This window comes from Procambarus clarkii, chromosome 27 (genome assembly GCF_040958095.1).
Source record: "Procambarus clarkii isolate CNS0578487 chromosome 27, FALCON_Pclarkii_2.0, whole genome shotgun sequence".
Taxonomy (NCBI): Eukaryota; Metazoa; Arthropoda; class Malacostraca; order Decapoda; family Cambaridae; genus Procambarus; species Procambarus clarkii.
In genome coordinates, this window is record NC_091176.1 from 6,404,528 (window position 1) to 6,548,706 (window position 144,179).

Consider the following 144,179-nt stretch of genomic DNA (forward strand, 5'->3'; position numbering starts at 1 on the left):
ACCGACGCCTGATGCTTTTATTTTGTTTCGGAAGGCGAGTGCAGTGGTCCGTAGGGCCATCCATACGGCTAAGCGTGATAGTTGGAAATTTTATCTCTCCGCCCTTACAGCTGACACCCACCCCCCTTCTCCCTCAGATCTCGAAGAAAATCCGCAAGTTAGCGGTAAGTTTACTCCAGATATTTCACCTTCGTGGTTCTGTAGCAGCAGACCCGGTATCGGCCAGAAATGAGCTGGGTTCACACTTTTCGACTCTTAGCTCCGGTTCTCATCTTCCTCCTAATTTGCTTGTTCGTAAGCCCCTTATTGAATCTCGTCCCTTAGACTTTCGCGCCCGTCTACAGCGCCCCTGTAACGATCCCTTCTCTCTGTCAAAACTACAGTCTTCCCTGACCGTCTGCTGTTTTACAGCGGTGGGTGAAGAAGTCTCCGTGGTGTAGTGGTAAGACACTCGCCTGGCGTTCCGCGAGCGCTATGTCATGGGTTCGTATCCTGGCCGGGGAGGATTTACTTGGCGCAAATCCTTAACTGTAGCCTCTGTTTAACTCAACAGTAAAATGTGTACTTGGTTGTAACAACGATTCTTCGCGGCGGGGATCGTATTCCAGGGACCTGCCCGAAACGCTACGCGTACTAGGGGCTCTACAAGAATGTAACAACTCTTGTATATATCTCAAAAAAAAATTAAGATGACTCGCCAGCTGCTTAATTGCACCTGTCAGGGCTTTCTGAATATTTATAACCATATTTGGGAGGAGGAGCCAGTCCTAGCGGACTGCCTTGAGGTGATGGTTGTTCTTCCTATTCGGAAATTGGATACTCAGGGAACTTTCCCTTAGGGTTTCTTCCCCATTACCCTTATGAGTTGCATTAGCAAACTTTTCGAACATATGGTCAGTGTACTTCTGATGAGGTCCTTAGAACGCTATTGCCACCTCTCCCTTCTCACATTGGCTTTCACAAATATCACATCACAGCTGATGTTTTAGTTGACATAGAAGGCTATATTCGTACCGCCTTTGCTGCGAAGACCTCCGTTGTTACAGTTCTTTTGTACTTGGAAAAAGGCTTACGACACCACAAGGAGATACAATATTTTGTCTCAACTACACTCGTGTTGTCTTCGTGGCAATCTCCCACTCTTCCTTAAATGCTTCCTCTCTAGCTGTTCACTTAAAGTGAGACTCGATAGCACTTTCTCCGACGAAGGAAGACCCTTGAGGGCAACCAGGAAGACAGAGGTGTTCAGAACACCTTCGGGAAGACCTTCAACAATATGAAGGTGTTCCCCAAGGTAGTGTCCTGAGCACTACTGTTTTCCTGGTTGCCCTCAATAGTCTTCCTTCCCGCCTTCCTTCTGGTATTTTATAGGCCTTCATGTTGACAATCTCGCCGACAAGTACAGTTTCTAAATCAAGCAACTGACATATGTGAAGAGAGCTAGTGTCACAATTGATATGTTTATCCTGCCTCCCCCCCACCCCTCATCCAGGGGAAAGTGGTAGATAAGCTACAATCAGTAGTTACTTTAATTTACCTGATGCCAATAATACTAGTGGCCTCGACGAGAACAGGAAGCCCGCGGCTTGTCATAGGTCCCCTCCCTCATTTGCCCTGATGATTTTTTCCAGCTATATTTTAAAACCCAGCAGAGTTTTGGTGTTTACGGCTTCGGCGGGTAGGCAGTTCCATGGATTTACAACCCTATGGGTGAAAAAGCCTCTCCTGCTCTCAGTCCTACATTGTGGCTTGTTGTGCTTGAACCCGTTGCTCTTCGTTCAAAAATTCAAATTCAAATTCAAAACCTTGAATTGATTTGTTCGTGTTACATCTGACCTTTTGAAGAAATTGTCCGGATCAACATTCTCCAAATTTTTCAGTATTTTAAAGGTTTCAGTGAGATCCACCCTGTCATGTCTGGTTTGTAGTGTTGTTAGCCCTGTGGCCCTCAACCGTTCCTGATACATGAGATGACTAAGCTCTAGTATGATTTTTGTTGCCTGGTGTTGCACTTTCTCCAGAGCATCAGTCTGAAGATGCTCTGGAGATGAGGTCTCCATACCTGGATACTCCAGGTGGGGGCGCACCAGAGACGTGTACAATTAAACGACTACTTTCTTTTCCGTGAAGATAAAGGTACGCTTGATGTTCCCGGGGTTTGGTTCGCTTTTTTACTGCCTTTTTTTTACTCTTGTTGTGCAACTTTTATTGAATGATGGATTCTGACTCCGAGGTCATTTTCTTCATCTATCTGTTGTAAGGTAGTGCTGTTAATTTGGTAGTTGTGACTTGGATTGTTATGTCCCACATACGAGGTCTTGCATTTATCGACATTAAAAAGCATTTGTCAGTCATCTGACCATTTGTGGAGTTCATGTAAATCTCTTTGTAAGGTCTCAGTATCACTTTCATGTCCCACTTTACCATAGATCTAAGTGTCATCTGCAAATTTGATGATGTTGTTTGTAATATTCTTATCTATATCACTAATGTGTATGACATGATGTGTATGGGTTGGCCCCAAAATGGACCCCTGTGGCACCTCACTTAGCACATTTGCCCAGTCAGATTCATTCCCATTTAGCACGACCCTTTGTCTTCTATGTTTTAACCATTGTTTTATCCATTCCAGTATTCTCCCATTTATTCCAATGTGCCTGTACTTTCCTTGCCAGTCTCTCATGTGGTACCTTGTCAAAAGCTTTAGCAAAGTCCATATAAGCTACATCTACCAGAAGTCCTTTGTCTGAATAGTCGGTTATCGTTTCCAGAAATGAGCAGGTTAGTAGGACAAGATCTATTTTTAACAAACCCATGTTGGGTTGATTTTACACGATTGTTCTCTGAGATATTGTATGATTCCCTCCCTTAGAATTCTCTCCGTGAGCTTGTAGATGTGTGATGTCAAGCTGATCGGAGGGTAGTTTTCTGCCGAGCTCTTTCTGCCTTTACTACCTACAGTTAGCAAACTGGGGATATTTGACTAAAATTTCTGATATCAGATCATTTTGAATGAAATATTTACACATTGCTGGACCATTTGTTATAGAATTGTCTCTGAATTCACGTATCTTTTCGCACTCCATCACATAGTGATGGAGTGTGTGCGAATAATTTTGTTGACACAGTTTACATTTGGTCAGGTCTACATCAGCAGATAATGAGAATTCCCAGAGATACTTGTAACCGAGTCTAAGCCGAGCAGTAGTAACATCCAGAAGTCTGCCGATTTTATTGGATGAACCATAGATGTGTGGCTCCTCTTGCATGATAGTATGATGATAGATGGAATTACTATTGGTTTAAGGGAAAGGTAATAATAATCTCATTAACATCAGTGGAATTTGCAGGCGTTAGGTACAGAGACTGTGGATAGTTACCTGTAAGATAGTCCTGAACATCAGTACTGGAAGATGGAATATCTTTTGCAAGGGAGGACCCAATGGAGGAGAAGAACCTATTGAACTCAATAGCAGGATATTTAATAATCAATTTATCTAATAAGCAATTTATTTAGCAAGATAAAATATAAATAAATATAAATAAATAAATGTTTATTCAGGTAAAGTACATACATACAAGAGGTTATACAAAAATTGATAGATTTATAGATAGAGCTAGTACATACAATGCCTAAAGCCCCTATTTCGTAAAGCGTTTCGGGCAGGAAGAAACATTAAAGACTAAAACTTAATACTAATTGAGATTAAAGTATAAAATGTGTTGAGAACAAATAAAAATAAATATAAAAAAGGGGGGAACATGGCAGAAAAAGCAGCACAAATACAATTAGGTCGACAAACAGCGTTGTTTAAAAAATAACAGACATGGGTTGACAATATAGGGGTAAGGTAGGTTAAAGGGAATTTATTAGGTAGTGCTTATTTATTAATTAGGTAGATATTTAATAAGGTAGGACTGAGGACACTTCCCTGCGAGGTACATAGTTCGAAGTCTCTTGTTACACTCCTATGCCCCTGGAAAAATACAGATGACTTCCTGTTGGATAAGTAACCCTTGATCCAATAAAGAAGCCGACCACCAGTATTCATTCTTCCAAGTTCACTCAAGATAACGTATCGATTTGCAATATCAAAGGCAGACTTGAGATCCAGGAAGATGGTATATGACTTTTCAGTGTGCAGGGTAAGAAAGGTGGTGATGCAATGATGCACACTCCTTCCATGCATGAGGCCATATATCTGGGGGGATAGCATGGTTCTTATTTTATGGAGGAGACGATTTAGAACTATTCTCTCGAATGAACAAATGAACAAAAATTCTTGTTCATTCTCATTCTTGAGAATCAATTGTGATTCTCTCGAATGTTTTGCAAATGCAGCTCGTAAGGGAAATTGGGGGGGAAAACATTCTCTTGACATGGCTTGGGAATTGGAATGATTATACTGTTGGTCCAAGAGTTTTAGTTAGTTTAGTTCATTTATTATGCACCCCATACCCAGGAGATAGGAAGTTCCCAGTAACATAGCTCATATTATACAGCTCAAGCGGGAGATTCCCTGGTACTAAAGGGAGCAGACGCAATATGTCATAAGTGATGCCATCCTCACCGGGGGATGTGGGCTGCATTTGAATTGATTTCACGATTCTCATTATATTAAGGCTCCCTTTTTGTGTATGATGTAAACATTGCCCCTTCCTTCCTACGAAGGCAAAGGACGGCGTCTTTGTGAACAAAATATAGACTTTTACATCACATTTTTTTACGAATCCACATGAATTACGTAAAAAAATAGATTAAGACTGTAAAAAGTGTTTGAAAGTAAGATATGAGGGGCGTAGTGTAGCAGCAAGACGTGGAGCAGCAGCCGGGCGAGGAAGGAAGGGTGAGCAGTACTGGGGACATGGCGAGCCTCCGACACGGTAGCCGCTTCTCCCTCAACCTCCAGGTATGTTTTATAGACAGACAGGCAGTTATCTAGGGAAAGCGCCAAGCCATTACGACTATAGCACTGGGAAGGGATCAGGATAAAGATGTGGGATGGAACGGATGGAAGGAATGGTGATGGAAGGAAGGACTTGGACGATCGGGGTTCAGTCCCCGACCTGCATGAAAGGAGACCGTCGCTTTACCATCCACCTCAAGTGGTTGGATAGCTTTATGGCCAACTTTCACAAGCTTTACCAGTTTTTGTAATACAGTGTTAATACACTGTCAGTTACAGATAATTGTTGTTGATTATAATACATAATAAGGCTTTTTCATAAAATTACAAACTGCTTCAGAAAAGGACAAAGTGGTATGTTTATTTTGTAGACCAATATTGTCATAATGTCTGGTCTTCTGTATGAAAAGAAATTAAATTATACCTTTGGCTGAAAATTTATTTAAATTACAACTTTCTTCATTTGGCCAATCTGGAAAAGCATTGTTATTTGTTATTCAAATAGGCAATCGACTATTTAGGTAACATATACCTAAATCTAGGCTAATGCGGCTAATGTAATTTCAAATAAGCCAGCTGGGTCCAAAGGAATACATCGAGTTAGATATTGTTATAAATAATGTTTTGAGAGGGAAAGTATTATACCAGCTCACTTAAATATTATGGTTTGTACTCCATTGTCAATATTGTTCTGGAAGAACTTGTTTTCCCATGATCAGTAAAGATTCAACTCTACTGTTAATTATTACTTGTCTACTGTTACTGTTGTCTACTGTTACTGTTAAAACTGTTAATACATTCTATATTAACAGTATTAAACATATTTTGTTAATATTAACATAATAGCTAGATCAACTCTAAAATGTTGATTGGTTAATAACCAAACCACCATTGAAAGCATTAAATTCTGTTTATGTATTAACTGTACATACATAGTTATATTTGGTTTGATTAAGTCAGAGTTGTTCCATAGGACCATCAATCTGCAATCAATTTGTGTTTTTTTACAGAGAGCTGCACGGTGGCTGAGTGATTCAGCATCCAATTTTGGGGAGAGTAGATTGATTACCCTGCTACGACAGCGTTTTCCTCAAGCATCAGCTGTTGAGGTTCAGGATATCTCTGGTAGGTCTTTAAAAATGCATTCAGTATTAAAGGCAAATTTTATTTTTCTAATGTATGCTTCCAAGTTTGTGTATGTATGGAATATATCTCATAACCATAGAGCATGGAATATATATTTTGTATTAAAATTTCAGAGTAAAAGGCAAGAGCTCCTATTGGCATATGGTAATAGGTATAAATTACAGTATGTCATCTATGAGAATTAGGATCAGTAAAAGCAGACATTAAACGTAAGAACGTAAGATTAACCCTTAAACTGCTCAGCATAAGGGGGTATAATTAAAAAAAATATTCGAATTATGTCAAAATTACTTAAAAATGTTAAATAAATCTCCAACTTATTGGCTTCAGCATCATGAAACTTTCATCAAAATATTTTCAGAAATTGATTTTAGACGAATATTTAAACAAAAAGAGAACGTTTTGTTCATAAGGAAAAAATGCTCCTTTTTACTGCAACTGATGGATAATGCAACAATAAAGAGATGCAAGCACCTGTCCTACGTACAACAAAGAAGAATAGTAGTAAGAAGTGTCCACAAAGTGAATGTACAGCTGATGCCTTTATAGCATTGGTGAGTAATGCATAATATCACAAATAATAATAAGTATGTTATTATGCTCTATTTTGTTATATATCATATAAATACATTGCCCAATGTTATTATCAGTTACTTTCAACAATGTCCAAAAAATATTTTTTTAGGGGATTTTTTTTTTACATTTTAGATTTTTTCCTCCTTTGTTTATTATTTGAATTTGTTGTAACGTATACATTCTGGAGAATGCATACTCCTACCCAACTATGTGAAGACAGAATTAAATTGGTCATCAAATAAATCAGTCACAACTCTCGGAACTTGGGACTTTGAATTTGTTTTGGCTGATTTTTTCACAGATTTCAAACTCTATTTTCTTTGTTTCCTAAAGTTTTTTGATGATTAGGGACCAAATTAGGGCTTTTTTTTACATATATAAAGTATACCCTAAACATATCCCCTAAATCATTATAATTATTATAATTATCCCTATATTTTGTTTTTTTGGGGGGTTATATTTTCTTGACTTCATTTCAACACACATTGACCTACGACTTTCACATATTTGAGTACAAATGCCAAACAATGTTTATTACAACATACAAGTAAATTCATGAATTAGAACTGCCTTATTCATTGTCAATAATTTCAACTTCAATTATATCTATTAACTAGAATTTCAACTTCAGTATGCAAAAATCTAGTTTCTGACCGATTCTCACCATTTTTACATATAGTGCTCACAGCTGTCTGTTCTACAATCCCTATTGAATTGATTTTTCATAAACTAAACGTTTGGAGTTATGCATTTTTGTTGTCTAAATTTGAGCAAATTTCAAATGATATATTGACCAATTTTTTTTACAGTAAACTACAGTATACTGAAAATCTATATTCTAAATACAGTATATGAAAATGAAGATCATATGCTATTCTGAGAGCATAATAACACCAAATGAACAGTTGATGGTTTTATATATTTTTGCAGCCGATTTCAAAATCTGAAGTTTTCAATGTTCAATTTTATAATTATTTTTTATTTTCTTGTTTTTCAAGTTACACTGGTGTCATTTAGACAAAGTTGGAGCATTTGCCTAGTAGATTATGCACAAAACATTTGAAAGGGTTTCAGAAAATTTGAAAAACTGAGCTCAATGTCACACATCCTTTGACATTTTGCTCAGTTTAAGGGTTAAAAGAAACTCCAGATTACCTATTGGCCCATATGAGGCAGCTTTTATTTATATTCCCCCCAAACTCATTTATATACATGTCTACCTATGCTTGAAACAATCCAGTGATCCCACATCTGTTATGTTATACATTAATTTGTTCCATAAATCAACAAGCCTGTTGCTTACCTAGTATCTACAGAGATCTTTCCTGAATCTAAGCTTTTCCAATTTATATCCATGGTTTCGAGTCCCTTTTTTGTGATGCCATATTTATCACCTTGTTTATAGTCTTTTTGTTATACCCTTTTATCCATTTATTTACAGTGGAACCTCTTTTGACGAATGCCCCTCTTTACAAATTGTTCTGTTTTTGAGCTCAGTTTCTTCATAAAATTTTACTTGGTACTGTATTCGAGGTTTGCCTCACTTTTCGAGTTTGTTGATGCACGTTGGGCCGACGAGTACGTGGATCTGCTGAGTGCTGGCAAGCCGCGCCTCAGTTTACTAGTGTAGACCAGACCACACACTAGAAGGTAAAGGGACGACGAAGTTTCGGTCCGTCCTGGACCATTCTCAAGTCAATTGTGAGAATGGTCTCACAATCGACTTGAGAATGGTCCAGGATGGACTGAAACGTCGTCGTCCCTTCACCTTCTAGTGTGTGGTCTGGTCAACATTCTTCAGCCACGTTATTGTAACTCATCGCTTTACCAGTGTATCCCACCTAGTGACGATTTTGCATCAATTCTTTATGAAGAATTTCATTGTTTTCTGCTTTTTTGGTTTCTGAACATAAAAGTTCTTATTATATATCATGCCATGGGTCCCAAGAAAGTCAGTGGTAATGTTAACCTAACAAAATTGTTGTGAGGATGATAATAGAGGAGAAACAAGAGATGTAATGTCTCACTACAGATAAGTGTTAATTAAAATGTAGGGGAAAAACAAATGTCTATAGACAGATTTGACAGATTTGTATCTGTAGCTAGAGACAGATACAAGCAGACAGATCTGTTTGTAAGACAAGCAGGCGGTGAGCCACAACCAGGTCCTAGGGGACATGTGTTTTGCCTGCAAAACACATGAGAGAGAGTACCCTAGAAATGTCATACCTGCCTGATATAATGGAAGGGAACTTCCCTTTTAAACACTAACACCTCTCCTCCTCCCCTCATCCTCACCGTCTTCCATACCCCAACAAGAGTCCTCAATAAAGGTAAGATATAGAGTAGTACAAAATATGAGTAGTATTCTGTATAAAGTGTATTTTTAAGTTAATATTTTTGTATGTGGAACAGATTAATTCAATTTACATTATTTCTTTGGGAAAATTTGTTTTGGTTTTAAAATTTTGAGTTGACGAACTGTTTCTGGGAAATGATTAAATTCATAAACGAAGGTACCACTGTACTTCAATCATGTCACCCCATTATAGTGTAATGCATAAAAATGGCAGATGTTGCATAATGTTCTTTGGAGATGGGTGAACAGATTTACTTTTTACAAATTTAATATTGGTTAATATTAAATTATTAATATTAATAGGTTAGGATATGACTGCAAATTTCTATTTTGATACTGTAATTATATTTAATTCTCTTTCACTTAATCACAGGTGGCTGTGGATCTATGTATGAAGTATGGGTAGAAGCACCTGATTTTAAAGGACTCTCTAGGGTCAAACAGCATAAACTGATAACTGAGGTAGGTTTTGAAAATATTTTCATTATGTCCTGGACACCACATTAATCACATGCACAAGTGACCGAAGTAGGCTTTAAACACTTGAGGCTATGTTCATTTGAGATCTGATGCCAGTAATTAACATTTAAATAAATACACAGAGTAATCACACATTAGTGTGATTACTTATTATGAATTAATTTAGGCATTAGAATTAATTTCTCATTAGGCATTAATGAGAAAATCTGTAGAAGCCGTGATGAGGGCTCAAACCTGTGTATTGGGTATTCTCATGCACACGCCCTAGCGACTAGACCATGGCATAAGGATTGCAACCTGGAGTTCTACTGAACACACAAGGATTTCCTGAGGCTTCTACTGAAGCTGGAACAGGATTTTCACACAAGTCTCTCATGCACTCTGGCTGTCATCTAAGAATGTTCTACCTCTCACGCTCCTCTTTCAACACACAGAGAGTAATCGCACCAATGTGACTGCATCAATGAGAAAATCTGTATGAGCCTACGGATTTTCTCAATTATTATTGAGAAATTTCTTTCGATTATTTTCTTCCAAAGAACAGAAAATATACAGTATATATGTTATACCTAATAGCCAGCCAATTTGCCTAACAGGCAGAACGATTTTTGTTATTTTCAAATATTTTTCAAATTGGTTTATTTTAATTAATATTATTATATTACTTAAGAACATGAATTACTGATTTAGTTTTGTTAGGTTAGGATAAGGTAGGTTAGGTTGGGTTTGATAAAATTTGTATCTTAGTTTTAACTCAAATTAAGCAAAAGTAAAATCATATATAATACAATGGAAAGCTCTCTCATTCCATAAGTAAAAAATTAGAAAAATGTATAATTTCAACAAAACTATTAGGTACAGTATACAATACATACATACATTATATATATACTCTGTGTGTGTGTGTGTGTATAATTACCTAAGTGTAGTTACGGGATGAGAGCTACGCTCATGGTGTCCCCGTCTACCCAGCACTCTTTGTCATATAACACTTTGAAACTACTGACGGTTTTGGCCTCCACCACCACCTCACTTAACTTGTTCCAACCGTCTACCACTCTATTTGTGATAGTGAATTTTCTTACATTTCTTCGGCAGTCTATGACCTCTTGTTCTTGAAGTTCCAGATCTCAGGAAATCTTCCCTATCAATTTTATCAATTCCTGTTACTATTTTGTACGTAGTGATCATATCACCTCTTTTTCTTCTGTCTTCTAGTTTTGGCATATTTAATGCCTCTAACTTCTCCTCGTAGCTCTTGCCCTTCAGATCTGGGAGCCACTTAGTAGCATGTCTTTGCACCTTCTCCAGTTTATTGATGTGCTTCTTAAGATATGGGCACCACACAACCGCTGCATATTCTAGTTTTGGCTTAACAAAAGTCGTGAATAATTTCTCTAGTATTTCGCCATCCATGTATTTAAAAGCAATTCTGAAGTTAGAAAGAGTAGCATAGGCTCCTCGCATATCATTCTTTAAGTAGTCCTCAGGTGATAGATTTCTATCTAGATCCATTCCTAGATCTCTTTCTTTATCAGAATTCTTTAAAGATTTCTCACATAATATGTAGGTTGTGTGGGGTCTATGTTCTCCTATTCCACACTCCATAACATGGCATTTATTCACATTAAATTCCATTTGCCAAGTGGTGTTCCATATACTTATTTTGTCCAGGTCTTCTTGAAGGGCATGACAATCATCTAAGTTTCTTATCCTTCCTATTATCTTAGCATCATCACCAAACATTTTCATATAATTCTGTATTCCATCTGGTAGATCATTTATGTAGATAATGAACATCACCGGTGCAAGAACTGAACCCTGTGGTACTCCACTTGTGACATTTCTCCAGTCCGATACATGCCTCTGATAACTACCCTCATTTTTCTATCAGTCAGAAAATTTTTCATCCATGTTAGAAGCTCACACTGCCACCCCTCCTATATTTTTTAGTTTCCAGAACAACCTCTGATGTGGAACTGTGATGAAAGCCTTTTTTAGGTCCAGATAGATGCAGTCAACTCAACCATCTCTTTCCTGTAAAATCTCTGTGGCTCGATCATAGAAACTGAGTAAATTCGATACACAGGATCTTCCAGATCGAAAACCATACTCTGATATTATATCATTTCTCTGCAGGTGTTCTACCCATTTAGTTTTTATTATTTTTCCAATATTTTGACTATTACACTTGTCAGTTTTACAGGTCTATAATTGGCTTTGGCGTCTGTTCTGGTTCCTTCGGGGTCCCCCCCCTTCCACTTCTCTTGCGATCGCTGGGTTCGGCCTCGGGGAGCCTTGTGTTGATTGCTGCGTCACCGAATTCCTCTTTGGGTTTTTTGGGGCTCAGTGCCTTGGCACCAGCCTGAACCCTTGTTCAATGTGTTCACAAATGCATCATCTTTCAGCTGGGGTTTTGTGACCAGTGCTCACCAGGCTGGTCAGGGACAGTAGGGTCCGTCCTTCTGTCGAGCTTACAGCACGGTGCAAGAGTTTGCAGCGGTTTGGCTGACGCTTTGGAGGATTTGGGTCCCGGGGTCGAGGATCCAGCTCAATTCGGACTGTTCTCCAGTGGTTCATTGCCTGAACTGCAGGGGTTCTCTTCGGTCCTTGCCTCTTTGGGGCTGGTCGCTTCGAGTGACTTGTCTGTTGGATTCTTTGGAGTTCATGTCCCAGGGGTGTCCATCGTCTTGGCAGACGACCTGTCCCGGTTCATTTTCCCCTGTCCAAGGAATGGACGGTCGATGCTAACTCCTCCTGTTGACTCTGCCAGACATACGGGTGCCCGAAGGTGGACCTCTTCGCGTCGGTTTGATCTCGGTGTCTTCTGATATGTATATGGTGCCATTCCTCGACTGAGTTCGTCGAGGTAGACGCCTTTCTGCAGGACTGGTCAAGGTGGGGTTACTTGTACCTCTTACCCTCGGTCCAGCTGTTGCTTTGGATCCTGGCTCATTTGGAGACTTACCAGGAAAGAGTAGTCCTGTTGGCCCCTTGGTGGTCGACCCAGCCTTGGTTTCAGATGCTGCTTTCTAAGTGTCCGAACCCGTGATGTTCTCTGCGGCTCCGCCTCCTTTAACAGATCGGTCTGGTCAGGTACCTGGCTGGTTCGGTCTTCTCTTCTGCTCTTCGTGTTTGGTCTTTTTGACGCGGGCCTATTACCATTTGTATTGTGATCAGGTGGCTTCGTTGATGGTATCCCACCTGCGAGCTTCATCTCAGTGACTGTCGGAAAACCCGACACCATTTACTAATATTAAATACAATAGGCAGATAATATTGCTGCTGTTATATACACAAGTTAACCCATAGAAAATGTAGCCTGTAGTGGAATTTTCCATCAATAGAAAATGGGATATCATTGCCACATAGTGCTATAAATTCACCAGCTATTCTGTTGGGAATTATTCTTAAATACATTAGTCTTTGGATTTTTAATATCATAAAAACATCTCACTTGAATTAACTTAATTATCAGTACCAAAATAGAGTAAATGTGACCCTTCTACCACATATTGACATCTGGAAAAAGAGAGCCAGGCATCAGTGGTGGTAGGTCATCCATTGTTGAAAAAGACCGAGTCGTTGAAGCAAATTCCGCTCCTATAATTCTCTTGAACGAAGTGTTATGGAGATCAAATTTGTGCTTCTATCATCAACAACACGCTGTCAACAACCGCAAGGGAAGTGTCTTTCCGGAATCTTATCCAAGTCATTATTGGCAAGTAATGTTAGCTAGATGTGATTAATTCCGGTTAGGACATGAATGAACGACTCAAACCAGGTAATTAAGCCTTGGTCCTTATCTAATAATATATAAATGTTTCATCTGATATAGCTGTCAGATATTAGGATTCCGGCTTTACAGCTAGTGCCTTTGACAGGAACAAGAAGAGGAAGTAAGATTAATCTTGGACCATCAGTTACTTGGGTGGTGGATGCTAGACTCACACAGAGGATTATTTTATGTCTACATCCTAGTTATACCTGGTGGACTAGGCCTACCATACAATAAGAAAAAGCACCTCCAAAATTTATTTACTAATATATGTAGTTTAATACTGTAGTTTGATTGGCTGCATATATATATAAATTTAATATAAACCCCCCCTAATGTGTAAGGATCGATTTGTGAGATTATTGCAGAAATTCAATCCACTAAACATCATTTAAATTGCTATCGAAATATATAAATTAACGTAATATAAATTCTATATAAATTCATATAAATTGAATAAATATAAATCTCACAGGTCGGTTCCCACAGCGACAGTATGTATGAAGTTTCCTGGCGTTCTTTCTGCCATTTTCTCTCTCTTTGTAGGTTGTCTTCTGTTTCTGATCTGGTTGTCTTGTCCTTTCTTTCTTGGCTTTTTTTTAGAACCGTCATTTGATCCCAAATACTGTCGCCTAGTATTATGTGGAGCTGGCGGAGCCACCCCTGCTTGCATTTGGGGTGGATGTCACTTCGGCCCAGTTTTGTAAGTTATTGTGCTTTGTTTCACCTCCAGCTTGCTCATACGCTGCCAGAGCCATCCTTGTCCTTGGTCAGGGCGCTCTCTTTTCTGTCTTCTCTTTGATTCGTGATAGCCCCTTTGGTTCAAGATTTTTTCCTAAGGCTCTCTTTCTGTTGGCATTGGCCTCTGGGGGTCGGGTTGGTGAGCTTCTTGCTCTCCTCCGGCACAAGGGTTTCTGCTCTTTCTGTCCTGGTGGTGGGTTTGTTCGGTTGCAGCCTTCTCCTTCTTTTCTGGCGAAGAACGAGACAGCCGTTTTCCAGAGAGGGTCCTTGGGTCATTGATGCTTGGTTAGTCATGCTGGGGGTGCATCATGTGTTGTGTCTGGTTGCGGCTCTTCGCCGTTACTTGCGCGCCTCGGCTTCTGTGGCCGGGGATGCAATTTGGGTTGATTGGATTTCCCTCGTTCCCTGTTCCAGGGCTCAGGTCATCTGCAGGGTCATTAAGTTTAGCCAGCCTGCGGTCTATCCTCGCGCCCACGACATTGGTAAGTTTGCTGCTTTGACTTCTGTCTTCGGCAATATGATCTGGGCTGACATTCAGGTGCGGGGATTTTGGAGGTCGATCAGAATCCTGGCCGTGCATTATCTATTCTTTGTTCCTGATCCTAGTCGTCCATGTGTGGAGGTTGGAGCCAGTTGTCTCGACTTTGAGTTGAGGACCGAGTGGTGTCCGCCTCCCGGGTAAGTCCCTAATTCCTTCTCTTTGGTGATGTAGCTCCAGGAAGCTGTAGGAGCTCGCCACAGAAAACCAGCGTTGAATGTAATGAAATGACATTTTCTGGGTACAGTATAAATACCAAGCACTAAAAACTAGCTCTAGTCTCTCTCATATTAATTTCATCTGTTGTGGAAATATAAATGATTTAACATTAGAGCCTAGTTAAATGATATTTAAACTTTCCTGCAACTAATGATGTTACTGTACATTTGCAGACCTTGAAAGCTGAAATAAAGGACATGCACGGGCTACGTATCTCAACATCAGTCTCCACTGAAACTTGATGATATCATAAAATCTTCTCAGCAGTTGCTTTGGTAGCAACTATGTTAGGTGATAATTTACAGCTAAACTGATTGATATTTGACAAGTAATGACATTTAAATAATGTATTTATAATAGCTCATGGAAGTACTGTACTGTACAATTAAAAAGGATATTTAATTAGTTTATTTTTCATTAATTTCCAATAATTCTTATTAGAACTAGTCTGAATGTTTATCACATAAATTGAATTGCTCTATGGGATTGATTTGATATTCAGGTGCAGGTCAGTGTCTTCGGTATGGTAAAAACACCTGGTTGTAGTGTCTCAAGGTGTTTGGGAGTGTATGTCACTAGACAACATTTTGTTATTGTACATAATTAAAGCTTCAAAAAAGAATATGTATGTGTATATATAGATACTATATCCCCGAAGGATTGCTATATTGTACTGAAACGTTATTACAAATACAAGGTTGCTCGTGCTAAAGTTGTGAATAAGATTTGGCTAGTTCAGTACTTTACTCTTCTGTTACAAAAGTTAATGATTTTAACTGTAATAGAAATAATCTTTGATCAGATTCCCATAGTTTTTGTTATGTATAGGATCATTGCAGTTAGAATAATTTCAAATTTGTTCTAAGTTCCATTGTTCCGTATTTTATTTTCCTTTGACTTATTTTCGCATCATGAGCTGCTTGTGATTTACCCATTACATGCTCATTGGCTTTTCTTTTATTTGTACAGTATTACAGTATATTATCTGTGAGATTTTTTTTTAGTATGATTGCTCTTTATATTTTGTATACAAGAATAAACCAAACCTTGTACAGTATAATATGCCATTTTTTTACGTACTGAATGCTAAGTACTGCAAATATATAAACATTTGAAAATCTAGTATTTATTTAACCCCTTTTGGCTGTTTTGAACAGTGGTTATTGTCATCACCCATGGTGTTTATGTGTGTGTGTGTGCACTCATTCATGCATGTGTCTGTGTTAACTAAAACTTATTAGCATGAATCTATTAATTCGGGATGGATCTACAGTACAGTATTTAAATCTTGATAGCTATAATTATCCCTCGTACATGTGTACTAAATGTGTTTATAGAACACCAGTTTTATAAACCAGTTTAAGTAGACTTTACCAAATTCGCTGAATATGCCTTCTTTGGTTTGTGTTGATATTTGTACGCCACGGCCAGTATTTACTATGCAATATTGTCATTGCTACAACCATGTGTGTTAACCTGAAACTTGTGAATGTAACTTTTTACTTTAATTTAGAATTGCCCAATTTAAAGCTTGTTAGGCACCATCATTACATCTCAAATGAACAAAGTGTAGTGTAGTGTTATTACATCTCAAAGATTTACATGGTTATTTATGAGAAATCATTTAGTCTAAACTTTAGGAAATATGGGCAAAGTTTGCCAGGGGATTATCTACTCGGTTGTTTTACCTGTAATATTTTTCAACACAATTTCAGAGATGTTTTCTTCCTGCTTTATTTCAGTTATTTTCAATACAGCTTTCCTTACTCAGGCTTAAGTGACAGAGGAGCCAGATGCTCCTTGAAATATATTCAATTATAATTATCAAATAATTTACTGTAATAGCAAATAATTATTTGCACACTGCGTGACAGTTTAAAAAAATCAAGAATTTAGAAATAACATTTCACAGATGTTCAAGAAATATGTTAACATTTCACTGAAGATTATCTGCTACCAGAACTTTTAGCCAATTATTATGTTTCCCAACCAATACCAGATAGATGTTACATGTATGATAAGCAAATAAAATTTCCATTAAACTGGACAAAAATTAATGATATAATTATAATTTAATGTTATAATACTGTAATTATAATTAAATATAATTATAATTAGTCTTAAGATATGCTCAAAATGCTTTATGAACTAGTGGTAGTGGCTTCTATAAATATGCACCTTTAAGCAACACATAAGCAACCACTGTATGTTGCTCTGTATATTTTTTAATAAAAATATTATTTTTAGCATTATTATAATTCTTTACTTAAATATTAATTAGAGTGTTCCATATATTTGCTGGGTTTCTTTTACATAAATTTACGTGAGAGCCACGATCCCTAGTAACCATCCAGTGAGATTGAAATATTAGATGAACCTATAGCTCGTTTTTTTATTTACACTTTGTAATCCTCCACATTGAATAGGGTAGCAGCACATTACTGTGTATACTTAAGCTTGTTAATAAAAAATCTAATTTACATATATATATATATATATATATATATATATATATATATATATATATAATATATATAATATATAATATTATAAATAATGTCAGGCCTAACCTATGCTTGAAATAATTGATTCACATCTATTACTTTACCTAAATCAACAGCCCTAGTTCCATACCGGTATTTACCCAGGTCTTAATTAAATCTAAACTTATTTATCCTTGTTAACTAAACACTTAACAAATTAAAATATGACGAAATAAAGTCAATCACAAGTACTGTAATTATATATGTCTCAAATTTTAAATCTATACACGTATATGACAATTAGACAATATAGTCATTCTCTGTTGACGAATCACCTATTAATAAAAATTATACACATACATATGAATTATAATTTGCATTCTATTAACTTATTTCCAAATACAATTCCAGACGTCATTGAAGGGTTCCAAAGTCAGCTGATGAGTGTAAACAAACAGTTGGGTATTTGCGGTGTTACCGACCACCATGAACAATGGCTGCGGGCATGTCTGACACGCTGCCTTGACACTGTCTCCGTCTTGGTATTTCTCTTCAACTTGCATCTGGCAACCCTCTCTTAAGATTTTCATAATAATTTTGTCCTTCGTTAGATCACAATGCTGTTTACTTGATGAATTTGACACGTTATTGAGAAATATGCAATATATTTGTGACAAAGTCGGTGCAATTATGCATTTACAAGAATGTGGGAGTAAATATCATGGAGCGACATCAAGGCAGCGTGACCGTCGCCCCTCCAGTCTCTCCAGACTCAGTTGGTCCTGGACTGTCGTTGTGAGTGGTTGTGTGCAGCTTCTCTCTTGAGTGTATCTCTAATGATAACCATAAATAATGCTTTTAGCTTATAAATCTTCATCAGGATGAAACTCAAAGGAATCGTTGGTGTTGTAGTTACTTTCGTCATAATAATAGGTAAGTACAGATCCGACGTGAATTTCACTGACTGTCTTGAAAGAACTTTCATTTTTCATTTGTTCCAGATTGTTGCTCTAAATTGTGTTATATGGCGCGTTGTAAGAGTGTAGTGTGGCTCCCACTTAGTGATCACATTATACTGGTATATATTGGGAAGCGAATAGGCCATTTAGTTAGCTTGTTAGGCACCAAAACACCGTTAAAGAGGTGCAGTATGTGGCTGCCCTTGGGTATGGAGGTGACCGGGGCCATACCCTGCCCTGGAATGACACTTGTGACATTATACACCTTTCCGGTATGGCTCTGTGGACCACACCTGTTTGGTAATTACAATAATACACACCATGGGGGCTCTCAGCTCGTCACATGTGTTGGGTTCTCACCGTGCAAGGTCTCAACTGCCCTGGTTGTGTTGCTGTTATAGATTCAGCTACTCGGAACAAGTTCCAAGTAGCACAGGCTATGGTGAGCCCGTAACTTACCTGGCACAGGAGCGGGGCAAGTAGCACGGGCTATGGTGAGCCCGTAACTTACCTGGCACAGGAGCGGGGCAAGTACCACGGGCTATGGTGAGCCCGTAACTTACCTGGCACAGGAGCGGAGCAAGTAGCACGGGCTATGGGGAGCCCGTAACTTACCTGGCACAGGAGCGGAGCAAGTAGCACGGGCTATGGTGAGCCCGTAACTTACCTGGCACAGGAGCGGGGCAAGTAGCACGGACTATGGTGAGCCCGACTGCCCTGGGAAACACCCTGATTATACACCTAAAACGTGTGTGTATATATATATATATATATATATATATATATATATATATATATATATATATATATATATATATATATATATATATATATATATATGTCGTACCTAGTAGCCAGAACGCACTTCTCTGCCTACTATCCAAGGCCCGATTTGCCTAATAAGCCAAGTTTTCATGAATTAATTGTTTTTCGACTACCTAACCTACCTAACCTAACCTAACCTAACTTTTTCAGCTACCTAACCTAACCTAACCTATAAAGATAGGTTAGGTTAGGTTAGGTAGGGTTGGTTAGGTTCGGTCTTATATCTACGTTAATTTTAACTCCAATAAAAAAAAATTGACCTCATACATAATGAAATGGGTAGCTTTATCATTTCACAAGAAAAAAATTTGAGAAAATATATTAATTCAGGAAAACTTGGCTTATTAGGCAAATCGGGCCTTGCATAGTAGGGTGAGAAGTGCGTTCTGGCTACTAGGTACGACATATATATATATATATATATATATATATATATATATATATATATATATATAATATGTGTGTGTGTGTGTGTAAATCAAGAAAATTAACACGTGACGAAAAATGTGACAGTGTCAGACCGCCGGAGAAAGAATTGAAACAGGAATTTCCTTAAGTACTTTCGTATATTAATACATCTTCAGGAAGAATAGGAATGATTCCTATTCCTTCTGAAGATTTATTAATATTCGAAAGTATTAAAGGAAATTCCTGTTTCAATTCTTCCTCCGTGGTCTGACACTGTCATATATATATATATATATATATATATATATATATATATATATATATATATATATATATATATATATATATATATATATATATATATATATATATATATATCACCTCTGGCTGGAAGAAACGGACCCTTATCCGCGTTGGAAACCACACACGGCTTGTTCAACACTGGTGGGACGCGAAGAAAAAACTTTTTCAGTGTCAGAATAGTTAACAGATGGAATGCATTAGGCAGTGATGTGGTGGAGGCTGACTCCATACACATTTTCAAATGTAGATATGATAGAGCCCAATAGGCTCAGGAACCTGTACACCAGTTGATTGACAGTTGAGAGGCGGGACGAAAGAGCCAGAGCTCAACCCCCGCAAACACAAGTGAGAACATAACGCATTAGAGGGAATGTTTAGGTCCCCTCCAATACAGTCTTGTGTGCTTTTACCCTACCACCTCCTTCCTTTTGTGTTTTTTGTGCTTTATTATATGTTAAAAGGTTACAAGATATACATTAATAATACAATGAGTGCTTAAAGGTTATGGATCTCTTCAAGCTCCTCCCCTTCTGGACAGGAACCGAGGATGCAGCAGGCGTTTCCCCTCTGGATCGCCACACTGAGGCGCTGAAACAATAAACTGAAAGCCCTTGGGTCTCTGGTGACGTCACTGAGCTTGGAACCCAATTCCTTGAGAAATCCCAAGGCACTCTTGCCCCAGACGCTATGGGAACAAAGGTGTATTGACCTTATATATATATATATATATATATATATATATATATATATATATATATATATATATATATATATATATATATATATATATATATATATATATATATATATATGAGTCCACAGGGTGGGTGTTGGAGTATATGATATGCAAGTGTCAACCAAATGTAAACAATTCAATTACAGTGTGAATTGCTAGTTAAAGTACTTTAGAGTTTCGGTACCAGAACCCCATGTATTGACCTGGTACTCCGTGACCCTTTGTGCCACAGCCCACGGGATAGGCCTAAGGGCTTATAATAACAAATAATTCATAATAATTCATTTTATTGGGGGACAGGAAGCCAGAGTGTATTCATACACATTTGGCTGTTATCACCGCCCCCCCCCCTCCCACTGCCCAAGGTCGAACTACTGACCGCACCCAGGATGTAACCCCAATATAACAAGCTGACTAAAGCCTGAGTACTTTCTTAATTACTGCTAGGTGAATGGAAATGTGCCCAACCATTTCTGTCCCGCCCGGGATTCGTTCCCTGAATTCTATACTGTGCGTTAAAAACGAATCCAACTGTACTACTGGACCCTGAAATTAAGCTAAATGAATGATTGATATGGTGACAAGCTCGGTAACTATAGTTTATCAATACTGTAACTTAACTAAGCAAAGCGCTTGTAACGCTTTTGTAAGCTTTTTTAAGTGCTTTTTTTGTAAGCACTTTTGTAAAAAAAGCAAGCGTTTTGTATCTCACATTGTGTGTATGTACTTTACTGAATAAATATTTGATTTGATTTAATTTGAAATATTGGGTTCAGTGTCTGGGCCCATTATATATGTCTCTAACCTTCCCACCACTAGGAAGGAAGGGTATGGGCTCCATAATAACTAAAATACTTGAATTGTCATGTACAGCTAAGATTACTATTTATAAAAATGGTTAAAAGTATGAAATACAGCAGTCCTGTACTTTTAAATATGAAATAAAGTAACTGCAGCCATTTACATAATAAATACAGTGCTGTCTATAAGCATGGAATATCACAGCTTGTGTACACCATTTGGTCACCACTTGGTCCGGGAGACATCTCCCGGACCAAGGGTGCAGGGTGCAGTTGCGCCTCCACAGATCTCCAGTATCATCTTTTGATACTGGTAATGGCTCGAAAGGGCCACCACTTACGGGCTATTCATGCCCGTGCCACCTCTTGGGTGGCTTAATCTTCATCAATCAATCAATCAGCTTGTGTAGAATGGTCAGTATTCACAGTTCATATTCTGGCTTTGTTTTAGGCCTGTAGCTGAAAACCTTAATTTAAAATGGCGCAGAACGGTGTTTAAATTCTTACGACGCACATTTCTTCAGAGATATAAGTAGTAAGATTAAGCTTTATGTGTACGTGTCTGTAAGTTCTATTGACAGAATCTGTCCCCATGTATTTGGCATTAGGATGTGTTAATGAAAATGGTAATGTTGATTGAAATTGAAATAAGTTTATTGAGGTAAAATACACACAAAGGGATGAGGTAGCTCAAGCTATTCTCACCCCGTTCAGTACATCGTGTTAATACATACATAGACACACATCACAAACAATAAACATATTACCAAACATTCTGAGAGATAAACATATACATTTCCTCCTTTACACAAGTAGTATGGTACCAGACGTACACAAATACTTTTATGACCGAGGTATACTGTATACACAATTTATAATGTTGATTGAGGTCTTGCAGTCACCACCCATTGGGCACAATGTCAAAGGTAACTCCACCTCAACGCTGAAGACCGTTGATTCAACGTCGACCCACGCAGTTGTTGGCCCCTGGTTACACTCCTTCTCTCGTGAATTTCAGTTGGCATGATAATACATTGATTTGCGTAAACTGTTTGGATGCAAATGATGTATATTTGATCTTTGAACGTGAGAAACTTGTTTTTATTATACCTCCAGTCTTCTGGAATCCGCCGAGTACTTTCTATACCATCACTCTTACAGCCGTAACCTAGCATAGTGAACTGTTTCTCAAGGAACCAGCATAATGTATTGGCCAGGTTGAGACGGGCTAGTCACATGTTTGTTGACATCTCTCCTTAACGACCTCCTATACCCACCTCGGGAAGTGTCTTGGAAAAGCTTGGTCAGCTACACTGTTCCATTATAGATGATTATACATTATCATTATACATTATAGATCCATCACAGATGCTGCGTTCATTGTTGGTGGTCAGGTTACTGAATTCCCTTCGCGAGACGCCCATATGGTTATCTTGAGATGATTTCGGGGCTTAACGTCCCCGCGGCCCGGTCCTCGACCAGGGCCTCATTTTTGTTACACCCCCCCTGGGATACTGGGGGTGTCAGGGGGGGGGGGTGCCCACCTCCTGACTCAGATATCAGGGGGCCTGACAGCCGAGTGGACAGCGCTTCGGATTTGTAGTCCTGAGGTTCCGGGTTCGATCCCCAGTGGAGGCGGAGACAAATGGGCAAAATGTTTCTCTCACCCTGGTGCTCCTGTTCACCTAGCAGTAAATAGGTACCTGGGAGTTAGACAGCTGCTACGGGCTGCTTCCTGGGGGTGTGTAACAAAAAGGAGGCCTGGTCGAGGACCGGGCCGCGAGGACGCTAAGCCCCGAAATCATCTCAAGATAACCTCAAGAAGATAACCCCCCAGGAAGCAGTCCGTAGCAGTTGTCTAACTCCCAGGTACCTATTTACTGCTAGGTGAACAGGGATATCTGGGTGAAAGAAACTCTTCCCATTTGTTGACCAAACCACACACTAGAAAGTGAAGGGGCGACGACGTTTCGGTCCTTGCTGGACCATTCTTGTTACTCCTCGTCTGCCCATTTGTTTCGCCTTCGCCGGGGATCGAACCCGAAGCCTTACAACTACGAATCCCGAGCGCTGTCCATTTAGCCATCAGGCCCCTTATGGTTCCGTCAAATTCACCTTATAGTTTCCTATAGTCGGGAACAGGAAGCATGTTTGTCTTGATCGACGTTCCTATAGCCCAACTACTAACCTTCCCTAAGTTACAACCCTCAATACTGTTCAAATTCCCAGGTAGCTATGTATTGCTAAGTGAACAGATGCATCAGGTGAAAGGAGACGGCCCAAACGTTGATCTGTCCTGCCGTGGGAGTGTAACCCGGGTTGATAGGGGTGAGAGCCGACACTTGGGCCTGGGCTATAACCCCGGGTTAAAGAATTAAAGCATTAAAGTATTTGTTATCATTTTATTAATTCTGATAGAATTTACCTACTTAAAATTATCTGTTAGATTACGGACCTGCCCGAAACGCTGCGCGTACTAGTGGCTTTACAAGAGTGCAATTACTGTACTATGCTATGTATTCTCACAAACCCAATGTACCTTCTTGTATATAAATAAATCAATAAATAAAGGAGCAGAGCACTAGTGGCAGTCTTCACCCTAGAGAGCGTCAGCGTCTGGGAAGATTGATTGATTGATGAAGATTAAGCCACCCAAAAGGTGGCACGGGCATGAATAGCCCGTAAGTGGTGGCCCTTTTGAGCCATCTGTGGAGGTGCGACTGCACCCTGCGTGACGGGAGATGTCTCCCGTCAGCGTCTGGGAACTTGAAGGTGACCACAAGTAGTGAGCATCCGGACGTGTCCGCCACCATCTGTTGAAGCCAAGTGCCGCCACCCTTTCTCTTCTATAATACGGCCAGCATACTTCCTAGTACGGCTAACTGTCATGCGTACCTCACCTTTGGTTTTTATACTCTAGTGAGTTACTGAAGGAGATAATTAGTAAGCGTTGGAGTGGAGTTATACCAGAGTATAGCCAACATGGCTGTTGCTTTTGTTAGCGATGCTACAGGAGAGAGAGCGGAGGATAATGCCCTCGTTAGGTTAATCACGGGAGCCGGTCGGCCGAGCGGACAGCACACTGGACTTGTGATCCTGTGGTCCTGGGTTCGATCCCAGGTGCCGGCGAGAAACAATGGGCAGAGTTTCTTTCACCCTATGCCCCTGTTACCTAGCAGTAAAATAGGTACCTGGGTGTTAGCTGTCACGGGCTGCTTCCTGGGGGTGGAGGCCTGGTCGAGGACCGGGCCGCGGGGACACTAAAGCCCCGAAATCATCTCAAGATAACCTCAAGAAAATCATTCTTTTGTTCTTTTAGATTCAGCTACTCGGAACAAAATTTCCATGTAGCACGGGCTATGGTGAGCCCGTAAGGGTGGGTTAATCATTTCGGGTAGTGTAGGTTAGTCAGTCCCCGTGCTGTAGAGGTATGACACTCGCCTGGCGTTTCGCGAGCACTATGCGTGCTAGTGGGCGTACGGGAATGTAAGAACGCTTCTATATGTGAATAAATGAAAATGAATACAAAAATGATCACTTTATATGGGAGTGTTCCTTCATCAGTCTTGTGGGAGGAACACTCTTGACACAAGGCGATGACGTCGGTGGTGAACGTCTGTAGCCACATCTCTGATAGTGTGGAGATTGCGCAGGTGGGGGGAGTCCTTGTCTGTTCTTGCGCAGGTAGGCGAAACAGTTCCGGGCGTCCCTCCCTCCCCCCCCTCCTCCCTGCCCCCCCCTCCCTGCCCCCCCCCCTCCCTGCCCCCCCCCTCCCTGACCCACCACACCTCCCACAACCCCCAACCCCACACCTCCCACAACCCCAAACCCCACACCTCCCACAACCCCAAACCTTCACCATATGTTCGACACGCTCCTCATTCCTCGCCACCCACATTAACACCCAGCTTCCAGTCCTCACACATAATACACCTCATTTCCAGCCCTGTCATAACACATGCCACTGCGGCAGGCCTGTGCGGGGCTGCGGCTCTATAAGAGTGGCGCCCAAATTAAAGCTGCTTTAGTGGAATTTAAGCAATATGAGCGCCTTCCGCTACTATTGAGCAACCTACCCACCTACCCTACCCACCCGCCTTACTTGGGTGGGACTTATGTTGGTACGCCTAGGATAGCAAGTTATCAACAGGTGTTATCTGCGAGGGTGGTGGCAAATGCTGCAGTGAAAATATTTGAACAACCTGACTTATTTTAAGTTATGCCTGAAAAACTTTGTGTGTTAGTGGCCTTTATTAAAAGTATATTCTCGGTAACAATGGGAATATATTATAGCAAATAACAAAGAATATTATTCCCATGTATAATATTATTTTCTATATTTTTAAAGTTTATCATCATAATTGTTAAAAAGATTACTTAATTCCATTGTGTTTTAATAATTATGTTGATTCAAAGTTATTTTCATTCCCATGCATAAGCATTACGTCCAGTCTTATGATTTATTTCAACTATTTCAAACTGGTAGTTTCTGAGGGTATAATTTTGCATGTTTTCGAATCTATCGATATATATTTGTTCGAATCTATCGATATCTTTAGTATGGTATAGAACCTGTCCCGGTATCGTGTGCACAATAAACTATCGCTCACGGGATTAGTATGGGGGAGCACAATATACACAGCTCACCGAATGAGTATGGGGTGCACAGTAAACTACCGCTCACATGTATGGGGTGCACAGTAAACTACCGCTCACATGTATGGGGTGCACAGTAAACTAGCCGCTCACATGGTGGGTATGGGGTGCACAGTAACTACCGCTCACATGATGTGGGTATGGGGTGTACAGTAAACTACCGCTCACATGATGTGGGTATGGGGTGCACAGTAACTACCGCTCACATGATGTGGGTATGGGGTGCACAGTAAACTACCGCTCACATGGTGTGGGTATGGGGTGCACAGTAAACTAGCCGCTCACATGGTGGGTATGGGGTGCACAGTAACTACCGCTCACATGTGGGTATGGGAGCCGGTCGGCCGAGCGGACAGCACGCGGGACTTGTGATCCTGTGGTCCTGGGTTCGATCCCAGACGCCGGCGAGAAACAATGGGCAGAGTTTCTTTCACCCTATGCCCCTGTTACCTAGCAGTAAAATAGGTACCTGGGTGTTAGTCAGCTGTCACGGGCTGCTTCCTGGGGGTGGAGGCCTGGTCGAGGACCGGGCCGCGGGGACACTAAAGCCCCGAAATCATCTCAAGATAACCTCAAGATGGGGTGTACAGTAAACTAGCCGCTCACATGTGGGTATGGGGTGCACAGTAAACTAGCCGCTCACATGTGGGTATGGGGTGCACAGTAAACTAGCCGCTCACATGTGGGTATGGGGTGCACAGTAAACTAGCCGCTCACATGTGGGTATGGGGTGCACAGTAAACTACCGCTCACATGTGGGTATGGGGTGCACAGTAAACTAGCCGCTCACATGTGGGTATGGGGTGCACAGTAAACTAGCCGCTCACATGATGTGGGTATGGGGTGCACAGTAAACTAGCCGCTCACATGTGGGTATATGGTGCACAGTAAACTACCGCTCACATGTGGGTATGGGGTGCACAGTAAACTACCGCTCACATGTGGGTATGGGGTGCACAGTAAACTAGCCGCTCACATGTGGGTATGGGGTGCACAGTAAACTAGCCGCTCACATGATGTGGGTATGGGGTGCATAGTAAACTAGCCGCTCACATGTGGGTATGGGGTGCACAGTAAACTAGCCGCTCACATGATGTGGGTATGGGGTGCACAGTAAACTAGCCGCTCACATGTGGGTATAGGGTGCACAGTAAACTACCGCTCACATGTGGGTATAGGGTGCACAGTAAACTAGCCGCCGCTAGTTCACTGTGGATCAATCCAATTCTGAAGGTGGACCGCTTGCCTTGAAGCTGGCATATTAGAACAGTTGCTTTACTGTTAAATCCAAATACGTTTTCTTTGGCAATATGAATCAGGGCGAGACTGCATTAAAACATTTTAATAATCGTTATTTTCTCATTGTGATCTTTTTATTATGCACCTCGAAACGCTGTGCGTACTAGTGGCTTTACAAGAATGCAAACACAATGCTGTGTACTCTCACATACTCAATGTACCTTCTTGTATATATAGGACATAGGACAATGTATATATATAGGATATAGTACTATCACATAGTACATGCTTGTACTCGAAGCATGTACAAAGGAAGCCCCTTTCATCAGTCCACAAGGAGACATGTATTTACAAATAGACGGAGTAGCAATGGGCTCCCCCTTAGGAGTTTTATTTGCTAATTTTTATATGGGAACCATCGAAGATAGGGTCTTCAGTAGCAGACAAAAACCAACTGTATACTGCCGTTATGTAGATGACATATTCGTAATAGTAAAAGACTCAGATGAACTAATTGACCTAAAAAGACACCTAGAGAGAGAGTCAGTACTCCGATTTACACATGAAAATAGTGAAAATAACAGTCTGCCATTCTTGGATGTACTAATAACAAAAACAGGAACCTCTTTAAGCACCAACGTATATACCAAGCCCACCAACATAGGATTATGCCTGAACGGTAGAAGTGAGTGCCCCCAAAGATACAAAGCCAGTGTTCTCAATGCTTATATTCGTCGAGCGCTTACCCACTGCTCTGAATGGAGCAACGTGAGTAGAGAGTTTGAAAGAGTAACTCAGGTATTGGTGAACAACGGATATAGCAACGCTGAAATAAACGCTGCTATAAGAAGACACTTGGACCGTTGGTATAATTCAGAACCTAGAACAGAAACCACAACACCCCCAATAAAATTATATTACAAATCAACCATGCACAGTGAACATATAAAAGAGGAAAGAATAATGAAAGAAATAATCCGTAAAGGAGTAAAAAGCACTACTCCTAACCAAAACATAAACCTGATAATATTCTACAAAACCAAGAAGACTTCCGAACTCCTTATCAAAAACAGCCCGAAGCCGACGGAGAACCCTCTACAGCAGTCAAGCGTTGTATACATGTACACTTGCCCCCACGAAGGATGTAACCTTCAATGTAAGTACATAGGTATGACGTCGACCAAGCTGACGAGGCGTTTGACATGCCATCTTCAATCTGGTGCCCCTAGGAATCACATGAGACAAGCCCATGACATTACTCTAACAAGAGAAATGTTGAACAAGAATACTTGCATAATAGACAAAACCCAAGATTCAAGAAGATTACAAATTCTTGAGGCAATTCACATAAGAATAGAGCGACCTACCATGAACACCCAAATCACGGAACTATTTACTCTACCCACCATGAGAGTAAGGACAAGACAAGAACATATCGATGCCAACACAGAAGACAATGTCCAACATAACAGGCCAATTACACTGGATTAATCTTTGTGTTTAGATAGGAGATGCCTCGTATGGGCCAATAAGCCTTCTGTAGCCCCTATGTTTATCCCTTATGTATCCCCCCATGTTTTCACCTTCATTGTATTATCACCTGACCTAATGCGGGTATAAAATCAACTAGTATTGTAAGATCTGTTCACTTGAGAATGAACCATGGAGGTTCGAAACGTCGTGCAAATTATACAAATAAGTGTAATACACTCTATAGTAAATCACTTCTTTTCTTCACCTTAAAAGTACGAAAATGAGTATTGGAGAACTCCTATTTCAATTAAGCCCTGATGCTAAGAAAATAGTTAGAGGGATAGAAGCCCTAAACCAGAAAATAATAAATACAGAATATGCGGTCATATTCAATGAAACATGTTTGAAAGAAAACCTGCTGCCAGTATACACCAATATAGGATATAGGAGAATATCTAACTCTGGCCCCAGACATCACTCGGTACCCTTACTCAAATCTCTGAATATGTTAGATATTAAGTCACTGCACATCCTCTCATGTGTATTTTATATATATATATGAAACGCTGAACTGTAATGTCAGCCCTGACCTTAAAAGCTTCCTAGAAGGTTGTAACAGATCCCATGAGCACCACACCAGAAACAAATACCTTTTTGATATTCCAAGAGTACGACTTAGTCAAACTAGAAATGCTCTACAAATCAAGGGACCCAGAATGTGAAATGACCTTCCCAATTATGTTAAAGACTGTACCTCTCCCAACCAGTTTAAGATAAAAACTAAATACTGCCTAATTAACTCAAAGTAACCTACCTCACCCCCAAAATGTCAACCCATGCCTACTATTTTAAACAATACTGTTTGTTGACCAAATTGTATTTTTGCTTTTTTTCTGCCATGTTTCATCCCCCCTTTTCCATTTTTATTTTTATATTGTCTCAACACAATTTATACTTTAATCTCAATTAGTATTAAGTTTTAGTCTTTAGTGTTTTTCCTGCCCGAGACGCTTTGCGTAATAGTGGCTTTAGGCCTTGTATCTACTAGCTCTATCTATAAATCCATCAACTTTTGTGTCTCACCTTATACGTATGTACTTTACCTGAATAAATATTTGTATTTGTTTATTTATATAAATAAATAACGTCATAGCCCTCGAGTTGGCGCTGTTGGAAAGATCAGTTGGTCATACAGTGAAGTAATATAGTGAACATGCCTCCTACTCCCTGTTCAGGAAGAGAAATGCAAAAATGCTTAAAGTGGCCAGAAGAGGCAAGATGGAATTATGAAGGGGAAGCGGAAAGTCAGTATGGTTGTACTGGCAGGGAGAGAAGATAATGTTGAGCCTGTCTGTGGACTGTTTCACATTACAGGTGACAGTGACATAGACCTAATGTTATCAGTGTGTTTATTAGTGTGATTATTGCACACAGTTACGGTCAATTTTTGAAGGTCATTAATGTGGTTGTGAAGTGGTGGCTGACAGCTCGTTCTCTCTCTCTCTCTCTCTCTCTCTCTCTCTCTCTCTCTCTCTCTCGCTCTCGCTCTCTCTCTCTCTCTCTCTCTCTCTCTCTCTCTCTCTCTCTCTCTCTCTCTCGCTCTTTCTCTCTCTCTCTCGCTCTTTCTCTCTCTCGCTCTTTCTCTCTCTCTCTCTCTCTCTCTCTCTCTCTCTCTCTCTCTCTCTCTCTCTCTCTCTCTCTCTCTCTCTCTCTCTCTCTCTCTCTCTCTCTCTCTCTCGCTCTTTCTCTCTCTCTCTCGCTCTTTCTCTCTCTCTCTCTCTCTCTCTCGCTCTTTCTCTCTCGCTCTTTCTCTCTCGCTCTCTCTCTCTCTCTCTCTCTCTCTCTCTCTCTCGCTCTTTCTCTCTCTCTCTCGCTCTCTCTCTCTCTCTCTCTCTCTCTCTCTCTCTCTCTCTCTCTCTCTCTCTCTCTCTCTCTCTCTCTCTCTCTGTGCAACTCTAACATGGTCAACTGACTAAGGCTGGCCAACCCACCTAACCTATCGCGGCCGATGCATAAAAAACACCAATAACTGCGAATAAATTTTGTCTAATACGTCGCATTTTTAACGGATTGATCGATTCCGTAAATGATGTTACATATTAGAAGACTGTCGTCGACATATATTAATTTTCTGTAACTGAAGTATAATACACAGCATTATCCACGCAGGGCAAAGCTTGGTAGGCCTACCGCTCTGATATACACACAGTACTCCACATTTTGAAGTAAAAATCGTGGTAGTACCTCATTTAGTGTCCGTTGCCAACTCTTGAGGACGCGGAACGTTCTCGTGACGGCTCGGAGTCGTGAGCGTCAAGAAACTGTCATACTACGGTGCCCGAACCTAACCAACCAGAGGACCCAACATCAGAAAACTGGTCATAATCAGTTTCGCGAGACGCCACCTTTTTCTTGTACATAAGTTTTTTGCCTTAAGTAAAGTATACGTCGAAATGCGACGTGCTATAACGAGAACAGGCTCAACGCCAGTCCAGAGCTGAGAAGACATTAAAGTTGTTACGTTAGGGAATTATTTTTATAGTTAGGCTGAGATTGTAGACCAAACCACACACTAGAAAGTTAAGACACGACGATTTTGATTTTTTTTTATTGTTGCCGCCGGAGACGGTTAGTTTATTGTGCACCCCATACTCATCCTGTGAGCGGTAGCGCAAAAAACATTACAGAGGGCACAAAAGGTCTTTATCAGACCTCATCTTAGATTATTACATAAACAATTTCATCTATCCTTCACACCTTATAGTTACAATGTCAGTTAGTTACAGAGAAAGTGCTATTTCAAGAGCTATATATTTACAGCAAATCATTATACGACGTTTCGGTCCGTCCTGGACCATTCTCAAGTTGACTGTGGGCTGAGGCTGAGATATGTCAGTGGGTATTTCATTACATTGTAACACAGAGTGCGTTAGAGCCAGGTCACCCACATAGTGTGTGTGTGTGTGTGATAAGACTAATTGTATTCTCAGATGTATTTGTAGTCAAGCCTCATTCTAGCCACAGTGACCGTTTTTTTTTTTTTTTTTTTTGAGATATATACAAGAGTTGTTACATTCTTGTACAGCCACTAGTACGCGTAGCGTTTCGGGCAGGTCCCTGGAATACGATCCCCTGCCGCGAAGAATCGTTTTTTCATCCAAGTACACATTTTACTGTTGCGTTAAACAGAGGCTACAGTTAAGGAATTGCGCCCAGTAAATCCTCCCCGGCCAGGATACGAACCCATGACATAGCGCTCGCGGAACGCCAGGCGAGTGTCTTACCACTTCACCACGGAGACTGTGTATTATTGTATTCATGTATTCATTCTGAAGTATCGTCCCACCTTGTATAATGTATTATGGCTCGTGCCAGTTTTCTTCACATGTAATCTCTACGTAAGGAGAATATTATAAGATTATTACAAAAAGTTACATTTTTACAATACTTTATATATATTTATAGTACAATAAAATTTACTTTATTGTAATGTAAATGTAAATAATAAATATACCTGGCAAGAAATATATTTTTTGCAACCTGTCATCCAAGAATGATAGTACTTCTTAGCAACTTTTGGCAGAGTACGAAAGTGGACTGTTGTGCAAAAAACACGTTTTGTATTATTAATTTTACAGAGGGCACCATAGGGCAACAACCACACCTAAACTGTCCCAGACCCAATATAACACGTTATATTAGGCCTGGGAGAAAATTTTAAACTTATACACATATTAAGGTTAAAATGGCGTATATTAGGCCTAGAATGGCTTATTTAGGCCTAGAATGGCGTATATTAGGCCTAGAATGGCTTATTTAGGCCTAGAATGGCGTATATTAGGCCTAGAATGGCTTATATAGGCCTAGAATGGCGTATATTAGGCCTAGAATGGCGTATATTAGGCCTAGAATGGCTTATTTAGGCCTAGAATGGCTTATTTAGGCCTAGAATGGCGTATATTTGACCTAGAATGGCTTATTTAGGCCTAGAATGCCGTATATTAGGCCTAGAATGGCGTATATTAGGCCTAGAATGGCTTATTCTAAATTAAAGAAAAAGATTTTAGAGAGCAGCATAGACGAGAGGATGATAGACTGTGAGTGAAGCTGTATTATTAAATTAATAACAATGTAAGAAGTACACAGTAGAGGTGAAATATTTACAGGCCAAGAAAAAGGTCGTGGCTTAACTAAAGGCACCAGAGTTTGTGATCTTACAGAAACTGGAGCCGTTCAGAGGGAAGTAAGGCACGCGTCCTAAGTTTATATACAGTACTGTATTGTTAAAACAAACAATGCAGGAGTACTAGTCTGCATTGTAACCTACATTTATTGATTAGTTAAATCGTTAAATAGTAAACAAATTACCAGAATTTATTGAAAATGCAGGAAATACTGGAAGAAGCTGTTCAGTGGCTGATAGTTTTCATGACCCATTTGGTATGTGTGGGAAGTGGGGTATTGGCTCGTAGGCTGGTTGTGTACTCACCTAATGACGCTTACATGATGTGTGGGTTAGCTTTATTGAAGTCGTCATAGCCAACTATAGTGACCTTCTCCAGGATTCAACCCACAAGCAGCTGCCCGTATTGGAGTGTACTGGTAGACACACAAATCACAATTGCGTGATTGGAGTTGTTCATTTGATGCATCACGCAACTGTGATTTCTGTGTGTAATGAAGCAGCCCGTCCTCCAAACAAAGATCCAAAAGTGATTCCATGCACCCGCCAAACCCCCTGTTTATGAATGAAAAGCGATTTACACACGACTCACAACTGCTGACGTTCGAACATATCCGGAACAAGTGCTTCACTGACGAATTTTGTTCGAATCACAACGCTATAAATGCTTCACCCACGTACTACAAATACAAATAATCGCCAACAGAACCTAAACACCTAACCTAACCTAACCTATGCCTATATATGCACAATATGCTAATATATTATAATATTAATTTATATTTGAGAAAATTCCTGTTTTGAATGAACAGCATGTAAAAAATTATGAATGCGGCTGTGGGGTTGACTGCTGGATGTAATGGACTTGAGTCGAGGACGGGTTGAATGAAGTAAGGGTGAAGAGGGAGAACGGCCTTTTGACATAGCTCGGGTGCATGGGGGGGGGAGTTGTGTAAAACCCTGGTTTGTGCCTCGGAGAGGCTACAGAATCCAGTAAGTTCAGTAGAACTACGGTTTCAACTCCTCTTGAACATGTCGTAGCTCAGTCGATTAAGGCAGCGTCTGGGATGCTCTCGGACGTCACGGCCCTTGTGGATTTGTTCATTTACTGGTAGACATAGGTTGTAAGGACACCTGCCAAACTGGGGCCAGATTCACGAAAGCACTTACGAACCTGTACATCTTTTCTCAATCTTTGCCGGCTTTGTTTACAATTATTAAACAGTTAATGAGCTCCGAAGCACCAGGAGGCTGTTTATAACAATAATAACAGTTGATTGGCAAGTTTTCATGCTTGTAAACTGTTTAATAAATGTAAGCAAAGCCGTCGAAGATTGAGGAAAGATGTACAGGTTCGTAAGTGCTTGAGTAACTGCCTTGTGAATCTGGCCCCTGGGAGTTAAAGAATGACAGTGGGTAAAGGTAAAAAATAAAAAGTATAGAACAAGGAAGCTAAAGAGTTCTAAGTACACGCGAAGGTGCGTGTTGTACAGTAGTGCTTGTCAATGTTTCCACCACTGCTCAATGCTCAACCTATACGTCAATATTCAAAGATTTAAGCGATATACTATCTTGAGGTTATCTTGAGATGATTTCGAGGCTTTTTAGTGTCCCCGCGGCCCGGTCCTCGACCAGGCCTCCACCCCCAGGAAGCAGCCCGTGACAGCTGACTAACACCCAGGTACCTATTTTACTGCTAGGTAACAGGGGCATAGGGTGAAAGAAACTCTGCCCAATGTTTCTCGCCGGCGCCTGGGATCGAACCCAGGATCACAAGTCCAGCGTGCTGTCCGCTCGGCCGGCCGGTTACTATATGTAACCTATAAAATCAAAAAGGCACTTGTTTTATTTTAAAGGTTAAAATTAAGTATCAATACTAAGGAACCAAGAAGTTGTGAATTAGTTGAGAGGGGCACTGATGCGGGAGGCTTGATGCTTGATTGATTGATTGATGAAGATTAAGCCACCCAAAAGGTGGCACGGGCATGAATAGCCCGTAAGTGGTGGCCCTTTTGAGCCATTACCAGTATCAATAGCTGATACTGGAGATCTGTGGAGGTGCGACTGCACCCTGCGTGACGGGAGATGTCTCCCCCGAGCTTGATGCTTGGCTGGAGGCAGGTATAACGGGAGGAGAGCCACGCTGGCGGGCAGCAGCCTCGCACCACCGGAAACTGACCTGTTCTATTGACATTTGTTGCTCCTGCTCTGTGTCCTCCGGACTACATCCTCTGATTCACCTCTGTTTTTTTCTCTCGCTTCTCAGTTATCATTCTGATGGAGGTCTGGTCACCTTTTAATTTTAATATGTTAACACGAAATTGGTGGTGTGGAGAGGTAAGGCGGCCTTGGGCGTGGCTGGCGCACGGTACCTCACAATGCTCTCCGCCCGCTCCCACACCTCACTCACCAAGAACTCCTAAACCCTTTTTTTTATTATATATACAAAAGTTCTTAATTCTTGTTCAGCCATAAACACGCATAGCGTTTCGGGCAGGTCTTTAATCCTAATGTTTACACACTCATTCCTCAGGAAGCAACCCGTAGCAGCTGTCTAATTCCCAGGTACCTATTTACTGCTTGGTGAACATGTGCATCAGGGTGAAAGACACTGTGTATTTGTTTCCGCCTCCGCCGGGGATCGAGCCCGGACCCTTAGGACTACGAACACCTTGCATTGTCCACTTATCCGTCAGGCCCCCTGTTGTTTTTTTATCATTTCCCTTTGTAATAATTTCATTCTTTACTCATTTATTCCTTCCCTTTGGTGGCATTGACGTTGTAGTTTATGTTATTCGTTGCATTTGTGAGTGACCTTTGACAATTGGTTAAGTCTAGGCTCCGCCAGTGTACGATAAAAACTGGAAATGGCGCGACATTTCGGAAACAAGTCGGTCACCTTGATCAACATCGCTTGGCTGCAGGAAGACAGTCGTATCCCACGTTGTGCCTTGAACACCACCAGAGGAGGATATACACTTGGACTCTGTAAGTGTAGTGATAGTAAGGAGAGCATCGCTGTATCCTGGCCTCCTAGCACACCACACTTGATGCAGTTGGCTGCCTTTTCGTGCCCTTGTATCCCTCCAAATGTAATAGGATACTATGGAAACATATCAAAGCTTTTCCAAACAGGTCTTATTAATTGAAACTTACAGTTTGAACATTAGAAATTTGCATAAGAAATAAACAGATGGCCCTGTTAATAAGAGTACCTGGGTAATTATATTAATTTATGCTAATGGAACAGAAAATCTACAGTAAAATATATACAGATATAGTTAATTTATTATACAATACATCCCAAACAATCTATCAGTGAGTACATATTTCTCTCTCTTAATCTATCCAATGAGTACTTGCCCAACAGTGTCTTACGAGGGAGTGAAATTGAAATAAGTTTATTGAGGTAAAATACACACAAAGGGATGAGGTAGCTCAAGCTATTCTCACCCCGTTCAGTACATCGTGTTCATACATACATAGACACACATCACAAACAATAAAGGTATTACCGAACATTTTGAGAGATAAACATATACATTTCCTCCTTTACACAAGTATGGGAGTGAAGTGTAGCTCGTTATGCCCCGCTTACTAGCCTGGTTGTAACTGTTGAATTACAGTTTAACAAATATCAAGTTTGAATTCTTGGTTGAATCAGGCCATAACGTTGTGGATAAAGGTGGCTTCCACAACTTCCCATTTCAGTGTAATTTCACTGTGTAATTTCAGTGATGTAATTTCAGTGTAATTTCCCATTTCAGTGTAATTTTCAATCATTTCAGTTTCATTTCAGTGTTTCATTTCCCCGTGTTGGTCACCGGTACTGGAGACGAGTATTTCCTTACATTTCTTCCACTTATTTGAGTTTCCAGCCTGTTTTTTTCCAGTAGTCCAGAGTTTCCAGTTTTAATTATGCCTGTGTTCTCTTGTCACACTTTTTCCTAATTGGAAGAGGCTGTCGCTTGTTCATATTGTCTATACTTCTCAGTATCGTGTATATTGTGATCATTTCCTCTCAGCTTCTTCTATCGTCTAGGGTTGCCAGCGTGTTCCATTAACCTGTCTCCATCTTGAGGTTATCTTGAGATGATTTCGGGGCTTTTTAGTGTCCCCGCGGCCCGGTCCTCGACCAGGCCTCCACCCCCAGGAAGCAGCCCGTGACAGCTGACTAACACCCAGGTACCTATTTTACTGCTAGGTAACAGGGGCATAGGGTGAAAGAAACTCAGCCCATTGTTTCTCGCCGGCGCCTGGGATCGAACCCAGGACCACAGGATCACAAGTCCAACGTGCTGTCCGCTCGGCCGACCGGCTCCATAGCTTAACACTCTCTCAGCTTAACTCTCTTAGCTTTCACGCCACCCGTGTTACAAACCTTTGTACTTTAAAATTTCGGTTTTATGGTTCACAAGGTGCGGATTCCATACCGGTGCTGCATACTCCAGTATTTGTCTTAAAATTATTGCGTAGGAGTCCTGATTCAGGTTTATACACGACTTTCTTATGCTAGCTGACATACGGTGGTGGAAAGGTTACAAAGGCACATAGTCCAGGAACTGAACCCCCAATATTCGTTTAGCTAAGCAAGTTTCAGCATTGATTATCATTAACTAAAACAACATGGTTGATTAAGTTTTAGTTAGTTTAGCTTAGCATTGCTAAATTATAATGGCTAATATCCTATGGGCTGGGAGAGAAGGGTCGGTCACTCTTAAATCAGAACTTACGTTAAACAATGATATTTGTGTTCAACTGTTTTCATTTGGTTTCTGGTTATGGCTTATAGCTTCTAGTTATGGCTTCTAGTTATGGCTTATAGCCTCCCGCACCCAACCAAATGGTGGTGGTTTTTATTATTATTATTATTATTATTATTTTTTTTTATTTATTTTTTTTATTATTTTCTACCACAGACGTGGCCACACATTTACAATGCTAACCAGCATATATACATGGTGCAAGGCCAACTGTCACAAGAGTTTCAGGCAGTAAACCTGTGTTAGTTTAATTATGGAAATTTGTGATCACGTTGAAGGTTAAATTGCAGACTGTCGGTAACTAAGCAAGTAAATTTTATTTATCCACAGGTAGTGAAGGTGAGCTTATATGGACAGTGTTATGGTTTGTTAAGTTATAAGTGATGAACTTTATTGTACAGTTACAACGGGGCTGCATTAGCATATATAATATATTAGCTTTGGTCTTTAACATTATTTTCCAGGTGTATATTATTTGATATCTCTCTCGTCTCTTTTCTAGTGAGTACATTTGGAGAACTTTGAGGCGATCCCAATAATTTAGGTGCTTTATCTCGTGTATGCGTGCCGTATATGTTCTCTGTATTCCCTCTATTTCAGCAATCTCTCCTGCTCTGAAGGGGGAAGTGAGTACTGAGCAGTACTCAAGACGGGACAACACAGGTGACTTGAAGAGTACAACCATTGTGATGGGATCTCTGGATTTGAAAGTTCTCGTAATCCATCCTATCATTTTCCTGGCTGACGCAATATTTGCTTGGTTATGCTCCCTAAACGTTAGGTCGTCGGACATCATTGTTCCCAAATCCTTGACATACTGTTTTCCTGCTATGGGCACATTTGATTGTGTTTTGTACCCTGTATTATGTTTAAGATCCTCATTTTTACCGTATCTGAGTACATGGAATTTATCACTATTAGACATGTTATTTTCTGTTGCCCAATCGAAAACCTTATTAATATCTGCTTGTAGTTTTCAATATCTTCAGCAGAGGTGATTTTCGTGCTGATTTTTGTGTCATCTGCAAGGGATGATACGAAGCTGTGACTTGTATTTGAGTCTATATCTGATATGAGAATAAGGAAAAGCAGTGGTGCAAGGACTGCACCTTGAGGTACAGAACTTTTAACTGCGTTTGGACTCGATTTTATATGGTTCACTGTTACTCTGTGTTCTGTTCGACAGAAAACTGAGTATCCAGCGTCCTAATTTACCAGTTATTCCCATTGACCTCATTTTGTGTGCTATCACTCCATGGTCACATTAATTGAATGCCTTTGCAAAGTCTGTGTATACCACATCAGCATTCTGTTTTTCTTTTTATGCCTCAGTGATTTTGTCGTAATGGTCAAGTAGCTGTGAGAGGCACGATCTTCCCGCTCTAAATCCATGTTGGCCTGGGTTGTTTAAAAGAAAACCTGCTGGCACTATACACCAATATATATATATATATATATATATATATATATATATATATATATATATATATATATATATATATATATATATATATATATATATATAGTTTAAGCACTGTCTATTCACTATAACAATAAGTAAGCAGCATATGACTAAAGCTAAAGCAACAGAAATTAAGGCAGTACATTTCTACGGACCTGAATCCATGCACAACACAGCTGATCTGTTGGCCACTAAACAATAACAATGAAGCGATCATTCATCCGGTACAATTATAGCTCCACCCCAATACGATAGACAAACGTTTACTACATTCACCCCGTATAGCATTTAGGTGACATAGATGCGTAGGGGTACTGCGCATTCTTCAGATCGACGAAGGGATTCCTGCAATGTTGAAGGGTCCAGCGTTCCAGTTGTTTCCTGTATACCACTTTCTCGAGGGAGTATTACTTCAGAGATAGGGTCCCAAGTAGGTGTTTCTAGGTTAGATGGCCCGGGACGAAGTAGTTCACGATGAGGTAGTTAGTAATTAAATTACTTAATTAAGTAATTAACTTTAAGTAGTGTAATCTATATATTAAAAACTGAGCTGTAATGCGAATCCTGACCTTAAACGCTTCCTAGAAGGTTGTAACAGAACTCATGAGCACCACACCAGAAACAAATACCTATTTGATATTCTAAGAATGCGACTTAACCAAACTAGAAATGCTCTACAAATCAAGGGACCTAGAATGTGGGATGACCTTCCCAATCACGTCAAAGGCTGTACCTCTCTCTCAACCAGTTTAAGATGAAAATTAAGTACTACCTAATTAACTCCATGTAACCTTCCTTACCCCTAAATGACAACGCCGTTGGTACTCTTTTTTTTTTTTTTTTTTTTTTTTTAGGGGGGAGCGGAAGCCAAACTGACAGGGACTTAGAATATTGAATTTTACGAGGTAGGAGTAGAGCTGTTTATAAATGATTTTTTTCAAATATTTTTGATAATATGGGTAAGTGTGATATTGGTCTGTAATTGTTTATGTCCTCCGTATCGCCTCCTTTATGAACTGGCGTTACTCTTGTTTTTTTTAAGGATATCAGGGAAAGTATGAAACTAGAGATTTGTTGAACAGCAGAGCTATGGGTGGCGCAAGGGTATGGGAGACACTCTTGTATACCATAGATGGTATTTCACTAATGTTCCCAGCTTAGGTTTTTAGTGAGTGTATGATGGACACAACATCTGTAGGGCTGACTGGTGAAAGGAGAAGAGAGTTTGGATAGCTGCCTGAGAGATATGTGTTAACATGTGTCTGAGTCTGTGGGATTTTTCTGGCATGGTTAGCACCAACCGATGAAAAGAAACTATTAAATTCAGTTGCCGTTTCTGAATCTGTTGCAGGTGTATAACCATCATTGGAAATTTTTTATCTGATTGTTATATGATTGCTGTTTAAATCCTAGGATGTTAGAGATGGCTTTCTATGAGCTTTTCATGTTTCCTTTTGCTTCTTTGAATCTACTCTTATAATATGAAAGTTTTTCTCTTATTATTATACTGGTAAACATTGATGAATATCTCTCAACTACTTCTTTTGTAACTAGGTCAATTCTAAGTTTTTCTTATGTTTCTTGTTGATTGCTTTGAGTATGCCATTTGTGAGCCCCTACAGCCAGGGGTTGTTTAATCTCTTGACAGTTGCTTGGTGAGGAGAGGACAGTGAGTGCTGTAGAGGGTTAAAGTTTTGGAGAGGAAGAGGTTGGCTAATGAATTTATATCCTGTGTATTATTGAATTCTGATTCCCAATTAATATTGTGAAGTGCATTTGTGAGGTTGTCTATAGCTGCTTCACTGTGTAACCTTAATGTAAGTTTCTTGTTATCTGGTGGTGTCCATGTTTGCTCTGAGGAAGGTAGAACAGTGGTCAGTTGTTCTGTCAGTGATTATACCATATGAATGGGGAGCTGTTATGCTAGTCCATAGGTGGTCCAAGGTAGTAGCGGATGTTTAAGTGATTCGGGTGGGCCTGGTGATTGTGGGGATTAGCATACAGGTGTTCATGCTGTTTAGGAAATTGTCGACTTGAGGGCTATGTTGTTGACACAGGTGAATATTGAAGTCATCTCCTAGAATGACTTGATTTATGTTGAGATTATTATGTGTGATAAGATTTCTTAGGTTATCTGAGAATGCAGTTATATTAGTATTGTGAAATCTATAGATAGCTCCACTAGTCATGTAGGATTTAAGGGATTTAATAGAGAACTGAACAAAGGTATATTCACAGTAGTCGTGTATCACTAATGCCACTACTTATACTTAATAATATTGTACTAATAATAAGATAATATAATATTAGACACGGGTATTGGGTGTATTCCTAACAGTGTTTAGTATAACTAATAGGTAAACTGTCTATCCAATATGTGGCTGATGATAGTTGTGGTTACAGGGTTGAGCCGGAGTGACGACACCTACGTCGGCAAAAAGATTGGAGAACTTAACAGCTACCATCACCAGGTACGTCTAAGTGACGTGTTGTTGAGGCGGGACCAAAGAGCCAGAGCTCAACCCCCGCAAGCACAACTAGGTGAGTACACACACACACACACACACACACACACGCCCTCCTCTTACCCCCCCCCCCCCCCCCCACACACACACACACACACACACACACACACACACACACACACACACAGTGGGGAGTGGGGAACCCTCAAACAGTGCAACAGCCACAGGGAGTGGGGCACCACCCCACATTCTACCCAACAGACACCCAACCTGCCCCATTCCCTGTCAGCCCCCCCACTAAGTACCCGCCTAGGGCACCCTCCCTCCACCCACCCCCTCCTCCCAATCACCCCCCTCCTCCTACTCACCCCTCCCCCCAGGACCTCCCTTCTCCCACATGCGTTCCCGTTTATCCCACCCCCAAACCCTCCGTTCTCCCCCACCCCCCACTCTCCCCCACCCCACCTAAGCCTTCCCCTCTCCACCACTCCCCTAAACCCTCCCCTCTTCCTCGCCCACCTCAGCCCTCCTTTCCCCCCCCACGCCCCCCAAGCCCTCCCCCCTTTTCTCCCCCCCCAAGCCCCCCATATCCCCTATCCAACAAAGCCTCTCCTCCCCCCATGCTTCCCCAACCCTCCCCCTCTCACCCCCCCAACCCTCCACCAGTCTCCCTGTACCAGATCCCCCCAGCTCCTGCTCACCCCAGATCCCACAGGTCTTCCCCAGAGGAGAAGCAGAAGATAGTCAGTTTCAGGGTAATGTACTCGAACATAGATGGGATCACAAGCAAGACAAGTGAACTAAGGGAAAGAGCACAAGAAGTGAACCAAGATGTAATCGGACTCACTGAAACAAAACTCTCTGGAATCATAACGAATGCCGTGTTTCCCCAGGAGTACACAGTAATAAGGAAAGAGAGGGAAGGTAGGGGAGGAGGCGGAGTGGCCCTACTCATGAGAAAGGAATGGAGTTTTAAGGAGATGGCTATCCCGGGCTGTGAGGGGTTCAGAGACTACATAGCAGGCACCATGACAGTGGGAGGACCTAGAATAGTAGTAGTAATAATATACAACCCTCCACCAAATGACAGAAGACCCAGTCAAGAGTATGAACACAACAACATGGCAGTTAACACTATAATTGAGAGGGCAGCCTCTGCTGCCTGTAGAAATAGATCCCACCTGCTCATCATGGTCGACTTCAATCACGGAAGGATTGACTGGGAGAACAAGGAACCGCATGGAGGCGAGGATACGTGGAGGGCCAAACTATTGGAGGTGGTGACTAGAAACTTTTTAACCCAGCATGTCAGAGAACCCCACAAGGATGAGAGGCAATGATGAACCAGCGAGACTCGACCTAGTCTTCACTCTGAACGACTCCGACATAAGAGAAATCGGTTTTGAGGACCCAGTAGGAATGAGCGACCACAGTGTACTGGTGTTTGAGTACCTGATTGAAGAAGGGTTATTGAACTCGAGGAGAGATACCGAAACCAAAAGGTTAGCTTACCAAAAGGGAAACTATGAGGGGATAAGAAAATTCCTAACAGATATAGCATGGGGAACAGAGCTAAGGGAAAAGGCGACCCAAGATATGGTGGACTACATCACGCAGAAGTGCAAGGACGCAGCAAACAAGTTTGTCCCAGTCCAAAAGGAAAACAGAGAAATGAAGATGAGAAACCCATGGTTTAATCAGAGATGTAGGCTAGCTAAGCAGCAAAGTAAAAGGGCATGGAGAAACTATAGGAATAACAGGACACTGGAGAGCAGAGAAAGATACCAGAATGCCAGGAATGAATATGTCAGGATGAGAAGAGAGGCAGAAAGACAATACGAAAATGACATCGCAAGCAAGGCAAAGACTCAGCCTAAATTGTTGCATAGCCACATCAGGAGAAAAACAACAGTAAAGGAACAGGTTATGAAATTAAGGATAGGGGCAGAAGGATTCGTTACAAACGACAAGGAAGTGTGTGAGGGACTGAATAAGAAATTTGAGGAGGTCTTCACCTTAGAGCAAGGAGAAATTCCAGAGATAAGAGAAGGAATAGCTAACCAGGAACCACTGGAAGAGTTTGAGATTACCAGTGGGGAAGTAAGGAAGTGTTTACTAGAGTTGGATGTGACAAAGGCTATAGGCCCAGGTGGAATCTCCCCTTGGATACTAAAGGAAGTAGCAAAAGAACTGTGCCTACCACTCTCCATAGTGTATAACTAATCACTGGCAACAGGGGAACTGCCAGATATTTGGAAAACAGCTAATGTAGTTCCGATATACAAGAAAGGGGATAGACAGGAGGCACTGAACTTCAGTCCAGTGTCCCTAACCTACATACCATGCAAGCTGATGGAGAAGATTGTGCGAAGAAAGCTAGTGGAGCATCTGGAGTGAAGGAACTTTGTAACACAGCATCAAGATGGGTTCAGGGATGGCAGGTCCTGCCTCACAGGGTTCCTTGAATTCTACGACCAAGTAACAAAAATAAGGCAAGAATGAGTAGGGTGGGCAGACTGCATATTTTTGGTTTGTCGGAAAGCCTTTGATACAGTACCACACAAGAAGCTAGGAAAAAGCTGGAGATGCAGGCTGGAGTGAAAGGGAAGGTACTCCATTGGATAAAGGAGTACCTAAGCAACAGGAGACAACGAGTCTGTGTGAGGGGTGAGGTCTCAGATTGGCGAGACGTTACAAGTGGAGTCCCGCAGGGGTCAGTCCTTGGACCTATACTGTTTCTGGTATATGTAAATGATCTCCCAGAGGGTATAGATTCGTTTCTCTCAATGTTTGCCGATGATGCAAAAATTATGAGGAGGATTGAAACAGAGGATGATAGTAGGAGGCTACAAGATGACCTAGACAGACTAAGTGAATGGTCCAACAAATGGCTGTTGAAGTTCAACCCGAGTAAATGCAATGTAATGAAACTAGGCAGTGGAAACAAGAGGCCAGACACAGGATGCAGAATAGGAGATGAAGTACTTAATGAAACAGAGAGAAAGATCTAGGAGTTGATAGCACACCAAACCTGTCTCCTGAAGCCCACATAAAAAGAATAACGTCTGCGGCATATGCGAGGCTGGCTAACATCAGAACAGCGTTCAGGAACCTGTGTAAGGAATCATTCAGAATCTTGTACATCACATATTTAAGACCAATCCTGGAGTATGCGGCCCCAGCATGGAGCCCGTACCTTGTCAAGCACAAGACGAAGCTGGAAAAAGTCCAAAGGTAAGCTACCAGACTAGTCCCAGAACTAAGAGGCATGAGTTACGAGGAAAGGCTGCGGGAAATGCACCTTACGACACTGGAAGACAGAAGAGTAAGAGGGGACAGGATCACAACCTACAAAATCCTCAGGGGAATCGACCGGGTAAACAAGGATAAACTATTCAACACTGGCGGGACGCGAACAAGGGGACACAGGTGGAAACTGAGTACCCACGTGAGCCACAGGGACGTTAGAAGGAACTTTTTCAGTGTCAGAGTAGTAAGACCAATCCTGGAGTATGCGGCTCCAGCATGGAGCCCGTACCTTGTCAAGCACAAGACGAAGCTGGAAAAAGTCCAAAGGTATGCTACCAGACTAGTCCCAGAACTAAGAGGCATGAGTTACGAGGAAAGGCTGCGGGAAATGCACCTTACGACACTGGAAGACAGAAGAGTAAGGGGAACAGGATCACAACCTACAAAATCCTCAGGGGAATCGACCGGGTAAACAAGGATAAGCTATTCAACACTGGCGGGACGCAAACAAGGGGACACAGGTGGAAACTGAGTACCCACATGAGCCACAGGGACGTTAGAAGGAACTTTTTCAGTGTCAGAGTAGTTAACGGATGGAATGCATTAGGCAGTTATGTGGTGGAGGCTGACTCCATACACAGTTTCAAGTGTAGATATGATAGAGCCCAGTAGGCTCAGACAGATCAACCCGTTCTCGCAAATTCGTAGTCAATATTGACTTATTAACTACGTGCATAGGTGATATACTAAACATAATAGATACCCTTAAAAAGATTAATAGAAAACACCGACCTTACCTAACCTTGTTAGTATCTTAAGATAAGCATCTTATTGCTTCGTAATTACAATTATTACTTAACCTGTACCTATTATAGGTTAGGTAATAATTGTAATTACGAAGCAATAAGATGCTTATCTTAACATACTAAGTAGGTTAGGTAAGGTCGGTGCTTTCTATGAATCTTTTTAAGGGTATCTATTATGTTAAGTATGTCACCTATGCACATATTTAATAAGTCAATATTGACTTATTAAATTTGCGAGAACGAGTTGGAATCTGTACACCAGTTGATTGACGGTTGAGAGGCGGGACCAAAGAGCCAAAGCTCAACCCCCGCAAGTACAAATAGGTGAGTACACACACACACACACACCTGCCCTCCTCTTGCCCTCATCTTCACACACCTGCCCTCCTCTTGCCCTCATCTTCACACACCTGCCCTCCTCTTGCCCTCATCTTCACACACCTGTCCTCCTCTTGCCCTCATCTTCACACACCTGCCCTCCTCTTGCCCTCATCTTCACACACCTGCCCTCCTCTTGCCCTCATCTTCACACACACCTGCCCTCCTCTTGCCCTCATCTTCACACACACCTGCCCTCCTCTTGCCCTCATTCTCACACACCTGCCCTCCTCTTGCCGTCATTCTCACACACCTGCCCTCTTGCCCTCATCTTCACACACACCTGCCCTCCTCTTGCCGTCATTCTCACACACCTGCCCTCCTCTTGCCCTCATCTTCACACACACCTGCCCTCCTCTTGCCGTCATTCTCACACACCTGCCCTCCTCTTGCCCTCATCTTCACACACACCTGCCCTCCTCTTGTCGTCATTCTCACACACCTGCCCTCTTCTTGCCCTTATCTTCACACACACCTGCCCTCCTCTTGCCCTCATTCTCACACACCTGTCCTCCTCTTGCCCTCATCTTCACACACACCTGCCCTCCTCTTGCCCTCATTCTCACACACATGCCCTCCTTTTGCCCTCATCTTCACATACACATTCTTGCCCTCATCTTCACATCCCAGGCAGGAGACGTGTGGGCTAGTGTCCTCGCGGCCATTGGCTCTGTTCACCCAGCAGTGATCAGGAACCTGCGTGTTAGTCGACTGTTGTGGGTGGCATCCTGCGGAAGGGTCAAACGCTGCATTTTATCCCAGGTATACTCCAATTCCCACAAATGCAGCAAGGCTCAGCACGAGGAAAATAGCTGCATGGCTACACATGATACGCGCCACAAGACGAAGCAACTAACGCTATATGGCCACTGTAAGGAGTGGACCGGGAGGTCCACTCCTTGCAGATCCAAGAAAAGATCCAAGAAAAGTCCAAGAAAAGTCCAAGAAAAGGGTTCATGCCCAAAGTCAAAGAGTGGGTTCATATGTCCATAGTCAAAGAGTGGGTTCATATGTCCATAGTCAAAGAGTGGGTTCATATGTCCAAAGTCAAAGAGTGGGTTCATATGTCCATAGTCAAAGAGTGGGTTCATATGTCCATAGTCAAAGAGTGGGTTCATATGTCCATAGTCAAAGAGTGGGTTCATATGTCCATAGTCAAAGAGTGGGTTCATGTCCATAGTCAAGGAGTGGGTTCATGCTCATAGTCAAAGAGTGGGTTCATATGTCCATAGTCAAAGAGTGGGTTCATATGTCCATAGTCAAAGAGTGGGTTCATATGTCCATAGTCAAAGAGTGGGTTCATATGTCCATATTCAAAGAGTGGGTTCATGCCCAAAGTCAAAGAGTGGGTTCATATGTCCATAGTCAAAGAGTGGGTTCATATGTCCATAGTCAAAGAGTTGGTTCATGCCCATAGTCAAAGAGTGGGTTCATATGTCCATAGTCAAAGAGTGGGTTCATATGTCCATAGTCAAAGAGTGGGTTCATATGTCCATAGTCAAAGAGTGGGTTCATATGTCCATAGTCAAAGAGTGGGTTCATATGTCCATAGTCAAAGAGTGGGTTCATATGTCCATAGTCAAACAGTGGGTTCATATGTCCATAGTCAAAGAGTGGGTTCATATGTCCATAGTCAAAGAGTGGGTTCATATGTCCATAGTCAAAGAGTGGGTTCATATGTCCATAGTCAAAGAGTGGGTTCATATGTCCATAGTCAAAGAGTGGGTTCATATGTCCATAGTCAAAGAGTGGGTTCATATGTCCATAGTCAAAGAGTGGGTTCATATGTCCATAGTCAAAGAGTGGGTTCATATGTTCATAGTCAAAGAGTGGGTTCATGCCCATAGTCAAAGAGTGGGTTCATATGTCCATAGTCAAAGAGTGGGTTCATGCCCAAAGTCAAAGAGTGGGTTCATATGTCCATAGTCAAAGAGTGGGTTCATGCCCATAGTCAAAGAGTGGGTTCATATGTCCATAGTCAAAGAGTGGGTTCATGCCCATAGTCAAAGAGTGGGTTCATATGTCCATAGTCAAAGAGTGGGTTCATATGTCCATAGTCAAAGAGTTGGTTCATGCCCATAGTCAAAGAGTGGGTTCATATGTCCATAGTCAAAGAGTGGGTTCATGCCCATAGTCAAAGAGTGGGTTCATATGTCCATAGTCAAAGAGTGGGTTCATATGTCCATAGTCAAAGAGTGGGTTCATATGTCCATAGTCAAAGAGTGGGTTCATATGTCCAAAGTCAAAGAGTGGGTTCATATGTCCATAGTCAAAGAGTGGGTTCATGTCCATAGTCAAAGAGTGGGTTCATGCTCATAGTCAAAGAGTGTGTTCATATGTCCATAGTCAAAGAGTGGGTTCATATGTCCATAGTCAAAGAGTGGGTTCATATGTCCATAGTCAAAGAGTGGGTTCATATGTCCATAGTCAAAGAGTGGGTTCATATGTCCATAGTCAAAGAGTGGGTTCATATGTCCATAGTCAAAGAGTGGGTTCATATGTCCATAGTCAAAGAGTGGGTTCATATGTCCATAGTCAAAGAGTGGGTTCATATGTCCATAGTCAAAGAGTGGGTTCATATGTCCATAGTCAAAGAGTGGGTTCATATGTCCATAGTCAAAGAGTGGGTTCATATGTCCATAGTCAAAGAGTGGGTTCATATGTCCATAGTCAAAGAGTGGGTTCATATGTCCATAGTCAAAGAGTGGGTTCATATGTCCATAGTCAAAGAGTGGGTTCATATGTCCATAGTCAAAGAGTGTTTTCATATGTCCATAGTCAAAGAGTGGGTTCATATGTCCATAGTCAAAGAGTGGGTTCATATGTCCATAGTCAAAGAGTGGGTTCATATGTCCATAGTCAAAGAGTGGGTTCATATGTCCATAGTCAAAGAGTGGGTTCATATGTCTATAGTCAAAGAGTGGGTTCATATGTCCATAGTCAAAGAGTGGGTTCATATGTCCATAGTCAAACAGTGGGTTCATATGTCCATAGTCAAAGAGTGGGTTCATATGTCCATAGTCAAAGAGTGGGTTCATATGTCTATAGTCAAAGAGTGGGTTCATATGTCTATAGTCAAAGAGTGGGTTCATATGTCCATAGTCAAAGAGTGGGTTCATATGTCCATAGTCAAAGAGTGGGTTCATATGTCCATAGTCAAAGAGTGGGTTCATATGTCCATAGTCAAAGAGTGGGTTCATATGTCCATAGTCAAAGAGTGGGTTCATATGTCCATAGTCAAACAGTGGGTTCATATGTCCATAGTCAAACAGTGGGTTCATATGTCCATAGTCAAAGAGTGGGTTCATATGTCCATAGTCAAAGAGTGGGTTCATATGTCCATAGTCAAACAGTGGGTTCATATGTCCATAGTCAAAGAGTGGGTTCATATGTCCATAGTCAAAGAGTGGGTTCATGTCCATAGTCAAAGAGTGGGTTCATGTCCATAGTCAAAGAGTGGGTTCATGCCCATAGTCAAAGAGTGGGTTCATGCCCATAGTCAAAGAGTGGGTTTATGTCCATAGGCAAAGAGTGGGTTCATGTCCATAGTCAAAGAGTGGGTTCATGTCCATAGTCAAAGAGTGGGTTCATGTCCATAGTCAAAGAGTGGGTTCATGTCCATAGTCAAAGAGTGGGTTCATGTCCATAGTCAAAGAGTGGGTTCATGCTCATAGTCAAAGAGTGGGTTCATGCTCATAGTCAAAGAGTGGGTTCATGTCCATAGTCAAAGAGTGGGTTCATGTCCATAGTCAAAGAGTGGGTTCATGCTCATAGTCAAAGAGTGGGTTCATGTCCATAGTCAAAGAGTGGGTTCATATGTCCATAGTCAAAGAGTGGGTTCATATGTCCATAGTCAAAGAGTGGGTTCATGTCCATAGTCAAAGAGTGGGTTCATGTCCATAGTCAAAGAGTGGGTTCATATGTCCATAGTCAAAGAGTGGGTTCATATGTCCATAGTGAAAGAGTGGGTTCATATGTCCATAGTCAAAGAGTGGGTTCATATGTCCATAGTCAAACAGTGGGTTCATATGTCCATAGTCAAAGAGTGGGTTCATATGTCCATAGTCAAAGAGTGGGTTCATATGTCCATAGTCAAAGAGTGGGTTCATATGTCCATAGTCAAAGAGTGGGTTCATATGTCCATAGTCAAAGAGTGGGTTCATATGTCCATAGTCAAAGAGTGGGTTCATGTCCATAGTCAAAGAGTGGGTTCATGTCCATAGTCAAAGAGTGGGTTCATGCCCATAGTCAAAGAGTGGGTTCATGCCCATAGTCAAAGAGTGGGTTCATGTCCATAGTCAAAGAGTGGGTTCATGCTCATAGTCAAAGAGTGGGTTCATGTCCATAGTCAAAGAGTGGGTTCATGTCCATAGTCAAAGAGTGGGTTCATGTCCATAGTCAAAGAGTGGGTTCATATGTCCATAGTCAAAGAGTGGGTTCATGCTCATAGTCAAAGAGTGGGTTCATGCTCATAGTCAAAGAGTGGGTTCATGTCCATAGTCAAAGAGTGGGTTCATGTCCATAGTCAAAGAGTGGGTTCATGCTCATAGTCAAAGAGTGGGTTCATGTCCATAGTCAAAGAGTGGGTTCATATGTCCATAGTCAAAGAGTGGGTTCATATGTCCATAGTCAAAGAGTGGGTTCATGTCCATAGTCAAAGAGTGGGTTCATGTCCATAGTCAAAGAGTGGGTTCATGCCCAAAGTCAAAGAGTGGGTTCATGTCCATAGTCAAAGAGTGGGTTCATGTCCATAGTCAAAGAGTGGGTTCATGCCCATAGTCAAAGAGTGGGTTCATGTCCATAGTCAAAGAGTGGGTTCATGTCCATAGTCAAAGAGTGGGTTCATATGTCCATAGTCAAAGAGTGGGTTCATGTCCATAGTCAAAGAGTGGGTTCATATGTCCATAGTCAAAGAGTGGGTTCATATGTCCATAGTCAAAGAGTGGGTTCATGTCCATAGTCAAAGAGTGGGTTCATATGTCCATAGTCAAAGAGTGGGTTCATATGTCCATAGTCAAAGAGTGGGTTCATGTTCATAGTCAAGAGTGGGTTCATGCCCATAGTCAAAGAGTGGGTTCATATGTCCATAGTCAAAGAGTGGGTTCATATGTCCATAGTCAAAGAGTGGGTTCATGTCCATAGTCAAAGAGTGGGTTCATGTCCATAGTCAAAGAGTGGGTTCATGTCCATAGTCAAAGAGTGGGTTCATGTCCATAGTCAAAGAGTGGGTTCATGTCCATAGTCAAAGAGTGGGTTCATGTCCATAGTCAAAGAGTGGGTTCATGTCCATAGTCAAAGAGTGGGTTCATGTCCATAGTCAAAGAGTGGGTTCATATGTCCATAGTCAAAGAGTGGGTTCATATGTCCATAGTCAAAGAGTGGGTTCATATGTCCATAGTCAAAGAGTGGGTTCATATGTCCATAGTCAAAGAGTGGGTTCATATGTCCATAGTCAAAGAGTGGGTTCATATGTCCATAGTCAAAGAGTGGGTTCATATGTCCATAGTCAAAGAGTGGGTTCATATGTCCATAGTCAAAGAGTGGGTTCATATGTCCATAGTCAAAGAGTGGGTTCATATGTCCATAGTCAAAGAGTGGGTTCATATGTCCATAGTCAAACAGTGGGTTCATATGTCCATAGTCAAACAGTGGGTTCATATGTCCATAGTCAAACAGTGGGTTCATATGTCCATAGTCAAAGAGTGGGTTCATATGTCCATAGTCAAAGAGTGGGTTCATATGTCCATAGTCAAAGAGTGGGTTCATATGTCCATAGTCAAAGAGTGGGTTCATATGTCCATAGTCAAAGAGTGGGTTCATATGTCCATAGTCAAAGAGTGGGTTCATATGTCCATAGTCAAAGAGTGGGTTCATATGTCCATAGTCAAACAGTGGGTTCATATGTCCATAGTCAAAGAGTGGGTTCATATGTCCATAGTCAAAGAGTGGGTTCATATGTCCATAGTCAAAGAGTGGGTTCATATGTCCATAGTCAAAGAGTGGGTTCATATGTCCATAGTCAAAGAGTGGGTTCATATGTCCATAGTCAAAGAGTGGGTTCATATGTCCATAGTCAAAGAGTGGGTTCATATGTCCATAGTCAAAGAGTGGGTTCATATGTCCATAGTCAAAGAGTGGGTTCATATGTCCATAGTCAAAGAGTGGGTTCATATGTCCATAGTCAAAGAGTGGGTTCATATGTCCATAGTCAAAGAGTGGGTTCATATGTCTATAGTCAAAGAGTGGGTTCATATGTCCATAGTCAAACAGTGGGTTCATATGTCCATAGTCAAAGAGTGTTTTCATATGTCCATAGTCAAAGAGTGGGTTCATATGTCTATAGTCAAAGAGTGGGTTCATAAGTCCATAGTCAAACAGTGGGTTCATATGTCCATAGTCAAAGAGTGGGTTCATATGTCCATAGTCAAACAGTGGGTTCATATGTCCATAGTCAAAGAGTGGGTTCATATGTCCATAGTCAAACAGTGGGTTCATATGTCCATAGTCAAAGAGTGGGTTCATATGTCCATAGTCAAAGAGTGGGTTCATATGTCCATAGTCAAACAGTGGGTTCATATGTCCATAGTCAAACAGTGGGTTCATATGTCCATAGTCAAAGAGTGGGTTCATATGTCCATAGTCAAACAGTGGGTTCATATGTCCATAGTCAAAGAGTGGGTTCATATGTCCATAGTCAAACAGTGGGTTCATATGTCCATAGTCAAAGAGTGGGTTAATATGTCCATAGTCAAACAGTGGGTTCATATGTCCATAGTCAAAGAGTGGGTTCATATGTCCATAGTCAAAGAGTGGGTTCATATGTCCATAGTCAAAGAGTGGGTTCATATGTCCATAGTCAAAGAGTGGGTTCATATGTCCATAGTCAAAGAGTGGGTTCATATGTCCATAGTCAAAGAGTGGGTTCATATGTCCATAGTCAAAGAGTGGGTTCATATGTCCATAGTCAAAGAGTGGGTTCATATGTCCATAGTCAAAGAGTGGGTTCATATGTCCATAGTCAAAGAGTGGGTTCATATGTCCATAGTCAAAGAGTGGGTTCATATGTCCATAGTCAAAGAGTGGGTTCATATGTCCATAGTCAAAGAGTGGGTTCATATGTCCATAGTCAAAGAGTGGGTTCATATGTCCATAGTCAAATAGTGGGTTCATATGTCCATAGTCAAAGAGTGGGTTCATATGTCCATCGTCAAAGAGTGGGTTCATATGTCCATAGTCAAAGAGTGGGTTCATATGTCCATAGTCAAAGAGTGGGTTCATATGTCCATAGTCAAAGAGTGGGTTCATATGTCCATAGTCAAAGAGTGGGTTCATATGTCCATAGTCAAAGAGTGGGTTCATATGTCCATAGTCAAAGAGTGGGTTCATATGTCCATAGTCAAAGAGTGGGTTCATATGTCCATAGTCAAAGAGTGGGTTCATATGTCCATAGTCAAAGAGTGGGTTCATATGTCCATAGTCAAAGAGTGGGTTCATATGTCTATAGTCAAAGAGTGGGTTCATATGTCCATAGTCAAACAGTGGGTTCATATGTCCATAGTCAAACAGTGGGTTCATATGTCCATAGTCAAAGAGTGGGTTCATATGTCTATAGTCAAAGAGTGGGTTCATAAGTCCATAGTCAAACAGTGGGTTCATATGTCCATAGTCAAAGAGTGGGTTCATATGTCCATAGTCAAACAGTGGGTTCATATGTCCATAGTCAAAGAGTGGGTTCATATGTCCATAGTCAAAGAGTGGGTTCATATGTCCATAGTCAAAGAGTGGGTTCATATGTCCATAGTCAAACAGTGGGTTCATATGTCCATAGTCAAAGAGTGGGTTCATATGTCCATAGTCAAACAGTGGGTTCATATGTCCATAGTCAAAGAGTGGGTTCATATGTCCATAGTCAAACAGTGGGTTCATATGTCCATAGTCAAAGAGTGGGTTAATATGTCCATAGTCAAACAGTGGGTTCATATGTCCATAGTCAAAGAGTGGGTTCATGCCCAAAGTCAAAGAGTGGGTTCATATGTCCATAGTCAAAGAGTGGGTTCATGTCCATAGTCAAGGAGTGGGTTCATGCTCATAGTCAAAGAGTGGGTTCATGCCCATAGTCAAAGAGTGGGTTCATGCTCATAGTCAAAGAGTGGGTTCATGTCCATAGTCAAAGAGTGGGTTCATGCTCATAGTCAAAGAGTGGGTTCATGCCCATAGTCAAAGAGTGGGTTCATGCTCATAGTCAAAGAGTGGGTTCATGTCCATAGTCAAAGAGTGGGTTCATGTCCATAGTCAAAGAGTGGGTTCATGTCCATAGTCAAAGAGTGGGTTCATGTCCATAGTCAAAGAGTGGGTTCATGTCCATAGTCAAAGAGTGGGTTCATGTCCATAGTCAAAGAGTGGGTTCATGTCCATAGTCAAAGAGTGGGTTCATGTCCATAGACAAAGAGTGGGTTCATATGTCCATAGTCAAAGAGTGGGTTCATATGTCCATAGTCAAAGAGTGGGTTCATGTCCATAGTCAAAGAGTGGGTTCATATGTCCATAGTGAAAGAGTGGGTTCATATGTCCATAGTCAAAGAGTGGGTTCATGTCCATAGTCAAAGAGTGGGTTCATGTCCATAGTCAAAGAGTGGGTTCATGCCCATAGTCAAAGAGTGGGTTCATGCCCATAGTCAAAGAGTGGGTTCATGCCCATAGTCAAAGAGTGGGTTCATGTCCATAGTCAAAGAGTGGGTTCATGTCCATAGTCAAAGAGTGGGTTCATGTCCATAGTCAAAGAGTGGGTTCATGTCCATAGTCAAAGAGTGGGTTCATGTCCATAGTCAAAGAGTGGGTTCATGTCCATAGTCAAAGAGTGGGTTCATGCTCATAGTCAAAGAGTGGGTTCATGCTCATAGTCAAAGAGTGGGTTCATGTCCATAGTCAAAGAGTGGGTTCATGCTCATAGTCAAAGAGTGGGTTCATGTCCATAGTCAAAGAGTGGGTTCATATGTCCATAGTCAAAGAGTGGGTTCATATGTCCATAGTCAAAGAGTGGGTTCATGTCCATAGTCAAAGAGTGGGTTCATGTCCATAGTCAAAGAGTGGGTTCATGCCCAAAGTCAAAGAGTGGGTTCATGTCCATAGTCAAAGAGTGGGTTCATGTCCATAGTCAAAGAGTGGGTTCATGCCCATACTCAAAGAGTGGGTTCATGTCCATAGTCAAAGAGTGGGTTCATGTCCATAGTCAAAGAGTGGGTTCATATGTCCATAGTCAAAGAGTGGGTTCATGTCCATAGTCAAAGAGTGGGTTCATATGTCCATAGTCAAAGAGTGGGTTCATATGTCCATAGTCAAAGAGTGGGTTCATGTCCATAGTCAAAGAGTGGGTTCATGTCCATAGTCAAAGAGTGGGTTCATATGTCCATAGTCAAAGAGTGGGTTCATATGTCCATAGTCAAAGAGTGGGTTCATGTCCATAGTCAAAGAGTGGGTTCATATGTCCATAGTCAAAGAGTGGGTTCATATGTCCATAGTCAAAGAGTGGGTTTATGTTCATAGTCAGAGTGGGTTCATGCCCATAGTCAAAGAGTGGGTTCATATGTCCATAGTCAAAGAGTGGGTTCATATGTCCAGTCAAAGAGTGGGTTCATGTCCATAGTCAAAGAGTGGGTTCATGTCCATAGTCAAAGAGTGGGTTCATGTCCATAGTCAAAGAGTGGGTTCATGTCCATAGTCAAAGAGTGGGTTCATGTCCATAGTCAAAGAGTGGGTTCATGTCCATAGTCAAAGAGTGGGTTCATATGTCCATAGTCAAAGAGTGGGTTCATATGTCCATACTCACACAGATACCACTAATGCCCTCATCTTCTCACACATACCCTCCTCTTGTCCTCATCATCACACACATAACCCTTTCTTGCACTCATCTTCACATACACACCATTGTGTGTGATCTTCAATAGATCTTCAACATTTGTCCAGGGAACACTAGTGTTAAAGTGTTGCTTAACCACTGAACTGCGCCAACCAAGTTTTCTCGGTCGGCCTGAAAACTGCGCCAACCGAGAAAACTCGTTTTGATTTTTCGTAACCAATCTAAACGTGTACGAGGTTGGTTGTGTACGAAATGGATTCTTAGGACCTCCAGTGAGAGGCAGCCATCTTGGAAAAAAATCCCAGAATGCCCTAGGGCTGCTGGCTGGGTTAGTACTCAATGAGCAACCATGGGTGGTACACGCGCCTCTGGCTCCCAAACACCTGTCCGACGCAGCGTTGAAAGATAACGCTCTGTCGGTGAAATTCAAACCTTATTGGTTGAAGAACATAAGGGTCATAATATTGGGGAAGCCAGGCGAAATAAGGACCTGACACAAAGGTCGGATGCCAGTGGTACAGCACCTATAAGGACGATATAGGGAGCGTATCCAGTTGTAGCTCTGAGCGTCACCCTTGAAATCCTATGCTATTTATTTAGATGATACTTAGATGAATCGTTTTCTGCGTTCAGTGATGATGCATCTGATACAAATAGCATAGATGAACAGTGGTAGCGGCTTCCATGGTGGTGTTTCCATAGATATTTTCAAGAATAGCTGAATCTCTTCTTGACTGACGGACACTCTTCGAGGCTAGCTGAATCTCTTCTTGACTGACGGACACTCTTCGAGGCTAGCTGAATCTCTTCCTGACTGACGGACACTCTTGAGGTAAGCTGAATCTCTTCCTGACTGACGGACACTTTTGAGGTAAGCTGAATCTCTTCCTGACTGACGGACACTTTTGAGGTAAGCTGAATCTCTTCCTGTGTGAGACCATACAAGGCGATCTTTTCAAGACTACCTTACAAATTGATCTTTTCAATACTACCTTATGCTTTACAAGCTTGGCTACATACAACCTACAAGTTCTAAAGCCAAGGGTGTACGTGAGTGCGTTATTTGCAAGCACACAGAATGAAGAAACAGAAAGCGAAAATTTATCTGTACCTGATGCACCGAGAGTGAAGTCGCGCTGTGTACCATGGACTACTTCGTTGATTATTACTCACTTCCGAAGTACTGAGTGTGTAATACAATGTGTTACTGTGTAAATAGTGTGTGAAACTGTACATATTGTAATTTTAGTGATTTTTTAACAGGTAATATTGCGACAATAAACATTTATTGTGGACACATTACTGACACATGTATCACAGTTCCATGGAACATTATGAACGTTCTACTGTATACATATTGTAAAGGACACAAATATGCATCATATACAATAAAAAAAACAAATAAAACCGCATTGGAAATGCATAAAACAAATAATTGAAAATATATTTGTGGCAACACCCGATGCTTGAATGGCCCGCGCGACCGTGTCTGGGCGAGTCACACACGGGCGACCAGGCCCTGATGACGTCACAGCGCATCTTGTCCGCGTCCCTACAGCCAAAGTAAGTGGAATTTGGTACTTATTTTTACATAGACATGTTCAGGGAAGGATATTTACCATTTTACGAAGAAAAAATAATTTTTTAGAAACACTTCATTTCATGCGCACCGGGGAATTTCTCAATAAACTCCGCGCAGCACAGTGGTTAAGGTCACTTTGTTCTCTGAAGTGTTTCCTGGAACGACCTTTGTATATCATGGATGCTTGTAACAACTCTTTAGCTGCTTTCTTTCAGTAAGTGAGAGTTATTTCAGGTTATACAGCATTTTCATCCTCATACAGAGAATTATGGGCTATTCATGCCCATGCCATGTCTTGAGTGGCTTAATCTTTATCAATCAATCAGTCAATCATACAGAGAATATATGACTTGCAGGTGGGTGGCGATGTCTATGCTGTCGACGAAACAACATTTTTAATAAAGGGTTTTATGTACGATGGTAATGGTGGCGACACATTCTTCTGGGCTGGCTCGAGACCCCGTCCAGGACCCCAAGGTTTCATTGTTCCTAATGAGCTCGGCAGGTAAGAAAAAAAATTCTGTTATTCATATATGTATGCAAAATTTGCAACACACTTTCCTTTATGTACTCCAGTGCTCATTTCAACGATAGGAAGAAACCTATGTAGTCTTCAATTTAAAATACAGTACCAATTGTATAACAGGGAAACATTATTCAACTAAAAAGAAGCCAAGCAGGAAATAATGTTTAAAATCTCTCAATTTTATATACTATAATAATTATTATTGATTTTAAATGTTGCATTGCATGTTGAACCAATCACTCAGGACCAGTGAGAACTCAGGACCATGTTGAACCAATCACTCAGGACCAGTCAGAACTTAGGACCAATGAAATAGTGCAACATTACATGTTTATTTATTTATTTATTTATTTATATATATACAAGAAGGTACATTGGGTTTGTGAGAATACATTGGATAGTACAGTATTTACATTCTTGTAAAGCCGTTAGTACGCACAGCGTTTCGGGCAGGTCCTTAATCTAGCAGATAATTTTAAGTAGGTAATTTCAATCAGAATTGATAAATGATAAAGATACATTACAAGAGAAAAATGAGATGAGAGAGATAAGTAGGTATATTAAAGCACATTGTTATATTAAAGCTCTGATTGATTACATTGACAGCTTGATTAGTAATTTAAACAAGGTTAAAGGTTAATAGACACCATACAGCAGATTGGCAGCACATATAAGACAGCAATGGTAAAGATGTTCAGATTGGGTATATAAAGATTGGGAGACTGGGTAGCAAAAGATACAGATAAACAAGATTTATAAACACCATACAACAGATTGGCAGCACATATAGGAAAACAGCAGTGATCACAATGGTAAAGATGTTCAAATTGGGAACATAAAGGTTGGGAGATTGGGTAGCAATTGATACAGTGCAATTTTAAGGCAAAAAGTGAAAAACTATAAAGATGAAATTAGGTACTTTTTAGTATTGATTTTGAATGATGTAAAAGTTGGACAGCTTTTCAATTCAGTAGGGAGTGAGTTCCATAAACTGGGTCCCTTTATTTGCATAGAGTGTTTACACAGATTAAGGTTAACTCTGGGGGTATCAAAGAGATATTTATTTCTGGTGTGGTGATAATGGGTCCTATTACATCTGTCCAAGAAGAGTTTCAGACAAGGATTTGCATTTAAGAACAGGGTTTTGTAAATGTAGTTGACACAAGACACATGTAATATACATGTTGACACATGTAATATAGTTGACACATGTAATATACAATACTGCTCATGTTCAAAATTACTGCAATATATCCCCTTTTATTATGATTTCATAGGGTCGTGTCATAGTATACACTTGCCACAAAGGGCAGCTTTATTAAAACTATTATGCAACAAAAAAAATGTAAGGAGAAATTAGTTTTTATGTTTGCCTAGAATATGAATTTGCTAATTGTTTAAATTCTGAACTCATACTTACACAACTCTTCCTTCTCAGGACCAATATCTTGGACCGTTACCTTAATAAAGATATCACACTCACGCTCCCTGATAAGAAGACCATCCCAGAGATTAAGTGGCTTGCAATATACGACCTCAGCAGATTGGTAAGCAGAATGAGTAATGACATATGTTATTATTAACAACATGGAAAATTAAATGCAGTGTTTTGCTCTCAGAATCTTTTCCACCAGAACTTTTTCTTCCCTGGCAATAACCTAGAAAATCTTCTGCATTAGTTTTGTCAGAAACGGTACTACAGTACAGTAGTGTCAACTTTAAATTCCTCTGCCACGCTCATACAGTACTTTAGTAATTCATGCTTTCTGTGGGGAGCCCCGTCGGCCCCCTTAAGCTATCAAACTGACATGTGCCATACTGGTTTGATGCCATCAGTCCTTGGAGTTCTTTACCTACCAGGGACTACAAGCCAGAACCTGTGACCCCCTCAGAGAGGTGCAGGGAGTAATGGTCATATGAGCACTGTATATTTAGATTTTTGTCATGTCTTCCATCGACCGGGGAAGGCACCCAGAAAGGTAGGCGACCAATACCCAACCCGTCCTCATAAAATAATGTTGCTTTTCGCGCGTATGCACGCTATGGCCAAAAATGACGTAATTTGAAATTAAATCAGCTCACAAAATTGATGTCCTGTACTGTACTGTCCCATTTTCTGTTTGAGCCTTCCGGCTTATACTCGATTAGTTTAGGGGATGAAACGTTCAATTAATGGTTTATTGAAACCGTTAACGATCACTACACACAGAGATCACACTAACGTGATGCATCAAATGAACAAATCCACAAGGGCCGTGACGAGGATTCGAACCTGCGTCCTGGAGCATCCCAGACACTGCCTTAATGGACTGAGCTACGACAGGGTTAAAAGAGTCAACTCTTTTAACCCTGTCGTAGCTCAGTCGATTAAGGCAGCGTCTGGGATGCTCCCGGACGCAGGCTCGAATCCTCGTCACGGCCCTTGTGAATTTGTTCGTTAATCATGACGTTTTGAAACCTTAAGAGAACTTCCTGCCCTCCTTATCTACAAGAGGATCCTTAACTTGCTGTTTTAGAAAAAAAAAATCCAAAATTTATTTTAAATTATTTTTCATTTTCAAGTTATGTACGTCCATTTTCGGCCGTACGGGAAAACAACTAAATTCAGACGTAATTTGTAAGAGAACAGGTTGATACCAACTTCTAACTAGTTAAAATTGCAACCTACATGCGAACAGAACAAAAGAACTCCCCAAAAAAGAAAATAAGGAAACAAGCAATCATCATCCAACAAATCATATACTGTACTGTACACTGATGGTTCCCTACACCGCCCCACGGGTGCAGCTGGAAGTGCAGTTGTCCTGACAATGGGCGATGGCTTATATTTTGAGTGGGGAGTCCGTATAAACAACTGGGCCTCTACCCTTCAGACCGAACTATTTGCCTTGCTCCTTGCACTGAAATGTGTACAAGTCTACAAACTTGATACAATAATTGTAAGTCACTTTTTATCATCCTTAATTGCTCTCAAGTCTTTAAGACATAACTGTAACATGCTCGTGTCTGAAGCTAGACACAAATACAACCAAATTATTAATGATGATAACAGTCCATTTCATGTGGTCTCCATCTCATGTTGGCCTCCGAATACATGATAGAGCTGATGAGTGAGCCAAAGAGCAATAGTACACCAAGAACTTCAACAAAATCTTGTAGATCTGAGGCAAAGTGAAATCGACACCAATGTGTTGATTGTGTCAGTGAGAGCCAGTGTGTGTCCTCCGAGACACACTGAACAAATATGGCACACGTCAGCTTGATAGTTTCTGGGAGCCTCCGGGGCTCATCCAAAAAATTGCATATCATTACATTCATTGCTGATTTCTGGGGGAAGCCACTTTGGCTCCCCAGAGCTTATCCAAGCTGATATGCTAATGTCAGACTTTGGCATCAGTCATGTGTATGGGCCTACCGAAGACCATGAGCCAGAACCTGGCCCCCTCAGAGAGGCATGGAGGAGCAATGGCCTATTGAACACCCCCCCCCCCCCCCCCGTGTGGTTGGAAGCATTCTATGCCTGCAATCGACCGGGACAGGCACCCAGAAAGGCAAGCGTCTCAAAACAAATCCCTATTCTGGTGAAAATTGCTACCAAAAGCCAAAAAAGTGGATAGAATTCCCCAAAAAAGAAACAAGCAAATAAGCATGAGGTCACTAGTCACCAAAAACCGAACAAGTGGATAGAATTCCCCAAAAAGAAACGAGTATGAAGTCACAAGTCGCTGATCCGCTGTCTGCGCAGCTCCACTCTCCCTGGGATGGGGAAGGGGAAGCCCCAGACCCCTGCCTGGTTATCCACCCTTCAGTTCTGAGACTGATGCTATGGGTAACGGTCGTGTGCTCCGGCTCCAGTGGTTGTTTCAGCACTGTACCTAGAGTGTGGTGGCTGTCTTCTAGGCTGTGCATGAGCCAGGAGTAATTCCCCAGTACTCGGGCTGCATGCACCTACGGTTTCCTTCCCTAGGTGCCCTGTAAGCACTGCCCTTGGGGCTTGAGGTTATCTTTCTCAAGTTCCTTGGGTTTTGCCTCTGCTAGGCAGTTTACTGCTTGGTTTTCGGCTGCCCTTTGTGTGCTAGAGTGTTCTGTCTCCCTTGTTTGCCTTAGGGTGAGGGGCAGTTTTATGCTGGAAGGGGCACGGGATACTGCACAGCTTGTTTTCACCAATCATAGCAACCGGCTCTGTTTCGCTTGGGTACGCTGTATTCTTGAGGGGTTTTCCTTTTCTTTTGTTTGTCTGCCTGGTGGGGGGTCTGCCTTGGTTCTTTCCCTTTGTGTACTGAGTACTCTTCCTTCTTCTAGTGGTTTCCCCCTGCTAGGTCCCCTTGAGTGTACGCATCCTTGGGATTCAGTTCTTAGAAGATTATTTGGTAGACTTGGGCGCCGGTTAGCAGTACCCTGCCTGGGCTTCCCTGAGCATGATTCCATCTCAGGACCCTGGGAATCCTCACGGGGATGCGTGGGTTCGATAGATGTGACCCCGGAGTCCCCCCTCGCTTTGTGCGAGTTCGAGGGTTGTTCTGCCCCTTTGTCTCAGGGTGACTCTCACTGTATTTGCCTCCGTCTGCTGCCTGTCGGGTCGTTGACAACTTCGACTCGGAGTCCTGCGAGTTTTGTTGCTCATTGTGTCTTGGTTACCCAGTTGTGTGCTGACTAAACAGGTGCAGGCAGCAGAGGCATTGCACGTTGAGCCTTGGTGGTGGCAACGCTCTCGTTTGTTTGCTCCCTGGGACTGCCCCGTTTTGGTTAGTTTTGGGACATGGGGGTGTTGGTTGCTTCGGTTCCTTCCACGCCCCCTTGTCACTCCTGGATCCCCCCTTTCCTGCCTCTATTCGTTTCCTTACTGTCTGCAGGTTCAGGGTGGGGTTCGATGGTTTTGAGACTCGGGCGGTCTCGGGGAATTCCCCTTCCGGGGTAGTGACGGGGGCATTCGAGCCTGTTCCTCCAGCCGTGTTGTATGAGTCTGCTAGTGGGTTCCCTTCCTTAGAGAACGTGAGCTTTTAACTCGCGGCTGCCCTAGTTTTCTGGTACAGCTCGGGCTTTGGGGGACGGCTCGGCCCCGGGGCCTGTCGTGTGGGTTCCTGGGGCTGGGGAGGGGTTGACTTGGGGGGCCTAGGCCCCATAGGACCCACCGGGGGGGGGGGGGAGTTCTCCCCTTTAGACGGGGCTTGCGGTTACGCGGAGTGGGTTTTTCCTCCTACCTCCCCATACGAGTTGTTGGGCTTTGGCCCCTCCCCGGGCTCAGTTCCTTGTCCTTTGAGTTGGTTGGTTCCGTCCTGTAGGTGGGTGCTATTGTCCGTTGCTCCCCCCTTTTTTGGGATAGGGTATCTTCATGTTTCCCTGTTCTTGGGGTTCTACATGACTTTTGGTCTCGGGTGCGACTGTGCCTTTGTGTGCCTTCAGGACTGGTGTTTGCTTCTGTGTTCTCGAGGGTTTGGGAAGGTTTTCGCTACTTCCCATATTGTTGGAACGTCAGTCTGCTCCTAGTCCGGATCGCCGTATTGGGCTACTTGTAGCCTAGTTGGGCTACTTGTGGCCCGGTTGGGTTCCCATTGGGCCTCCTCCTTCGCCTCTACCCTGCTCTCCTGCATGTCCAGCTCTGGCTTCTTCACCTGGCGGTGCTCCCAGAATCTTCTTGGCACTGTTGGATCGTGGCACGTTTGTTCCTCCGTTCGACAGGTGAGTTTCTGTGGTCTGGCGTCTTTTGGCCGGGCGCTGGATGCGGAGATGTTTATATACCTGTCTTTATTTAGGTATATTTCTGTACAAATGAGACCGTTGGCACACCAGTGACTCCCTTTTCAACCCTTCCAGTCCCACTCATAGGCATGTTCAACCCATGCTAGTGTCAGAGTCATTCAAGAGACCCACCTCTTCGTGTTATGAGGTGTGTGGGTTGTGGTGCTGGTTATGTACTCACCTGGTAGGGCTCACCTGGTTGTGCTTGGGGGGTTTGAGCTCTGGCTCTTTGGTCCCACCTATATGGAAGAACATGCGGGATAGTACCAGTGGAGTGCAGTGGTGCCATAGACACAATTGGGGAACACTGTATAAACCTCAGGGGTCTGTGGTTGTGAAACGTCCTACCTGCGAGCATACGCCATATTGCCGGTACATTTGTGGACTTCAAGAGAACACTAGCCTGTTTTCTAATAGAGGTTTCGGCCCATCCTGGCTGTGGTGGGTATGTGGGCCTGCGGGCCGCTCCAAGCACCAGCCTGGTGGACCAACCTTTCACAAGTCAAGCCTAGCCTTGGGCCGGGCTTGGGGAGTAAATGAACTCCCAGAACCCCATCAAGCAGGTATTGGGCAGGTTTCTCCGCCATCGGTCGCCTGGTGTGCGGGTTCCTGGGCCTGCTGGGTTCTGTCGTGTCTCCGTTGGCCCTGTCTGGGGTCGGCCTGGAGTCTGCCTGCACCGTTCTCTGCCTTTGCAGAGACAAGTTGCTACATACATGTTGCGTGTGGTGCATGTTGCTGCTGCACGTGTGCATTGGTAACGTGTTTCGTGGTGGCATGTCCTTGTTCCTGTGTCAGGTTGTGGTGTGGCACTTTGCTGCTGTTTTGTGCCTGGGGTTTGCATATGGGGGTTTACTTGAGTTATTTTTTGTGGTCTTCAGGTCCCTGTCTTGGACCTTCTGTGTGCGTGGGTTCTGTCCACGCCTGATTGTCCACCCCCGGTTGTGTTTCCTGGGGTTTGAGCTTTGGTTTTTTCGTCCTGCCTCTCCCCTGTCGCTTCCCTGGCATTTCCTTTGCTCGGTTTTGCCTGCACTTGCTGCTGTATGGGGAGGGGTTCGGTTTCTGCTGCTTCCCTTCCTTGTGCGTTCCCTTTGTTTCCTCCTCTGCTGAAGGGGTTTTCTTTGTGTGTTCCTTGGCTTCTTGAGCATTCCTTCAGTCTGTGTCATATAGTGCGCTTATGTGTCTTGGTCTGTTTTCGTTGCTCGTACCCCCTTGGTTCGGGTACTGTTCTGGTGGCAACTCTTACACCTCCTTCGGTTTTCCTGGCTTGCCCTGCCTGTTGGTTGTCAGGGTCTTATGATGTCTCGCTTCGGACCCGTCGTTTCTGATCTCCTGGCGGGCTTGCTCGCATTGGGGAGCTTTCTGTTCAGCAGAAGTTCCATCTCCTTTTTGCCGCCTTGGGCTTTGGTGGTCGCGCTTGAGATCTTCCCGTGGCTCCGCCTTTTCCTGGGCTCGGGTGAACCTTGTCGGGGCTGATTACATTCTGCCTCGCGTGTCTCGCTTGGTGGTCTGGTGGCTTCATTGTTGGTGTCCCACCTGCGTGCTTCTTCTTGGCGGCAGTATGGGGTATTTTGGCGGTCCTTCCTTTTCCTCCTGTCTCTTCTTAGGTGGCTGCGGTTGTTAGCGTCGGCTTGGTTTTCTGGTGGGGGTTGGGGGCCGTCTTCTTGCCGCATACTGTCGCCTCATTTTGTGCGGCGCTGGCGGAGCCGCTTCGGCTTGCTTTCGGTCTTGGCGTTGCTTCTGCGCCATTAGTAAGCTGTCTCATGCATTGTCTCACCTCCAGCCTGTTCATGCGCCGCTTGCACCGTCCTGGTCTCTGGCCAGCGTGCTCTGTCTTCTCCTCGGTTGGTGGTGCCCCTTCGGTTCCGGTTTGTTTTTCATCTGCTCTTTTTTCCTGTTGGCATTTGCCTCTGGGGGTCGGGTTGGGTTTCTTGCTCTCCTCCGCGGGGGATTTTCTGCTCCTTCGGTCTTGGTGTTTTGGTTGTTCGGTGGCAGCCATCTCCATCTTTTCTGGCACGGGATGGGGCTGCTGCGTTCTGGAGGGGTTCTTGGTTTGTTGGTGCTTGGTTGGTCGGGCCGCAGGTGTGTTGTGTTTTGTGTTCAGTGGCGGTCCTCTGCTGTTATTTGCATGCCGCGCCCTCTATGTCCGGGGCGCGCTTTGAGTTGATCCGGTTCCGTTCTTCCCTGTTCGCGGGTGACGGTGTCTCGGGTTGTCCGCCGTGTTATTGCGGCTAGCCTGCCTGTGTTCTTAACCCATGCCCATGACGTTCGTGGCTTCACTGCTCATGCTGCCGTCTGGGCGGCGTGTTCTTGCTGTCATTCGGGCACGGATCTTTTGGTGTTCGTACAGGGGCCTTGCTGCTCATTGTCTCGTATTGTTCCCGGGCTCTTTCGGGGCTGTGTCGCCTTGGGTTGGCATTTGCTGCCGGTTGTCTCGCTTCTGTCGAGGGGTGCCTGGTGTCTGCCTCCCGGTTCCGTCCCTTTGACCTTCCTCTGTAGGTAGTTAGCTCCGGGGAGCCGACGAGGCGTCCCCCAGAAAACCAGCGTTGGATGTAATGAAACGCCATTTTCTGGGTGAGACCCGGGTGCTCCCCGGCAACCCTCCCTCCCTCCGGTCGGAGGTTTTACGCGAGTTTTGACATCCAGCCTCAGAACTGATGGGTGGATAGCCAGCGTGAGATGTCTGGGGCTCCCTTTTTCCCCTCTCGGGGAGGTGGGAGCTGTGCAGACAGCGGCGCGGTGACGTGTGACGTCATAGTAGTTTGCTTGTTTTCTGTTGGGGAGTTCTATCCACTAGTTCGGCTTTTGGTAGCAATTTTAACCAGAATAGGGGTTTGTTTTGGAATGCTTACCTTTCTGGATGTTTGACCCGGTCGATGGCAGACATAGAATGCTTTCAACCACACGGGGGTTTCTATAGGCCATTGCTTCCCTTGCCTCTCTGAGGGGGCCAGGTTCTGGCTGTGATCCCCGGTAAGCCCTAGAACTCCATACACATGACTGATGTCAAAGTCTGATATTAGTTAGTTTAGTTCATTTATTATGCACCCCATACCCATCTTGTGGGCGGTAGTGGAAAGGGTTACAGAGGCACATAATGGGCTCAGGGACTGAACCCCATTAGCATATCAGCCTGGTAAAACTCCGGGGAGCCTCCGGGTCTCACCCAGAAAATGGCGTTTCATTACATTCAACGTTGGTTTTTTGAGCATGAAGATATTTCCTCTAGCCCCTGCCTGGTTAAGCTTTATTTAAATTGTTAGTGTACATCTTTCCTGCAGTACTTAAAAAAATTAAATATCAGTGAGCCTATTTTTATTCTGCTTTACTCAGAAATACATCACTGTACCATCACTCTATCATTGTCATATGTGAACATACGCAACCAGTACCAGTGTAAAGTTGTCTCATAAGCATTATAACTACAGGTATTTGGAATTAAAGAATCTAGATAGAATCTAAAATTTCAAAACTTGCTGCTCTGTGATATTCTTGTCCATTGACAGATTTTCCTATACAGTACAGTATTTGATTTTTGATACTATGCCCTGTACTATTACTACTATAGTACTACTATTACTATTATAGTACTATTGTACTATATACTATACTATTTCTTTTTAGAAGTCTCTTTACATTATACACTCAATGTAATGGTTTAAATTGGTTTTCAAGTTGATTTTCATTTACATAAGACTCGTAATCTTCCCCATTTTTACTATTGGCCTTTGTATTATTTATTTTAGGATCTATATGGTTAAATGCAAATAAAATGTACTGCAGTACGTTTTTTCTATATTTAATGTTAACATATTGGTTGACATCAGTGAGTGTACTGGCTAAGAAGTATAGTATTTAACAGTGACCAAGATAAAATACTATTTGTTCCCACAACAGGAACCATTTGGCGACATCTATATTCCAGAGGGATTTGAGCCTCCCCAAAAAATTATTCTCAACAAACTCTCGTCCAAGACAGGCGAGGTTAAATCAGGAGGTGTCATAATTGTTGATTCAAAGACCATTATCATAGAAGGTGAGTATATGGAAATCATACTTTTGTAATTATTGTAATGATTAAAATAATATATTTGTTGCTTAATGTACAGTATATTGCTCAGATAGGGATTTAAAGAAATTATGAAAAAATCTGGAAATATTGGGTTCCAAACTACTCTTGTAAATAATGTTACTGTAGTTGGCAATAAATACATTTTACATTACTTGCACTTGTTTAAATTTGAGCAAGGTGCTCATTTGCAAACAGTTCAGTAACAAGATTTCCCCTCCATGCATGTTTGCCTCTGTTTGCCTTTTGAGTAGGAGGTACTTTTCATCATTGGTAGGGCGCAGTGTACTGCACAAATATTAATGTTTCATGTTGACTTTCATACAGTGGCAATAAATCAACTTGTTCTCTCAATTAGCCACTGTAAAAAATGCAACTCTTTCTGTGGGAAGCCCCTACGGCTCCCCCGGAGCTTACTAGGCTGATATGCTAATGTCAGACTTTGGCATCAATCATGTGCATAGAGTTCTTATGCGCCTACCGGGGACCACGAGCCAGAACCTGGCCACCTCTAGAGCCAAGAGGAGCAATGGCCTTTAGAAACCCCCGTGTAATTGGAAACATTCTATTTCTGCCATCAACCGGGTTAGGCACCCAGAAAGGTAGGCGTCCCAAAACAAACCCCTATTCTGGTGAAAATTGCAACCAAAAGCCAAACGAGTAGATAGAACTCTCCAAACAAAAACGAGCAAACAAGTATGACGTCACCCGTCGTCGCGCCGCTGTCTGAGCAGCCCCCCTCCCAGGGAGGGGAAAGGGGTAGCCCCAGACCTACTGCACCAGCGATCCACACCCCAGTTCTTGATGCTGATGCTATCGGCTTGGTTGCGTGCTCTGGATCTAGTATTTTTGCAGCGCTGTGCTTTGTGTGTGGCTCCTGTTCTCCAGGGGTGCGAGTGCCAGGAGTTATTCCTCAGTACTCAGGCTGCATGCGCCTAGGGTTCCCTTTCCTAGGTGCCTTGTAAATACTGCCCTTGGAGCTTGGGGTTACCTTCCACAAGTTCCTCAGGGTCTGCCTCTGTGTGTCCATTTTACTGCTCAGTTTCTAGGCTGCCCTTTGGGTAATTGGGCGTTTTGTCTCCCTAGTTTACCTTAGGGTAAGAGGCAGTTTTCACACTGGTAAGGGGCGCAGGGTGCTGCACAGGTAGTTGTCACCTATCATGGTGGCCGGCTCTGTTCCTTGGGGTACGTTGTCCTCTTGTGGGGTTTTCTTTTTGCCATGGTGGGGGTTCTGCCCTATTTGCCACTGATGTTTGGCCTCACCCTGATACTTTGTGGTGCCCCCTGCTTGGTTTCCGTGAGTGTACACATCCCTGGGGTTCAACTTTAGACAGTTTGGTAGTTTTGGGCGCCGGTTAGCAGTACCCTGCCTGGGTTTACCTGAGTGTGAGTCCTCTTCAAGTAAACACTCAGGACCCTGGGAATCCTCTAGAGGACACATGGGTTTGATGGATTTGACCCTTGGGTCTCCCCTTGCTTCATGCGAGTTTGAGGGTTCTTCAGTCTCCTTGTCTCATGGGCAACTCTCACTGGTTTTGCTTCCATCAAGCAGCCTGTTGAGTCGGTGACACTTTCGACCCCGAGTCCTGTGAGTATTGTTGCTTGCTGGTGCCTCAATTTACCCAATCTGTGGATGATCATCTTCGGGTACAGGCTGTGCAGGCGTTGCATTCTAGGTTTTGGTTGTTGCAACACTCTCGGTTGGTTGCTCACCCGGATGCCCTGTTTTGCTTATAGGGACCTGGACTTGGGGGTGGGGGTCGCTTCGACCCTGGTTCAGTCCGCACCTCCTGGTCCTTCCCCTCCTGTTGCTCGTTCTGGTCCCCCTCCCCTGCTTCCAGCCCCGAAACATCTGAGGGTTTCGGAGTCGGGGCAGGAGTTAGTTGGTCTTGAGACTCGGGCAGCCTCGCAGGATGCCCCTTCCAGTGTGGCGACGGAGGCATTCGAGTCTCCTACCCTGGCCGAAGCCTCTGGGTCTGACCATTGGGCCTCATTATATCCGGCTTCTACGGCTGCGCCGGCCTTGTCTAGTGGGGTCGGTGCTTGGGGAAAGGACTCAGCCCCGGGTCCTGCGAAGGAGGACCCTGGGGCTGGGGAGGGGCAGGGTCCCACTGGACCCTGCCTGGGTTTTCTACTCTCAAAGCGAGGCTTACTGTTACAAGGAGTGGGGTTTTCTTTTCCCCCCTCTGCATACGAATTGGACTTGGTGTCTGCCCCTTCCCCTGGTTCAGTTCCGTGTTTCCCCAGGTGCTTCGGTTCCATCTTTTCGGAGGTTTTCAGCTTATCGCATCCAACCTGCTGTGGTGTGGGCGGCCCTTGCCGCAAACTTCCTGCGTGACCTGAATTATGTCTCGGCAATGGATCCCTTGGCTTTCAGGTTTGGAACTTTGTTCCCTTTCTGGCTCTGTTACGAGGTTCCGGAGTCGTCCTGGCTGGCGGACTGTCCTGTCTTTACCTTGGAGGCTTGGCACTCCTTCTGCTGTTCCCGCACGCTTGAGTGGCGGGAGGCTTCGACGGTGCTTCAGGTTTTCCTGGGGGGCAACCATGAGCACTTCAATGAGTGCTTGTTTGCTCCTGCCCTTCCCTGGGATGTTGGTGTCGTTCAGCTCCATGTGCAGGTTCCCTCCCTTTCGGTGGTACAGGTGGCAGAGGACTTGCGTGCTCGGGGCCTTTTGGTTGCAGCCTTGCGCTTCTTTTCCCTCCTGGAGCTGTTTCCGACTGGCTCACTGAGGATGTGGGGGTGCTTGGGGCTGTTCCTGGGTCTGGCGCCTTGGCCTCGGCAGCTCGCTCGTCGGCTGCCTTGCTGAAGCTTTTCGCTCCGATCTTGTGGGATGCGGTGGCTCTGTTTTATGCCTCCCGGCTCACATGTCAGCAGACGGTGCTTGCCTCCTCTGTTTAATCTGCTTGGGCCTTGGCTCTTACGATGTCTTCCCTCTTTTGCCCTCTTTTGTTTGAGGCTTCCACCGTTGCACAGTATATTCAGGCTGCTTTGGCTTCTTGCCGTCCTATGTCGGACTTGCTGGTGCTCCGGGGGTCCCGTGGTGGACCTTCCCGGAAGGGTCGTGCCAAGGCTCGGGGTTCCTCTCGTCGTAGTAGGCCACTGGTGTCAGGTTCGGGTTCAGCTCTTCCTTTGGACTCGCCCTCGTCTGGTCGGTGCAGTGTTCACTCTGGGCAAGGTTCTGGGTCTTGTAAGGGGCGCCGGCCCTTTTGCGGTTCGCCCCACTGACGGGGCAATTGGGGAGAGGCTTGCACTGATCACTAATGCCTGGTCCCACGATTTGTGGGCATTTCAGGTCGTTTCGCATGGCGTCCGGTGGTGTGGGAACCGACCTGTGAGATTTATATTTATTCAGTTTATATGAATTTATATAGATTTATATTTATGTTAATTTATATATTTCGATAGCAATTTGTATGATGTTTAGTGGACTGTATTTCTGAAATATTCTCACAAATTGATCCTTACACATTAGGGGGGGTTTATATTAAATTTATATATATGCAGTCAATCAAACTACAGTATTAAACTAGAGTACATACATTAGTAAATAAATTTTGGAGGTGCCTTATCTTATTGTATGGTAGGCCTAATCCACCACCCAAGTAACTGATGTACCAAGGTTAATTCTTGTTTCCTCTTCTTGTTCCTGTCAAAGGGCACTAGCTGTAAGCCGGAATTCTAATATATGACAGTTATATCAGATGAAACATTTATATTATTAGATAAGGATCAAGGCTTAATTACCAGTGTTGAGTCGTTCATTCGAGTCCTAACCGGAATTAATCATATCTATCTAACATTACTGGCCAATAATGACTTAGATAAGATTTTGGAAAGACACTTCCCTTGTGGTTGTTGACAGCGTGTTGATGATGGTAGAAGCACTAATTTGACCTCCATAACACTTCGTCCAAGAGAATTATAGGAGCAGAATTTGCTCCAATAACTCGGTCTTTTTCAACAATAGTTGACCTCCCACCACTGATGCCTGGCTCTCTTTTTCCTGAGAGCCAGGACTCTGGTACAATCTCCCTCATCTGAGGGAGCCAGAACACAGCTCCCTCAGACGAGGCACAAGGAGTAATGGCCTATAGAAACCCCTGTGTGGTTGGAGCATTCTATGTCTGCCATCGACCAGGTCTGGCACCAAGAAAGGTAGGCGCCCCAAAACAAACCCCTATTCTGGTGAAAATATTGCTACTGAAAGCAGAATGAGTAGACAGAACTCCCCAAACGAAAATTAGCAAACGAGCATGATGCCATCACGTTGCCACACCACTGTCTGTGCAACTTCCCCTCCCCGGGACAGGGAAGGGGGAAGCTCCAGACCCCTCACACCAGCGATCCAACTATCAATTCTTGGCTGATGTGCTACTGGCGAGGTCTTGTGCCTCTGGCTCCTGCTTTGGTCTCAGTTTCTGTGCCTTGTGAAGTGGTCTGTCTCTACAGGTGGTGTGTGAGCCAGGAGTAGTATTCTACGGTACTCGAGCTGCATGCGCCTAGGGTTTTCTTCCCTAGGTGCCCGGTAAGTACTGATCTTGGGGCTTGGGGCCACCTTCCACAAGTCGCCTTGGGATCTACCTCCACTGTGTCTTTTAGTGCTCGATACTTGGCCATCCTTGGAATCAGCTGGGTTTTTGTTGCCCTTGTTTGCCTCTCAGTAGGAGGTAGTTTTCATCATTGGCAGGGGCGCAGAGTACTGCACAGCTAGTTATCCCCCTCTTATAGCGGCCGGCTCTGTTCCATCTGGGTACGTTGTCCTCTTGCGGGTTTTTTCTTTTGTTTTTGTTTTCCTGCCTGGTGGGGGGAGTCTACCTTTGGTTGATTGCCCCTTATCTATAATTGGGGGTCTTTATATATACATAGCTGTGTTCTTGGTGGTACCCCCTGCTAGGCCCCTGTGAGTAGACACGTCTCCGGGTTCAGCTTTTAGAAGTTTGCTTGGTAGTCTTGGGCGCCAGTTCGCAGTACCCTACCTGGGCTTCCCTCAGCATGTTATCAAGGCTAACGGCCTGGAGAAACCCCGCAAGGGCTTTGTGATTAGTGCTCACCAGGCCGGCCATGGTCGGTAGGGTCCATCCTTCCATCGGGCTCACAGCATAGTGCTGGAGTTTGCGACTGTGTGGATGTCGCTCTGGAGGATTCGGGTTGCTTGCAGATCGACGATCCGGCTCCATTCAGACTGTTCCCTCAATGGTTCAGTTCCTTAACCACAGGGGTTCACTGCAGTCTTTGGCTCTTTGGGGCTGATCACTTCAGGTGACTCATCTGCTAAGTTCTTGGGGTTTGGCGCTCCTGGCAGTTCACATTCGGGGGGGTGTCCAGTGTCCTGGCAGATGGCCTATTCTGGTTCATTCCCCTTTCCACGGAATGGATTGTTGACGCCAACTCATTCAGTTGGCTCTGCTGGATGTTTGAGCCTTCAGAAGTGTATCTCTTCACATCGACGTGGTCAAGACGTCTCCCAGTATATGTAGCACCCTTCCCCCGACTGCGAGGCCGTCGGAGTTGACACCTTCAGGCAGGAGCAGGACTGGGCAAGGTGGGGTTACCCATACCTGTTTCTCCCAGTTCAGCTGTTGCTCCAGGTCCTGGCTCACTTGGAGACTTACCAGGGAAGAGTTGTCCTTCTGGGTCCTTGGTGGCCAGCCCAGCCTTGGTTTCAGGCGCTGCTTGCTCAGTGTCTGAACCCGAGGGTCTTTCTGTGGCTTTGCCTGTTTCAGTAGATCGTATGATGTGCCTTCAAATTTTTTCAATAGAGAGAGATTTGTGATCAGTATACTGATTTTACTGTTGCACCCAAATGGCGCAAAGGGAGATCCCCGCACCAAACAGAAACAGATGGCACCGTACGCTGTACTGGCGCCGAACCTGACACCACTGGCCTACCACGAGAAAAAGAACCCTGAGCCCTGGGACGACCTCACCAGGACGGCCCCCCCACAAACCCCACGGAGAATCAACAATTCCGTCATAGGATGGCAACCAGCCGAAGTTGCCTGCAAATACTGCATCACCGCAGACTCTGCAAACAGCAACAGACAAAAAGGTGAAGACAATTGAAGAGCCAGGGTCCAAGCAGATTCCAAGGAAGAAGCAAGCACCGCCAGCTGACACGCGAGCTGAGAAGCAAAATACCGCAAAACCGCATCCTGCAGGAGTGGCGCGAACAGTTTCAACAGCGCACAACTCAAGGAGGGAGAACTGCAGGGCCGAATCCAGCAGGCCCCGTGTACGCAAGTTCTCCTCAACCAATGCAGCCGAAAGGGAAGGAACCTGCACATGAAGCTGCATCATACCAACATCCCACAAAAGGGCAGAGGCAAACAAGCACTCCTCGAGATGCTCAAATGCGCCCCCCAGGAAAACCTGCAATGCCGTCAGAGCCTTCCGCCACTCAAGAGTGCGGAACCAACAGAACGTATGCCATGCTTCCAAAGAGAAGAAAGGGCAGTCTGCTAACCAGGATGACTCTTTAACTTCGTAACGAACCCAGTAAGGACACAAAGATCCATACAACAAAGGAACGCGAATCCATCATGAAAGCAAAAGCTTGGTTGTGCAGGTCAGCCGCAAGGTTTCCCGCACCCACTGTGACTGGGCTCGGGAAGCCGGAAACCTCTGGAAAGACAGAACCAAAGAACCGTCGGTGTTCACTGAACCGAACCCGGGGAGGGGTAGACGCCAAATCTAACTTATACAAGGAGGGAGCAAAAGAGAATCCCACACTCTGTAACATCAAGACCTGCTCCGAGGGTACAGAAATCCAAGTGGGGTCCAACAAAGCCCAAGGCCCCCAAGTCAACCCCTTCCCCACCCCAGGAACCTCACCCCGAAGATCCGGGGCTCAGCCATTGTCCACCCCTCCCCCTTTCCACCTCTAAAGAAAAGGCAGGAGCAGCTGAAAAAGCAGGAGTGAAGGAGGCCCACTGGTCAGACCCAGAAACTCCGGCAGGAGGACCAGGCTCGAATGCCAGGTCAAGAGAGGACTCAAGGGTCACATCTATCGGACCACGGAGCCCCTGCGGGGTTTCCCAGGGGTCTTAGCCTTATTAACACGCTAAGGGAAGCCCAGGCAGAATACTGCAAACTGGCGCACAAGACTACCAAACAATCTGCTAATAGTTGAACCCCTGGGATGTGTCCACTCACTGGGGCCTAGCAAGGGGTACCACCAACCACACTAAACTGAGAATAGATATAATTGTAGATAAATACACCCTAACACAGAAGGGACAACCACCAAGGCAACCACCAAGACCCTTCGCCAGACAGAAAAACAAAAACAAAAGCAAAACCCCACAAAAGGACAACGTACCCCAGGTGGAACAGAGCTGGCTACTGTAAGAGGTGAAAACTAGCGCCCCTACCAATGACAAAGACTAACCCGTACCCAGAGGCAAACATGGGCAACAAAGACCCCAGTTGACGCCAAGGACGGCCAAGTACCGAGCAATAAAAGACACAGCGGGGGTAGATCCCGAGGTGACTTGTCGAAGGTGGCTCCAAGCCCAAAGGGTAGTAATTACAGGACACCTAGGGAAGGTGGCCTTAGGCACATGCAGCCTGAGTATTGAAGAATATTACTCCTGGAATCTTATCGCACACCACCAGTAGAAACAGTCCACGCCACAAGGCACAGAATCTGAGACAAATCGCTGGAGCCAGAGGCACAAGACCACGCCAGTAGCACATCAGCCTGAGAACTGAAGGATTGCTGGCGTGGGGGTCTGGGGCTTCCCCTTTCCTCTCCCGTTGTACAGACAGCGGCTTGGCGACATGATGACGTCATGCACATTTGCTAATTTTCATTTGGGGAGTTCTGTCCACTCGTTCAGCTTTCGGTAGCATTAGTTTCACCAAAATAGGGGATTGTTTTGGGACGCCTACCTTTCTGGGTGCCAGATCCTGTCGATGGCAGGCATAGAATGCTCCCAACCACACAGGGGTTTCTGTAAGCCATTGCTCCTCGTGCCTCTCTTGAGTTCTGGCTCATGGTCCCCAGTAGGCAAGAACTCCGCACACATTGACTGATGCTAGAAAGTTATACATATCCATTCAGTCTGGATAGCTCCAGGGAGCCAATGGGTCTCCCTCCAGAAATGTAGGCTATTGAGCTGACATGCTTTATAATTGACATGTTTTTTAATAATGAACATTATTCTATATTTTTTGTTTCAGACATGTCATATGATGGCACAGGAGAGGAAGTATATTTCTGGGTTGGTGTTGGACCCCAACCTCACTCAAAAGGCATAAAGATCCCTGATGAGCATGGATAGTAAGTTATAAAGTTTCTAAAACTGTTGGCATTCTTTCTAAGATCAGATATTATGTTCCTTGCCCTGCCCTGGTGATGCTCTATTACTCTCTCATCTATCCTTATCTCAACTATGGTATTTGTGCTTGGAGTTCTACTACCCAAAATCATTTACGTCCTCTAATTACCCAACACAAAGCTGCTATTAGAACAATATCTAACTCTGGTCCCAGACAGCACTCGGTACCCTTACTCAAATCTCTGAATATGTTAGATATTAAGTCACTGCACATCCTCTCATGTGTACTCTATATATTTAAAACTCTGAATTGTAATGTCAATCCTGACCTTCAATGCTTCCTAGAAGGTTGTAACAGAACTCATGGGCACCACACCAGAAACAAATACCTTTCTGTGGGGAGCCCCTACGGCTCCCTGGAGCTTATCAGGCTAATGTATGTTATGCAGGCGATGAGTCACAATAACGTGGCTGAAGTATGTTGACCAGACCACACACTAGAAGTTGAAGGGACGACGACGTTTCGGTCCGTCCTGGACCATTCTCAAGTCGATTGTGATGAGGTAGGGACAGGCAATAAATAGGCAAGAGAGAGCTGAGGAGGAAAGTAAGGTGTAGGGGATAGTAGTATGTTATATTAGATCGGGACAATAGCTAAGGAGTTCAGACCTACCAGGGACCAGCGCCAGAACCTGGCCCCTTCAGAGAGGTTTCAGGGAGCAATGGCCCTGGAAAACCCCTTGTGGTTGGGGTTTTCCTTATCTGCCATCGACCGGGGTTAGGCACCCAGAAAGGTAGGCATAACAAAACAAACCCCACATGGTAAAAAACTAAAACAAAAAACCGAACAGAGAGGTAGAAACTCCCTACAATCACAAGGTCACAAGGAAACAAGCAAATAAGCAAACATCACACTTTACTGCCGCGCCGATCGTCCGCGCAGCCCTCCCCGCCCCGAGAGGGGGAGGGGGGAGCCCCGGACCTACCGCGCCGGGTGCCAAGCTTCAGTTCGTAAGCTAATATCAACCGGGATAGACGCTTCTCTGGCCTCAGTTTCCTAGGCGGTGTTTGCCCTGTGTGGCGTTCACTGCCGTGTGTTGTGATGTGCAGTGGCCAGGAGTACCTCATCAGTGCTGGGGCTGCATGCGCTTAGTGGCTGACTTCCCTAAGCGCCCTGTGAGTACTGCCCTTGCGTAACAGGGTTATCTTCCCTGGGGCGTTCGGGAACCATTCCCGTAGAGGTTCTTGCTTTTTGGCATTTGCCTCGCCCTTGGGGCCAGCTGGGGCTGGGGACCCTTGTTTGGCCCTGGTTAGGGATTGGTATTGTGCTGGTTAGGGCGTCAAGGTGTTGCACAGCCTGCCACCTAAGCGGCGATCGGTTCCTGTTGCCTCTGGAGACGGTGTACTTTTGCTGGGTTTTTCTTTTGTTTTTATTTTCATGCCTGGTGGGGGTCTGCCTAGTGTGGCTACAGTTCCACTGGTAGTGTTTGGCGGCCCTCTGCTAGGCCCCCATTATTGTACACGTCTCAGAGGTTTTCAATGCTATCCTCTACCCTCTTCTTATGTTTGGGCTTCTTAACCGGTTAGCAACACCTTGCCTGGGCTTCCCGTAGCAGTCAACCTACGGGCCCTGGAAACCCCTGTCTGGGCTTGGGGGACCATTGAATGTGTCTTCCCGGTTCCAACCCGTCTTGTACAGGATCATTGGTTGCTGTGCCCTTGTCTCCGGGTGACAGTCGCCAGTTTTACCTCCGTCATGCTGCCTGTTGGGTCACTGGCACCTTGACCCGGAGTCTTGCGAGAGATTCTCTGCTTGTTCTCCAGTAAACTCCTGATGTTATTACTGTTCAGAGTACAGGCGGCATCCATGTTGCAAGCTAGGTTAGGTTGCTGCAACATGCTAGGTTGGTTTCCCACTCGGATGCCCCGAGGCCACCCCGTTTTGGTTAGGTGCTGTTCACCCCTTTCCCTCCCTGTTCCCGGCTCTGGACCGTCTGCGGGTTTTGGGGTCGGGGCGGGGTTTAGTTGGGGCGGAGACTCGGGCGGTTTTCAGGGACTGCCCTGTTCAGGTTGGAGGACGGAGGTTTTTTGAGCCTGTTCCTCCTGCCAAGGCTTCTGGGTCTTACCAGTGGCTCTTTCTTCCTGCCTTTCCCATTGACTCTTGCTTTTTTTAAGGGCGGAGGGCTTGGAGAACGGCTCTGTCCGGGGCCTCTGTTGCTGGTTCCCGGGGCTGTGGGGGGATGCCTGCTAGCAGTTCTGGGGCGGTTTGCCCCTGCCTGGGTTTTTCTGCTTTTGGGCGGAGTTTTTTGCCCATCCAGTCTGCTTGCTTCCCACTTTTGCTGGCGTGTTTTCGTATCTTTTGCATCAGTCACAGCCCTCTGTCTGGCAGCCATTTTCGGCTGCCAGTTTCCCAGCGTGGCCACCAGGGCGGCGTTGCAGTTTATTACATGCGCTTGGGTGTACGAGCGAGCTTCTTGGGTGAGTTTTCACCTTTTTTCAGGGAGTTTTATTCTCCTGTTGTCGTTTCTTTGCTTTTCTGGTGTTTTCTGCCCGTTTCCTGTTCCTCTGGGAACGTTTGGGTGTTGATTTTACACCGGGTTTCCCTTTGTCTGTTTTGGGTCTGGGCCCTTGGGTTTGGGCTCGGTGTCCCTGGCAGTTATGCTTGCTCCCACACCTTGTCCCTCGGTTTTCGGTCTGTTATGACCGTTTCCCTGAGGGTTCTGTCTGGGGGCTGTGCTTTGCCTTTCTGTGGTGTTCTCCGCTGGCAAATGTGGTGGTTTGGGCTCCCCCGGGTTCGATTCTAGGTTCCTTTGGGTTCTTTGGTTTCGTTCCGGAGGTTTCTTCCTCTTCGGCCCCCTTTGTGGGTTCAGGGGGCTTTGTTTCCTCGTGTGACCCGGTTCTGCCTTCTGGAGTTCCGGGGTCTTCCTGGCTTGCAGACTGATCTTTTTGGGTCTTGGCACATGTTGTGGTCGTGCTGGGACTTTGAGGTTTTGTTGTCGAGGTGGGCCTTTTGATGCAGTTTTGTGCCTTCTTTGCCTGGCCGGCGTGGTGCTCTCTGCCCGCTCGTCGGTGACTTGTACTTTTCTTTTAAAGTGTATGTGTGTGTGTAATTACCTAAGTGTAATTACCTAAGTGTAGTTACAGGATGAGAGCTACGCTCGTGGTGTCCCGTTTTCCCAGCACTCTTTGTCATATAGCGCTTTGAAACTACTGACGGTCTTGGCCTCCACCACCTTCTCACCTAACTTGTTCCAACCGTCTACCACTCTGTTTACGAAAGTGAATTTTCTGCGTGAATTTTCTGCGGTACACACGCATGCGTGTGTACGCATGTGCGTGTGTACGCTGTGTGTGTGTGCACAGGTGTATACACACGTGTGTGTAACATACCTTGTGTGTATGTGTATACTGTATACATAATGTGTATATATGTGTGTGTGTACTTTTTCTTTCGGAAGGGGTTCTGTTCCCTTCTCTGTTGACGGTTGGCTGGGGGAGCAGCTTGCTTTGTTGACTCTCGCATGGTCCCGCTGTTGGTGGGCGCTTTTGGTTGTCTTCCGGCCTCTGGTGGCGTCGGTGGACGGCTTCTTCCCCTTTGGGGGGTTCAGAGCTGGCGGGGTGGGCTTCTTCCCCTGTGCTTCATCATGTCATCTTAGTGGGTGCATTGGACGTGGTCGATCCGCCCCATATTTCTGGGGTTCCAGTCTGCTCTTTGCAGTCATGGGCCTTTTGCATCTGCGGTTCTTCTGGACTTCTTCAGTCTGCACCCTGGATTCTATGCCCTCCTCGGAGAACTGTTGTCTCCTGTCCGGCTTCTGTTGGGGCCGGGTGCCTGGATGGCGGCCCTGGACCTCCAGGTCAATTCTTGGCATGTTCCTCTCCAGTTTTCCGGGACTGGCACAGTTGGTGGTGGGGCTTCAGGCTTGCTGCTTTTGTAGCCTTCCCTATTTTGTAATTGGCACTTGATGTATTTTTTGCATCTTTACCGGATCTTAGTGCCCTGTTTGAGTCTGCTTGAGATTCAGTGTCTGGCCTACCTCGATGACTGGCTGGTGTCTGCTCCCAGTCAGTTCGCTTGTCTGCTCCCCAGGGGTGTGGTTCTTTCCAGATTGCCGGGTTTGATTTCCTGGTGATCTGGAGGCCATTCCATCTGTTTCCATCCCGGGTTCGGACCTGGGCCTTGTTTAGGGCTCTTGGGCCACTCCTTGTCTTTCCCTCCAGAAGTGTTACTGTGGCTGTGGTCCCGCCTTCGGCTGTACATGAGGGGGTCCCGGGTTGCTCAGCATTTGCTTGAGCAGTTGTGCGGGAGTCTGAACTTCGACATGCTGGTCTGCCCGCGGGGTCGGGTTTGGCTTCGCCGTCTGTTTGGTTCCTTCGGAGACTCCCCTTCCAGCTCTTGCATTCGTTGGGTTCGTTCCTCCGGGGATCTTGTGTTGGTGCTGCGTCACCAGCTTCCTCTTTGGGGTTTTCAGGGTTCCGTGCCTTGGCACCTCCCCGAGGTGCCAAGCCTTCGCTCGCTGTGTTCACGGATGGGTCATCTCTCGGCTGGGGCTTCGTGACCAGTGCTCACCAGGTCGGCCGGGGATGGTGGAGTCTGTTCATCCATCGGGCTCACAGCACGGTTCAGGAGTTCGTAGCTGTCTGGTTTGCGCTTCGGAGGGTTTGGGTCACTCGATGCTCTACCATTCAGCTCCGTTCGGACTGTTCTCTGGCGGTTCTTGCCAGAACCACAGGGTTTCTCTTAGGTGTTGACCTTTGGGGTTGGTTCCGTAGTGGCTCGTTTGCTGGATTCTCGGGGTTTGGCGAACCATGAGGTTGATGTCCGGGGTGTGTCCTGCGTCCTGGCGGACAGCTGTCTCGGTTCATTCCTCTGTTCGCAGATTGGCCAGTCGTCGCCGACTCGTTTTATTGGCTCTGTCGGACGTATGGTCTCCTGGCCATGGACGTCTTTGAGTCGGCGTGGTCTAGGCGTCGCCCATTTTATGTGGCGCCCTTATCCACCTGCGAGGCGTTCACGGTGGATGCTTTTCGGCAAGACTGGTCGAGGTGGGGGTACCTGTTCCTCTTCTCCCGGTCCAGCTGTTGCTTCGGGTTCTGGCTCAGTTGCAGCCCATTCCCACGAGAGCAGTCCTTATGGTTCCTTGGTGGCCAGCCCAGCTTTATTTTCAGACGCTGCTTGATAGGTGTCTGAACCCCGGGGCGTTTTCCCGCAGCTCCGCCTCTTTCGGCAGGTTGAATCGGTCCTGTGTGTGACTGGTTCGGCCTTCTCCTCGGCTCTTCGCGTCTGATATTTTGACGCGGGTATCACCATCTCTGTGGTGTTCAGGTGGTTTTGTTGACAGAGTCCCACCTTCGAGCTTCGTCATGGCGACAGTATGATGTTTCGTACGCTTTCTCATGTTTTCTTTCACCTCCGGCCTGCTCATGCGTCGCCTAAGCCATCCTGGTCCTTGATCAGGGTGCCTTCTTATCTTCTCCTCAGTTTATGGTAGCCCCTTCGGTTCAGGTTTCTGCTCTTTGGTACTGGTGGTAGATTTGTACATGTGCAGCCTTTCTCCGTCCTGGCGACGGTCGAGACGGCTGCTTTCTGGAGGGGTTCTTGGGTTATTGATGCTTGATTGGTTTGGCCGGGGGTGTGTCCTGGGTTGTCCGGTTGTGCTTTTTGCCGTTACCTGCGTACTGTGTCTGGGGATGCGCTGTAGTTGATCCGGTTCCCCTCGTTCCCTGTTTTCAGGGCTCGGGTCTCCCAGGTCGTCTGCAGAGTTTTTCAGTCTTCTGGCCTGCGGTCTGTCTGCACTCGTGCTGTTCAGACATTTGCAGCTTTTGCTACTGTGTTGGTGATGTCTAGGGCTCATTTCGGGTGCAGGGATTTGAGGGTTGCACAGGTTCTTGGCCGCCTATTCTTTATGCGCGTCTGCTCCTGTGCGTTCTTGTTGCCTTCGGTCGTAGGTTGCAACCTGTTGTCTCGGCTTCACGTTGCAGAGTTTGTGGCGGCCGCCTCCCAGGTTAGCCCTTTCTTTTCCTTCTCTTTGGGTATGAAGCTCCAGGGAGCTGTAGGAGATCCCCACAGAAAACCAGCGTTGAATGTAATGAAACACCATTTTCTGGGTGAGCCCCGGAGGCTTCCTGGCAACCCTCCCTCCCACCGATCGGCGGTTTTTTCGCGTTTGTTGAAGCTTAGCTTCCGAACTGGAGTGCTGTGCAGTCGGCACGATGAGGTCCGGGGCCCCCCATCCCTCTCTGAAAGGGAAGGCTGCGCGGATGAGCGGTGTGGCAGTAGTGTATTATGTTTGCTTGTTTCCTTGTGATTGTAGGGAGTTTCTACCTCTCTGTTCAGTTTTTTGTTTTAGTTTTTTACCATGTGGGGTTTGTTTTGTTTTGCCTACCTTTCTGGGTGCCTAACCCCGGTCGATGGCAGATAAGGAAAACCCCAACCACAAAGGGGTTTTCCAGGGTCATTGCTCCCTGAAACCTCTCTGACGGGGCTAGGTTCTGGCGCTGGTCCCTGGTAGGTCTGAACTCCTTAGCTAATGTCCCGGTCTAATATAACATACATTAGCCAGATAAGCTCCAGGGAGCCTCCGGGGCTCACCCAGAAAATGGAGTTTCATTACATTTAATGCTGGTTATTTTCAGCATGTCTGGTTGAGGTGAGGTTACCCGCACCTCTTTTCCTTGGTTTAGCTGTTGCTTCTGGCTCAGCCCAAGTCTTATCAGGAGAGGTTCTCCTTCTGGCCTAATGGTGGCCAGCCCCAGCGTTGTGTTTTTTTTTTTTTTTGGAGATATATACAAGAGTTGTTACATTCTTGTACAGCCACTAGTACGCGTAGCGTTTCGGGCAAGTCCTTAATCCTATGGTCCCTGGAATACGATCCCCTGCCGCGAAGAATCGTTTTTTCATCCAAGTACCCATTTTACTGTTGCGTTAAACAGAGGCTACAGTTAAGGAATTGGCCCAGTAAATCCTCCCCGGCCAGGATACGAACCCATAACATAGCGCTCGCGGAACGCCAGGCGAGTGTCTTACCACTACACCACGGAGACTGTTTCAGGCGCTGCTTGCTTAGTGTCCAAACCCGGAGAGTTTTCTGTGGTTCCTCCTCTTTCAGCGGATCAGGCAGGTGAGGTACCTTACTAGTTCTCTGTACTCTTCTGCACTTCGTGTCTGGTATTTCTGACACAAGAGTACCATCATCTGTGTTGTGATCAGGTGGCTTCTCAAATGGTGTCCCACCTGCAGTCTTCTTCTCAGTGACAGTATTAAGTCTCTTGGCGGTCTTTTTGCCACTTCCTTTCCTGTCGTAGGTTGTCTTCGGTTTTGGATTGTGTTCTTTTGTCTTTACTTTCTTGGCTCTTTCAGGACAGGCATCTTGAGCAGAATACTGTCGCCTTGTTTCGTGCAACACTGGCGGATGCTCCAGCATGCGTACAGGGTGGATGTAACTTCTGCTTCATTTTGTGGTGGCCTGTTTGGTCCATGACTTCTTTCACAAGGTTTTGTTTTTGTTGGCTTTTGCCTCTGAGAGTTGGGATGCGGAGCTTCATGCTCTCTTCTGGCACAGGGGCTTCTGCGCTTTTGGTCCTGGTGGACATATTGTTCGCTTGCAGCAATCTCCTTTTCTGCCGAAGAATGAGACGGCGGGATTCTGGAGGGGTCCGTGAGTTATCGATGCTTGGTTGGTCAGGCCAGGGGTGCATCATGTGTTGTGTCCAGTTGTGACTTTCCACCGTTACCTGCGTGCCTCAGGCTTTCTGTCTAGGGACACTCTGGGTTGACCCAGTATCTCTCTTTCCCTTTTCCAGGACTCTGGTCTCTCAGGTCATCAGCAGGGTCATTACATCTAGCCAACCTGCAGTCTACCCTCGCGCCCATGATGTTTGGAAGTTTGCAGCTCTTGCTGCTTTGCTTGGGAAGATGTCTTGGGCTGACATTCAGGCATGTGGGTTTGGAGGTCAAACAGGGTGCTGGCTGCCCGTTATCTCCATAATGTCGAGATAATGTCTCCCGGGCCCTCAGTGGTCTTGTTACCTTGGGTCGGTGGTTGCAGTCAGTTGTCTCGTCTTTATCATGGTCATGCGGTGCAGTCGCCTCCCGGGCGAGTCCTTCTTTATACCGCTTTTTGGGTAGCTAGCTCCAAGGAGCCAACAGGACTCCCCACAGAAAACCAGCGTTGAATGTAATGAAACGCCATTTTCTAGGTGAGTCCCGGAGACTCCCTGGCACCCTTCCTCCCTCCAGTTGGTGGTTTTTGTTTCCGTTTGCTCAGTTTCCAAACTGGGGACTGACGACCGGCTTAAGTGGGGTGGGGCCGGCACGAACGAGCAGTGCGTTAGGATGATGACAGTCTGCTTTTCTTGTTTTTCTTGGGGGGGGGGTAGATTTTAGCCTCTTTTGGTCTCAGGTTGCAATTTTCTACCAATTGAAGTCTGTTTTGGGGCACCTACCTTTCTGGGTGCCCAGCCACGATCAATGACACATGATTATACTCCCACAGAGTGAAGTTTTCATAGGTCATTGCTCCCTTCACCTCTCTTAGGGGAACCATGTTCTGGTTAGTGGTTCCCAGTAGGCATGACAACTCCATATAACTGAAACCCAGTACTAATATAGCTAATATCAGTCCAATAGCTCCAGGAAGCCTCCAGGACTCGCCCAGAAAATGGCATTTCATTACATTCAACGTTGGTTTTTTAACATGTCAACCAACCCATAATACAATATTAGTGATAATATGAAAATAAAGTGCCAACGTTTCAGTATGTTCAGGACAGACCGAAATGTTGGTACTCTCATTTCACATGTGGATTGGGTTGTGTTATTTGTCATGTTATTGTGACTTATTCTCTGCATATTTTTAACATTAAAATTTGTATTGTCCACTATCTTATTTGCTAGCAATTATAATTCTCAGATTTATTTTCTATTCATTATTCTGATATAGTGTTCAGTAACTTAGGATCTCCAAAATCTGAACCTCAAAAATAATAGATGTTGTGCCATACATAAAAAGGTACATCTAAATAACAAACCAGTTTTGCTACTGGATTGCCCATCAATTTTTTTTTTTTTAGTTTGTAATTTATAACATTTGTGATAAAGTTGAGATAAATGCCTAAGAGTAATTTACTGCAAATGATATTTTTCTTACATTTGATATTTTTGAGTGTTTATTAGTAAACATTTTTCTGTGGGAGCCTCCGGGGCTCCCCAGAAAATGGCATTTCATTACATTCAATGCTGGTTTTTTACATTTTATTTTAATTCAGAAATATTTTCCTTTGTACAATTCTTTGTTATGTGCTCTATTATACTGTTAATGCACACACATTGATTGTGGGGTAGGACTCCGAGAACAGTAATTTGCATATCGGGCTTTCTAACCCTTTCATTATGTTACTGTATTTTGATTCTTTAAAACAATGTCAAGATATCTAGATTTTTATAATAAAAGTACAGTATGTTAAAAATCTACTTTGTAGAAATATTACTTAATATTTTGGCATTACATTATTTCCTTTGCAGCATGACCCCACTAGGAAAATACAAAAAGAAAAATGTAGTATTAGAGCTGCCCGGAGACCTGACAGTGTTCACAATAGACTGGCTGTCCCTGTATGATATACAGCAAGAGAGGGTGTTAGGATCCATTATTATCCCAGAAGAGCTCAATGTTCCTCCTTCACTTGTCCAAGTCATTGTAAGTATAGCAGCCGTAAATTATATATTATCATAATCTTTATTTGTATGTAATATACAGTGTATTTAATATATATTAATTATTATGGTTAACTTTTTTGTTGACAAATCATAAATATATTCTTAAGTTCAGTAATATTATTAAAGCTAATGTAACCATGGGTTTATCTATTTCAGCCACATGAAAACAGTATGCCAAACTGCGAACAGATGTTTAAAGATCTGCAGGTGTCATGGGAGGTGTTTGGTGACCAGGTCACCATGGAACTTGCTGCACAAGTTGGTAAGGATAGTCTATTACATGCATTACACACTAGACTGCTTAACTTTCATCTAAGTAAAGGCACCATTTAAATTTTGTTCCGAAGAGTTAGTTTATTTGGCAGCATTACTCATCCTGTGAGTGAACATAGCAGCATGTACAACACTCTCCAATAGGAAGAAAACTCGCTGGGTTGTTCATCCTGTTATGTTGCTGGGATTTAACTGTCACTAGTCAACACACTGTTGTCAAACAAGGGTTTGACAACCCTCAACCCTCAAGTTCATTTTCTTGCAGGTGCAAAGGGGAAGGGAATTTTTTAAGGACAGTATCTATATATGACAAAAAATGCTTTCCTAACTCAATGTGGAATATATTATACTAAATACAGTTTTGTCAACGAACAAACTCGCACTAGAAAAACCATATGAATGTTTTTTAAAAACTGCTTCAATATGAATAGAAAATTCATTTCAGACTTGTGATATGTTAATATCAGACTTGTGATATGTTAATATCAGACTTGTGATATGTTAATATCACACATCTGCAAGCTCATGGAGAGAATCCTAAGGGAGGGAATCATCCAACATCTCGCTGAGAACAATCTTGTAAAATCAACATGTTATGAATGATTGCTTGCCTTGCTGGGTTAATATCAAGGTAAGGGAATACAATCAATGGGGCTAGGCAAGGCCCAGCCCCCAGGGAAACAATTCCCAGCACAAAGATAAGTATAGTACTGTATTACCAAATATGGTCTGTCATCTAGTGTGATCACCTACATCACTACAATAAGGGTGATAGAAACTCCCACTTACAATTAACTTAATATAATATTTATTAACCCTAAATCCCCCAAAGTACAATACTGTAATTACTTTACCTCCTCGATCTTATGTTATCTCTCTGAATCCACATAGACAGGAGAGGAGAATTACAAACAGCAAACTAGAGGTAAAGTCTACTTTCCTGAAGGGACAGTACACAATACTTAATAACTGCAACGCATGGTCACTAGACCACACCAGAGAGGCAAACAATTGGGGCTCAAACACTGACCTACTGAACACAGAACAGCTACACTTAGAACAACTAATGGCACGATATCGGTAGAGTAATGTACTTTACTGATATGGTAAAGATTAAGAAGGGAAGAGAGTGGAAGGGAGGAAAACCAGGGAGAGCCCACAGCACTAGGTCCAGACTGCTTGAAGTTTTGTTAGAGAAGACCTACTCTCTCACCTTGAGGCCTCTGCCTGAGTCATTAAACTGATCGTACAGTTACAATTTATGATCTAATACAAACATTTTCTTGCCACTAATCAGTTCTAACTATAACTAAAATCTTAGTTTTACATTACACTAATCTTCAATGATCATGGAGTATACCAGCTCTGTGAGCATCAAGGTTTTCCTATGTCTGGTAGGGAAACGGGATCACCATTTTCCAAGCTGAGGTCTCAAGTCCTCTTGAGTATAATTTATTTATTTTAATTATTTATATATTTATTTTTATTTATCTATTTATTTATATACAAGAATTGGGTTTATGAGAGTACAGAGACTTGAAGTTTTACATTCTTTAAAAGCCACTAGCATGCATAGCGTTTCAGGCAGATCCTTAATCTAACATATAATTTTAAGAAAGTAACTTCTAGCAGAGTTAAAAAAAAAAATTATAGGTACTTGGTATAAAAGTATAAAAATACATTGCAAGAAAGTATAAAAATATATTGTAAGAAGGTATAAAACCAACGTTGAATGTAATGAAACACCATTTTCTGGGTGAACCCTGGAGGCTCCCTGGAGCTTATCAGGTTAATGTATGTTATATTGGACCGGGACATTAGCTATGGGGTTCAGACCTACCAGGGACCAGTGCCAGAACCTGGCCCCTTCAGAGAGGTTGCTGGGAGCAATGGCCCTGGAAAACCCCCCTTGTGGTTGGGGTTTTCCTTATCTGACATCGTCTGGGGTTGGGCACCCAGAAAGGTTGGCATAACAAAACAAATCCCACAGGGTAAAAAACTAACAACAAAAACCGAACAGAGAGGTAGAACTTCCTACAATCCCAAGGAAGCAAGCAAACAAGCAAACGTATCACACTACTGCCGTGCCGCTCGTCCGTGCCACTCTTCCGCGCAGCCCTCTCCTCCCCCAAGAAGGGGGGGGGGTGCCCGGACCTCACCGTGCCGGCTACATAGCACTCCACTTCGGAAGCTAAGTTTCAACAAATGCGAAAAAATCTCCAACCAGCAGGAGGGAGGGTTGCCAGGGAGCTTCTGGGGCTCACCCAGAAAATGCTGTTTCATTACATTCAATGCTGGTTTTCTGTGGGGAGCCCGTATGGCTCCCTGGAGCTTCATACCCAAAGAGAAGGAAAAGGAAGAGCTGACCTGGGAGGCGGCTGCCACAAACTCTGCAACGCGAAGTCGAGACAACAGGCCCAAAGCAACACCAGAACGCCCAGGAGCAGACATGCTCACAAAATAGCGGACGGCCAGGAACCTGTACAACCTTCAAATCCCTGAGTCCGAAATAAGCCCAAGACATGTTACCAATTACGGCAGTGAAAGTTGCAAACGTTCGAACGGCACGAGAGTGAGAATAGACCACAGGCAGGCTAGACTTAACCCTGCGGTCGACCTGGGAGACCTGAGCCTTGGAACAGGAAACGAGGGAAACCGGATCAACCCAAAGTGCATCCCCAGCCACGGCACGCAGGTAACGGCGAAGAGCCGCAACCAGACATAACACATGACGTACCCCCGGCCGAACCAGTCAAGCATCAATAACACAAGGACCCCCTTAGGAAAGCAGCCATCTTGGCCTTCACCAGAAAAGACGGAGAAGGCTGCAAACGTACAAACCATTGTATTTCAAAATGGTATCAAGATTACACAATAACGAATGTACAAGCCTTCTCCAGAGATCTCGTTGATACGATTACTACCTACTATGACACATGGGTGTGTTGGGGAACAAGTCGTAAGCCTAGCAGAAGTGGGCAACACCTACCACCACCCAAGTGGGTCCTTGACCCCGTATTTGTTAAAGAACATGAACGAGTAAAGCAAATTGGAGATACGTACAAACGAACCAAAGCACAAGGTGACTTGCATGCATTTCTAGTTGCAAATAGAGAGGTGAGAGACATGAGCAACGTTATACGTAATAAACATTGGGAAGAGTTCCTACAAAGTATAAATGAGCAAACAACACTTGTTGAAGTTTGGGAAAAGATACAAAAAATCTCTAGAAGCAGCCCAACCAAACTGCTGCACCACAGCCCACTAGAACAAGCAAACATCCTCCTTGATCAATGGGCACTAACATCGCGCTACGACTCACTCCCAATTAACATACAGCACAAATTTGATGACACACGCCCCAACAGACAACGAACCATCAATCTTGCCTGTACAGCTATCGACGTGTCGGACCTTAATGATGTAACTGAATGGGAATTAAATCATGCACTAAAGATGGGAAAATCAACTGCTCCTGGAGAGGATGGTATTACTTACAGAGTACTGAGATTAGTCTCACACGCACCAGGTAATCCATTATTAGTGTTGTACAGAATAAGTTTACGTGAAGACCGACTCATGTATCGTATATAGGGGCACCTGTCACCCCAACTGTTTGGATTTATGCCTGGGCTCAGTACACAACACTGTTTTGCTGAGTACTTCGCACATATTGAAGCTTCCCCTCAAACAGTCTTCATCGACCTAGCAGCAGCTTTTGATACAGCAAACAGAGAAATCATACTGGAACAGCTTTGCCGAGCTAGGAATACAAGGAAAATTACTGAAATGGATAAAGGGCTATTTGTCTAATCGAACAGCATATGTTTTGTTTAATGGTGTTAAAAGCACAGAGAGCAAACACTTTGAACTGGGAACTCCACAAGGAGGGGTCCTCAGCCCCTTGTTGTTCAACGTTCTGATGCATGAACTTATTAAAGATCTTCCAACTAATAATGAAGACACTGTCATTTGTTATGCTGATGATATATGTTTACAGGCTGCCTCCGAGCCTAGAATGCAAGTTCTGCTCGACGCTTTTGCTACTAGAGCTGAGGAATGTGGCCTCCTTATCTCTGTACAGAAAACTCGTGCCCTCATTCCATGTGGTATTCCACCACCCAATTATCATATAGATGGGCGAGCACTTGAGAACTGCGAGTCTTACAGATACCTTGGTGTCCCCATTAACGACCCTGGGTACCTTTCTTCTCTCAAGAGGAGACTTTGGGAGAGATTAAAGCCCTTGCAGGTCCTTGTTGGTGTCAATCATGGACTTAACGTGAGACTTGCTAAAATGTTTTATGTATCATTTATACGCTCTGTGATTGACTACAATGCTCTACATCTCACACTGTATACTGACAAAGAGCTGAAATCTCATGAAACCTTGCAAAATGAAGCTATGCGTCTCATCCTTGGGGCTCCAAAGTCCACGAGAATTGTTAATATGAGAGCAGAGTTAAAATTACCTACCATAAGTGAGAGAATTTTGTCTATTAGCACAGTTTTCGGCGTGAAGGCATTGAGTAGATCTAGACAACACATGAAGTTTCAAGCTAAACTTTCTAATATGCTGCACTCACCTGAGGTCTATAGAAGAAGAACGAAATCTGATTATGTATATTGGTTCTACAAGGTAGCCAACTCCATCAAAATATTAAATATGTACCCAACTCAACTAATGATTAATCAGCCAATTACTCCATGGGATATCTGGGATCTATCAGTTGATTTTGTAAATGCACCCAAGAAAGATAGTGTGCACACTACATTATTAAAACAGTTAACACTGAAAAGCATCACTGAAAGTACTCAGAGTATGGGTAACGATGTGTATCAGTGCTATACCGACAGCTCTGTAGAGAAGGTGGACGATGTACCGGATGTGCATGTAACATATTTGAACAATCTTCTCTCGTACATACAGCAATGAAGCGCGTCAATGACTGGGCAAGTACAACTCAAACCGAACTTGCAGGCATATACCTTGCCACTGAATTTTTAAAAGACAAAGGCAATGGACTCATATACTGTGACTCACAGAGTGCACTCCTGGCACTGAATGCACATAGTAGTGACACCCAGAAAATAGTCAGTGATATTCGAATGAATGTTTTAGCTGCTAAAGAAAACAGATTTGGGATTAAATTCCTATGGATACCATCACATGTTGGCATCTCAAGGCATGACACTGTTGATATGCTTGCTAAGACAGCCTGCAGAAAACTGGTAGAAATTGATATGGGTGTTTCATTAGCAGTGACAAAGAGAATACTTAAACAAATATCTAATGAAAATCTCACCGACCTAACAAATTCACAAAGACCTGAAAGTTGTAGCATTAAATATTATGATAGATATCGTGAGGAGGCATTCACATATGGGACTAATAGAACAAGAACCCGGCAATGTGATGTTATAGTGGCCAGAATACGCCTGGAATATAGACGTATCTGGCAGCTTTCTCAAAACCCAAATGTCGAGTACACAATGTGTCAACTTTGTGAAAGAGAAAACATGCACTCTCTTGAACATTATATTGTAGAATGTCCCATACTGACTGACTTTCGCCCTCCTGGGCTAAGGTATGCTGAACTCTGTAATTACTATATGAGTACTGGAACACTTGATGATATATTGGACTTGTATCCAAGATTGATCATGTAATATATCATTTATACAATGTATATACTGTATATGATGTAACTATATTGATGACCAGACCACACACTAGAAATTGAAGGGACGACGACGTTTCGGTCCGTCCTGGACCATTCTCAAGTCGATTGTGATGGGGAGGTAGGGACAGGCATTAAATAGGCAAGAGAGAGCTGAGGAGGAAAGTCAGGTGTAGGGGATAGTAGTAATGAGAACTGCAGCAGGCCTATTGGCCCATACGAGGCAGCTCCTATTATAACCACCGAAGGAGATAGTAATAGGAATAATGGAATAATAGGAATAATTTCTAGTGTGTGGTCTGGTCAACATACTTCAGCCACGTTATTGTGACTCATCGCCTGCACATGTAACTATATAACCTGAGCTTGTAAAAGCACCTTCATCACCTTCAGTGATTAAGTGCTTAATTGCACACTAGTTTCTTTATCAGCTATCTCACCCTGTCAGAGTAAATGAGACAGATGTATGTGAATGCATGTGTGTGTATATATGTATGTATATGTGTGTGTGTATGTATATGTATGGGTATAAAGTATATGTGGAAGCTGATCAGAATTACATTTCACCTTTGTGAATGTACATTAATGACACTATGTAAAGACACATCAAATACTTTATGTAGGGCATACGTAAATCTGTGTATCTATGTATTTACGTATGTAGGTTAGCTTAGCATTTTAAAAGTACCGAATCACCTTCTGTGGTTGAGTGTTCAATAAACCCTTGAACTATATGTTTAACATTTCTCTAACCCTGTCCATGGAGGACAGAAGAAAATGTATATATGCTGGTTAGCATTGTAAATGTGTGGCCACGTCTGTGGTAGAAAATAATAAATAAAAAAAAAATAAAAAAACAGAATCAAAACAGCAGAAACCCCTGCACCAGAGGAGAGCCGGAAGCTGTTTGACCCGACCTCCAGAGGCCATTGGCAACAAAAATATGGCCTGTGAAAAACAATCTTCATCCGAAGGAGCTACCACAAACAGAGGAGAGGAAAGATAAGAGAGCACCTTGACCAAGGACCAAGACGGCTCAGGCGGCGCATGAGCAGGCCGGAGATGAAACATAGTACGAGAAAGCATATGGAACGGGGCGGACATGACGTCCACCCCAAACGTAAGCTGGAGCAGCTCCACCAGCACTGCACGATAAGAGGCAACAGTAAGAAGCATCAATAACAGTCCAAAAAACAAAGAGAGGACAAGACAACCCAATGTGAAAGAGAAGACAACCTACAAAGAGCAAGAAGACATGGAATAGAAATGCCAGGAAACTTCATACAGTCCCCGTAACAAAGCTCGCAGGTGGGACACCATCAACGAAGCCACCCGATCACCATTGAGATGGTGATACACCCGCGTCAAAAGACCAGACGTGAAGAGCCGAGGAGAAGGCCAAACCAGCCACATACTGGACCAGTTCGACCTGCCGAAAGAGGCAGAGCCGCGGGAAACGCCCCGGGTTTGGACAACGACCTGTAACCCCGCGATTATCCGGGATTCGAACATCCGAAAAACGCCCTTATACGGCCAAAATCGTGAACGGATAAAGTTATCACAATATCCGGCCAAAATAGCCACAGGGACCGGATTAAAGCAGGTTTTCTGCAGAAATTACACTATCCGGTCAGTCCCCCGGATAATCGTGCCTTTGTCCGTATATGAAAACATGAGGCGGGCCATACGGTATTAATCCCGTCTGCCCGAGACTCGAGGCGCATGGTGTAGGTGGGGGTGGGGTGGGTGGGTGGTGTTGGGAGGGTGGGAGGGGTGCGTCAGGAGGGACTACCTGGGTACAGGAATTACCATTAATTTTAGAACAATTAATCATAGCCAAAAACAAATAAAATAACTACTAGTAATTATGTAATAACAAATAAATAAGTTTCCTAAAAGCATTGTGCACAGGCTGAAGTTTCCTTCAAAAATATTGTGAATTTTTTTCCTCCTGGCGGCCTACGTAACGCTATGGCTGCCCCAAGTGGACCTGTCCAACACTGGTCAACCCATGTGCGTCCGTCCCTCGTGTTATACACAGTGCTGCGCCATTAGTGAAATATTTTTTTAAATAACTTTTTTATTTTCATAGTAACTTTGAACATTTTTGGCCAAGACTATGTCTGGTAGCAGCATCAATCGTTCTGGAGGTGTTAAGAGGAAGAAAGTTGTCCTAACAATAAAAGACAAGTCACAGTTATACACCTCAACCAGTGCGGCCTCACAGTGTTGCGCCATTAGTGAAATATTTTTTTAAATAACTTTCTTAATTTTCATAGTAATTTTGAACATTTTTGGCCAAGAATATGTCTGGTAGCAGCATCAATCGTTCTGGAAGTGTTAAGAGGAAGAAGATTGTCCTAGCAATTAAAGACAAGTTACGTGTTGTTCAAACAGTGAGGCGTCACAGGCAGCCAAGCGCCTTCAACAAGTGAGGCGCCACAGGCAAGCCAAGCTCCTTCAACAAGTGAGGCATTATAGGCAAACCAAGCGCTTTCAACAAGTGACGCGCCACAGGCAAGCCAAGCGCTTTCAACAAGTGAGGCGCAAGCAAGCGCCTTTAACAAGTGAGGCGTCACAGGCAAGCCAAGCGCCTTCAACAAGTGAGGGCATGCAAGCGCTTCAACAAGTGAGGTGCAAGCAAGCACCTTCAACAAGTGAGGCCTCACAGGCAACCCAAATGCCCTCAACCAGTGAGGCTTCAGCAGCTGGCAGTCAAAACTAACTTAGCTTAATGAACTGTACAGTAATTTTAAGTGTTAATTTTAGTGTTGTGTTAGTATAGGTTACGTAAATTGTTAAGAATTTTTAACTTCAAGATGTGTGGCATCAATCAAGAAGACGAACACCAACAAGGTAAGTTGAGGTTTCTAGTTGAATATTTAATAATTGTATGTGGCAAGGCAATTCAAATTATGTTGTTTGTAGTATAAAAATAGTTGGAAATGGTCACTTTTGGACTCGTAGGTGAAAAAGTACCATTATCCGAAAAATGTGATAATCCTTCCCATATAGTCCGGATGATCGAGTGGAGACAGGATCACACAGCGTCTGAAAACGAGCTGGGCCAGCCACCAAGGGTCACGAGGACTACACTTCTTGGGAAGGACTCCAACCGAGCCAGAACCCGAAGCGACAGCTTGACCGGGGGAAGAAGTACAGGTAACTCCACCTCAACCAGTCCTGCCCAAAGGGCATCTACCGCGAATGCCTCGCAGGCGAGGAAGAGTGCCACATAAAATGGGAGATGCCGAGACCATGGCAATGCGAAAACGTCCATGTCCGGGAGTCAGTATGTCCGGCAGAGCCAACGAAAGTGGCGACAACCGGCCAATCCGTGAACAGAGGAATGAACGGAGGTCATCCGCCAGAATGTAGGACACTTCCTGGACATGAAACACAAGGAGAGCCAAACCCCGAGAAACCAGCAGACGAGGCACTCGAAGGGACCAACTCCAAAGGGCAAGGACCGGAGAGAACCCCCATGGTTCCAGCAAGGAACCACCAGAGAACTGTCCGAATGGAGCCAGAAGGTAGAGCCCCGAGTGACCCGAACCCTCTGAAGTGCAACCAGACAGCCAAGAACTCCTGAACCATGCTGTGAGCCCGACAGAAGGACAGACCCCTTAGTCCTTGGCCGGCCTGGTGAGCACTGGTCACAAAGCCTCAGCCAAGAGACGACCCGTCCATGAACACATTAAGAGAAGGCTTGGGGAGGCACCAAGGCATGGAACCCTGAAAACCCCAAAGAGGAAATCGGCGACGCAGCACCAACACAAGGTCCCGGAGCACGAACCCAACAATCACAAGAGAGGCGGAAGGGAAGTCCCCAAAGGAACCAAAAGAGACGCCGAAGCCAAACCTGACCCAGCGAATAGACCAGCACGGCGAAGTTCAGACTCCTGCACAACCACTCGAGCAACCGCCGAGTGACCCGGACCCCCTTAAAAACAGCCGAAGGCAGGACCGCAGCCACAGCAATGCCTGTGGAGGGAGAGACAAAGAAGCAGTCCAATAATCCTAAACAAGACCCAGCCAGGTCTGAACCCGGGACGGAACCAGATGAAACAGCCTCCAGTACACCAGAAACCCAAACCCGGTGATCTGGACAGAACCACACCTCTGGCGAGCATACAAATGAACCGAATGGGAGCCCACATAGCCAATCGTCGAGGTGGGCCTGAAAACCGAATCCTGAGCAGACGCAGACAGGTCACCAAAATCCGGTAAGGATGCTTAAATCCACTAAGTGCCCATTACAAACTAGGGAAGGCAACAAAAGCGGCACGCCTGAAGCCCCACCACCAACTCTGCCAGTCCCGGAACCCTGGAAAGGAACGTGCCAAGAAGAGACCCAGAGGTTCAGGGACCCGGCCCCAACAGAAGCTGGACCGGAAACAACAGTCTTCCGAAGAGGGCAAAGAATCCAGGGTGCAGACTGAACAGGTCCAGAAGAACCACAGATCCACAAAGTCCCGTGTCTGCATTAGAACAAGCAGGAACCACGGAAGGATGGGGTGGATTGACCACATTGAAACGTACCCACATCAAGATGACATGACAAAGCGCAGAGGAAGATGCCCACCCCGCCAGTCCCGAACCCCCCAAAAGGGGAGAAGCCGCCCGACGCCACCAGAGGCTGGAAGACAACCAAAAAATGCCCACGAACTGCGGGACCAAGCGAGAGCCAACAGAGCAAGCTGCCTCTCCAGCTCCCCGTCAACAGCGAAGAGAACTAAGCCCCCTTCCAAAAGAAAATGAATTTATATAATACACACACACACACACACACATAGACATATATATACATATATACTTATACACTTATACATATATACACATACATGCACACATACACATGAAAAAATACAAAAATAAAAATAAAGAAAGAGACAAGCCGCCGACCGGTGGGCAGAGAGCACAAAAACTGCACCAAAAGGCTTACTTCGACAACAAAAACCCAAGGCCCTGGCACGACCACAACACGTACCAAGACCCAAAAGATCAGCTTGCAAGCCAGGAAGACCCCGGAACCCCAGAAGGCAGAACCGGCTCACACACGAGGTAACAAAACCCCCTGAACCCACAAAGGGGCCCAAGAGGAAGAAACCTCTGGAATGAAACCAAAGAACCCAAAGGAACCCAGAATTGAAGCCGGGGGAGCCCAAACTTCCACATTTGCTAGCAGAAATACACCACAGAAAGGGCAAAAGCACAGCACCCAGACAGAACCCCAGGAAAACGGCCAAAATGGACCGAAAACCGGGGAACAAGGTGTGGGAGCAAGCATAAACAGACAGGAACACGGAGCCCAAACACCAGGGCCCAGACCCAAAGAAACAGAAAACGCAAAAACCAGTGTAAAAACCAACACGCAAGCATTCCCAAAGGAACAGAAGATGGGCAGGATACCCCAGAAAAGCAAAGAAAATGGCGACAGTAGGATAAAACCCCTGAAGGAGGTGAAAAAGCTCACCCAAAACATGAGCTCCCACACCCAGGCATCGGTAAACAAACCTCAGCACTGCTGGTGGCCAGGTGGGGAAGTAAACCGCAGATAGAAAATGGCTACCAAAACAAGGAGCCATGACCGACGCAATATATCAGAAAACACGCCAACAAATGTGGGAAGTAGGCAGACGAGAGGAACAAAAAAAACCACCGCCCAGAAGCAGAAAACCCAGGCAAGGGCACACAAGATGACCTGGACAAAATAAGTACAGTATATGGAGCACCACTTGGCAAATGGAATTTAATGTTAATAAATGCCATGTTATGGAATGTGGAATAGGAGAACATAGACCTCACACAACCTATATATTATGTGAGAAATCTTTAAAGAATTCTGGTAAAGAAAGAGATCTAGGGGTGGTTCTAGATAGAAAACTATCACCTGAGGACCACATAAAGAATATTGTGCGAGGAGCCTATGCCATGCTTTCTAACTTCAGAATTACTTTTAAATACATGGATGGCGATATACTAAAGAAATTGTTCACGACTTTTGTTAGGCCAAAGCTAGAATATGCAGCGGTTGTGTGGTGCCCATATCTTAAGAAGCACATCAACAAACTGGAAAAGGTGCAAAGACATGCTACTAAGTGGCTCCCAGAACTGAAGGGCAAGAGCTACGAGGAGAGGTTAGAGGCATTAAATATGCCAAAACTAGAAGACAGAAGAAAAAGAGGTGATGTGATCACTACATACAAAATAGTAACAGGAATTGATAAAATCAATAGGGAAGATTTCGTGAGACCTGGAACTTTAAGAACAAAAGGTCATAGATTTAAACTAGCTAAACACAGATGCCGAAGAAATATAAGAAAATTCACTTTCGCAAACAGAGTGGTAGACGGTTGGAACAAGTTAGGTGAGAAGGTGGTGGAGGTCAAGACCGTATGTAGTTTCAAAGCGTTATATGACAAAGAGTGCTGGGAAGACGGGACACAACGAGTGTAGCTCTCATCCTGTAACTACACTTAGGTAATTACACTTAGGTAATTACAGCCCCAGAACTGCTATTGGGCTTCCCCCACAGTCCCAGGAACCTGCAACAGAGGCCCCAGGGCAGAGCCATCCTCCACACCCCTCTGCCCCTAAAGAAAAGAAAGAGTCCAGGGAAAAGGCAGCAAAGAAAGGGCTGCTGGTAAGACCCAGAAACCTTGGCAGGATGGAGGAACAGGCTTGAAAACCTCCATCCCCAATCCGAACGGGGCAGCCCCAGAAGCCGCCAGAGTCTTGGCCCAAACTAAACCCCGCCCTGACCCTGAAACCTGCAGACGGTCAGGAGACGGGAAAGTGGAGAACAGCCCCTAAATAAAACAGGGCGGCCCCCGGGGCATCTGGGCGGGAACCAACCTAGCGCGTTCCAGCAACTTAAAGCGAACTTGCAACGCGGATGCCGCCTATACTCAGAACAGTAAGGACTAGATGTCAATGACTCAACAGGCAGCATGACAGAGGTAAAATTGGCGACTGGCACCCTCAGACAAGGGCACAGCAACCAACGAACCCACACAAGATGGGATGGAACCCAGAAGACACATCCAGTGGTCCACCGAGCCCCGACAGGGTTTTCCAGGGCCCGTAGGCTGACTGCTACGGGAAGCCCGGGCAAGGTGTTGCTAACCAGTTAACACCCAAAACTAACAAGGGGTAGATGCCAACAATGAAAACCCCTGCGATGTGTACAATCACAGGGGCCTAGCAGAGGGCCACCAAACACTACCAGTGGAACTATAGCCACACTAGGCAAACCCCCACCAGGCAATGAAAATAAAAATAAAAGAAAAACCCCGCAAAAGTACACCATCCCCAGAGGCAACAGGAACTGGTTGCCGTGCAGGTAGCAGGTCGCTCAACACCTTGACGTCCTAACCAGCACAATACCAGTCCCTACCCAAGGCCAAATAAGGGCCCCAAGCCCCAGCTGGCCCCAAGGGCGAGGCAAATGTCAAGCAGCAAGAACTTCTACGGAAATGGTTCCCGAATGCCCCAGGGAAGATAACCCTGTCACGCAGGGCAGTACTCACAGGAAGCTTAGGGAAGGAAGCCCTAAGCTCATGCAGCCCTGGTACTGATGAGGAACACCTGGCCACCGCACAACACAAAAACACAGCAGTGAGCGACACGAAGGCAAACACCACCTAGGAAACCGAGGCCAGAGAAGCGTCTGTCCCGGTTGACATTAGTTTACGAGCTGGAGTGCTATGCAGCTAGCGAGGTGAGGTCTGGGGACCCCCCTCCCCCTCTCAGGGAGGGGACCGCTGCGCGGACGAGCAGTGTGGCAGTAGTGTATTACGTTTGCTTGTTTCGTTGGGATTGTAGGGAGTTCTACCTCTCTGTTCGGTTTTTGTTGGTAGTTTCTTACCATGTGGGGTTTGTTTTGTTATGCCTATCTTTCTGGGTGCCTAACCCCAGTCGATGGCAGATAAGAAAAAACCCCAACCACGGGGGTTTCCAGGGCCATTGCTCCCAGCAACCTCTCTGAAGGGGCCAGGTTCTGCCGCTGGTCCCTGGTAGGTCTGAACTCTCTAGCTAATGTCCCGGTCTAATATAACATACATTAGCCCAATAAGCTCCAGAGAGCCCTAGGGGCTCTCCACAGAAAATGCATTGTAAAAAAGTATAAAAAAAATACATTGTATAAAAAATTTGACTGAAAAAAAGTAGGTATATTAAAGTAAATTTAAGGGTAATCCACAGGTACATTTTAGCATAAGTTGAGAAGTATTGCAAGATATAATGTAGCAAACTATGTGTATATCATGATATAAGATAACAGCAATGATTACAATGGCAAAATTGTATAGCATAGGTACATATATTGGGGAATTGGGTAACACTAGATACAGTGCTAGTTTCAAAGCTCTAGGTAGGACACTATGAAGATGAAATTAGGTACTTTTTGGTTTTATTTTTGAATAAAGTAAAAGTCTGACAGCTTTTCAATTCGTTAGGAGTATAAGACTGCCACATAATTTTCCTCCTTCACAACCCAACCTATCTATTAATGCTATATAATTTAACTAATCAAAATCCCACACATAATCCAAACAATCAGGGCCAGTCACTAAAATAATGGAGTGCACCCTGGATGTATGTAAACAGGAGCGCTATGATCCTGGTTCCTTTGCAGAGTGCCAATTTTGGACTCAGGGTTGTAACAATGCAACATGGGTTTGTGAAAAATAGATCATGCCTTACAAACCTGCTCATATCTTTGGAAATGGTAACCAGCTATTCATAGAATGGACTTCCAGTAGATGTAGCTTACATGAACTTTGCTAAAGCTTTTAACATGGTACCACATGAAAGACTGGCAAGGAAATTACAGGCACATAGAATAAATGGGAGAATACTGGAATGGATAAACAATGGTTAAAACATAGAAGACAAAGGGTCGTGCTAAATGAGAATGAATCTGACTGGGGAAATGTGCTAAGTGGGGTGCCACAGGGGGTCCATTTTGGGGCCAACCCTTTTTGTCATACACATCAATGACATAGATGAGAATATTACAAACCACATTATCAGATTTGCAGATGACACTAAGATCTATGGTAAAATGGGAAGTGAAGGTGATATTGTGACCTTACAAAGAGATCTACATGAACTCCACAAATGGTCAGATGACTGGCAAATGCTTTTTAATGTTGATAAATGCAAGGCCTTGCATGTGGGGCATAACAATCTATGTCACAACTACCAAATTAACAGCATTACCTTACAACAGATTGACAAAGAAAAGGACCTTGGAGTCAGAATCCATCATTCACTAAAAGTTGCACAACAAGAGGGAGCGGCAATAAAAAAAAAGCTAACCAAACCCTAGGAATAATCAAGCATACCTTAATCTTTAAAGAAAAGAAGGTAGTCATTCAATTGTATAAGTCCCTGGTGTGGGGTGCACCAATGGTGCACCATGCACCTGGATTATTGCATTCAGGTATGGAGAACTCATCTTCAGAAAGACATAGCTGATCTGGAGAAGGTGTAACACCGGGCAACAAAAATCATTCCAGAGCTAAGTCACCTCTTGTATCAGGAACGGTTGAGGGCCACTGGGCTAACAACACTGCAAACCAGGCATGACAGGGCAGATCTCATCAAAAGCTTTAAAAATACTGAACAATTTGGAGGATGTCGATCCAGACAATTTCTTCAAAGGATCAGATGTAACACGAATGAGGAGCAATGGGTTCAAGCTCAACAAGCCACAATGTAGGACTGAAAATAGGAGATGCTTTTTCACCCATAGGGTTGTAAACCCATGGAACTGTCTACCCGCCGAAGCCGTAAACGCCAAAACTCTGCTGGGATTTAAAATACAGTTGGAAAAGATCATCAGGGCAAATTGGGGGGGGGGGGGCCTTAGACAAGCCGATGGCTTCCCTGTCCTCGTCAAGGCCACTAGTATTAGTGGCCCTCAGGTAAATTATCACAATAGATTTTGCACAAATCAGCTATTAATAAATGTTGTTTAGAAAGTGGTACAGTGACTTTCATGGTGTAATGACCCACATGGTACTATCTCGCCTTGTATCTATCTCGACCGCGCACTCCGCTACTACCACTGAGCTAACCGTGCAATCTCCGCTCTTTCTATGGTAATAACAGATGCTATACCGATCATGTAAGATGTTAACACTCGGGCCGTCATACGAAGACGTAAACCAGTACACAGAGGAAGGAGAGAGAGAGAGAGGGCGAGGGAGGCAGAGCGAGAACGAGAGCAAGGGAGGGAGAACGAGAGCGAGTGAGGGCGAGGGAGAGTGAGACACTAGTGAGGGAGAGTGAGACAGAAAGATAGAGATAATCGTAGTCACAGCCTATCGTATGAGTTACCGAGTGACGCTGCCACCACCCTGAGTTACCGGACAGGGGACCGGAGTGAGATTCGTAGGTCTTGCAGATGGAATAACCTACCAGGACAGGTGTAGGGGACAATTGAACGGTACAAGGATCCTGGCCTGACACTCGAATAATCCTGACCACTTGGGAACTATAGGGTACACAAGAATAAGGCGGGACACCCCCAATACTACTACCTCAACACGGAAAACGAACGGGGGGGAGGAGTACGGGATAATTAAGAACACTAGGTCACTGGGGCAAAGGGGACGGTAGGCCCAATATCACTAAGACAAGGAAACATTAATACACATTTAATAACACTTAATATCTGACTTTATTTGAAATAATTAAATAAGACACTCCCTAACTATATTCCCTACTAGAGGCCAAGAGTACTGAATGAGGTGCTTTAGTACAAGAGAGCCGTACTTACTCGTATGTTGTTCCACCGTTTCCGGGAGATGATGTTCCTTCCCCGAGTCCACACACACCTTCCTACTGGGCTGCGCCCACTCAACTGACTCTCCCCTGATCTGTTGCTCCTCAGCTGAACGTGAGGGTTCTACCTTTGATGTTTAGGGGTTAATCCCTGAAGATTTTCATGACGGCATCAACTCTGACCTCTTTGTGATTCGATGACCGTTGACCTGACTCTCTGGCTAACTTGTACAGAGGTGTAACTTTTACATTGTCTGCCGCCGCCTGTCTGGCGCCTGTGGGTTGTTCATCCTCCACGTGGCCTGTTCATGCTGTTATGATGTTCATGTACTATGTACTGCTCTCTTGTTACAATGGCAGTCAGGCCATGAAAGTCAGGTCAGTAGGCCAACTACATAATGCCCATATTTCTTAAAAGATTTAAAGTTTTAAATTTTTTCTTTTCAGAGGAGAATGATTACATAGCCTTTGGCATGAGTGGATCACAGACCCAGCCAGAGATGATTGGTGGGGATGTTGTGGTGTCATTTATGGAGGGCTACTTAGGAAATCTCATTGACTACAACATGTCTTCCTACACACCAGTAAGGATATGAGAGTTTATATACTAAATATTCTTATTCAAAATTATACAAAAATTGTTAATGCTGTTTAAATTTTTCTATAAGAAAAATGTATTGTTGAGTTTATAAAAAATACTTTCTGAGCATAACACTCGGTGTACATTCAGTGCCAATCTGGCAGGGAGCTTTTCAAGTTGTCCCCATCAGATCTGATTAATTAATTTATTTATTTATTTATTTATATATATACAAGAAGGTACATTGGGAGTGTGAGGATACATAGCATAGTAATTACATTCTTGTAAAGCCACTAGTACACACAGCGTTTCGGGCAGGTCCTTAATCTAAGAAAATTTTAAGTAGGTAAATACTTGCAAAATTTATAAAAATGATAACAGTTACATAGCAAGAAAAAAAAATAAAAGATGAGAGAAAATTGTAGGTATATTATAGCACATAGGTAGCTCAGATTGATTGCAATGACAGCGTGAATGATAGTTGACAAAAATTAGTAGGCACAATACAGCATATGGCTAGCACATATGCTGTAAGTAAGTTCCAGGTCTCAGGAAATCTTCCCTATCGATTTTATCAATTCCTGTTACTATTTTGTATGTAGTGATCATATCACCTCTTTTTCTTCTGTCTTCCAGTTTTGGCATATTTAATGCCTCTAACCTCTCTTCGTAGCTCTTGCCCTTCAGTTCTGGGAGCCACTTAGTAGCATGTCTTTGCACCTTTTCCAGTTTGTTGATGTGCTTCTTAAGATATGGGCACCACACAACCGCTGCATATTCTAGCTTTGCGCCTAACAAAAGTCGTGAACAATTTCTTTAGTATATCACCATCCATGTATTTAAAAGCAATTCCGAAGTTAGAAAGTGTAGCATAGCCTCCTCGCACAATATTCTTTATGTGGTCCTCAGGTGATAGTTTTCTATCTAGAACCACCCCTAGATCTCTTTCTTTATCAGAATTCTTTAAAGATTTCTCACATAATATATAGGTTGTGTGGGGTCTATGTTCTCCTATTCCACATTCCATAACATGGCATTTATTAACATTAAATTCCATTTGCCAAGTGGTGCTCCATATACTTATTTTGTCCAGGTCATCTTGAAGGGCATGACAATCATCTAAGTTTCTTATCCTTCCTATTATCATATAGGAAGGGTTTGCTGATGATGTTTGCATCATCAGCAAACATGTTCATATAATTCTGTATACCAACTGGTAGATCATTTATGTAGACAATAAACATCACTGGTGCAAGAACTGAACCCTTTGGTACTTCACTTGTGACATTTCTCCAGTCCAATACATTGCCTCTGATCACTGCCCTCATTTTTCTATCAGTCAGAAAATTTTTCATCCATGTTAGAAGCGTACCTGTCACCCCTCCAATATTTTCCAGTTTCCAGAACAACCTCTTATGTGGAACTCTGTCAAAAGCTTTTTTTAGGTCCAGATAGATGCAGTCAACCCAACCATCTCTTTCCTGTAATATCTCTGTTGCTAGATCATAGAAACTGAGTAAATTCGATACACAGGATCTTCCAGATCGAAAACCATACTGTCTGTCTGATATTATATCATTTCTCTCCAGGTGTTCTACCCATTTAGTTTTAATTATTTTTTCCAATATTTTGACTATTACACTTGTCGATGATACCGGTCTATAATTAAGGGGGTCTTCCCTGCTTCCACTTTTGTATATTGGAACTATGTTAGCCTTTTTCCACACATCAGCTACAACTCCTGTAAACAGGGATGCCTGAAGAAGAGGAATGCTGAGTTCAGGTGCACATTCTCTCAGAATCCATGGTGAAATTCCATCTGGGCCAACTGCTTTGTTCTTATTTAGCTCCTTGAGCATTTTTTCCACTTCGTCTCTAGACACCTCTATGTGCTCTATGTTGTTCTCTGGAATTCTTATTGTATCTGGTTCCCTGAAGATTTCATTTTGTACAAACACACTTTGGAACTTTTCATTTAATGTTTCACACATTTCCTTTTCATTTTCCATGAATCTATTTCCCATTTTGAACCTCTGTATATCATCCTTTACCTGCAATTTGTTGTTTATGAATTTATAGAATAGACCTGATTCTGTTTTACATTTGTCTGCAATCCCTTTTTCAAAATTTCTTTCTGCCTCTCTCCTCACTGCCTTGTAGTTGTTGCTCGCATCTTTGTATCGATGGTATGTTTGGGGGTTTGGCATTAACATGTGTAGGTGTTCCGCGACCTCTATCACGGGTAATACGCCACACTAACTCGTCTTATATTTCCAGTTTTAGCCCCCTAGATATTGGGGGAGTTCTGGATTTTTTATATAGGGAAACTTCCTAGTTCTTTTCTCTGAATACGGGAGTACGGTGGCTCTGAGTGACACTGCCTCCACCTCTACACTACACCTACTCTTCTCCTACTGCACACGCAACTCAGGATATACTCCACTAGCGGTGCTCTCTGACTGTTACATGGCTAAGCTATGTTATGACACTATAGTGCCTATGCTCTACAGGAGAGGACCAGGCTCTGGTTCTCGAATTTTGGATGAGTATTGGGTATTGTTTGTGGTTTGTTGCTTGGCCACTTTGCGTGCATCTTAATATGTCCATATATATTGTTATTCGTTACACTAAGGGCATAGCCCCGAATTTCTTTAACTTTTGCTTTACTTTTTCAGTGACTGCATCTTTTCTTGCCTCTGGACACTCATTTATTGATCGTCATTCAGTGAATGGCTGCACCCTTGTATATACATTGGAATCTCTCTCTCTCTCTATATATATATATATAGATGATCTTGTACATTACGGTAGCACTTGCTACCTAGGTCATTTTAGTTCGTCATTTTGATTATACTCTCTTGTCCCAAGCTGCTGGTATGTGGGCCTTATTTAAGGTGTTTTCATAGCATATTTACGTATTTCCTACTTCTATGCTACACGTTTTTGTGTATATTTGTATATGTATATTGGCTATACTAATGATAGTGCTAGGCTGGACTATGTACATGTTCAGTTCCCTGTTTTTGAACTGACCAGTGTTCAATTATAACACCGAGTTCTTTCATCTTCTTGTATCACACTACCGGCTGCTGTGTTGCAATGTCTGCAGGTGGATGTCGATTTCCATTCACCCACTCCCGCCCCCAATAGTTCATTTTCATTGGGACAGGGGAAACTAGAATTATGGACCTGGCTACGAGCTTTTCTTTGTGTTAGTTTTCCATACAGGACTTTTTATTTTATTGCAGCACACGTCCTAAGTAGTTCTCCTTACATAGTACATTCATCGGCAACGCGTGCATCTTTCTGCCCTGCTGGGGCTGGTTGCACCATTCCTGTGTCACTGTTTTCGCTTCACGTCTCGCATGTCGGCTCGTGGCGCTCGCTTCATCGTTGGCCTCTGTCTGGGCCCTAGCTCTTCAGTTTTTGTCACCATTTGTCCTTGCATTTTGCGGGGTCTGCGGTTGGGCTGTTTCTGCCAGCGGCTTCTTCTTGTTGTCATCCATTATCGGCCTTGTTGGTCCTTCAGGGGTCCCAGGAAGAGGGAGGAGGGTTCTACCAGACGGGGCGTGTCTGCTCGCCCAGGTTGGTTCTTTCCCGGCATTCGAGCTCTCACCATGTTCGGGTTCCTGGTACTCTGGCGGACGTTCCATCTGGTTCCCTGTCAGCCTTGGTTTCAGCTGCTGCTTACTGGGTATCCATACCCAGGGGTTTTCCCACGGCTCTGCCTCTTTCCGATGCTCAGTACAGTCCATTACGGGGTCGAGTTTGGTTTTCTTGAGTCTTCGCGTCTGGTGATTTTGACTCAAGTCTATCACCTCCTGTTTGGTGATCAGGTGTCTTCTTTGATGTTGTCCTACCTGCTTGCTTCGTCGAGGCGGCAGTATTGGGTTTCCTGGTGGTTCTTTCTTTTTCTTTTTGTCTCTTCGTAGGTATACTTCATTTTTTGTTGAGGTGGTTTTGTCCTTTTCTCTAGTGATTGTTTCAGGACTGTCTTCGCATGCCACATTCTGTCGCCTCGTATCGTGCAGTGCTGGCGGAGCCTCTACTACTTGCTTTCAGTCTTTATGTTCCTTCTGCACCATTTTGCAATCAGTCTAGGGCGTTGTTTCACCTCCGGCCTGCTCATGTGCTACCTGAGCCATCTTGGTCTTTGAACATGAGGTTTTATCTCTTCCCCTCGGTTTGTTGTGGCCCCTTCGGTTCCAAATTGTTTCTCAGAGGTTTCTGCTCCTTTGGGTTCTGGTGTTAGGTTTGTTTGTTGCAATCATTCTTCTTTTTCTGGTAAGGTTGAGTCATCTGTTTTTTCTGGAGGGGTCTTTGAGTTGTTGATGACTGGTTGGTCAGGCCAAAGGTGCATCATGTCTTGTGTCCGGTTGTGGCTCTCCGCCGCTATTTGCGCGCCACGGCTTCGGTGACCGGGGATGTGCTTTGGGTTGATCCGGTTTCCCTTCTTCCCTGTTCCCAGGATCAGGTCTCCCAAGTCATCCACAGGATTAGAGCTAGCCAGCCTGCAGTCTATCCTCGTGCCCATGACGCTCGTAAGTTCGCTGCTTTGGCTGCCATCTTTGGCAACTTGCCTTGGGTTGACATTCGGGCACGGGGTTTTTGGAGGTTGAACAGGGTCCTGGCTGCTCACTACCTTGTCAATGTCCCTGGTCCTCGTAGGGCCTGCATTGCATTGGGTTGGCAGTTGCAGTCAGTTGTCTCGGCTTCGTGTTGAGGAGTGAGGACTGACCGCCACCTGGGTAAGTCCCTGTTTTTCCTTATCTTGAGGTAGTTAGCTCCAGGAAGCCGACGGGGCTTTCCCCAGAAAACCAGAGTTAAATGTAATGAAACGCCATTTTCTGGGTGAGTCCCAGAGACTCGCCAGCCTTCCTCCCTCTCCCCGGTCGGCAGTGTTTTCACGTGTTTTGACATCCAGCCTAAGAACTGAAAGGTGGATCACCAGCATGGGGGTCTGGAGTTTCCCCTTCCCCTTCCCGGGGAGGGGGGTTGCGCAGACAACATGATGATGTCATGTTCGTTTGCTAATTTTCGTTTGGAGAGTTCTGTCCACTCGTTCGGCTTTTGGTAACAATAGTTACCAGCAGAATAGGGGTTTGTTTTGGGGTGCCTACCTCTCTGGGTGCCAGATCCAGTTGATGGCAGACATAGAATGCTTCCAACCAGACGGGGGTTTCTATAGGCCATTGCTCCTCGTGCCTCTCTTGAGGGGGGTCAGGTTCTGGCTCATGGTCCTCGGTAGGCAAGAACTCCGTGCACATTGACTGATGCCAGAAAGTTATACATATCCATTCAGCCCGGATAGCTCCGGGGAGCCTCTGGGACTCGCCCAGAAAATGGCATTTCATTACATTCAGTGCTGGGTTTTTTAGCAAGTCATCGAAGTGGACCAGGATCTGGTTACCCACCCCCACATCCAAAGTTATGGAGCACCACTTGGGGTCAGCCTTTGTGAATGAGCGGGAGCTCTGAAATGGTAGAACATGCTTTCATACCCTAGGAAGTTCCTAAACGATGATATGGAATGTCCTAACAAGAATTAGAGGTACAGGGAGAATAAAACCCACCATACCAATGGCATGGTGGTTATTGGAAAAGTCAGGCAATGGATGCAAATATTTACTTTTGACAAGTTGAGAATTGTGCTCATCTTGTTGGAGACCTTCAATTTGTTATAGAAGTGACAGGGATTCACCTGAAAAGTATGAGTTGTACAGACTGCTCACTTGTCCAGCATTCCTGAAGGTAAGCATAGATTGGGGAAGACAATTGCTGGAGACAAGGGAAACCTGTCTGCTTAACACTTTGTAATCCTACTGGTACACTTGAAAAGATCCCCGCAATGCCAATGGCCAAAATTGATAGCTCAGAAAAATAGTTAAAAGGAAAAATAAAACTAGGTACTGTTCATTTCATAAATGGCTTGCTCCTGTCTTGTATATTTGTTTACTATAACTCAGTATTTTATGTAGCCTACATAATTTGAAAGTAAGCTCTGGATTCTTAATTGTACAAAGAACCACTCATACAGAAGTTAGTCTTAAGATTGGTGGGTAGATAAAGATCTTTTGTCTACTCACCAATGTAGATATCTTTTTATTTTTCAGTGCACAAAATTGCTAGGTCAACACAAGGGTGTGTGTCAGGATGACAAAGTTGGTGGGACGCAGGACTACCAAATCTTCAGCAGCAAGAGGGAAGATGGCATCAATATTTTCACGTTCAGGCGCCGCCTTGTCACCCGTAGGTTCCTCACTAAGTTGCTTCATATTTTACATTACCAAACATTATCAATTTTATAAACAAATGCTCTCTCATATTTAAGAAACTTGTCAGTTGCTCCATGTTTATTTATTATCAACAATTAGGAAATTGTTTGGGTAAGGGAGATAATGCATAAGAAGTATTTTAGGTCAAGGATTGTACAACAGCCCTGTATAGTTTGTAGTTGATCATCTGATATCCAGATAGGACTAGTAAGCGAATGGTTATTTGAGTTCTGTTTACAAGCACGATATCTGGCTTGCTGTAGTTTTGTTATGAATTCATGGATCATGGGTCTCTGCCTTCTGCCTAATAATCTTGGACAGGTAAAATTATTGTAATAAATGTAATAGGAGTGTGACCAAGTACCATTCTACAACAGTATTACCTGTTATAGACTGAAGCAGAATGTAGTGATGTAGTGACGTAAGCATTCACGTGCATTTTTTTCACCTCCAGCCTGCTCATGCACCGCCTGAGCCTTCTTGGTCTTTGGACCATGTTTTTTCTTTTCTTTCTTTTCCTCGCTTTGTTGTGGGCCCTTCAGTTGGGGATTGTTTTTGGAAGGCCTTGATTTTGTTGGCCTTGGTGGGGAGGGAGGGGGGTCGGGTTGGGAAGCTTCAAGCTCTCCTCCGACGCCGGGGATTCTTTTCAGTTGGTCCAGGTAGTCGTTTTGTTCATTTGTGGCCGCCTTCTTCTTTCCGGGTGAAGAATGAGATGGCTGGCTTCTGGAGAGGCCTGTTGGTTGTGGCTACTTGGTTGGTTACGCCGGGGGTGCATCACGTGTTATGTCCGATGGTGACTTTCCGCCGCTGCTTGCGGACCACTGGTTCTGTGACAGTGGACGTTCTCTGGATGGATCCGATTTCCCTGGTTTCCTGTTCCAGGGCTTGTGTGTCTCAGGTTGTCTGCAGTTGTCATCAGTTTCATCTATCCTCGTGCCCATGAGATTCGGATGTATGCTTCTCTCGCTGAGGTTTTTGGCAACTTGTCTTGGGTAGACATTTGGGCACGGGTGAGGGGGGGGTTTGGAGGTCAAACAGGGTCCTGGTCGTCAGATATCTAGTGAACGTTCTCGTTCCTTCCCGGCCGTGTGTGACTTTGGGGCGCTTGTTGCTGCCGTCTGTCACTCCATCTTGAGACCTGCAGTGCTGCTGCCTCCAAGGTAAGTCCCTCCTTTTTACTTATCTTTGGGTAGTTTGCTTCAGGGAGTCAATGGGGGCTCCCCACAGAAAACCAGTGTTGAATGTAATGAAATGCCATTTTCTGGGTGAGCCCCGGAGGCTCCCTGACACCCTCCCTCCTTCTGGTCGGTGGTTTTTCATTGTTCAAGAACTGGAGTGGTGGGTTGCCAGCTAATGAGCGGAAGTGCTAGTCGCATGAAGGGTTGCTTGTTTGGTTTCTTTCTAGGGGGGGTCATTTTGATCTTTTGGGGTGTAGATTACACAGGTTAACCAGACAGTGGTCTGTTTTGATTTGTCTACCTTTCTGGGTCGATGGCAATTATGACTTACTGTACTTCAAATGTATGGTGCTCTTAGGCCATTGCTGCTTGCACTTCTCTGAGGGGGCCAGGTTCTGGCTCGTGGTTCCTGTTAGCCAAAAGGACTCTTGTGACTGATGACCCCAAACTAATATAGCATATATCAGTTAAGATAGCATCCGGTAGCCTCCAGGGCTCGTCCAGAAAAATGGCATTTCATTACATTCAACGCTGGTTTTTTGTCGCCCTCTGAAACCTTGGACAATAGTCTAAAGGAGAATACAAGCTGAAAAAAATTTAATCACATTAATGTGATTTCATTGTGCTCAAGAATTCAATTCTATAAATAAAGTCTTCGATTGGGCAGCTGAAAATAACATGATGTTTAATGGAAATAATAATAATAATTCACTGTGTTGGGAGACAGGGAGCCAGAGTATATTCATACACCTTAGGCTTTTATCGAGGTCTGCCCTCCAAGGTCGAATTACTGACCCCACCCAGGATGCAACCCCACAATAAGCTGACTAACTCCTGAATGCCAACTTACTGCTAAGTGAACGAGAAAAGGTATTTGGTGAAAGGAAATGTCCCCAACCATATCTGTCCTGCCCCAGGATTCAAACCAGGAATTCTCGATTGCATCGAGAACGAACCCGACTCTACTACCGGGACACTAAAGTTCTGGTAGTATAAGTTCCAGGTAGTTTGGTATGGTGGCAACAAGGAACTTAAATGAAATACATGGTACAGGACACAATCATACTTACTCATAGAAGGACAGAAACAGGTAAACAATTTGGAAATTATGATGTCTGATGACCTGACATTTAGTGAACATAACTGAGCAAATATAGCGGCGGCCAGGAAAATAATAGGATGAGTTATGAGAACGTTCAAATCCTGAGGGCTCCCACAGCTATGCTTACACTATTTAAATCACTGGTGTTGTCCCGTCTTGAGTACTGATCAGTACTCACTTTCCCTTTCAGAGTAGGAGAGCTCTCTGAATTAGAGGGAATACAGAGGACATATAGAGCATGCAAAGAAACAATAAAACATCTAAATTATTGGGACCGTCTGAAAGCTCTCAGAATGTGTCCTCTGTAAAGGAGACGAGAAAGGTATCAAATACAGTAATATATACATGGAAGATACTGGAAGGCCAAGTTCCAAATTTGCACAGTAGAATAACAACATACTGGATTGAAAGATACAGAAGGAAATGCAGAATAGAACCAATGATGAGTAGAGGTGCCATAGGCACAATCAGAGAACACTGTCTGAACATCAGAGGTTGATAGTTGTTCAATACCCTTGCAGCAAGCCTTAGAAATATTGTCGGTACAAAGGTGGAAATTTTCAAGATTCACTTAGACAAGTTATTGCAAGAAGTGCTGGACCAACTTTTTTTTTTTTTTTTTTTTTTGAGATATATACAAGAGTTGTTACATTCTTGTACAGCCACTAGTATGCATAGCGTTTCGGGCAGGTCCCTGGAATATGAGCCCCCACTGCGAAGAATCATTTTTTCAACCAAGTACCCATTTTACTGTTGAGTTAAACAGAGGTTACAGTTAAGGATTTGTGACCAGTAAATCCTCCCCGGCCAGGATACGAACCCATAACAAAGCGCTCGCGGAACGACAGGCGAGTGTCTTACCACTACACCACGGAGACTGGTAATGTAGTGGTTGTAGTGGATATGTGGTCCTGCAGGCCGCTCCAGGCTGTTAGACCATGTTATCACTAGTCGAGGGGGGAGTAGAAAAAGTCTTGAAACCCTCTCCAGGTAAGCTGTTTAATGCTAATCATGATCTGATACTTTCTTTAAAAATATAGGAATACTTTAGTGTTTATTGTTATTCTTGCTCAAAGGGAGTTTTATCCAATAGTAGATGCTCAAAGATAGTACTGTACCTCAGCATTTTGAAATGTCATCACAATGGAAGTCAATACTATAGTCAAAGATGTTTTTGTAGTATAAAATGTATATTTTGCCACTTGCTTTATATTGATCATCAGAATAATTTTTAGTTACAGGACAAGGGAGAATAAGAAATGTAAGTGTAGTAATTAATAAGTACTGTACTCATATCACTACATTTTATGTTAATTACTTTTACTGACCAGCTGATACTGGAGACATACCATACCCAGAGAAGGGTGAAGCCCTCATCATCTGGGCTCTCGGTACCCTTGACGGTGTTAAGAAACCAACCATGCATTATGCTTGGTCAAAGGTGAGTTATTATGGTAATTATTAATTTTTATACTGATGGTTTGAAAGCAAGTACTGTACAGTACTTGTACTAGTCATCCTGTCTTTAAAATTTGTAATTTCAGATTATAATAATTAAAATTAAACTTCTTCACTTCTTTTCACATTGCCTTGGTCAATACTGTACTCAAATACTTTGAAGTTTTGCATCAAGTAAATTAGTCTGTTGCATGCAGTCAAGAGCTTATTGTAGTCAACCATTGCCAGATCTACAGTATAAATATGTAGGTTTTATTAACAATACATTAAGCAAGTAAGATAATTTTAGGGCCACAAAATCATTTAATGCCAAATTTAGTACTCTTAACAAAATGTATTAGAGTAAATGCTCTACTGTATCTGTTCTGTGTTGGAGCTCTTGTAGGAGGTGTAATAAAGAAGTTTATGGACTGGATATATTTTGCAACTACTAAGGGTTCTAAACATCAAATAAAGCACCTGAACACAGGTTTTGTCTTGTGGCACACTCCCTCACTTCTTCCTTAGGAATTCTTAGGTGACTTGATTGGTGCCATCATTGACAGCTAGATTATTGTGCACTTCATACTTATCCTGTGAATCATCATGCAAAATGATTACAAATAGCAGAAATGGTCTTAATCAGAGACCTCAACGAATGCTATTATATGGCACAAGTTAAATTAATTTTTTTTATTTTAAATGAATATTTTTCGGAAATGTGTTGAAATCCTCGCTATCCTTCCCCTAGGTATTTTAATGTATCTATTCTTATTTTTGCAGGTGAAACAACAAATTGAATTCACAAGGAAGGCAACAGAGAGAAACTGCTTTGCTTTCACTCGCAGTGATAAACCAAAATTGTGAGTATAAGAGTTGCAAAATACAAGCTTGTTTTGTAATTATTTCTATCTAGCCATTGCAAAGGTAGCTCAAACATATAGTAAGCCCTAATATAGTGGATTTTTAGGAAAATTTTACCTACAAATTCTATGATGTACTATACCCTTTGAAGAGGAAAAGTTAAATAATTTTCTTGGGGGAGCGCCGTCGGCTCCCCGGAGCTATCCCAGGCTGATATGCTAATGTCTGACTTTGGCATCAGTCATGTGTATGGAGTTCTTAGGCCTACCGGGGACCATGGCCAGAACTGGGCCCACTCAGAGAGGCAAGGGGAGCAATGGCCTATAGAAACCCCCTGTGTGGTTGGAAGCATTCTATGTCTGCCATCTAATGGATCAGGCACCCAGAAAGGTAAGCACCTCAAAACAAACCCCTATTCTAGTTAAAATTGCTACCAAAAGCCGAACTAGTGGATAGAACTCGCCCAACAGAAAACGAGCAAACTAGCATGACATCGCCGTGCCGCTGTCTGAGCAGCTCTTCCCTCCCGGGAGAGGGAAGGGGGGAGCCCCAGACCCTTCACGCCAGCTACCCACACCTCAGTTCTTGAGGCTGATGCTATAGGCGAAAGTCGTGTGCTCTGGCTTTAGTGTCGCTACAGCACTGTGCTTCGTATGTGGTGTTTGTTTCTGTGGGTGCGAAAATCCCTGCGCCGTTCGGGTGCAGGGATTTTGGCGGTCGAACAGGGTCCTGGCTGCTCAATATCTCATGAATGTTCCTGGGCCTAGTCGGGCCCGTGTAGCTTTGGGTCGGCTTTTGCAGCCAATTGTCTCAACTTCATGTTGAGGAGTGTGCAGCAACATCCTCCCGTGTCAGTTTCTTTACTTTTTCTCTGTAGGTAGTTAGCTCCGGGGAGCCGAAGGGGCTCCCCCAGAAAACAAGCGTTGAATGTAATGAAACGGCATTTTCTGGGTGAGATCCCGAGGATCCTCGGCATCCCTCACCCCCCCCCCCCCCCACGGTCGGCGGGTTTTTCGTGTCTTTTGACATCAGCCTCAGAATTGAAGGGTAGATAGCTGGGCGGGGATCTGGGGCTCCGCCTTCCCCCTGCCAGGGAGGGGGAAGCTGTGCAGACAGTGGCACGGCGACGTGTGATGTCATGCTTGTTTACTCGTTTTTTGGGGGGAGTTCTATCCACTTGTTCGGCTTTTGGTAATTTTCACCAGAATAGGGGTTTGTTTTGAGACGCTTACCTTTCTGGGTGCCTAACCCGGTCGATGGCAGACATAGAATGCTTCCAATCACACGAGAGTTTCTATAGGCCATTTCTCCCCATGCCTCTCTGAGGGGGCCAGGTTCTGGCTCGTGGTCTCCGGTAGGCCCACAGAATTCCATACACATGACTGATGGAAAAGTCTGATATTAGTATATCAGCCTGGATAAGCTCCGGGGAGCCTCCGGGTCTCACCCAGAAAATGGCGTTTCATTACATTCAACGCCGTTTTTTTTGCGGTTTCGACATCCAGCCTTAGAACTGAAGGGTGGAAAGCTGGCGCGGGGATTTGGGGCTCCCCTTTCCCCCTCCCTGGAAAGGGGAGGGGGTTGCGCAGACAGCGGTGCAGCAAAGTGGTTACATCATGCTTGTTTGTTCGTTTTCATTTGGGGAGTTCTATCCACTGGTTCGTTTCAGTATTTTAACCAGAATAGGGGTTTGTTTTGGGGCTACCACATAGGGGTTTCTAGGATATTGCTTCTCATGCCTCTCTGAGGGGGACAGGTTCTGGCTCATGGTCCCTGATAGGGCTAAGAACTCAATTCGCTTTGACTGATGCCAGAGTCTAATACCTTCATATCAGTCCAGATAGCTCCAGAGAGCCTGTGGGTCTCACCCAGAAAATGGTATTTCATTACAGTCAATGCTGATTTTTCTCATTTACTAATTTATAAAATGCATGTCTATATTCACATGATGTAACATACCAGTTTAGCTAATAAGTTAGTGTATGTACTAACTGTAAAATCTCAACCTCTCCCAAACAAATAGGAAGGCTTGGCCACGTTTCCATTTGGCAGACCCTGCAGCTCGTGAGTTTACTGCTCGCCTCGGTCCTGATGGAGGGTCACGTGGATACTCTGCTATAACACAGCGTATGTAAATGTTTGTATAGTTTTAGTGCAAAAAAAAGATAATGTTATACAATATCCTTGAAGTATTATCAAATATGTAATATAAATTTGCTTTACTAAATTTTAATTGTCAGCATGATGTGTGGCTAAATTTGATTAAAATCTATATCTCTGTGTCTATCCTAAATGTTTTAACATCATACCTACGTGCATAAAATAATGAATTTAAACCCGTCAAATTTGAAATTATCATGGTACTGTATTCTAATTTAAACAGAATGCAGATCTGAATGTGTGTCTGTATTTGCAGAATATTCAGATACAGGCTTGTCGTGGTACATAAATGGCTACCTTGCTCCTGATGTGTACATCAAGAGAAATACAAAATATAGGTTCTTGGTTGAAGGTGGCTCCAACCCGTATGACCCCAGAAGCTATCACCCTCTCATCATTACAGGTACTGTACATTTGTTGAAATTTAAGAGTAGCATCTGGTGCGACTGCTTAGTGGCACCTACTGGCAGTGAGAGTCCTGCTGCAGCTCCACCGCTGTCTGTCAGTCACTGTTGTAAGAAGTGTCCATCACCAGTGCTACTGCCTTTAGTTCTAGTAGTTCCTCATGGTACTGCTGCTACAAGTGGCTTCTAATCATTTTTGTGACATTCAAACTGGTAACAAAGGGTAAACCAAAATGGCTTGCCTGCCATTTTTCTGCAGTTAATACTGGTAATAGTCTTCTTGGACTATTTTTGTTTGTGATGCCTGCTTGTAATACTACACTTGTAGCATTACAAGCAGTAAGACTTGTAGTACATCATAATTTTGCAATCTGCCACTCGATCTGCTTCTATTTATTTTGCAAGGGAAGTAACAGAAAAAGCCAACATTGAATGTAATAAAATGCCATATTCTGGGTGAGACCTGGAGGCTCCCCGGAGCTATACCGGGCTGATGTGTAGATATTAGACCGTGGCAATAGTCAATCGAAGGAGTTCTAAGCCTACCAGGGACCAAAGCTAAAACGTGGCCCCCTCAAGAGAGGCACAACCCTCGAGATATTGACATAATGGCATTGCAGATCTGGAATCAGGATGATAAGCTGATAATTTTAAATGCCTACAGCCCACCAGCAAGCAACACTTGGACAAAGGAAGAACTGGATGACAAACGAGAGGGCCTCATAATGGTCATGAGAGATATTATTGCACAAGCAGATAAAGATAAATCACGACTGTTGATACTGGGGGACTTCAACTTTAAAGCAATAGACTGGGAGGCCTATGAAGCAAGAACGGAGGACTTTTTGACGTGCAGATTTGTGAACCTCATTCTGGAGGCATTCTTGTATCAACACATAAAGCAGGCCACAAGAATGAGGGAAGGAGATGTGCCGTCAGTACTGGATCTAGTATTCACCAGGAAAGAAGAGGAGATATTTGACATCCAGTACCTTCCTTCCTTGGGAAATAGTGATCACGTCCTGTTAGACATTGATTATGCTTTAAGATATCATCTAGAAGAAAATGGGGACATTGAAACAGTTGATAAACTCAATTTAACCCTTAAACTGCGCATGGCGTATATATACGCCCTGAGTAACATGTCCCATGGTGCGCATGGCGTATATATACGCCATAGGGTGCCAGGCCTGATTCAAATGGCCCGCGGCTACACGGGGTTCACAGTAGCTTCCTCAGGGCTCTTGTAAACAGACGCCATTTTAAAAAAAAATCGTGGGCAATATTCTCAGGTGTGAGAGGCACAGTACTGTTGGAGCAACCAAGGCCGGCGCACGCAGCATGAGCGAACAGCATTGATGTTCAGCTTGTGACCACAGCATCGCCGAAAAATGTCAAAATAAATATATAATTGTTATTATTTAGCGATGACAATATTACAGATGACCAATGACTGTGATATAAATAACCAGGGTTGTGATAATAGCAGGATTGTTGTAATAATTAGCGCTGTGTGAGGAGTGATGCTGAGAGACGGAGGGAGACAGCATCGTTTACTGACTGTGTGGCCACCTGTTATTGTTTGCGTTCACCATACCAGGTCAGTGGTTCTCTATGGTGAACACAAATGTAGATACTTATATATAATGTGTGTATTAGTGTAATAACAGCAAAAGGATTATGCTGGGAGGAGCCATATGGGTGACGGAGGTGACGTCGTCTGCACGATTTCTCTAGCTGTTTAGAGGGTGGCCACTATGCTCTTTGGGCGCTCTACAAGCTTAGGTGTACAGTTTACGGTGCATAAAACATGTAGATATTTATATATAATATGTGTATATAGGGTAATAACACTGCAAAAGGTATTGTTGGGGGAGAAAGTTTAGTGCGTGTGACCTTGAAAGAGTGAGGGAGCCGCCAGCCGCCATCTGTGTATAGCGACGACTCTTAGTGCCTGAACTAACTATATCAGTTTAGCTGTACAGTTGTGGTGAACAAAATATACACATACTTATATATAACGTCTGTATATAGTGTAATAACACCACAACTGGTATTGTTGGGGGAGAAAGTTAAGTGCGTGTGTTGAGGGAGTGGCAGCGAGTGGCTGGCTGGTGTGTGGCGGTAACTCCTCGTTGCTTTTCGACTCTCAATACCAACTTAGTGGTTCGTTATGGTGACCAAAACATGCCAATACTTATATATAACCTGTGTATAGAGTGTAATAGCAGCAAAACTATTTGTTTATTGTTTTATAAACATAATAATTGAATCACTAATATGCACATCATACTTTTGAGTATAGCGATTATTAACCACTTTTATTATATAAATATATTACAATACACACTATTGAATAATATTACTGCAAAAAAACTAAGAAAAAATCAATCGGAGACATTGAAACAATTAGGTAATAATATCTTTGTGGCAACTCCCATCTGTCAACGCGGGTGACGCTGACCGGCTCTGACGACCGCTCTGTCAACGCCCATTTTTTGCCAGACTTCCTCGGTCAATTGCGCCCAAAATATGTCGCCTACGATTTTTTTTTTTATTTTTTCCGTGCTCAGGGGACACAAATTAACATGTTTAGAAGACGAAAAAATTTTTTTGAATTTTTTTTTTTCTTGCGCACAGGGGTGTAAATGTCCATATGACCCCTGAGCAGTGTAAGGGTTAAGGAGAGGTCACTATGGGGGAACTTCAAAATTTTTTTAATAAGTGTAATTGGACAAAATTGTTGCTAGGCAGGGAAGTAAATGAAATGTATGCCAAATTTTTAAAAATATACGAGGAAGGCACACAACATTCATACCAAAACAGAGATGCAGGGCCAGAAACAGGATTGGTTTGACAGAAATTGTGAGACGGCCAGATACCAAAAGACACAAAAATGGAATCAGTATAGGAAGAGGCCAAACCCCCAAACATACCAGCGATACAAAGATGCGAGAAACAACTATACGGCAGTAAGGAGAGAGGCAGAAAGAAATTTTGAAAAAGGGATAGCGGATAAATGTAAAACAGAACCGGGCCTATTCTACAAATTCATAAACAACAAATTGCAGGTAAAGGATAATATCCAGAGGTTGAAAATGGGAAACAGATTCACGGAAAATGAAAAGGAAATGTGTGAAACATTAAATGAAAAGTTCCAAAGTGTGTTTGTACAAAATGAAATCTTCAGAGAACCAGACACAATAAGAATTCCAGAGAACAACATAGTGGTGGATGGCCTGTCCCGGTTCGTTTCCCTGTCCACTGAATGGACGGTCGATGCCGACTCAGACACTCTGCCAGACGTGCGGGCACCCGGAGGTGGACCTTTCACGTCGGCGTTGTCAAGGCGTCTTCCGGTATATGTGGCACCCTTCCCCGACTGTGAGGCCGTCGGGATCGACGCCTTCCGACAGGACTAGTCGAGGTGGGGGTTCCCTGTTCTTCTTCCCCTGGTTCAGCTGTTGCTCCAGGTCCTGGCTCGCTTGGAGACTTACTAAGGGAGTGTAGTCCTTTTGGCCCCGTGGCGGCCGGCCCAGCCGTAGTTTCAGGCGCTGCTTGCCTGGTGTCCGACCTAGGAGGTTTTTCGACGGATCCGCCTCTTTCAGAAAATTGGCCCGGAATGTTACAAGACTGGTTCGCTCTTCTCCTCAAGTCTTAGTGTTTGGTATTTATTACTCAAGTTTATCACCATTTGTAAGGTGATTAGGTGGCTTCATTGATGGTGTCCCACCTGTGGACTTCGTCTCGACGGCAGTATGAAGTTTCCTGGCGGTCCTTCCGTTTCTTTTCGACTCTTCGTCCTTGTACTTCACTTTTGGTTTGGGTGTCGTCCTTTTTCTTGTGGTTGTTCCAGGACCATCATCTTATGCCGAATACTGTTGCCTCTTATCATGCGGTGCTAGCAGAGTCGCTTCAGCTTGCTTTCGGTATTGATGTTACTTCTGCACTATTTTGCATGCTGTCTCGTGTGTTGTTTGACCTCCTGCCTGCTCGCGCACCGCCTGAGCCGTCCTGGTCTTTGGACAGTGTTCTCCTATCCGTCTTCTCCTCGGTTTGTTTGTGGCTCCTTCGGTTCAGGATTGTTTTTCGAAGACTCTTTTTCCTGTTGGCATTGGCCTTAGGGGGTCGGGTTGGGGAACTTCATGCCCTCCAACGGCGCATGGATTTTTACTCTTTCGGTGGTGGTGATAGGTTTGTTCGCCTGCAGCCGTCTCCGCCTTCTCTGGCGAAGAATGAGACTGCTGCTTTCCCAGCAACCCTCCCTCCCTCCCTCTGGTCTGCGGTTTTCACGTATTTTGATATCTAGCCTCAGAACTACAGTGGATTGCCGGCGCAGGGGGGGGGGGTCTGGGGCTCGCCCTTCCCCCTCCTGGGAGAGGGGAGCTGTGCTGACATGCGGTGTGACTCATGTGACATCATGCTTGTTTGCTTGTTTCTCTTGGGGAGTTCTGTCCACTCATTTGTCTATTTTCGTTGAGTTATTAACCAGAATAGGGGGGTTTGTTTTGAGGCGCTTACATTTCTGGGTGCCTGTCCGGTCCGATGACAGATATAGAATGCTCCTAAATCACATGTGAATTTCTATAGGATATTGCTCCTCGTGCCTCTATGAAGGGGCCAGGTTCTGGCTTGTGGTCCCTGGTAGGCCTAGAACTCCACCCACATCGACTGATGCCAAAGTTAGGGTTATCCTAATCAGCCCGGATAGCTCTGGGGAGCCTCCAGGACTCACCCAAAAAATAGCGTTTCATTACATTCAATGCTGTTTTTTTCTCCATTTATAAAGTTCTTATCTTCCTTCAGATGTTACACCAAATGGCAGTCTACGGCGAAGACGTTCTAGGGTTCCTTCAGAGGAAGACGACCACAAACTTATGGATTACCTTCACACTGCTGGTCATGATGGGTCCAGAGAAAGGAAGTCCTGGTCTGGCATTGGTGGGGAGCTATTAAATTTGTAATAAATACATACTTACTGGTAAAATATTATAAGTACAGTACACTGAAACCTCAGTTGATGAAAACCCATCTTTACAAATTTTTCAGTTTACAAGCTTAATTTCTTTGTAAAATTTGACTTGGTATACGAGCTTTGCCTCGCTTGGCGAGTTTGTTGATACATATTTGGGTCGACCAAGCACCTGGTTCCTGGTGGCACTGGCGAGGCGCATTTCAGTTTACCAGTGTCTCCCGCTGAGTGACGATTGCACTTGAATTCTTTGTGAAGAATTTAATTATTTTGTGCTTTTTTGTTTTTTGAACATAAAAGTAATTATTTTTATATCATGTCATGGGTCCCAAGAAAATCACTTGTAAAGTTCAACCTAAGAAAATAGTTGTGAGGAAGACGATAGAGGAAAAACAAGAGATCATTCATAATGAATGAATGTGCTGTCTCACTACAGAAAAGTGTTAAAATGTAGGGAAAAACAAGTGTCTTTAGACAGATTCTTAGTAAGACAAGCAAGCAGTGAGCCACAACCAGGTCCTAGTGGTTTCCCTGCAAAATGAAGGAGAGAGAGAGAGAGAGTACCCCAGAAATGTCATTAGTCTCCACTCGATTATCCGGACTGTATGGGAAGGACCCCCAGCCGGATAATCACGTGTTCTGGATAATAGTACTTTTTTCACCTCTGAGTTCAAAAGTGACCATTTCCAACTATTTTTATACTACAAACAACATAATTTGAATTGCCTTGCCACATATAATTATTAAATATTCAACTAGAAAACATCAACTTACCTTGTTGTCGTTCGTCTTCTTGATTGAGCCACACATCTTGAAGTTAAGAATTCTTTACAATTTACGTAACCTATACTAACACAACACTAAAATTAACACTTAAAATTACTCAGCCTCACTGGTTGAAGGCACTTGGCTTGCCTGTGATGCCTCACTTGTTGAAGGCGCTTGGCTTGCCTGTGACACCTCACTTGGCTTGTTAGTGACGCCTCACTTGTTGAAGGCACTTAGCTTGCCTGTGACACCTCACTTGTTGAAGGTGCTTGGCTTGCCTGTGACGCCTCACTTAGCTTGCCTGTGATGCCTCACTTGTTGAAGGCGCTTGGCTTGCCTGTGATGCCTCAATTGGCTTGCCTGTGATGCCTCAATTGGCTTGCCTGTGATGCCTCACTTGGCTTGCCTGTGATGCCTCACTTGGCTTGCCTGTGACGCCTCACTTGTTGAAGGCGCTTGGCTTGCCTGTGAGGCCTCACGGTTGAAGGCACTTGGCTTGATTTTCTTACCATATAAGAATCAAGTTTAGCTTGCCTCCTGTGTTCATTGGCCTGTTGTATGATCAGTGCTTTGGTTCGCCTCAGGCTTCACTTCACTTGAAGTCGACTGGCCATTTTCACAAAGTTGTATAACACATAATTTGTCTTTAATTGTTAGGACAACCTTCTTCCTCTTAACACCTCCAGAACGATTGATGCTGCTACCAGACATAGTCTTGGCCAAAAATTTCAAAGTTACTATGTAAATAAAAAAGTTATTTAAAAAATATTTCACTAATGGTGCAGCACTCTGGTATAACATGAGGGGCGGGAGCACATGGGTTGACCAGGATTGGACACGTCCACTTGGGGCAGGTATAACACGTTACGTAGGCTGTCAGGAGGAAAAAACTCACAATATTTTTTAAGGAAACCAGCCTGGTTTCCGGGCTCACCCAGAAAATGGCATTTCATTACATTCAATGCTGGTTTTCTGTGGGGAGCCCCTACGGCTCCCTGGAGCTTATCGGGCTAATGTATGTTATATTAAACCGGACATTAGCTAAGGAGTTCAGACCTACCAGGGACCAATGCCAGAACCTGGCCCCTTCAGAGAGGTTTCAGGGAGCAATGGCCCTGGAAAACCCCATATGGTTGGGGGTTTTCCTTATCTGCCATCGACCGGGGTTAGGCACCCAGAAAGGTAGGCGTAACAAAACAAACTCCACATGGTAAGAAACTACAACAAAAACCGAACAGAGAGGTAGAAAACTCCCTACAATCCCAAGGAAACTAGCAAACAAGCAAACATCACACTTTACTGCCGCGCCGATCGTCCGCGCAGCCCTCCCCGCCCCGGGAGGGGGAGGAGGGAGCCCCAGACCTACCGCGCCGGCTGCCAAGCTCCAGTTCGTTCGCTAATGTCAACCGGATAGACGCTTCTCTGGCCTCAGTTTCCTAGGCGGTGTTTGCCTTGTGTAGCGTTCACCTGCCGTGTGTTGTGGTGTGCGGTGGCCAGGAGTACTTCATCAGTGCCGGGGCTGCATGTGCTTAGTGGCTGACTTCCCTAAGCGCCCTGTGAGTACTGCCCTTGCGTACTAGGGTTATCTTCCCTGGGGTGTTCGGGAACCATTCCCGTAGAGGTTCTTGCTGCTCGGCATTTGCCTCGCCCTTGGGGCCAGCTGGGGCTTGGGGCCCTTGTTTGGCCCTGGGTAGGGAATGGTATTGTGCTGGTTAGGGCGTCAAAGTGTTGCGCGGCTTGCCACCTAAGCGGCGGCCGGTTTCTGTTGCCTCTGAAGACCGTGTACTTTTGCGGGGTTTTCTTTTGTTTTTAATTTTTCATGCCTGGTGGGGGTCTGCCTAAGGTGGTTATAGTTCCACTGTAGTGTTTGGCGGCCCTCTGCTAGGCCCCCGTGATTGTACACGTCTCAGGGGTTTTCAGTGCTATAATCTACCCTCTTGTTATGTTTGGGTTTCTTAACCAGTTAGCAACACCTTGCCCGGGCTTCCCGTAGTTGTTACCCCTACGGGCCCTGGAAACCCCTGTCTGGGCTCGGGGGAACATTGCATGTGTCTTCCGGGTTCCAACCCGTCTTGTACGGGATCGTTGGTTGCTGTGCCCTTGTCTCCGGGTGACAGTCGCCATTTTTACCTCCGTCATGCTGCCTGTTGGGTCACTGACACCTTGACCCGGAGTCTTGCGAGAGATTCTCTGCTTGTTCTCCAGTACTCTCCTGATGTTATTACTGTTCAGAGTACAGGCGGCATCCGTGTTGCAAGCTAGGTTAGGTTGCTGCAACATGCTAGGTTGGTTTCCCACTCGAATGCCCCATGGCCGCCCCGTTTGGTTAGGTGCTGTTCGCCCCTTTCCCTCCATGTTCCCGGCTCCGGACCGTCTGCGGGTTTCGGGGTCGGGGCGGGTTTAGTTGCGGCAGAGACTCGGGCAGTTTTCGGGGGCTGCCCCGTTCGGGTTGGGGACGGAGGTTTGAGCCTGTGCCTCCTGCCAAGGCTTCTGGGTCTTTACCAGCGGCCCTTTCTTGTTGCCTTTCCCATGGACTCTTGCTTTTCTTTAAGGGCAGAGGGCTTGGAGGACGGCTCTGCCCCGGGGTCTCTGTTGTTGGTTCCCGGGGCTGTGGGGGTTGCCTGCTAGCAGTTCTGGGGCGGTTTTGCCCCTGCCGGGGTTTTTTTTCTGCTGTTGGGCGACGTTTTTCGCCCATCCAGTCTGCTAGCTTCCCACATTTGCTGGCGTGTTTTTGTGTATTTAGCGTCAGTCACAGCCCCTGCTGGCGGCCATTTTCGTCTGCCGGTTTCACGGCGTGGCCACTAGGGCAGCGTTGCGGTTTGTTTACATGCGTCTGGGTGTGCGAGCGAGCGTCTCGGGTGAGTTTTCAAAATTTTTCAGGGTTTTTGTTCTCCTGTTGTCGTTTCTTTGTTTTTTCTGGTGTTTTCTTGCCGTTGCCTTTTCCTCTGGGAACGTTTGGGTGTTGATTTTACAACGGGTTTTTCCAATTTTTCTGTTTCGGGTCTGAGCCTTTGGGTTTAGGCTCAGTGCCTCTGGCTGTATGCTTGCTCCCACACCTTGTCCCTCGGTTTTTCGGTCTGTTGGGACCGTTTTCCTAGGGGGTTCTGCTGGGGGCTGTGCTTTGACTTTCAGTGGTGTACTCCGCCGGCAAATGTGGTGGTTTGGGCTCCCCCTGGTTCGATTCTGGGTTCCTTTGGTTCCTTGGTTTCGTTCTGGAGGTTTCTTCCTCTTGGGCCCCCTTTTGTGGGTTCAGGGGACTTTGTTTCCTCGTGTGACCCGGTTCTGCCTTCTGAGGTTCCGGGGTCTTCCTGGCTTGCAGACTGATCTTTTTGGGTCTTGGCACATGTTGTGGTTGTGCTGGGACTTTGCGGTTTTGCTGTCGAGGTGGGCCTTTTGATGCTGTTTTGTGCCTTCTTTGCCTGGCCGGCGTGGTGCTCTCTGCCCACTAGTCGGCGACTTGTACTTTACAAAATATGTCCTCACCTAGTTGTGCTTGTGGGTGTTGAGCTCTGGCTCTTTGGTCCCGCCTCTCAACCGTCTAACAGGTAATTATTTTATTTAATAATTCTGTATAGGTTCTATTATAATTCTGTATAGTTCTGTATAATTAATAATTCTGTATAGGTAATTATAGGTGTATAGGTTTCTGTGCCTATTGGGCTCTATCATGTCTACATGTGACATTGTATGGGGGTCAGCCTCGTTACTTGTGTGTGGAGTCTCCACATTACTTCCTAGTGCTTTCCCGTTACCGTTCTGACACTAAAAAAAAAAAAAAAAAAAAAAAAAAAAAAAAAAAAAAAATATCTGTGGCTCTTTTGGGTACTCAGTTTCCGCCTGTGTCCCCTAGTACGTGTGCCCCTTGTGTTACATAGCCTGTCCTTATCAACCCTGTCGATTCCCTTGGGTATCTTGAATGTGGTGATCAGGTCTCCCCTCACTCTTCGTCTTCCGGCGAAGTGTGGTTTAATTCCCGTAGTCTCTTCTCATGACTTAGGTAGTGTACTTTTTCTTTCGGAAGGGGTTCTGTTCCTTTCTCTGTTGACTGGGAGCTGGGGGAGCAGCTTGCTCTGTTGCCTCTCGCATGGTCCCGCTGTTGGTGGGCGCTTTGGGTTGTCTTCCGGCGTCTGCTGGCATCGGAGGACGGCTTCTCCCCCTTGGGGGGGTTCAGAGCTGGCGGGGTGGGCTTCTTCCCCTGCGCTTCGTCTTTTCCTCTTCGTGGGGCGTGGTCGATCCGCCCCATCCTTCTGGGTTTCCGTCTGCTCTTTGCAGTCATGAGCTTTTCCCGTCTGCAGTTCTTCTGGACTTCTTCAGTCTGCGCCCTGGATCCTATGCTCTCCTCAGAGGACTGTTGTCTCCTGTTCGGATTCTGTTGGGTCCGGGTGCATGGATGGTGGCCCTGGACCTCCAGGTCACTTCTTGGCTCGTTCCTCTCCAGTTTTTCTGGGACTAGCACGGTTGGTGGTGGGGCTTCAGGTTTGCTGTTTTTATTGCCTTCCCTATTTTGTAAGGGGCACTTCGTATACTTTTTGCATCTTTACCGGATCTTAGTGCTCTGTCTGAGTCTGAGATTCGGTGTCTGGCCTACCTCGACGACTGGCTGGTGTGGGCTCCCAGTCAGTCCGCTTGTCTGCTCGCCAGGGGGTGGTTCTTTCCGGATCGCCGGGTTTGGTTTCCTGGTGATCTGGAGGTTTTTCCATCTGTTTCCGTCTCGGGTTTGGACCTGGGCCTTGTTTAAGGCTCTTGGGCCCCTCATTGTCTTCCCTCCAGAAGTGTTTACTGCGGCTGTAATCCCGCCTTCGGCTGTTCAGGAGGGGTCCCGGGTTGCTCAGCGGTTGCTGGGGCGGTTGTGCGGGGAGTCTGCACTTCGGAGTGCTTGTCAGCCCTCGGAGTCGGGTTTGGCTACGGCGTCTGTTGGTTCCTGCGGAGACTCCCTTCCGCCTCTTGCTTTCATTGGGTTCCTCCGGGAATCTTGTGTTGGTGCTGCATCACCAGCTTCCTCTTTGGGGTTTTTGGGGTTCCGTGCCTTGGCACCTCCCCGAGCCTTCGCTCGATGTGTTCACGGACGGGTCTCTCGGCTGGGGCTTTGTGACCAGTGCTCACCAGGTCGGCCGAGGTTGATGGAGTCTGTCTGTCCGTCGGGCTCACAGCACGGTTCGGGTGTTCATGGCTGTCTGGTTGCGCTTCGGAGGGTTTGGGTCACTAGGTACTCTATCATTCAGCTCTGTTCGGACTGTTCTCTGGTGGTTCTTGCCGGAGCCACAGGGGTTTGGCTAACCGTGAGGTTCGTGTCCGGGGTGTGCCCTGCGTCCTGGCGGACAGCTGTCTCGATTCATTCCTCTTCGTGCGTTGGCAGTTGTCGCCGATTCGTTTTGTTGGCTCTGTCGGGCGTATGGACTCCTGGCCATGGACGTCTTCGGGTCAGCGTGGTCTAGGCGTCGGCCCATTTTGTGGCGCCCTTTCCCACCTGCGATGACTTCACGGTGGATGCTTTCGGCGGACTGGTCGAGGTGGGGGGTACCTGTTCCTCTTCTCCCGGTCCAGCTGTTGCTTCGGATTCTGGCTCGGTTGCAGCCCATTCCCACGAGAACAGTCCTTATGGTTCCATGGTGGCCGGCCTGGCCTTCATTTCAGGCGCTGCTTGATAGGTGTCCGTACCCGGGCGTTTTTCCTAAGGCTCCGCCTCTTTCAGCAGGCCGAATCGGTCCTGTCCCGTGACTGGTTCGGCCTTCTTCTAGGCTCTTCGCGTCTGGTATTTGACGCGGGTATCACCATCTCTATGGTGTTCAGGTGGCTTTGTTGACGGTGTCCCACCTGCGAGCTTCGTCTTGGCGACAGTATGACGTTTCATACGTTTTCTCGTGTTTTGTTTCCCCTCCGGCCTGCTCATGCGTCGCCTGAGCCATCCTGGTCCTTGTTCAGGGTGCCTTCTTATCTTCCCCTCAGTTTGTGGTAGCCCCTTCGGTTCAGTTTCCTGCTCTTTGGTACTGGTGGTAGCTTTATAGGTGTGCAGCCTTTCTCTGTCCTGGCGACGGTCGAGACGGCTGCTTTCCGGAGGGGTTCTTGGGGTATTGGTACTTGATTGGTTTGGCCGGGGGGTGCGTCCTGTGTTGTCCGGTTGTGCTTTTTGCTGTTGCCGGCGTACTGTGTCTGGGGATGCGCTGTGGTTGATCCGGTTCCTTCGTTCCCTGTTTTCAGGGCTCGGGTCTCCCAGGTCGTCCTCAGTGTTTTCATTCTTCCAGCCTGCGGTCTGTCTTTGCGCCCGTGCTGTTCTGAGGTTTGCAGCTTTTGCCGCTGTGTTGGTGACGTCTCGGGCTCATTTCGGGCGCAGGGAGTTGTGGGTCGCACAGGTTCTTGGCCGCCCATCCTTGTGCGCATCTGCTCTTGGGCGTTCTTGTTGCCTTGGGTCGCAGGTTTGCGACCGGTTGTCTTGGCTTTGCGTTGCAGAGTTTGTGGCGGCCGCCTCCCGGGTTAGCCCTTTCTTTTCCATCTCATTGGGTATGAAGCTCCAGGGAGCCGTAGGGGCTCCCACAGAAAACCAGCGTTGAATGTAATGAAACGCCATTTTCTGGGTGAGCCCCGGAGGCTCCCTGGAAACCCTCCCTCCCACCGGTCGGCGGTTTTTTCGCGTTGGTTGAAGCTTAGCTTCAGAACTGGAGCTTGGCATCCGGCGCGGTAGGTCCGGGGCTCCCCCTCCCCCTCCCGAGGCGGGGAGGGCTGCGCGGACGATCGGCGCGGCAGTAAAGTGTGATGTTTGCTTGTTTGCTAGTTCCTTGGGATTGTAGGGAGTTTTCTACCTCTCTGTTCGGTTTTTGTTGTAGTTTCTTACCATGTGGGGTTTGTTTTGTTACGCCTACCTTTCTGGGTGCCTAACCCCGGTCGATGGCAGATAAGGAAAACCCCCAACCATATGGGGTTTTCCAGGGCCATTGCTCCCTGAAACCTCTCTGAAGGGGCCAGGTTCTGGCATTGGTCCCCTGGTAGGTCTGTACTCCTTAGCTAATGTCCCGGTCTAATATAACATACATTAGCCCGATAAGCTCCAGGGAGCCTCCGGGGCTCACCCAGAAAATGGCGTTTCATTACATTCAACGCTGGTTTTTTGGCAAAATTTTAAAATATTTGTTAAAATTCTATTTATTGTGCTATTATTATGGGACTAGTTTTAAAATGCGTGCCTTTTGATTGCAAACAATTTGATATCAAAATGAAAGATGTAACATGAAAATTTATGTTAGATCACTGAAAGATATAAATAATTTTGTGATGATTTTGTCACAATCATGATAATGATTTGATGTGATGTGACATGGCATCACATCACAACTCATCAAATCATCATGATGATGATTTGACATCACAAATCATCATGATGATTTGACGTGATGATTTTCATCAACCTTTACAAGATTGAAAATATGATGAGCGTCCAAACTTAAAATATTTGTTAAAAGTCCAGTTATTGCTCTATTATTATGGGACTAGTTTTAAAATACGCGACTTTATATTGCAAACAATTTGATACCAAAATGAAAGACGTAAGACGAAAATTGATGTTATCAAACTGATCAGGTATACACATTAGGCTGCTGTGTGCAAATTGGTGCTTATTCACGGGTAAATTAGGCTTTGCTGTAGGGAGTCACGCCGGGCTTTTGGACATTATATGCATAATCACCTGCAGGGAATTTCATTGTAAACACAATGATACCAAAACGAATGACGTAGCACGAGAATTAGGGTGAGAAAACTGAAATGACATTTTTTTTCATCATAAATGACTGACATCATCATTTTCATCATAACTGAAATTAAATTTTTTCATCATAAATGTCAAAAGTATGAAGAAATATCTGAAAGTTGGTTCTCCACAGAGTACACTTTTATATTAACATTAAAATATAAAAGTATGTATATAATCTAAAAATTATATCTATATTAATAAGATAAAGTATCAAGTAATCAGTACACATTTTACTGATTTTGTGCGCTCACGGGTAACTTTTGCCGACTTTAAGCTTTGCTGTTGAGTAGTCACACAGGGATTTTGAACATTATATGCATATGCACCTGCAGGGAATTCTATTGCGAACACAATGATACCAAAACGAACGACGTAGCACGAGAATTAGGGTGAGAAAACTGAAATGAGTATATTCATTTCGGTGTCGCCAAGAGCTCACCTGCACACCGGGAGCTTGACCTCTAAGATTGAGGAGCGCATGCAGGGAGTGTGAAAGTGTTAATTATTCAACACATTCCAGTAATTCTCAATTTTTTCATCATAAATGTCAAAAGTATGAAGAAATATCTGAAAGTTGGTTCTCCACAGAGTACACTTTTATATTAACATTAAAATATAAAAGTATATATATAATCTAAAAATTATATCTATATTAATAAGATAAAGTATCAAGTAATCAGAACTATTAAGCAACAAACTCACATTGTTGCTTTCTTTAGCGGAGGGCTATGGTTCCCTGGACCGGTCTTTTGCTCGTCGGGCACGTGGAGGAGGAAGAAATCGTCCAAGTCTTTTAGCATCTGAGTCTTCAGAGAGAGAGCGACCTGCTTCACCATCAACCACTTCACCAGACATCAAGCCCCAACTTCCTGATCACAACAGACCAAGGTGAGCATTGTAATTACCTAATTTGCAGTTGCAGAATGAGAGGTATGTTCATGGTGATCCATCTCAATATTACTCTTTATCATATGATGCTTTGAAACTACAAATGATTTTGGCATCCACCACCTTCTCACTTTAACCCTTACACTGCTCAGAGGTCCTGGGGACATTTACACCCCTGTGCGCAAGAAAAAAAAAATTCAACATTTTTTTTTCGTCTTCTAAACATGTTAATTTGTGTCCCCTGAGCACGGGAAAAATAAAAATAAATCGTAGGTGACATATTTTGGGCGCAATTGACCGAGGAAGTCTGGCAAAAAGTGGGCGTTGACAGAGCAGTCGTCTGACCCGGTCAGCGTCACCCTCGCTGACAGGTGGGAGTTGCCACAAAGATATTATTACCTAATTGGTTTCAATGTCTCCGATTGATTTTTCCTTAGTTTTTTTACAGTAATATTATTCAATAGTGTGTATTGTAATATATTATATAATAAAAGTGGTGAATAATCGCTATACTCAAAAGTATGATGTGCATATTAGTGATTCAATTATTATGTTTATAAAACAATAAACAAATAGTTTTGCAGCTATTACACTCTATACGCAGGTTATATATAAGTATCTGCATGTTTTGGTCACCGTAACGAACCACTAAGTTGGTATTGAGAGTCGAAAAGCAACGAGGAGTTACCGCCACACACCAGCTAGCCACTCGCTGCCACTCCCTCAAACACACGCACTAAACTTTCTTCCCCAACAATACCATTTGTGGTATTATTACACTATATACAGACGTTATATATAAGTATGTATATGTTTTGTTCACCACAACTGTACAGCTAAGCTGATATAGTTAGTTCAGGCACTAAGAGTCGTCGCTATACACAGATGGCGGCTGGCGGCTCCCTCACTCATTCAAGGTCACACGCACTAAACTTTCTCCCCCAACAATACTGTTTGCAGTGTTATTACCCTATATACACATATTATATATAAGTATCTACATGTTTTATGCACCGTAACTGTACACCTAAGTTTGTAGTGCACCCAAAGAGCATAGTGGCCACCCTCTAAACAGCTAGACAAATCGTGCTGACGACATCATCTCCGTCACCCATATGGCTCCTCCCAGCATAATCCTTTTGCTGTTATTACACTAATACACACATTATATATAAATATCTACATTTGTGTTCACCAGAGAGAACCACTGACCTGGTATGGTGAATGCAAACAATAACAGCTAGCCACACAGTCAGTAAATGATGCTGTCTCCCTCCGTGTCTCAGCATCACTCCTCCCACAGCGTTAATTATTACAACAATCCTGCTATTATCACAACCCTGGTTATTTATATCACAGTCATGGGTCATCTGTAATATTGTCATCGCTAAATAATAACAATTATATATTTATTTTGACATTTTTCGGCGATGCTGTGGTCACAAGCTGAACAGCAATGCTGTTCGCTCATGCTGCGTGCGCCAGCCTTGGTTGCTCCAACAGTACTGTGCCTCTCACACCTGAGAATATTGCCCACGATTTAAAAAAAAAATGGCGTCTGTTTACAAGAGCCCTGAGGAAGCTACTGTGAACCCCGTGTAGCCGCGGGCCATTTGAATCGGGCCTGGCACCCTATGGCATATATATACGCCATGCGCACCGTGGGACGTTACTCAGGGCGTATATATACGCCATGCGCAGTTTAAGGGTTAATTGTTCCAACTTTCTTCAACTCTCTAAAAGAGAAATTCTCTTATATTTTATCAGAACCTTTATTTCCATAATTTAAATCAATATATTTTGTCTTGTTCTTGAAGTTGCAGGTTTCAAAATTACTTCTTATCAATTTCTTTTACTGTTTTGTTCATAGTGATAATATCTCCTCTTCTCCTGTTATCTTCCAGCCTTGCCATGTTTATTACTTCCAGCCTCTCCGTGTAACTCATATTCTTAACTTCTGGGAGCAATTTAGTAGAATGACTTTGCAACCTTTCTATTTTATAATAATAATAATAATAATTATAATTTATTTAAAAAATACACATAAGAATATTATATAGCAATATTCAAAGTATGTACTTTGTATAAGTGTATAAGGCCACCAATATTCAAAGTGCTTCAGGCATAACTTAAATTAATATTGTACAGTGAAGTTATTTAACCCCTAGAATGGCAATAATTGTATATATACAATTTATTGTGTATGTACTTTTTAAAGTACTACATAAGATTTAAAAGTCCTGTGGCTACACAGGCTTCACATCAGCTTCCTCAGAGCTCCAGTAAACAGACTGCACTTACCCAAAAAAAAATTAAAAATCATGGGTAATATTCCTGGGTGTGAAGGCCTAAGCACTATGTGAGCAACCAAGGCTGGTGCACACAGCATGAAGCTAACAGCACTGTTGTTCAGCTTGTGAACACAGCATCGCTTAAAAATGTAAAAAAAACAGTGTTGAATGTAATGAAACGCCATTTTCTGGGTGAGTCCTGGAGGCTCCCCGGAGCTTACTAGGCTGATATGCTAATGTCAGACTTTGGCATCAGTCATGTGTATGGAGTTCTTATGGGCCTACCAGGGACCATGAGACAGAACCTGGCCCCCTCTAGAGAGGCAAGGGGAGCAATGGCCTATAGAAACCCCCGTGTGATTGGAAGCATTCTATGTCTGCCATCGACTGGGTTAGGCACCCAGAAAGGTAGGCGTCCCAAAACAAACCTCTATTCTGGTGAAAATTGCAACCAAAAGCCGAACGAGTGGATAGAACTCCCCAAACAAACACGAGCAAACTAGTATGATGTCACCTGTCGTCGCGCCACTGTCTGTGCAGCTCCCCCCTCCCCGGGAGGAGAAAGGGGTAGCCCCAGACCCACTGCGCTGGCGATCCACACCCCACTTCTGAGACTGGATGTCAAAACTTGCGAAAAAAAATGCCAACTGGAGAGAGGGAGGGATGCCGGGGAGCCTCCGGGACTCGCCCAGAAAATGGCGTTTCATTACATTCAGCGCTGGTTTTCTGGGGCGAGCCCTTATGGCTCCCCGGAGCTAACTACCCATAGAGGGAAAGAATAGGGACTTACCCGGGAGGCGGTTGCTGCTCACTCCTCAACCCAAAGTTGAGGCAACTGGCTGCATCCGCCGACCCAAAGCGACACAGGCCCGACTGGGCCCAGGAACGTTTACAAGGTAACGAGCAGCCAGGAACCTGTTCGACTGCCAAAATCCCCGCTCCTGAATGTCAGCCTAGGACATATTGCCAAAAACGGTGGCAAGAGCTGCGAACTTGCGAACGTCATGGGCATGGGGATGGACCGCAGGCTGGCTAGCCCTAATAACCCTGTGAACGACCTGGGAGACCCGCACCCTCAAACAGGGAAGAAAGGAAATCGGATCAACTCAAAGCGCGTCAACGGACACAGAAGCCGTGGCCCACAAATAATGGCGGAGAGCCGCAACCGGACGCAAAACACGATGCACCTCCGGCCTTACCAACCAAGCATCAACAACCCAGGAACCCCTCTGGAAAGCAGCAGTGTCATTCTTATCCTGAAAGAAGGAGAACGCTGCAGACGAACAAACCGATTACTCCAACTGTTGGAGCAGAAACCTCTGCTCCGGAGGAGAGCATGAAGCTCACCTACCCGACCCCCAGAGGCCAATGCCAACAGGAAAAGAGCCCTCGAAAAATAATCCGGAACCGAAGGAGCCACAACAAAGCGAGGAGAAGAAAGAAAAGAGAGCACTCTGTCCAATGACCAGGACGGCTCAGGCGGCGCATGAGCAGGCCAGAGGTGAAACAAGGTTTCACAAGACATTTCGCAAGACAGCTTGCAAAATGGCGCAGACGTGACATCAATTCCGAAAGCAAGCTGAAGCGGCTCCGCCAGTGCTGCACAATACAAGGCGACAGTGTTAGGCATAAGGAGACAGTCCTGGAACAACCAAGAGAGAAAGGACAGCACCACCCTAACAGATAGCGAAGTACAATGACGAAGACGTAAGAAGAACCGGAAGGACCGCCAGGAAACTTCATTCTGCCGCCGAGACGAAGCCCACAGGTGGGACACTAATAAGGAAGCCAACTGATCACCATAAAGATGATGATAAACTCGAGTAAAAAATACCATACGCGAAGACTCGAGGAGAAGATCGAACCATCCACGTGATGTACCGATCCGATCTGCTGGAAGAGGCGGAGCCATGGAAAAACCTCTGGGTTCAGACACCGAGCAAGCAGCGCCTGAAACAATGGCTAGGACCAAGCCATGGTTTCAGGCGCTGTCCATGACCAAGGGGCCAAGAGGACAACTCTCCCCTGGTAAGTCTCCAAGCGAGTCAGGACCTGGAGCAACAGCTAAACCAGGAAAAAGAGGTACAGGAACCCCCACCTCGACCAGTCCTGCCGAAAGGCGTTGACCCCGATGGCCTCGCAGTTGAGAAAGGGTGCCACATACAAGGGAAGGCGCCGCGACCACGCCGATGCAAAGAGGTCCACCTTGGGGCGTCCGAACAACTGGCAAAGGCTACGGAAGGAGTTGGCATCGACCGTCCATTCCGTGGAGAGGGGAACGAAATGAGACAGGCTGTCGGCCAAGACATTGGACACTCCCTCGCACTTGAACTGCCAGGAGAGCCAAACCCCGAGAACTTTGCAGACGAGTCACCCGAAGCGACCAGCGCCAAAGAGCCAAGGACCGCATCGAAACCCCCCCCCCCCCCATGGTTCAGACAATGAACCACCGGGAAGCAGTTCGAATGGAGCCGGATCGTTGACCCGTAGGCGACTCGAAGCCTCTGAAGAGCAAACCACACCCCCGCGAACTCCCGCACAGTGCTGTGGGTTTGATTGAAGGACGAACCCCACCGTCCCTGGCCGGCCTGGTGAGCACTGGTCACAAAGCCCCAACCGAGAGACGATGCGTCCGTGAACCTCGAAAAACCCAAAAGTCAGCGACGCAGCAACCGACGCAAAGCCCCCGTGATCCGAACCCAGCGATCGCGAGAGAGGCGGAAGGGACATCCCCGAAGGAACCACAACAGCCAATGAAGCCAAACCCGACCCAGCGGGTAGACCAGCATCGCAAAGTTCAGGCTCCCGCACAGACCCTCGAGCAACCGCTGGGTGACCCGGGAGCCCCCCAGAAGCAGGCACATGCGGGACCGCAGCCGCAGAAGAGACTCCGGAGGAAGAGACAAGGAAGCGGTCCGAGAGTCCCACACAAGGCCCAGCCAGGTCTGAACCTGGGAGGGAAGCAGATGGGACTTCCTCCAGTTCACCAAGAACTCGAATCCGGCGAGCTGAGAAAGAACCAGATCCCGGGCCAGCAGACAAATGGACTGGCTGGGAACCCAAACCAGCCAGTCATCAAGGTAGACCAACACCCGAACACCTAACAGACGCAGACGCACGATCCGCATGAGGTGCGTGAAAACACGAATTGCCAGGTTCAAATCGAACGAAACAAATCGAGACAACGAAAGTGGTAAGCATGAAGCTCCACAACAAAACCGAGCCAGTCCCTGTTTCCCAGATGAATCGGGATGTGCCACTAAGCGTCCCGGAGTTTCAGATACATCATCCAAGTGCCCGGCTCCAACAGGAGTCGAACCTGGGACAGTGTGGTTATCTGAAAGGAGGGGCAACAAACCCAAGGGTTCAGACAGGACAAGTCCAGAATGAACCGCAGGTCCGCGCCGTCCTGTTTCAGGACTGGAAACAGACAGGAAACCCATCTGAGGGACGTCGTCGTTTCGACCACGCCCAAGCGAACCCACTCCAAGATGACCTGACATAGCGCAAGGGAAGAAGCCTGCCCCGCCAGCCCCGAACCCCCCACAGGGTAAGGGGGCCACCCAACGCCATTGGAGGCCATGCGAAACGACCAGAAACGCCCACGAATCGTGGGACCAGGCGTGAGCGAACAGCGCAAGCCTCCCCCCCCCCATCACCCTGTCAATGGGGTGAACCACGAAAGGGCCAGGGCCCCTTACGTGACCCATAACCTCGCATAGAGCGAACACAGCCACGACCAAATGAAGGCAGGGGCCACCCGCACCGCAGAGAGTAGAAAAACCCTGGCGGGGTCCAGCGGAGCCCAAGGTCCCCAAGGCAGCTCCTCCCCAACCCCAGGGTCCTCCTCTGCAGGACCCGGGGCCGATTCCTCCACCCAAGCACTGACCCCACTAGACAAGGCTGGGGCAACCGTAGAAGCCAGATAGAATGAGGCCCACTGGTCAGACCCAGAGGCTTCGGCCGGGGAAGGAGACTCGAATGCCTCTGTCACCACACCGGAAGTTGCTCGAGTCTCAAGACCAACTAACCCCTGCCCCGACTCTGAAACCCTCAGAGGTTTCGGGGCTGGAAGCAGGGGAGGGGGACCAGAATGAACAACAGAAGGGGAAGGACTAGGTGGTGCGGACCGAACCAGGGTCGAAGCGACCCCTCACCCCCAAGTCCGGGTCCCTGTAAGCAAAACGGGGCAGCCGCACGGCATCCGGGTGAGCAACCAACCGAGCGCGTTGCAACAGATGAAACGTACAATGCAACGCCTGCGCAGCCTGTACCCGAAAATAATCATCCACAGATGGGGTAAATTGAGCCACCAGCAAGTAGCAATACTCACAGGACTCAGGGTCGAAAGTGTCACCGACCCAACAGGCTGCGTGTCGGAGGCAAAAACAGTGAGGGTCGTTCTGAGACAAGGGGACCCAACAACCCTCAAACTCGCATGAAGAGAGAGGAGACCCTGGGGTCACATCCATTGGACCCCACGTGTCCCCTAGGGGATTCCCAGGGTCCTGAGTGTTTACTTGAAGAGGACTAGCGCTCAGGTAAACCCAGGCAGGGTACTGCTAACCGGCGCCCAAAACTACCAAACAGTCTAAAGCTGTCTGTTTTGGGCCACCACCAAGTATCAGGGTGAGGCCAAACACCAGTGGCAAATAGGGCAGAAACCCCCCCCCCCCCCCACCACCAAGGCAAAAACAAAAAGAAAAACAAAACCTTGCAAGAGGACAACATACCCCAAGGAACAGGGCCGGCCGCTATGATAGGTGACAAGAAGCTGCACAGCACCCTGCGCCCCTTATCAGTGCAAAAACTACTTTTTACCCTAAGGTAAACTAGAGAGACAAAACACCCAAGTACCCAAAGGGCGGCCGAAAAACCGAGCAATTAAATGGACCCACAGAGGCAGACCCCGAGGAACTTGTGGAAGGTAACCCCAACTCCAAGGGCAGTATTTACAAGGCACCTAGGGAAGGGAACCCTAGGCGCATGCAGCCTGAGTACTGAGGAATAACTCCTGGCTCTCACACCACTGGAGTACAGCCGGCACACACAAGGCACAGCGCCGCAAAAAGACTTTAGCCAGAGCACACAACCGAGCCGATAGCATCAGCCTCAAGAACTGGCGTGTGGATTGCCGGCGTGGTGGGTCTGGGGCTACCCCTTCCCGGGGAGGGGGATGTTGCTCAGACTGCGGTGCGATGACGGGTGATGTCATACTAGTTTCCTTGTTTTTGTTTGGAGAGTTCTATCCACTCGTTCAGCTTTTGGTTGCAATTTTCACCAGAATAGGGGTTTGTTTTGGGACGCCTACCTTTCTGGGTGCCTAACCCGATCAAATGTTTATTTAGGTAAGGTACATACATACAAGAGATTTTACAAAGAGTGATGGATTTATAGATAGGGCTAGTACATACAATGCCTAAAGCCACTATTACGCAAAGCGTTTCGGGCATGAAAAACTTAAATGACTAAAGCTTAATACTAATTGTGCATAAAGAATAAAATGAGTTGAGAACAAATAAAAAAAAGAGATAAAAAAGGGGGGAATATGGCTGAAAAAACAGCACAAATACAATTCTGTTGACAAACAGCATCATATAAAAAAAAAAGACATTGGTTGACAATAGAATGGTAAGGTAGGTTACAGGGAATTTATTAGGTATAGCTTCGTTTTTATCTTAAACTGGTTGAGAGAGGTACAGTCTTTAGCATGGTTGGGAAGGTCATTCCACATTCTGGGTCCCTTGATTTGTAGAGCATTTCTTGTTTGATTAAGTCGTACTCTAGGAATATCAAAACTGTATTTATTTCTGGTGTGGTGCTCATGGGTTCTGTTACAACCTTCTATGAAGCTTTTGAGGTCAGGATTGGCATTATAGTTCAGCATTTTATATATGTATAATACACATGAGAGAATGTGCAGTGACTTAATATCTAACATATTCAGAGATTTGAGTAGGGGTACCGAGTGATGTCTAGGGGCCAGAGTTGGATATTGTCCTAATAGCAGCTTTGTGTTGAGTAATTAGAGGACGTAAATGATTTTGGGTAGTAGAACCCCAAGCACAAATACCATAGTTGACATATGGATAGATGAGGGAGTAATAGAGTCACCACGGCAGGGTGGGGTACATAATATCTGATCTTAGAAAGAATGCCAACAGTTTTTGAAACTTTTTTTATATATTTAAAATGTGTCCCTGGAAATTCAGCTTGTGGTCAATGAGAATGCCAAGGAATTTGCCATCTAATTTGTTACAAATTTGGGTATTGTTTATTTTGAGATTTATTTGATTAGAGGATTTATTGCCAAACAGAATATAGAAAGTTTTGTCAATGTTAAGGGTGAGTTTGTTGGCAGTTAGCCAAAGATGGACTTTATTTAGCTCAGTATTTACTGTGGCATTTAGAGCAAGGGGGTCAGGACTGGAGTAAATGAAGGTTGTGTCGTCAGCAAATAGAATTGGTTTGAGGTGTTGGGAGGCATTTGGAAGGTCATTAATGTAGATGAGAAAGAGGGGAGGGCCAAGTATGCTGCCCTGAGGAACACCAATGTTGATGGGTAGGGTGGGAGAAATTAAATTATTCACAGAAACATACTGGAGCCTGTCAGTAAGGTAGGATTTGAGGTATTGCAGGGAGTATCCTCTGACTCCATAATGATGTAATTTAAGAAGAAGGTTTTGGTGGTTGACAGTGTCAAAAGCCTTATGCAGGTCCACAAATAACCCAACAGGGAACTCATTTTTATCAAGAGCTGAATGAATCAAGTTAAGCATACTAATAAGTGCATCGTTAGTGCTTTTTTGGGGATCTGAAGCCATATTGGCAAGAGCTAAGTATATTGTGTTTGGCTAGATAAGAGTAAAGCTGCTTGTAGATTAGTTTTTCAAAATTTTTTGACAAGTTAGGCAGGATTGATATAGGTCTGTAGTTGTTAACATCTGTGAGATCACCACATTTGTGTACAGGGGTAACTCTCGCTTTTTTTAGGATATCTGGAAAGGTTTGGAGTTCAAGTGACTTGTTGAAGAGCAATGCAATAGCAGGGGCTAAAATTCTGGAGGCTTTTTTGTAAATTAAAGTTGGTATCTCCTCAAGGGCACTAGACTTGGTTTTAAAGGAAAGGATTATCTCATTGACGTCAGTGGAATTAATAGGCTTTAGGTACAGAGACTGTGGATAGTTACCTGTAAGATAGTCCTTAACATCAGTACTGGAAGATGGAATATCATTTGCAAGGGATGACCCAATGGAAGAGAAGAACCTATTGAACTCAATAGCAGAATCTGAGGCTGAAAGCTGACCATCGTTATTGGACAGGAGTGTTGGTTTGTTATTTAAAATCTTCTTTGATCCCAATATTTGTGAAATTGTGCCCTAAGTTTTTTTAATGTTGCTCTTTATTTGGGTAAATTTATCTTCGTAGTATTTAGTTTTGGCTCGTCTAATTATCTTAGATAGCAATAACGAGTAATTCTTTGAGAATTCTTTGGAGACAATTCCTAACCTATACTTCTTCTCAAGGTCATGTTTTTTATTAATGGATTTAAGTATTCCCTTTGTAAGCCAGGGATTGTTAAGCCTTCTGGTTGTGACTTGTTTTGTAAGCATAGGACAGTGGGTGTTATAAAGGCTAAGAGTTTTTTGAAGAAAAGATTGCACTGCTAGGTTGATGTCCCCTATGTTACCTAACTCGGACTCTTAGTTGACATTATCACATCAGTTATAAAATTGTCTATAGCAGTTTCATTGTGCAGCCTAAAACTTAACTTCCTTGATTCTAGAGGTGGTTTGCTAATGTTAGTTAAGAGAAATGTGGGGTAATGGTCTGTAGTGCTATCGGTGATTATACCTGAAGTAAGCGGAGAGGTTATGTTTGTCCAGATGTGATCTAGAGTCGTGGCAGTAGTATCAGTGATTCTAGTAGGTCTAGTGATTAAGGGTATGAGGAAGCAGGAATTCATACAGTTGAGGAAGCTAACAGCAGTAGGGTGTTCAGGCTCGATGGCAGACATAGAATGCTTCCAATCACACAGGGTTTTCTATAGGTTATTGCTTCCCTTGCTTCTCTAGAGGGGGCCAGGTTCTGGCTCATGGTCCCCGGTAGGCCCATAAGAACTCCATACACATGACTGATGCCAAAGTCTGACATTAGCATATCAGCCTCCGGGAAGCTGTAGGGGCTTTCCCCAGAAAATATATGTAACTGCTATTAGTTAGTGGTGAAAGTATTACAGAAGAGTCTATTGTGATAAAGACTGTACAATGTTCAGATATCAGTGAACATAATGCTGTTCAAGATGTCCACAGCACACTGCCATTGTTTAGTCCATCTGAGAATTTTCATATGACTTCTCATGTTCCTTTACAAAATAAACTTGTGGAAAATCATTAATTTAGAGGATTTAGTGACCAGGATTCTGATAATAACAGGATTGTGGTGAGAATTAGCAATGTGCATAGTATGGTGGGAGGAGGAATCTTGGTGAGGGGTGAGGGAGGTGGTGTTGTCAGCACTCTGTGTGTGGCGGCCACTGTTATTGTCTGGAGTCACCACACCAGTTTAGTGGTTCTTTATGGTGAACACAAATATAGATAATTATATATATAATGTGTGTATATACTGTAGTGTAAAAAACAGTATGCTAGCAGAAGCGTGTTGGTGAGGGAGACAGTGCCGTCAGTTCACTGGTGTTTGACTTGTTACATAGTGTATTGTAGCCATTATGTTGTTTGGACATCATATCAGCTTAGTTGTATGGTTATGGTGAACATAACATGCAGATAATTATATATAAGGTTTGTATATAGCGTAATAACAGCAAAAATATTCTATTATTGTTTTATGAATATAATAATTGAATCACTAATATGCACACCATACTTTTGAGTATAGCAATGGTTTACACATTTTATTTTATATAAAAATATCACTCTACACACTATTGAATAATAGTATGAATAATAAACTATTGAACAATAAACTGCAAAATAAAAGAGAAAAAAATCAATCTGAGACATTAAGAAATTAGGTAATACAGTGGAACCTCGGTTGACGAATGCCCCTCTTTACGAATTTTTTGGTTTACGAGCTCAGTTACTTCGTAAAATTCAACTCGGTATACGAGTTTTGCCTCGTTTGGCTAGTTTGTTGATACATGTATGGGTCGACTGAGCGCCTGGTTCCTGGTGGTATGGGCGAGGCGCACTTATGGTTACCAGTGTCTCCCGCCTAGTGGTGATTGCGTTTGAATATTGTGTTTGGGAGGACAATAGGAGGGATGGTGAGGGACTGGATGGATGGATGGATGTGTGGTGAGGGGACTGGATGGTGGTGGAACTGGATGGATGGATGAATGAATGGATGGTGAGGGGACTGGATGGATGAATGGATTGTGAAGGGACTGGATGGATGGTGAGGGGACTGGAAGGATGGATGGATGGTGAGGGGACTGGAAGGATGGATGGATGGTGAGGAGGACTGGATGGATGGATGGTGGGTAAGGGGACTGGATGGATGGTGAGTGGGGTCTGGATGGATGGCTGGTGAGGGGACTGGATGGATGGTGAGGGGACTGGGTGGATGGTGGGGGAACTGGATGTATGGATGGAGGGGAAACTGAATGGATGGTGAGGAGAACTGGATGGATGGATGGATGGATGGATGGATGGATGGTGGGGGGTGAACCGGATGGATGGCAGGTGAGTGGGACGGGGAGGCTGGTGGGGGGGGATGGGAAAGAAAATTTTTCAGAAATACCAGCCCTAGAATCATGTAAGGGAAGAACACATGGAGAGCAAGTGGGTGGGCAGGTGATAGAGTGAGTGGATGAATGAGCAGCAGAGCGGGTAGCAGTGTTCGGGCAGGTGTCAGTGTGCCGGCGTGCAGTAGTGAGATGGTTGGCAGAGTGAGCATTGTTGACCTGCAGGCAGCAGAACAAGTGGTTGCTGATGGTAGACAAAGGAAGCGGGTGGCAAATGGCCATCTCTTAGCCACTAAGGCTAAGAAGGTGGATGGCTGGGTGGGCACAAAGGGGGTGGTCAGGAGACAGTGAGTGGGCAGGTGAGTAGCAGGATGGGTGGTTAGAGTGGGTGGGTAGCAGAGCAGTCTGGAGACAGTGGGTGGGCAGGTGAGTAGCAGGATGAGTAGTCAGAGCGAGTGGGTGGGTAGCAGGATGGGTGGTTAGAGTGGGTGGGTAGCAGAGCAGTCTGGAGACGTGGGTGGGCAGATGAGTAGCAGGACGGGTGGTCAGAGTAGTTAGGTAGCAGTACTCGCCTAGTATACCTTGTGTAATTACCTAAGTGTAGTTACAGGATGAGAGCTATGCTCGTGGCGGTGTCCCGTCTTCCCAGCACATTTTTGTCATACAACGTTTTGAAATTACTGACGGTTTTGGCCTCCACCACCTTCTCACCTAACTTGTTCCAACGTCTACCACTCTATTTACAAAAGTGAATTTTCTTATATTTCTCCTGCAGGTTTGTTTCATTAGTTTAAATCTATGACCTCTTGTTCTTGAAGTTCCAGGTCTCAGGAATTCTTCCTTATCAATTTTATCGATTCCTGTTACAATTTTGTACGTAGTGATCATATCGCCTCTTTTTCTTCTAGCTTCTAGTTTTTGCATATTTAATGCCACTAACCTCTCCTCGTAGCTCTTGTCCTTCAGTTCTGGGAGCCATTTAGTGGCATGTCTTTGAACCTTTTCAAATTTGTTGATGTGCTTTTTGAGATATGGGCACCATGCAACCACTGCATATTCTAGCATTGGTTTATTTATTTATTTATTTATTTATTTATTTATGCATATACAAGAATGTACATAAGGAATGTGAGGATACAAATATGGTAATTACAGTCTTGTAAAGCCACTAGCACGCGCAGCGTTTCGGGCAGGTCCTTAATCTAAGAAAATTTTAAGGAGGTAAATACTTGCAAAATTTATAGACAAAAAATGATAACAGATTACATGGAATGAAAAAAAAGATGAGAGAAAATTATAGGTACAGTATATTAAAGCACATAGGTAGCTATGATTGATTGCAATGACAGCTTAAAATGG

General features: G+C 44.5%; 2 protein-coding genes across 3 annotated transcripts; both read left to right on the forward strand.

Moving 5' to 3' along the window:
* The first annotated feature begins 4,645 nt into the window (after positions 1 to 4,645).
* Positions 4,646 to 15,862, forward strand: LOC138369277 (bolA-like protein 3). 2 transcript variants are annotated; one of them, XR_011229793.1, is made up of 5 exons: positions 4,725 to 4,910; positions 5,918 to 6,032; positions 6,415 to 6,607; positions 9,362 to 9,450; positions 14,918 to 15,146. XR_011229793.1 is itself a non-coding variant. In XM_069332307.1 (4 exons), exons 1-4 carry the CDS (start codon positions 4,866 to 4,868, stop codon positions 14,984 to 14,986), a joined length of 318 nt encoding a protein of 105 aa, XP_069188408.1. In that variant the 5' UTR covers positions 4,646 to 4,865; the 3' UTR covers positions 14,987 to 15,862. The 2 variants fall into 2 exon arrangements, 1 of the variants encoding a protein (XP_069188408.1); XM_069332307.1 differs by lacking the exon at positions 6,415 to 6,607 and having other exon boundaries at positions 4,646 to 4,910; positions 14,918 to 15,862.
* A 2,125-nt stretch (positions 15,863 to 17,987) lies between these two features.
* LOC138369266 (protein Skeletor, isoforms B/C-like) lies at positions 17,988 to 119,872 on the forward strand. The gene is made up of 15 exons (XM_069332203.1): positions 17,988 to 18,160; positions 41,438 to 41,505; positions 57,730 to 57,878; positions 59,338 to 59,446; positions 67,533 to 67,671; positions 75,887 to 75,986; positions 85,508 to 85,682; positions 85,859 to 85,964; positions 102,898 to 103,034; positions 109,144 to 109,279; positions 112,917 to 113,026; positions 113,806 to 113,885; positions 115,910 to 116,013; positions 116,303 to 116,543; positions 119,641 to 119,872. Exons 1-15 carry the CDS (start codon positions 18,109 to 18,111, stop codon positions 119,870 to 119,872), a joined length of 1,938 nt encoding a protein of 645 aa, XP_069188304.1. The 5' UTR covers positions 17,988 to 18,108.
* Positions 119,873 to 144,179: the final 24,307 nt, after the last annotated feature.

Excerpts from the sequence above, each read along its gene's own strand:
- LOC138369277 (XM_069332307.1), top strand. The coding sequence starts at position 4,866 with ATGGCGAGCCTCCGACACGGTAGCCGCTTCTCCCTCAACCTCCAG. Across the intron at positions 4,911-5,917 it reads GCTTCTCCCTCAACCTCCAG|AGAGCTGCACGGTGGCTGAG; the intron begins GTATGTTTTATA and ends GTTTTTTTACAG. Across the intron at positions 9,451-14,917 it reads AGCATAAACTGATAACTGAG|ACCTTGAAAGCTGAAATAAA; the intron begins GTAGGTTTTGAA and ends GTACATTTGCAG.
- LOC138369266 (XM_069332203.1), top strand. The coding sequence starts at position 18,109 with ATGAAACTCAAAGGAATCGTTGGTGTTGTAGTTACTTTCGTCATAATA. Across the intron at positions 67,672-75,886 it reads AAAGACCATTATCATAGAAG|ACATGTCATATGATGGCACA; the intron begins GTGAGTATATGG and ends TTTTTGTTTCAG. Across the intron at positions 85,965-102,897 it reads GGAACTTGCTGCACAAGTTG|AGGAGAATGATTACATAGCC; the intron begins GTAAGGATAGTC and ends TTTTCTTTTCAG.